This window comes from Malaclemys terrapin, chromosome 3 (genome assembly GCF_027887155.1).
Source record: "Malaclemys terrapin pileata isolate rMalTer1 chromosome 3, rMalTer1.hap1, whole genome shotgun sequence".
NCBI lineage: Eukaryota > Metazoa > Chordata > Testudines > Emydidae > Malaclemys > Malaclemys terrapin.
In genome coordinates this window covers 109,525,876-109,654,934 of record NC_071507.1, presented here as the reverse complement: position 1 = coordinate 109,654,934, position 129,059 = coordinate 109,525,876, and the positions used below count along the sequence as shown (strand labels likewise).

At 42.2% G+C, this 129,059-nt stretch overlaps 2 protein-coding genes and 1 long non-coding RNA gene across 4 annotated transcripts; 2 read left to right on the top strand and 1 right to left on the bottom strand.

The window, feature by feature from the left end:
* The first annotated feature begins 7,384 nt into the window (after window positions 1–7,384).
* On the top strand, window positions 7,385–81,990 carry ENPP1 (ectonucleotide pyrophosphatase/phosphodiesterase 1). The gene is made up of 25 exons (XM_054023324.1): window positions 7,385–7,641; window positions 31,751–31,823; window positions 33,254–33,370; window positions 35,669–35,794; window positions 36,239–36,299; window positions 40,272–40,369; window positions 48,795–48,874; window positions 50,627–50,746; window positions 52,256–52,365; window positions 53,907–53,972; window positions 55,320–55,392; window positions 57,529–57,637; window positions 59,356–59,487; window positions 60,420–60,451; window positions 62,769–62,896; window positions 64,567–64,636; window positions 67,218–67,305; window positions 69,214–69,386; window positions 69,920–69,971; window positions 73,794–73,948; window positions 75,389–75,524; window positions 77,040–77,120; window positions 77,990–78,122; window positions 78,955–79,111; window positions 80,137–81,990. Exons 1-25 carry the CDS (start codon window positions 7,462–7,464, stop codon window positions 80,302–80,304), a joined length of 2,718 nt encoding a protein of 905 aa, XP_053879299.1. The 5' UTR covers window positions 7,385–7,461; the 3' UTR covers window positions 80,305–81,990.
* Window positions 81,991–102,196: 20,206 nt separating this feature from the next.
* CCN2 (cellular communication network factor 2) lies at window positions 102,197–106,496 on the bottom strand. The gene is made up of 5 exons (XM_054023404.1): window positions 106,282–106,496; window positions 105,931–106,153; window positions 105,339–105,590; window positions 104,888–105,102; window positions 102,197–104,525 (listed from the first exon to the last, which is right to left on the bottom strand). The coding sequence occupies exons 1-5, from the start codon at window positions 106,342–106,344 to the stop codon at window positions 104,229–104,231; spliced, it is 1,050 nt and encodes a 349-aa protein (XP_053879379.1). The 5' UTR covers window positions 106,345–106,496; the 3' UTR covers window positions 102,197–104,228.
* Window positions 106,497–106,638: 142 nt separating this feature from the next.
* LOC128834529 (uncharacterized) lies at window positions 106,639–110,618 on the top strand. Of its 2 annotated transcripts, none has more exons than XR_008444442.1 (3): window positions 106,639–106,992; window positions 107,725–107,841; window positions 110,073–110,618. It is a non-coding gene; the product is annotated as an uncharacterized LOC128834529 (long non-coding RNA). The 2 variants fall into 2 exon arrangements; XR_008444441.1 differs by having other exon boundaries at window positions 106,639–107,045.
* Window positions 110,619–129,059: the final 18,441 nt, after the last annotated feature.

The window sequence follows — 129,059 nt, the reverse complement described above, 5'->3', positions numbered from 1 at the left end:
AGTTTTTTTTATCTAGTTGTGGGAAAACTGAGAAGAATCCACAATCCCATTGCACTCTGACAGTGTTCATCCAAAAGCAGACTGTGTATATTGTTATACCAATAGAATAAAAACCAGCAGGATCTTATTAAGAGGGATAAGGCAAAGATGCTACATTTATTGTAAATATACTGATAAAGCAAAAGATAAAAGTAAACAACGTTGTTTGACTACTTATTTCTTATACACACACACATACATATATATATATATATATATATATATATATATATATATAGAGAGAGAGAGAGAGAGAGAGAGATTAATTCACACAATCATTCATTCAAGTTCTGTCTAGGTGTTATAGTTACCAGCCTAGAAGTTGCTCATGCCAAGTTACTGGCCAGGTATCTTGGTCATGAGGATGGAGCCGAGTCTGTGTCAGGTGCACCTGATGCTCCTGGAGGCTGGCAGCAGAACCAGAGACTCGAAGTCATCAGTCTTTAGAGTCCATTCTTATAGGAATTAATTCCTATGTTAGTCTACGGGAACTGTTTCATCCTGCTGTTGCTGACTCAATCAGCAGATGGCACATTCCTGGTAGTTCCACACTGTCCAAAGTTTGTGTTTCTCATCCTTCCAGGTGATGGGGTGGATCCCAGTTTACCCTCAGGGGGTTGTCTGGTGGTCCTACTTGACACATTCTTCAGCCGATGGATACTCCCTTTCTAGGCTGGCACCTCCCTAACCATTTATGTCCATCAAGCATTCATCAACATACATTTCATATCTTAACCATATTTTAATTTACTGTCTCCACCACTTTCAGGGTGTGCTATATTCATTTGAGACTCCCGGCACTTTAATCACAGAGGGTGGGGATCTGTCCTAGGAGCCCTTGAATGAAGTGAAAATCACTTAACCGCGTATAGTGTTTGTTTACATTATATCAATTACTTCAAGAACAAAGTCAATTAACTTGTTTGTAAGTTTTACATAATAATAAAGTATCTTTCACAGGATAGATGTAATCAATGGTTTCTACAGACAGTAGCTTACAAGTTTTAACAGAAGACCCAAGAGATTTTTGTACTTGGTGAAACTGTTGGATTTTAAAGTGTGGGGGACAAATTATGAGGGGGTCACTGTCACTTGGGGGAATCACTGTTAGTACCTTCTTTAATATCCCTACAATATCAGGGCTACATTCTTGTGGTGGCACTAATAGTCATCGAAATGTGTGTGTGCTAGATTTTTGTTTTTTTTGTGGGCAAGGAAATGTTCAATCTTGGGAAGACATACTGTGTTGTTCTTAGTTTGGGGTTCTGTTACAAGGTTCTGTGTACAGGCAGGGATCTTCGGGAAGGGAGCTGTGTGAGCAGCAGAAGAATTTGCTCTCTGCTTTTGTCTCTGATTAGAGTCAATTCATGAGGCAGAGTTGTTCTCTGGGAGCTGGGCATTAGTGTTGAGCTGGGATTCCTGAAAGAAGGGACTACCTTGTATACTGGAACATACCACCTCTGTTCAAGGACTGGTATATGTATAAAATAAAACAACTTACACTTAGAATATACTTGGACACATCACTGATTTCTCCTGCACTGAAAACTGACCTGCAAGGCCCTGGACATCTGCTCTCAGCAGAGGGGCAATACTGGTGTTGGAATAAGGGCAAACAATTTGGTCTTAGCACAAGGCACCTGGACCCATCTGACAAACACTGATCTCAATGCTCAGTTCCTGCCCTCCTGAATGAATGCAGATTATTGTGACTGTTTGTACCCCCTATGTTCATTCTTTTTATAAGACCATGATAAATTTTGTACAAAGTATGCATTGTGGTATTGTTTGAAAACTTGTAATCTGCTGAACATTATTGTCTTGGTAAACTATGTCTGTCAACAGTCTGAGTAAAATTATAAGATTCTACTGTATGACATTGCTGAGACATGTTCCAAGTTTAGAAAAGCACGCAAAAAAATGGTTCCTGAGAAACAAAAGGTAAACTGATGCCTTGGTCAGATGTCAACCTAATCAAATGGACTATCACCTGATTAAGCGCCCATTCTTGGGCAGGAAGAGAGGTGTGAGCAAGAAATTTATATATTGGCAAAGAAACAGCTGGGGGTTCCCATCCCCCAGACCTCCTGTCTCCTGAACCACAACTGGAGATGATTTTAAAAGGGAAAAGACAACTCTCAGAAATGAGAAGAGAAGCCCCAAAACACTTCTCCCTTTCTCTGCTCGTGGTATCAATGACACCTGAAGGAACACTGAACTGGGGGAGAGAGTTCAGCCAATAAAGATTAACAAAAGCAGGTGGTGAGAAAAACTTTTGCCTTAAATTAGTTTGCTAAGTTAGACGTTAATTTGTGCTTTACCTTTTTTAAATTTGTAACCGATTCTGACTTTTATGCCTCATTACTTGTAATCACATAAAATCTTTCTTTCTATAGTTGATAAACTTGTTTTATTGTTTTATCTAAATCAGTGCATTTGGATTGAAGTGTTTAGGAACCTCCATTTGAGGTAACAGGGTTTGTGCATATCATTTTCTATTATTGAAATGACAGACTTTCTATGAGCTTGTATTGTCCAGAAGAAAAGAGCTGCACAGTACAAGATGCACATTTCAGGGGGAAAGTCTCGGACTGCAAGTTTGCTGGTGTTGCCCTATAATATAATTCTTGAGTGACTGGCTATAGCACTCATACAACATAGAGAAAATTACATGCTGGGGACTGTTTGTGAACAGACCAGGAGTGGTTGTTCTCACAGCAAAGCAGTGAAAGAGGCACCCCAGGTTGGAGAGTTGAGGGGACATGGCTGTTAAACAGTCCAGATTGTACCCTGGGTAATGTCACAACTGTCATTCTAACAATTGAATTAACTTTATCTGAAGTGTATTTATATTTGTGCAGGAAGACCAGTATGAAGACCCTTATGTTCCTGGGGGCCATATAAGTGCCTATAGATAGAGTCTCAAAGATTGTTCCATGATGGATTATGGTCAACAATTTTTTCTATTCCCTACTGCTTTCCTTTGGACTCCAATCTCTCTCTCTCTCTCTCTCTCAAGATATGCTTGCTGTCAGAGGATACAGTGGAAATGCTACGTGACCTTTGGCCTATGGGTAACAATATTTTAGAAAACATTTTCTTCCATGCATGGCAGTGAAGTAAAAATGTAAAGACTCTGTGGGATGCAGCTCAGGCTGTACCATGCCAAAAGTTGGTTATGGCATGGTGAAGGTTCAAGTTGGATAGGCACATCTTAACTGGTTGAGAATTAGGCAAATTTCCCATCACTATGTTTCCTTCTTTCTTCTTGGTGCAGATCATAATTAATCCTTAGTATTAATGATTCTTATTTACTTGTACAGAACTACAACTGTGCATGATTATTTCCATGCATAAAACATCATAAAGTTCTCAATGTATATTCTCCTAAGAGCTATTATTGGAATAAGTGAATAATGTTTTGGGTTCTATTTTGTTTTCAAAAATGGAGAGTAGATTAATAGTTCCCAGTGCAATTTATTAACTTGAAAGAAATTTATTAACTTGAGGAGCTAGCGAACAGGAACAGCAAACAGTGGAGTTTTGCGAGGGAGATCTCCAGGTGAAGGAGGAGCAACCACGTGACCCTGGAGGTGAGTTTGTTGTCTGTTTGTTGTTGTGTGCTTGCCACATGCCATGTGCCTGCTTGACTGACACTTATAATGTAGTCTGTTTGGAGTGGCTGTGTGCTGAGCTTAGCAGCCTGCTAGGCGAGGCAGAGAGCTTCTTAATGAGGTTCTAGCTTGCCATCCTTTGATCCCCAATCCCTTTAGGATCCCTGAACAAGGGAACAGGGCTACTCAGGGGAACAGGGGTTTAAAATGCCAGCTCCTAAGCAACCAGAGGAGCTAACAAACAGGATCAACAAACAGGGGAGTTATGCGAGGGAGCTTAGGTATATCTAGCTTTCATGCTCCCTCTCTAACATTCTCTAAACTTAGGCCAATAAACACCCATTCCAAAACGAAAAACAGCAGCAAGAGCAAAAATAATGCCAGAAGTCCAGCAGCAGAGTGTGGGCTATCCAGTTTATTGCACTGAATGCAGTATGTACGATTACCTGCCTGATGGGCAGGTGGCGTATCTGTTCATTCGGTGCAAGCAGCTCATGGCCCTCTGAGACTGAGTACAGGCTCCAGAGTGACTGAATTGGTGGAGTTAAGGGAGACAGAGAGAGATACCGAGGAGACCTTCCGGGACAGTGTCTGATAGCCTCTGTGCTGTTGAGGAGAATGAAAATCTCAAGGAAGGAGAACATTAAATGGGAGTAGAGGGAAATGATCCCATAGTTGGGACTTTCCTTCCAGATGATGTCATAGTATCCTCTCACACTGAGGATACCCCTCTGGAGGAGCGGACCCATTTTAAGGAAGAGACAGGTAATGGTAATGTAGGATTTGATTTTTAGAAATATAGATAGTTGGGTTTGTGCTGACCAGGAAAATCGCATGGTGAATTGCCTGCTTGGTGCAAATGTTGTGGATCTTTTGAGACATCTAGACAGACTTATGAACAGTACTGAGGAGGAGCCGGTGGTCATAGTACATGTAGGTATCAGTGACATAAGGAAATGTAGGAGAGAGGTCCTGGAGGCCAAATTTAGGCTGCTAGGTAAGAGATTAATTAAAGTTCAGGACCTCCATGATAGCATTGTCTGAAATGCTTCCAGTTTCACATGCAGGGTAAGTTAGACAGGCAAAACTGCAGGGTCTCAATGCATAGATGAAACGATGGTGTGGAGAGGAGGGTTTTATTAGGAATATGATTCCTTTTGGGAAAGGAGGGAAGGATGGGGTTCACCTAAACTAAAAAAGAACCAGACTGCTCTCATTCACTCCCCTGGGACATGCAGGCACAGCCAATATGTTTGCAGTGCATCTGGAACCCTTTTCCACCATAGAATATGCAAGTGACTGGCTCTGCACACAAATAGTGATTCTGCTTTCAGTGGAGTCAATGGCAAACCTCCTATTCACTGAAATAGGCACAGGATTGAGCCTACGGTGAGTAAGGCTGGCCTGGGAAGGGGTAAGACCTTGCTAAACTAATTCAGCACATCTTTCAAAAAAACTTTGCTGTACAATAAAGCTGCATAGTGGACAGTGGAACACAGCAAGGACACGGTACAGGCAAAACAACTTCTCTCTATAGAACCTTCCATGGATCACAAGTGAGAGACCTCCTTTCTATTGATTCATAGTAGAATCACTAGTCTAGGGCTGCCACTAGTCACCCTTAGTATTTTGCCAGGAGGCTGGTGAGGGGTAGGGGAATGCAGGGAAGTAGAAAGTGTTCTGGCAGGGATATAATGATGAGAGTCACTGGCTTGTATTATGCAAGTCAAACACTAGAGAATTGAAGGGCCCCTTCTGGCCTTGAATCTTTCTATAAGTGGGAACTGTGTATAATGTGGAAAAATGGAGGGGGAAGGGATACAGGCAGAGATGGTGCTGGGAATGGAAGGAGGGGGTGAGAAATGGGAATTTTTAGGTAATACAGTGAAAGTGTCATTTAAATTATCTTAATCTTGCTGAGGTCAGAATTAAAATTGCTCAGTACAGTGTGACTGTGGAGAGTTGGATGTGTGTAACATTACTGGGCTTTAAAGGGAGTTTGTTGAGCAAATGTAGAGTATATGTGAGCACATCTAGATGTCATGGTGTTTACTTGATAGGGTGAGTGGATTGTGATGGGTTGGGTCCTAAATCCTAACTGGTGATTGCCATGCTTTTAGAAATCACATTTATGAAATGCCCTTGAGTAACCTTAGTATGCATTAACCATTTTAAGTAGTGTGAATGTGTCTGTCTAGCCAAACAACAAAATTGCAACTAAATAACTAAAGTCAAGGGCTGCCTGATTTATGGTAAAGCTGCCCTATGCCATTGTTGAGTATCTTCCTGGTTTTAAACACTTAATTAGAAAACCCACCCGGCATTGCCAAGAAATGGAAAAGAAACTAAACAACAGACAGTGGAAAACACATGCACTAAAGTAGCAGTTTGCAAACTTCTTAAGCTGAGCCCTCCTCCCCCCTTTGAGTTACAATTTTTGGTTGTGTATGCCCCCCTCAGCTAAAAATAGACACATACAAAAGATGTTTGATAGCCCACTGGTAAACCTAACAGAGACTTTAACACAATTTAATTATCTAAATCTGTAAGTTTCATATACACAGATACTCACAAATGGCACATCTGAAGTTTCCAGTGCACTGCTTCTATGTTGAATACCTGTCCCTCTCTCCTTGGGTTTTCAGGGTGGGGGAAGATGCATGCGAAGGTCACTGGGGGCAGAGCCAGTACTGGGCACGGAGCGTGCCGGGAGCGGAAATTAGCATGGCCACAGCAGATGTTGACACTGATCCAGTGGCGCTGGAACAATTTGTATGGTGGGGATGCTAAAAGCCATTGCATAAAACTGCAAACCCCGTACATGATGGAAACCACTTCAAGCCAGGGGGTTCTGCCAGACCCCTAGTTCCAGCACTAGGTTGCCCACTGAGGTGAGTCGGGGGTGGAAGTGTCACTCCCTCTCTGCCCGCCCGGGGGCTAGCACAGGCCCTGCCATGCAGGGCTGGCATGAGACGCCTGGCTTTGCTGCTCCCACCTCCCCTCCAGGCCCCCCTAGGGATGTACACCCTGCAGCTTGAAAACCTCTGCACTAAAGCAGTATCTCGAGCTATTATTACGCTGCCTTTTCTGGGACTGTAGTGAACTGTTAGCAGAAAATATCCCAGTAGAGGAGCTCCTGTGGAGGGTGGTGCTGCACCTGAGAGCAAAGCAAGGCCAGCTTCAAAAGCCAGACAACGAGACAAGACTGGCCCCGAAAACCTTCCTCTCCTCCTGCTGGGACTGAAACCAGGGATTAAGAGTTAACACTGTGGCAGGGGTCCCTTTACCAGGAAAGGCGGGAGGAGCAGTTCCCATCGTCTTCAGCTTGACTGAAGCCCCCCGCTATGTCTCTGCTTCATTGTGTCCAGAGCTGGGGGGCAGGGGCAGCCTGGCTTTTCCAGCCGCAAAGGAAAGCAGCGTGACTCTCCCTGGTAGCCACCCTCCTCCGCCCGCGTCTATTCGGAGCCACGTTATCTCATTCCCGCAGGCGCGACGCGTTTAGCCGCTTGGGCCAGGGGGTGGGGGGCGGAAGGGCACGGAGTGGGGCGCCGCGCCCTCCTCGGTGAGAGGCGAGCAGAAAACGGGGCAGCGTAAAGAGGCGCGGAGGGAAACGCCGCCTAATACCAACGACACCCACAATGCAAGACAGCCGCGGGCCAGGAAGCCGCATTGGTTGGAGAGGGAGAGCGGGGGAAGCCGCCAGGCGTGCTCCTGGCCAGCAGGGAGGCGGGGCCGGCCGGGGGCTGCTCTGTCACCCTATTAATAGCGGCGTCCGGAGACAGCGCCGCTGGCCAGAACCGCGGGGACCATGGAGGGAGACGGGGACGCCAAGGGGAGCCTGCCCGGGAAGCGCAGCCTCAGCCACGGAGCGGAGCAGCAGGCGGCGGCTGTGCCCATGATCCCAGCCATGGAGCTCGCCCAGGAGCCGGAGAAAGCAGCGCTTAGCGGCAAAAGCAAGAACCCCAACACCTATACAGTGCTCTCCCTGGTAAGAGGCGAGCGAGGTGCTAGGGGCTCTGGGACAGGTGCCTCTAGGGGCCGGGTCCCGCTGCTCTGCAGAGGGAGCCATGAATAGCCACAGGTAGGACTTTAGTCCCCTGCTGCAGCTTCCTGGTGCTCCCCTGCTACACTGGCCATAAGGAGCAGGGCAGCCCCGTTTATTGGTTACAAAGGCCCCCCCGGTGAGAGCTGAAATTCTGCAGAGGAATAAAAAAGCTTGCTGCTGAGCAACCTCCGCTCCTCTGTCTTTGATTCAGCACCATTCCCCCCCTCAACGAGCAATTAAACCATAACATTAAAGAACACATAACGAGGTGGTGCTTTAATGTGCATGGCTGATGGAGCCAGTGTAGGTAAGTTAGATATACCCAGGCAGAAATGCCAAGTGCCTCACTTTATCTTGCATTCATTTAACTCTGGATTTAAAAACATCTTGTGCGAAGGGCTTTGCCATGTGCTTCAACAGGGAATTAAAAAAAAACCTCCTGTCACAAGCTGAGATCCTTGTAGTCGGAGAACAGGAGGCTGAGCCATGAACTGGGGTTCTAATAGTTGCTCTTCTCATTGCCTGGCTTTAGGGGAGTCAGTCAGAGCTCTCCAGGGCCAACCGGGAAATTGACCCATTGTTGACAATGGGTCAATTGTTGCATCCGAAGAAGTGAGGTTTTTACTCACGAAAGCTTATGCCCAAATAAATCTGTTAGTCTTTAAGGTGCCACCAGACTCCTTGTTGTTTTTGTAGATACAGACTAACACGGCTACCCCCTGATACTGTCTGCGGTGGGTCATCCTGTTCTGTAAACGGTTCAACTGTTGGGAGGCACGGAACAGTTTTCAGCACTACCGACTCTTCAAGAACACTCCGAGTGGTAGTGCTGAAAACAGTTTCATCCTGCCTCGATTAAGTAGTCCAGCGAGTGTTACACAGTTCTATCAGAAATTATTTTATCTTCTATTTTTATACGTAATAGCCTATCTGAAAGAGATCCCCCCCCATCTATTTTCCCTGTTGCATTTAATAGCACTCATTTTCACTGCTTCCAGTGGCTTCATTGTTTTCTTTCAGAGAGATCTCCCTGGGTAATTGTGGGCAATTGCTCCTCTTCCCAAAAAGCTCTCAAGTGTGGTGTGCCACAGGGTGCCATTCTGTCACCTTCCTCCTGAAATAGAATTATTCTACTTAACTGCCAGGGGGCAAATTTGTCACGTACACATGGGAGATAGAAGAAGGGCAATATGCAGCGTCAACTATATCTTAACTCAGGAAGTTCCTTCGAGAGGAAATGTAGCCAAACTCCAAACCTGGAGACAATGGAACTTTCTGTGCCTGCGTCCTGCGTCCTTTTTTCCCCCTAACTGCTTGGTTTGCAAAATAACACAAGGGGGGAGCAAGTAGGTGAACAATAAGGGGTCATAAGAGGGGCAGATTCATGTAGCTTGCTAATTATGTATGGTAATGATAGCAAATTTTGGCCAATCATAGAGCGATAGATTATCATAGTCAACTGCATATAATGCTTTGGTGTAAGTGTTTTCTTTGTTCTTGCTGACTTATGAGCTCAAACCCAATTGCAATTGAAATAAACGGATTGCCCCTCCCGGGGCTCCTTGCTTGATTAGCTGTGTCTGTCTCTCCTTATTCCTCAGCTGGAACGGACAGGAATTTCTATGACACTCCTGAGTCCTGTACAACATGTATATGGACCATTAATAAGGTTAATGAGACCTGAGGTTTGTGTCTTCAGTTTGCTGATGATACCCAACTGTATGTCTCAGTCTCCACCAACTCAGATGATGTGCCTCAATCAGTGTCTACCAGGATGAGGGTGAGCTGGCTAAGGCTCAATCCTGACAAGAATTAAGTGATAATGGTGCTTTGAGGGAAACAGATTGAAGAGATGGCAGAAATAATAGCCTCTTTGAGGGAGTTCATCTACCATTAGTGAGCAGAGCTGGAAACTCAGTGAACTCTAGACCACAAGCTACTATTTGATGATCATACTGCAGCAGTAATCCAGTCAGCTTTTTGCCACCTATGTCTGGGTAGGTGGCTGCAGCCTTTCATTTAGGATGCAGACCTTGCCATTGTTACCTCAAAATTAAACTATTGCAACGTGCTCTACATGGGGCTGCATCTTAAAAACATTTGGCGATTGAAGCTAGTACAGACTGTGGTGGCTTGCTTACTAAGAGCATCTTGCTGGGAGCACATATCAACTCTCAACCTTTACTAGCTGCCTGTTGGTCTCTGGGTTTAGGGGGTTGGTTATGACCTATAAGGCTCTCAGTGGCCTAAAACCGGCTAGCCTAAAGGATTACCTCTCTTCCTATACCATACTGACACAGCTCAGGTCAGCATAGAACAAGTTGGATCTCTCTCATTAAAACAGAATAGGTGGCAGCATGCTCTCTGTGAAGGATCTGGCACTCCGGAACTTGCTTCCTCCCGCCATGGTCCAAAGTAGCTCAAATCTGGTGACCTTCTGGGCATTAGGCAAAAGATACCTCTTTGCTAGGGAATTTGGAGAGGGCCAAGGGTGTGCTTCCCAGGACGATGAAGGGTGGAAAAGATGTGTGTGTGTGTGTGTGTGTGTGTGTGTGTTGCTGTTGGGGCTTTGTTGGAATACTAAATGTGTAGGTTGCTTAGAATCTTGTATAGGCATCTTTTTAATTATTATTTAAATCAAATTAAATAAATATCACACAGAAGACCTTCCATGAGAACCCGGTGGGGAAGGGAAGGAGTTGAGGATTGCTAGGTCTTCCCCTAGAAATCCATGGAAAAAACATATGTAACCTAGTGTTAAGATTATGCTGTCAGGTTGATTATTTTCTTTCCCCCACTGCAATTGGGGATGCACTGGGGGTCACAACCAATGGAGGTGTACATGGGAGGTTACTGTGACTGGGTGAGCCAGGAAACAGCTCCAAAGAAATGTCCTTGGCCTCTCACAGAGCACCTGAGTTTGGGTAGATCTTTGGATTGAGTTCTAATTCTATGGGGAAGCCTCTCCAAGGAGGTTGATCACACAGAAACCGAAGTCCAAAGTATGGATTTTCCAGTCCTGCACTTAAAACCGACCTACACAATGTGTCTTGGTACTTAATAATTTAGAAGTAAGAAAAAACACGATTGTGAGGAGTCACATTGGGTTTGAGCCAAAAGTCCACTGAAATCATTGGGAATTCTCCTCTCTCTAGCTACTGCCATTGACTTCAGTGGGCTTTGAATTATGCCCTTGGGGTATAATTGTCAGTTCTGCTCCAGTAGCTCTGATTAGAAGATTCAACAAAAGCAACCCAGAGGCTGTGTGATACAATGTTTAGGGGACAGGGCTGGGGCTCAGGAGACCTGGATTCTATTTTGGCTCTGCCACTGACCTCCTGTGTGATCCAAGGAATGGAAAACCTACCTTATGGGAGGAGACTCAAAGAGCTTGGCTTGTTCAGGCTAACCAAAAGAAAGCTATGGGGAGATACAATTGCTCTCTATAAATACATCAGAGGGTTAAATACCAGGGAGGGAGAGGAGTTACTTAAATTAAACACTAATATGGACACAAGAACAAATGGATATAAACTGGCCATCAAGTTTAGGCTCAAAATTAGATGAAGGTTTCTAGCCATCAGAGGAGTGAAGTTCTGGAACATCCTTCCAAGGGGAGCAGTGGGGGCAAAAAACCTGACTGGCTTTAGGACTGAGCGTGATAAGTTTATGGAGGTAATGGTATGATGGGACTGCCTACGATGGCATGTGGCCCATCAGCGACTGCCAGGAGCAAAAATCCCCAACTGCTGGAGATGGGACACTAGATGGGGAGAGCTCTGAGTTACTACAGAGAATTCTTTCCCAGGTATTTGCCTGATGGGTCTTGCCCACATGCTCAGAGTCTAACTGATTGCCATATTTGGGGTCGAGAAGGAATTTCCCCCCAGGTCAGATTGGCTGAGACCCAGGGGATTTTTTTGTCTTGCTCTATAGCAGTGGTTTCCAAACTTGTTCCGCCGCTTGTGCTAGGAAAGCCCCTGGCGGGCCGGGCCGGTTTGTTTACCTGCTGCGTCCACAGGTTCGGCCGATTGTGGCTCCCAGTGGCCGCGATTCGCTGCAGCAGGCCAATGGGAGCTGCTGGAAGTGGCAGCCAGTATGTCCCTCGGTCCGCGCCGCTTCCAGCAGCTCCCATTGGCCTGGAGCAGCGAACCGTGGCCACTGGGGAGCCGCGATCGGCCAAACCTGCGCATGCGGCGGGTAAACAAACCGGCCCGGCCCGCCAGGGGCTTTCCCCGCACAAGCAGCGGAACAAGTTTGGGAACCACTGCTCTACAGCAAGAGTCACGGGTCACTTGCAGATTTAAACTACTGTAAATAGTGAATTCTAACTTGAAGTCTTTAAACCATGATTTGAAGACTTCAGTCACTCAGCCAGAGGTTAGGGATCTATTACAGGAGTGGGTGAAGTTCTTTGGCCTGCAGTGTACAGAAGGTCGGACTAGATGATCACAATGATCCCTTCTGACTTTAAAGTCTATGAGTGAGTCTATGAATCTTGGGCAAGTCACTTCCCCTCTGAGAATCTGTTTCCACTCCTGTCCTTTGTCTGTCTTGTCTTTTTTTTGACTGCAAGTTCTTTGGGACAAGGACAATCATACTATGGGTTTGTACAGTGCCTAGCACAATGGGCCCCTGCTTTCCGGTGGGACTTTCAGGGGCTACTTCAATACAATACATAATAATAATAGTAATGTTGTTGATGTCCACAAAATTTCTAAAGGATGCCCCTGAAAAGTAATAAGTAGACAAAATAGAAGGTCAGAGTAACTAATGCTGGGATACCAAATGGAGTTTAAAATTGCTATTTCAGACTACCCATTAAACCTCCATGATATGCTGAATTTTGAAATTCTATGTGCTCTTATTGGGTGGGGGGAGTCTCAGTTAAAAATATTGCTGGTCTTCCTGAAGTATTCTTTTATTTTGCAAGTAAGGTGAATAGCAATATGTTGGAACAAGGACATTATGTAATAATTTTTTTTGCCTTTGTTTTTGCAACATTACAACTTTCCTGCTTCAACAATAATTTTATGTTTGAATTTTAAAAGTGTTCATTTTTTTTATTGTAAAAAAATAAATAAAAAGTACCAGTTTCAAATTGAATGGGTCCGCCGATTCCTTTTTTATTATATTCCCCAACATGTCTACGTACACTGTTACCCACTCTATTTAATTAAAATGAGAAAATCCTAACTTTTAGGAGTTTTAAGAACACAGTCACTTTTGATTTTGTTTTTCTGGTAATCTCATTTTCCAAAGGTGGTTTTGAATATAACATTATATTATAGAATTTGTTTTAGCTCCTCATTAAGCTTATAGAAATCGTGTGTGTGGTGTACAATTTCTATACTTTTGGATAAGAAGGTGTGTGTGTGTGGTGGGTATTGGAGTTGGGTGTTGGAGAGACAAGAAGTTAAGGAGTAAACTTTCTCCTTTAGAGCAGGGAAAATCTAGGAAAGCTAATTGTTCCTCTAAGTTATGACCCTTTTTAGCTCTATTTATTTTTCAGTTTTTACTTGCTCAAATGAAATAGCTATCCCACATATCTGATGGTAAAGGGCAAGTACTGATGCAAAGTTGAAACATTATTTGAAGGAGTACTGCTTGGAGCTGGGGCTTTGTTTATATTTAGAAAGTTGATTGGTTCATTGGATAGGGTATTAGTCTGGGTTCCGTTTCCTGCTCTGCCACAGCCTTCATGTATGACTGTGGGAAAATTAGTCACTAAGGGTACATCTACACTACAGCGGGGAGTCTATTTAAGATACGCAAATTCAGCTATGTGAATAGCGTAGCTGAATTCGACATATTGCAGCCGACTTACCCCATTGTGAGGACGGCGGCAAAATCGACTTCTGCCGCTTTTTGTCGGCGGCGCTTACTACCACCTCTGCTGGTGGAGTTAGAGCGCCGATTCGGGGATCGATTGTCGCGTCCCGACGGGATGCGATAAATCGATCCCCGAGAGGTCGATTTCTATCCGCCGATTCAGGCGGGTAGTATAGACCAGACCTTAGTCTCTCTGAGTATGTCTACGCTGCAGTGAAAGATTCATGGCACAGTGATGGCTGGCCCAGGTCAGCTGACCCTAGGGTGACCAGATGACAGAAGTGAAATATCGGGACGTGGGGGGCGGAGCAAAAAAAACCAAAACAAAACAAAAAAACCACTGCCGGAGAACAGGGGGTAAAATTGGCGGGGGCGGGCCGAAGAGGCGCGGCAGCCAGCAACAACAAACCCCCAATTCTTTTTGTATAGTGGGACTCGGGAGGTACTTTTCAACCTAACATATACCCCAACACACCTATGGCTGAGACTCTGCTCCCCTCAGACTGGTCCTCCTCACCTCTGGTCCTCCTCTTCACATTTTTAAGCCTTCGTTGTTTAGCAGAGAGCAGAAACCAAAGCCCCACACACAGCCACTCTGTTCAAGAGAGCACACAGCAGTACTTGTGTATATCAACAAGAGCCACTCAATCTGTGGTGCATTTACAAACGCCTCCTTCCACCCAGATCCCCTCCCTTCCAGGGGAAGAGACTTCAGCTCTGGAAACAGCGATTGCTGGGTCTGCAAGACTGCCCTAACTCGAGAGCTCCTCTGCCCCCAGAGGAGGGCAGGGCAGGCAGCATGGCTAGGGGGCTGCTCCTTTAAACCCCGTCCCGGACTGGAGGCTTTTGGAACTGGGGAGCCAGAGGAAAGGGGGCCGAGCAGGTGAGCAGTTACCTAGAGCGAGTGGCCGTTGGCTCCGGAGCAACGCGAGCTGCTGCTGCTCCGCTACAAACTGAGCCGGGCTACCATCCCTGCCCCCCACCCAGCAACCAGAGCTGCCCTCCAAAGAGCTCCCTCCACTGGGCGGGGGCAGGGGCAGGGGTGCTTTCTGCCCGCTGCCGGCGCCTACAAGCCCCGCCCCTGCCTCTGCGTGCCTGGGGAGTGGGGCTGTAGCACTCTGCAGGCTCCTGCCGGCCGGCGCCGGGAGCTCAGCTGCGCTGCCGCAGGGCCCGGAAGAAGCGGGGAGCGGCGCCGGCTTGCCGCGGTCCCCCAATATCGGGACATAAAGTGTGTCCCGACCGATGTAAGGTCGGGACACGGGACAAGTCCCCTAAAATCGGGATTGGCCCGGTAATATCGGGACGTCTGGTCACCCTAGCTGACCCAGGCTCATAAGGTTTTAAAATTGCAGTGTAGACATTCAGGCTTGGGCTGGAGCCTGGGCTCTGACACTGTGTGAGGTGGGAGGGTCTCAGAGGCCAGGCTTCAGCCCAAGCCTGAACGTTTATACTGCTATTTTTGGCCCTGCAGCTGGAGCCCTGTGAGCCGGAGTTAGCTGACCAGCTGACCTGGGCTCTGAGACTTGGTGCCGCTCTACAAGGCAGCACAAATGGAGGGAGGGGAGACAGCATGGCAGAGAGAAACAGACACACACACACCGTGTGTGTGAGAGAGACACGCATTGCCCCTGTAAGCATGCTGACCCCACTCTAAGTACACTGCCTTTTTAAGTAGATCAGCAAGTTGAGACAGCAGCTGCTGCCAGCAAGTTCCCTCCATCCTGTGCCCTGTCCTGTGTTCCCCCCCACCCTCACCCCCTGCTCTGTGGAGATCCGGTAAAGGAGCTGGGGGGGAGGGTAGGAGGGGAAGGAAGGGGGACACTCTGACATTAGCACCCTTCTTCCCTCTCCCCCTTCCCCCCGCACAGCAAGCAGGAGGCTCCCGGGAGCAGCTCCAAGGCAGAGGATAGAAGCAGCACGTGGCAGTGGGGGGAGGGACACCTGAACTGCTGGCAATTGATAGCCTTCTGGGCGGCTGCCTCACAGGGAACTTAGGGGAGCTGATAGGGGGGCTGCTAGCCCACCCTGGTTCCAAACCCCCACCAGCTAGCTGCAACCAGCTGCTCTTTCTGCAAGCAGTGGACAAAGCAGGCAGCTGCCAAACAGCGTTATAAGGAAGCACTGCACAACTTTAAACGCGCTTGTTCTCTAATTGATCAGCAATGTAACAACATTAACCGGGGCAACATTAAGTGAGGAGTTACTGTACATAATTTTATGCTGGAAATTCATGTAGTAATCTTAGAAACTGCTGGTGGATTTAAGTCATCAATTTAGGAAGTAGAAGCAATAGTTTTTGATGACCGGTCACACAGCATGAAAAGCTAACTATGTGTAGCGAATCCTTGAAATAATAGTCACAGTTAACTGTTGTTGAACAATCCAGATGTGGAAATGTGTTCTCATACACTATTTGTCTAGATAACAGTGATAAAACTGCCTGTGTTTTGTCCATATTAAAACTCCTATAATTCTTACTGTCAGTGGAGCTGCACTGGTGTTAGAAATGGTGGGAAATTTTAGGAAAAAATGACTAATGTAGAGAAGACTGTTTTGCCATAGAGCACTGTTTTACCATCTGAGTCATTGGCCTAACTGTATAAACTCTTTGAGAGAGGCAAAATAGGTGAGGTAATATCTTTCTTGGACCAGCTTCTGTCCATGGAAAGTTCAAGATTTTGAGATACACAGAGCTCTTATTCAGGTCTGGGGAAGGAAGCTGAGTGTCTGAGCTAAAAACAAGTTGGAACAGATTCAGGGTGGATTTGATTTGAATCATGATTTAAATCACTAGTCAGGAAAACTTGATTTAATCCTGGATTGTTACATAAAAGTGCATTCTTGTTGATTGTTATAACCTTAATACATATTCTTCACAACTCAGAGATAGATGTAGGTTTCATTTTTAGAAGGTACACATTGTACATTTTTAAAGTGATTTATTTTGAAAACTTTTCAGATTAGTCTTACAGCTATATCAGAAAATGAATGATTGGTTATTTCATTTACCAAAGGTAATTGAAGCAGATATTTATGAAGTCACTGGGAGGTAAACTGTCTCCAATTCAACAGGTTAATCATTAATATTTGGAGGATTTTCTTGCCATGCAGCATTAGGGGGAGAACATCACCGGACAGACATTTAAATTGTTTTATTTAACTAAAACAACAACGTTATGTATTCTGGATTTTTTTCTTCAACAGCAAACATATTTTAACAAAACACGCATATGAATTTTTGAATTTAAACATTCAAGTTTTTTAAAATCAGGTTTGTTTTTGTTAAAATTGTTTTTAACTAAAATAGTTAAATGGAATATTTAAAAAACAAAACAAAAAAAATTAAATTGACTGTCAGCCAGGTCAACATGAGAAACTTAAAATATTGGTTTCTGCAGCTAACTCAGTTGTCTTCACCTTCATTTTCCTGTTTGTTCATAATCTGGAAAAGAAAAACAAGCTTTCCTGCTTTTTCAGATCCCAAACATTTTCTCAGTTTGGAACGAATTAGCCCAAAGGAAGAAAATATTCTACACGGACAGAAGAAGCTCCTGCTGTTAAAAGTAATATTATCACTTCAACAGTCTCTCAATCCAACTGCTTACGTGACTTCCACCAGTTCACTGGTGTGACTTTCTTTAAAACATCATCAGCAAACATATATTTCTTGAATGGTTCACCCTTAGCTCTGAAGTTTATTATAGTTGGCATTATGGAGGGATGATTGCTGGCTGTCTATGTCATAGCCAACTCCTCTTCTTCGTCAGTTAAGGTTTGACCCTGGTACCGAGTATTGAGAATATTTGCAAGAAAATGAGCTGGAGATAGTGCTTGTCCCATTTGTTTTTTTTAATGCTTGTAATTTAACTCTGTCATTGCATATTACTCTTTTAAAGATCTGACTCAGTTCCTTCCAATAAAACAGTTATTTCCCTGCATTTTGTTCGAGGCTACAAAAATAGGTTTCAGGGTACTCTGCAGGTGTTCAACATGTCTCTTAAGCCCAATATTGAGACCTTTGGCTGTGATAGTGCCATCTATTTTTTCACAATTTTGTTCACAAACTATCATCAGATTAAGCCAGTTCTTAATATAGTGCTTATAACAGTCCACTATTGAGTGCCATCGCACATCTTGTAGGAGAGTTAGCTTGGTTCCTCCCACTTTTTTCAGAGCAGCTTCTGCAAAGTGGTTATGGAAGTATTTTGCAATTTCAACAACATTAGCCTTTATTTCTGGAACACTGAAGTCTTTGGCTAGGAGGTGCATCAACTGAGCACTGCAGCCGTATGTTACTAGCTTGGGACTCTCTTCGCTCTCTTCTAAACAATTTCTTTTCATCTTGGATACATTCACAGCATTGTCTGTGACCAATCTGCTTACTAGACATTTGATATTTTCCCCCCCACAGATTATTATAGCTTTTACTGCCACTTCTTGTCAGTATTCTGCTGTGTGTGCATTTCCTGATGTATCCATTGTTTCTGTAAGGAAGACATTCCCTTCTTTTGTTGTCACACAAGCACATACAACAGGATCATTGCGGACATTGCTCCACCCATCAAGACTCGGGTTAATAATTATCCTCTAGGCGTTTTGCACACTGCTCAATTTCTCTTTCATACACTTTATCCAGTGATTTGCCTGTGACGTCTGTTCTGTTGGGTGGACTGTATCCTGGTCTTATTGACTGAACCATGTTAATGAAGTGTGGGTTCTCAATCATACGGAAAGGAGAGTTTGTTGCATAAACAAACCAGGCAATTTTTTCATCAATTACTTCTTTTTGTAATCTGCTGGTTCTTATCACAAACTTATCTAAGGTTGTTTCTGGATGATGGAGATTTTTTTTTTCCTTTTTGCTACAGGTGATATACTGTGACTATGTGACATACATGATGTGACTGAAACACTATGATTTGGCAGATAACTCTGAAACTATAGAAAATGATAGTGATCTTGAAGGTGGAGAGTCTTCAGAATCCTGTATGTTGAGGATGTACAAAATAAGTCAATGCAATTATTTCATTATTATTACCATACTGCTCATTTAGTATTACTCATTGCATTCACTGACACTCAGTGCTACTTTAAAGGTGAAATTGTAAAAAGAAGATCTACCTATTTCAGCTATTTATTTTTTATCACAACTGCATCTAAAATGACAGTACCATAGAGTAACAAGTATATTTTTTGCTCAAACATGAGGATTCAAGAATAACCAGAGGGAAGACAGGCAGTCCTTAAGAAAGAAGTATGAAATAAAAAAGTTTACCAACCTGAAGATCCTGCATGTTCAGACATGTTCCTTTCATCATCTTCAACGTAGCTTCCTCCTGAGAAGGGAAACTTCTCATGATGTTGTTTCATTCGGGCAATCATGCCTTGCATTTCTTTGTTGCACTGTTTGCGTTTTGCATGGCAAGCCTGTCTTACCCACAGGTAGAGGAACTTCATTAAAATATTCTCAAACTGGGTCTCTTTTATGGACTGCTGTCTTTATAGGTTTTCCCTTCTAGTGAGAGAATGGTATGGTAGATCTCAAATCAATGAAGGCTATACTCAGAAAAACCTCAAGACTTCTGGAATATGCTGCTCAAACAGTTTCACTTTTGTTTCTACTGCCTGTCCCTCCCTTCTCAAATTTATCTCCAGACTTCTTCTCCTTGTCCAATCTTCTATTCATTGAACTCTTGAAACTTTGCACTTTTAGAGAGAGGTAAGGGATTGACTCCGTGTACACAAATTTGCAGAGGAACAATAGAGTTGAGGTCTGTTATTTCTCACCTCTCTATATTATTTATTTAAAAACATTTTTGCTGTTAACAAGCTTGTTATATGTGGAGAGACAAATCCAAAGTTTGAGAACGGCAAAACTAAGCATCTCTGATGGTATCTTCTAGACTGAGCACTGAGTCCCATTGGGTAGATAGAAAGATTAACCTAAATAATCTATACAGAAGCCCCTAATCGATGAACCATTAGGACTCTTTTACAAAACTTTTTTTTAAACATTACATGAATATATTGTCTCATATTATAGAATTAGAATTTATAATCCCTATTCCATGATGAGATATCTTTGAGCTATAATGTATTTTAATTAAAACTATATTTAGATAGGTTTTTTCCTCAAAAAGCATTTTATCAAAAGAATTCAATTTAAATAAATAAAAATCCAATTTGAAAAACAAAATCATTGATTTTTTTTTTTTTTTTTATCCACCCTGGACAGATTGTTGAGCAGAAGGGGAAACACAAGTTGGAGGTGGTCATTTGAAAGGAAGTGAGCAATTGGGGGTTAGATTGTTATGTATAAAGGGTTTGACGTGGGCAATTAAGGGTATCAGGCAGTGTGGTGTGTTGTAATGAGCCATGAAACCACTGTTTAAACTCTTTGAGTAAGGCCATGTCTACAGTACCACTTTTGTCATCAAAACTTATGTCACTCAGGGGTGTGAAAAAACACTCTCCTGAGCCATATAAGTTTCGCCCCCAAATGTGGTAGTGTGCACAGCGTTATGTTGGTAAGAGAGCTTCTCCCGCCAACATAGCACTGCCTGTAGGGGTCTGTTTAATTATGTTGACAGGAGAGGCCTCTCCCGTTGGCATAGAGCAGCTACATGAGAGATCTTCCAGTGACGCAGCTGCATCAGTTCAACTGTGCTGCTGTAAGATCTCTGGTGTATACATAGCCTTAATCAGAGAAATAGGGGGCAGGGGAAATGAGAGGGGTGGACAAGGTGGGTGAGGTAATATCTTTTATTGGGCCCACGAACTCCACAGAGCTCTTCTTCAGCTCTTTCAAGTTTCATGATGTAATCATAAAAAAACAAGAGAAAAGCACAATAGCAGCATTTTAGAATGCCTCTTACATAGGGGTGCCAACAGTCCCTTATAACAAGGGACGTCCCCTATTTTTTCATCTCTGTGCAACAAGATCAGGAGTTGCTGAGCTTCAAAAAGCAGCAAGAAACACCCCAGTGAGTGTAGGTGAGTACTGTTTATTATTAATAAATACAATTAATAATAATTATAATATTGGTAGGAGGGTGGGGCAGGCGTGCTAAGAAAACAATCCCATGTTTTTGAAATACAGTGTTGGAAATACATAAGGCTATATTTCTAGAGCATTTTATTAATGTGCAGTGTAATAATATATAGGATCAAAATCACTTATTATATATGCAAAACATGGCAAGGTTCAAACTAAGAAGGAATGTGGTGGGCCAGATCTGAGGCCCTGCTCTGGCTGTTTTGCTGTGCTCTGGCAACGCAAAGTGGCCAACCCCCCTCCACAGGGATTCTACCTTTGTCCTCAGTGGGTATAGACCAGCTGTAGTGGTGCCTATACCATACTTTTGGCCTCTGGGCCGGGGGGGGATGACCAAAGGAATTCCTATGGTTTGCCGATGCCCTGCTACTAGAATGACCCCTGGGGATTATGGACAGCTGGGTGTACTATAAATCAGAACAACCTTCAGGCTTATGCTGGAGACTGGTTTTAGGACAAGAAGAGTGTAACGGTGACTTAAGGCCACATTTCCTGTTACTTCTGCCTCCGTTCATGCACAGAATGCAGCTTGGCTGGACTAGAGGTATAGGCTCAGCGTAGGACTGGCAGTACATTTACACATGCTGCTGTGTATTATGTTATAACTATTGAAAATAGGTGGTATGCAATGCTCTGTTTATTCTTTGGTTATGATTCACTATTGTTGGAATTTAGGGTGACCAGCTGTGTCTGGTTTTCAACCGGAACATCTGTCAAAAAGGGACCTTGTCGGCTCCGGTCAGCACCGCCGACTGGGCCATTACAAATCTGGTTGGTGGTGCTGTTGATCTAAAGCAGGCTAGTCCCTACCTGTCCTGGCTCCGTGCTGCACCCCGGAAGTGGCCAGCAGGTCCGGCTCCTAGGTGGGAGGGCCATGGGGCTCAGTGCTGCCTGAGCTCTGGCTCCGCGCTCCCGTTGGCCGGGAACCGCTGCCAATGGGATCCAGGGGTGGTGCCTGCGGGCAAGAGCAGTGCACAGAGCTACCTGAGTGCCTCCGCCTAGAAACTGGACCTGCCGGCTGGCAGGAAGCCTGCCTTAGCCCTCACCGCTGCGCTGCTGACTAGGAGCTGACGAAGGTAAGCCTGTGCCCCAATCCCCTGCCCAGCCTAGAGCCCCCTCCCATACCCTGAACCCCTCTGCCCCACCCCCCAGCCTGCAGCCCCCTCCTGCAGCCCAAACCTATATCCCCACCCCAGAGCCCGCCCCCCCGACAGAGCTCTCACCCCCCCCCCCCCGGACCCCAACTCCCTGCCTCAACCTGCAGCCCATTCCCACACCCTGAAATCAGTTTGTCATCTCTCTGGCTGCCAAAGCTGTCTCTGACATCTCTGTGTTTAAGTATGTAGAAACCTTTGTATGTCAGTGTCTCCCACAGGTAAATGTAAAGAAATTCCCCATCATATGAAAAGTTATCACTCGTTGGTAAACTCCCTAAAGGCTGTTTATAATGGCTCACAATGACTTCAGCTACTTTTTAAGGGTTCTTCCCCCTTGAATGACCTTAGGTGGAAATAGTGTGCAAAAATAGTCTTGGAATGTTCAGTTTAGATGCTAATAATAGTTTTGGGAGTGTTAAGTTTAGATGCCAAGACTCCATGTTTCTTTGTGAAACAGAACTAACAACTATGTACATCTGTTAAAATAACCCTCCCTTTTCAGTTCAAAGGAGGTTGTAGACATGCAAACTTCATCTTGCGCCTGATGTTTTTGCATATTGCTGTAAGGATAATCCAGCCACTTCAAATGCATTGCTTTAGGGCAGTGGTTCTTAACCTTTACTGCAGCCTGCACCCCTTTGGTTCTCAAAATACATTCTCGCACCACTTATCAAAAATTAAAATGTTCTCACACCCCTTAAACCTAAAAATATGTTCTCGCACTCCTTAAACCTAGATATATTTTTGTTTGTATATTCCAGTAATGGTTAAAAAAATGTATAATGTTAATAAATACATAGGTTTGATGAAACAAAGTAGTTGTACTTACGTACCTGTGCTTAATTTGTGTTTTCAATGACTTACCTTCTAAAAATATCTGGCATGTCTCGCACCCCCAGAAAGGGCATCTTGCACCCCCAGGGGGTGCATGCACCCCAGGTTAAGAACCACTGCTTTAAGGTAACCAGGATTACCAAATGTGTAGCTCCCACACCTCTGATTTGCAAGTGCTCTCTAGTGGTCAGACAGAATCAGTGTGTTGACTTTAACACCTGACCTCCAACCTCACACTCTCTCCGTTCCCAAGATGATAGATTACAAGTAGACATTTAATATGGGCCAACAGGGGAATATGTCTGAAGATGCTTAAGAAAAATACTTAGAAACCTGAAATAAATATAAAATATTACATTTACATCTGTTTGATACATTAATCCAGGGCTTCTCAAATTTAATTGCACTGCGACCCACTTCTGACAAACAAAAATTATTACAGGACCCCAGGAAAGGGGACCAAAGCCTGAGGCCCTCTTCCTCCCTCCCCCCCCCCACATGCCTTGGAAAGCGCTGAAGCTTGAGGGCTTCAGCCCTGGGAGATGGGGCTTGGTCTTTAGCTTCAGCCCCAGGCCCCAGCAAGTTTAACGACAGCCCTGACGACCCCATTAAAATGGGGTCATGACCCACATTGGGGTCCCGATCCACAGTTTATCTAAAGAGTGGGAGTTCAGTAAACTACCCAGTTCTGACACAATATAGGACTGCCCCTCCCTACACATCTCTGTGGCTCATATGCCTTTTCACCTAACTTCAGTTCAGTAAATTGGATTGGTATGATGCAGATGTTGCCAAAGGAGAATACAGAACTATCAAGTATCTTCCTGTTTTGCGATATAAAACTGTTGAGCCATCCATCCATTCAATCTCCTTTCAGAAGTTACAATGAAGACAGATAGACTTTGCTTTGTGTTAAACAGGTAACTCCCCAGCTTCTTCTACACAACATGATCATTAAAGGCTACCTCTCTTCTATGGAAGGTTGCAGAACAGGTTTTCCTCTTTGACATGACTTATATCTTATTCTTATTTGTTTCTTATTCATAATTTCTATTGTGCTATGTTTGTATTTATATTTTACTGATAAATAAAAGACATGCTACCTTCCCCAAAGAACTTGCAATATTAAGTTCCACCTGATGTGTGGTACACTGATATCACAAAGCAGTGAAAACCTAGTGGATCTCCCCTTCTCAGGATTTCACAAGTGTTGGGGAATTCTCTGGGTGGTGTAGAGCTGGCATAGGAGAAAGGATGAGACCCTCCAGACTAGCCCATATAGAGATGGCATGACATCTGGAGACAGTAAACCATGGAAAACAAGGATTAAATAAATGAGGCTGCTTTGTTAATTATGCTTGTCTTGGTTGGAAGGCTTGGGTTGAACTGGGAGAGGTTGAGTTTTGCTGGGGACAAAAACCCTGAGAAAGAGGAAAGACTTTAGGGTAGAGAGTGAGAGGACCATTAGGTGCATGGTAGGTACAGGAAGTAAGGAAGGACAATAGAGGGAGAGTGGGGAGTTGGAAGGGGAGGGAAGGAGACATTTATTTCAAAATGACTATAATTAACTATGGTTTTAGCAGATTTCTTGGGATTGGAATCAGGATGGGAAATACGAGAGAGCTGGCAGCGCAAAAGAAGGGGTAGAAGAGAAAAGTGGAGAGAGAGAGGAGGAAAGATAGAGGGGTAGTGCTAGGACAGGGCAAAAGAGAGTGAGATTCTGAATGAACAGGGAAGCAAAGGAAGTGTGGCAGGGGGCAAGCAATGGTGAGAAACTTCTCTGTAAATCACCCAGTAGGACATTGTCTGGAATCAGGACTTGCAGCTGAACCTGAGACCAGCTAGCTGGCCTACAGCCAAACACCCTGATCAACCAGACTCCCTGAGAGGCATCACCAGGTCTGCTCTTAAGCCCAGCACCAGCCCAGGCTGGTGGCTGCTCAACATTTACTCCTGTAGCTGCGATCACTTCTGTGCTTGCCTTGTTCCTAGCCATACTGCTGCCCTGCCCCAGTCCACTCCAGCCCTGCTTGTTTCCTGACTCTGGCTCTGACACTCAGCTTTGAGTCCTGGTTCCTGACTCTGGCTTTCATCATTAGGCATGACCACCCACTGCTTAGTCCATGATAGTGGTGCTCTGGTTCAGGATGGATAAGCTCCTTGGAATTCCAGGGTGTCATATCTGCAATATTCACATTATCTCTATCTTAGTCTCTGTTCCTGCTTCTTTGGAGTCCATGGTGAAACTCCCATTGACTTAGTTCTGCAGAATCAGGTTCTTAGTGAGTGACATATGCAAAACTGCTGCCTAATCGTGGTGTCACTATGCCATCTGTCAAACTCAAAATAAGGATCTTTCCAAATGTCTTCTGGATTACAGCTTTTGCATCTATCCAATCATCTGTTGACAACACCCATCATGTTTATAGACTAAGGCTTTTCCTGTGTCCTCCCACATAGAGGAAGCAGTGAGATGACAGAGATTCATCCTTAGAGGAAATATTGTTTTGTTCCAAAACAAACGCACACAAATGCCTTAAAAAAAAAAAACAGCATATTTTTCTTACTGTGCCGTTTTGTTTTGAAAATTTTCTCAAATACTGTTTATCATAGCAACTCTCTCTGGCATTTCAGCTAAATTATATCTGGAAATTACAGGACATGACAAGGTCAAGGGGCACTTCCACTGATGCCAAGCTCTGTTTTTTTTTAACTTTATTTACCTTCTGCTTTTGACTAGATTCATATGATGCTTCTCCCCAACAACCAACCCCTTTTTTTTTTTACATTTTTTTTTTTATTTTCTTTATACTTTTGGCATCTTTAGTTCTCATGAAAGGTGCTAATTTGACAACTCTGTACACTGTTTATCCAGAGACCAGCCACAGGGAGCCATAGCGTCCTGGCAGTGAGCCTCAACCCTGGTCTGGAGGCAGCATCTTGATGAGTAAGAGAGCTGTTCAGGGGCCTTGCCTATCTGGTCCTTGGCCTCTCTGCTGAGATTGCCCTAATGATGGCAGTTTTGTGGGTGTTATGAGACCTTTTCCTTAGGCAATGCAGTGGGGACTAAAACTTGGCCATAAGTAGTATACTGAGTAGCAATTGTAAATGTTGTGGAAATGGGGGCATGATCCAAAGCCCACTGAAGCCAGTGAAAAGGCTCCTATCGTCTTCAGTAGTCAGACCCTTAATTCAAATCCACATAAGTTACTAATTATTAGGTGGTAAGAATTTTCTTTTGCTGTGTTGGAGTTGGCTAGCAGTTTGTGGGTGAAATGTCCCATTACCAAGCTACTGAGACATCCAGCCCTTTTCAGCAAGCCTTACTTTTAAGCTATGGGAAGAAATACAGTAGCCTTAGGATTCTGTAATAGAAATGATTGCTATACAACATCACAGGCATGAAAAGGTGCTTTTTTTATGATGGTGTAACTTAAAAAGATAGAGACTAATTCAAAAAAGCCCAGTAAATAAATATCCAAGGTAATGGGTGAATGCAAGTTTGCAGATCCGCAGTTGGTATAAATTAGCGTAGTTCACCAGCTGAGGATCTGGCCCAAGTTTTTTTCCATGCTATGTATTTACTGTGAGGTTTCTGGCTTGTCTTAAACAGAAGACTATTTTTGTAATGTGTTTGTGGTTTGTGGTGCTGTGAAGCTGCCCAAATTTGGCATGCCTGAGGACCCCAGAACATGAATCAGTGCGATTCAACAGTAACATTACTATTTGAGTTAGACTTCCTGACCACAGTGAAGGACTCATTTACTTTGGTGACCAGGATCATATTGTGGGTACTGCATGTTAAGATGAGTTCTAGTCATATTATTTGGAGGTACAAGATGGGGCGGTTAGCTGCCAAAATAACACCAATGATTTGTGGATCGTGTTGTGGTATTTATGCCTCGTCTAGGTTTTATCTAAACATCTTTAGGTTGGTTTTTTTACAATTACAAAATTGTAATATTACCACTTTAGAGCTGGCGGTCCTGCACTTACATTTGTTTTGTTGTATGGCTTTGATGCCACAATTAAATCGATTGATTGTTTCTAAATGTTTCTTTTAATTGAATATGGACTTGTATTGTCAGTTAAGTGTCATTAGTCAGGGGCTGTGTAATTCTGACATATACTGTACCGCATCCATGTATTCTTTTTTAATGTTGTTTCTTAATAGATTGGACATCATAAATCCAGAGTGATCTCTGAATTTTTATAAAGGGAAATCATGCCTCACCAATAACCTAGAATTCTTTGAGGGGGGTCGACAAGCATGTGGACAAGGGAGATCAAGTGGATATAGTGTACTTAGATTTTCAGAAATCCTTTGCAAGGTCCCTCACCAAAGGCTCTTAGGCAAAGTAAGCTGTCACGGGATAAAAAGGAAAGTCCTCTCATGGATCACTAATTAGTTAAAAGATAGGAAACAAAGGGTAAGAATATATGATCAGTTTTCAGAATGGAGAGAGGTAAATAGTGGTGTCCCCTGGGGGTCTATACTGGAACTAGTACTGTTCAACATATTCATAAATGATTTGGAAAAAGGGGTAAAGAGTGAGGTGGCAAATTTTGCAGATGATACAAAACTACTTAAGATAGTTAAGTCCAAAGCAGACTGCGAAGAGCTACAAAGGCATCTCAAAAAACTGGGTGACTGGGCAACAAAATGGCAGATGAAATTCAAGGTTCATAAATGTAAAGTAGTGCACATTGGAAAACACAATCCCAACTATACATATAAAATGATGGGGTCTAAATTAGCTGTTACCACTCAAGAAAGATCTTGGAGTCATTGTGGATAGTTCTCTTAAAATATCCACTCAATGTGCAGTGGCAGTCAAAAAAGCTAACAGAATGATAGGAATCATTAGGAGGAAAGGGATAGATAATAAGACAGAAAATATGATATTGCCTCTGTTTAAATCCATGGTACGAACACATCTTGAATACTGAATGCAGATCTGGTCGTCCCAGCTCAAAAAAGATATTGGAATTGGAAAAGGTTCAGAAAAGGGCAACAAAAATTATTAGGGGTATGGAATGGCTTCTGTATAAGGAGAGAGTAAAAAGACTGGGACTTTTCAGCTTGGAAAAGAGACGACTAAGAGGGTATATGATAGAGGTCTATAAAATCATGTCTGGTGTGGAGAAAGTAAAGAAGGAAGTGTTATTTACTCCTCAACACAAGAACTAAGGGTCACCAACTGAAATTAATAGGCAGCGTGTTTAAAACAAACAAAAGGAAGTATTTCTTCACACAATGCACTGTCAACCTGTGGAACTCTTTTCCGGAGGATGTTGGGAAGGCGCAGACTATAACAGGGTTCAAAAAAGAACTAGATAAGTTCATGGAGGATAGGTCCATCAATGACTATTAGCCAGAATGGGCAGCGATAGTGTCCCTAGTGTCTCTGTTTCCCAGAAGCTGGGAATGGGTAACAGGATGGACCACGTGATTACTTGTTCTGTTCATTTCATCTGAAGCACCTGGCATTGGCCACTGTCGGAAGACAGGATACTGGGCTAGATGGACCTTTGGTCTGACACAGTATGGCCATTCTTATATTCTTCTACAAATTCAAGGGGTTGCCTTCCTACTGACTGTGTTACCTGTTACTCGAATATCTATAGCTAACTATAAAAATGTTTTTCTTTTAGTTAAAGAGCTCATAGTTAACTGAGCCATGAGCTTGTAAAGTATTGAAAAGATTTTCATCACAGCATAATACATAAATAATCCATAACGTTAGAGTGCAAAGGACTAATTCTGCAACTTGTTTCCTTGACGACTACTCCCCTCCCACAAAGCAGAGTTTCATCAAGTAGATAAAGGCTACTCTTTACCTGAAATATTTACCTGAAATTTGAGACTGTTTCCTAAAACTTTTTTCCCCTTCTGTTTTCCACCTGCTCTTGCCACCCCAAAGCATTTTCTGAAGTAAAGATCTTTTTATTGGCACATTGTTGCCTTAAACTGTTTTCCTTTCCAGTGTTCAATGTGCAGCACATTATTATGCTATTTACTAGTGCACTTACGGAGTTGATGGGTTCCCTCTAATTAGTATAGAGTTGATAGATGGTAATATATGCACTTTTCTTAAAGATTTTATGGACCTGATCCAATGCTCAGTGAAGTTAGTGGGACTCTCTGGACTCAAATGGATATTGTACCTGGCCCTAAATATTTGCTCATCCACCACATAAATCTTGAGTGATAAAGAAGAGTTGTAATTCATTGAGGATCCAAAATCAAAATTTATGAAATGGGCTGTGGTCAATCAAGTCTGACACCTCACAGTAGGTTACCACATTTCAGGCTAACACTAGTAATAGTAACTAGGAAGTGGAAAGGCTTTTTATGCCTAAAAAGAATAAATAAATGGAATACTTAGTCTTTGTTAAAGGACATGCTGCTTTTGAGGTTTATGGCCAATGGGATAGCTTAGCTGTCAATGTTTTAACACCCTAATGGGAGGAGCGGATGGAATGAAGAGACCCTAAAATGATGGATTTTGTAAAACTGGAAATTAAGAAGCTGTTATGGCAAACCAGCTAACCTGTGTATAACTCATAGCAGTTTAACAAGAGACATTGCAATTGTAATCAGGACAATTGACTTGTGTGTGGATATCAAATAAATGTTAATTAGGCTAGCAATCTCTAATTCAGGGGTCGGCAACCTTTGGCACCTGGCCTATCAGGGTAAAGCTGCTGGTGGGCTGGGCCAGTTTGTTTATCTGGAGCGTCTGCAGGCACGGAGCCCTGCAGCTCCCACTGGCCACGGTTCGCTGTTCTTGGCCAATGGGAGCTGCGGGAAGTGGCGCAAGCTGAGGGATGTGCTAGCCACAGCTTTCTAAAGCTCCCATTGGCTGGGAACAGTGAACCGTGGCCAGTGGGAGCTGCGGGGCTCCGTGACTGCGGACGCTCCAGATAAACAAACCGGCCTGGCCCGCCAGAGGCTTTACCCTGATAGGCTGGGTATCAAAGGTTGCCGACCTCAGCTCTAACCAATTTACTTGTATTGGTAAGAATCAGAGTAGATACTAAGTGTATTTGTCTGAGGTTACCTACTTCCTGTTATAAGAAACTAAATTAGCTTGTAGATGCTAAGTCCCTTTCATGTCTTAATTGCCTTTATATTATTCATGTGACTGTGTTCAGTTAACCTGAAGATCAAAGATTTGAGACACTGCAGGAAACTCATAATATTACCTATAGCAGGGGTCAGCAACCTTTCAGAAGTGGTGTGCCTAGTCTTCATTTATTCACTATAATTTAAGGTTTCATGTGCCAGTAATACATTTTAACATTTTTAGAAGGTCTCTTTCTATAAGTCTATAATGTATAGTGAAACTATTGTTATATGTAAAGTAAATAAGGTTTTTAAAATGTTTAAGAAACTTCATTTAAAATTAAATTAAAATGCAGAGTACCCCGGACCGGTGGCCAAGACCTGGGTAGTGTGAGTGCCACTGAAAATCAGCACGCTGCCATAGGTTGCCTACCCCTGACCTATAGTGTCTTCAGCTTCTCTATCCCTGTTATAATGAATGACAGGCAGTTCCCATATATAAACCAGTGTAACTAGATTACCTGTGTATGGGTAGGAAATGGAATGTTAACTTCAAAGGATGGGTCAGTGTGTGCTCAACAAAAAAGGAGCTACAGTCACATGCTGTGCACAAAACACTTGACAGCCTATTTCAGCTACAAAAGAGAAACCTCTGGCCTGATTCTGCATCTCTAGTATGCTGACCTTTAAACAGTAAAGTTTAAGATGTGGGACTAAGATCTTCCAAGAAGTTACTTGGAATACCCTGGAAAATGCATGGAAAGACTCTAACAGACTCTACATTCTGACCTGTTGAAATGATTCAAGAGAGACTTTTGTGCAAACCAGAAAAGTCACCATCAATGCTACAATTCTGATCTGAGAACTTGGCAATCTCTTGTAACGTACATGATTCTTTAACCATTCAATAATTCTTTGTTTTCCTTTTATTAATACATCTTTAGTTAGTTACTAAGGGTTGGCTGACAGTAGGGGAGAAAGAAAAATTGAACTCTTGCCATTACTGGGGCCGGCTCTGTCCCCACTGGAGCGGGAGGGGCCTCGGGCAGAAGGGGCGGGGTGGGGGTCAGCGTCCCCAGCCAGCCCATCTGAGCTTCCTGGCCCGCGCCGCCTGGGGCTCCAGCAGCGATTTAAAGGGCTTGGGGCTCTGGCTGCTGCCATAGTAGCAGCAGCGGTGGCCAGAGCCCCGGGCCCTTTTAAATCGCTGGTCCTGGGGCAGCTGCAACTTTTGCCTGCCCCTACCATGTTTAAAGCCTTCTAGGGGAAGGGTGGGCAAAAGGGGCAACGACATTAAAGTGCTGCCACAGCAGCGCTTTAAAGTCAGCTGTATGAGCCGGTACCGGTACTCTTTTTACCGGTACACTGTACTGGCCCGTACCGCCTTACTTTCACCCCTGGCTGACCACATAATATTTGGGTAAGATTTGAAATACATATTGACCTGGGGGTAAGTGTCTGATCCTTTGGGAATGGTAGAACCTCATGTATGGTGAATTGGGTTTTCAGTAACCTCTCATCATATAAGACCAGTTTGTCTGGATGGGAATGAAGGGCTGGAATGCCTAAAGGGGACTGCATTTTAGCTTCTGGTAAACCAGTGTGGTTCTACAGAACCCCAGTTACTGACTTGATTAATCTAATTATAGAATAAATCACCAATTTTTGGTATGTGTCTGCCCTGTTTCTTGCAGTCTGCCCTGAGTGTGGCATTCTCAGTGTCTTCCATTTGAGGCACCAGTCACAGAAGCATTTAAAAGTCAACTTTTTCATTTTGGGGAAGGAAAAGCATTGTAAGCAATTGACATAGGACAGTATCTGGTCCTAATATTTTTATAAGGAAGATGAAAGAAGTAAAGGCCCTGTCCTGTAATCTTGATTTATGTGATGGTCTCATTGAAATCAACAGGATTACTTGCACAAGTAAAGACTACTTGTGTGAGTAATGGCTGTGGGATTGGTCTCCTAATCTGTAAATGTATCAGTTTCTGCAGGCTTGTATGACTTAATATAGACTGGATAATTAAATTTTCATTACCTAAAAGAGGGGTTTCAAAATGACCTACAGTGACATTTAACTCCGTTTTTATTTTCTTTCCTATATTACAGGTACTGTCTGCCTGTGTGCTAACCATAATCCTAGGATGTATATTTGGACTGAAGCCTAGCTGTTTAAGAGATGGTAAGTAATGTGATTCTCCAATATAAATAGTCTGAGCAATTCCTTTTTATAATTCATCAGGAGGTTATCAGAGAATCATCCTTATGTTGCAGGGAAAGACAGTTGTGTGCCTTACCTGAAGTAGTTTCAATTGCCAGCACCTTAGTCCGAGGACTTGCCTGTGGGAATTCCTGTGGGTCTCTGCTAGTTCATTGGTGTCTTTCCCTTTCACACACCCCTCCCCCATCCCTCCCACTATAAGGTTTACTCAGAGAGGAGACTGGGAGGTTGTATTCTAGGAACTGGAACAAATGAGGAAACAATTTGACTAGTGAAATGAGTAAATCCTCCATCAAAGAAATCCAAGAGGGAGTGGATTGTGACAGATTCTGACCAGACTCAGAACACAGAAATGCCATTGAGTTGAGTGTAAGGCCTTTTCCAGCTCAGGCAATAATCCTGTGATGATATTTACCCTGATATTCCAATTACTGTTAAATCCCCACTGGAATCTGTTTGATATTGTTCTACCATTTTACTCAGGCTTTGCAGAGAGAAACAGGATTTTTTTCGTGACCGATTAATTGATCAGCAGAAGGAGATGAGGTGGACACTTGTTTCAGCAGTTGACTTCCATCCTCTATTTGTCTTTCTCTTTTAGTAACTGTGAAATACTTATATCAGACCTTGTAGATGGGGGTTAGTACATGTGATTTTATTTATCAGTAAATAAAGCAGCTACCTATATACACCTCTACCCCGATATAACGTGACTCGATATAACATGAATTCGGATACAACACATTAAAGCAGTGCTCCGGGGTGCGGGGCGGGGCTGCGCACTCCGGCGGATCAAAGCAAGTTCGATATAACGCAGTTTCACCTATAATGCGATAAGATTTTTTTGGCTCCCGAAGACAGTGTTATATTGAGGTAGAGGGGGGTGTGTGTGTGTGTGTATGTGTGTGTATGTATGTGTATATATATATATATCACCATGATATCTAACTTTAGGCAACCACAGGATATTGGAAAACTAGAATAAACACATCTATCTAAATAGTGGTACAATAAAGCTGTGTCATTCCCTACAATGATCTTATTGATGTTCTAGGCATATTGACCAATTCAGGATTAATGTTTAGCCATTGACATCTAAATTCCCACCCTACCAGCATCCTAATAGCCACACACTGCTTGTTTGAAAGAAACAATAGAAAAGACATGAAGGAATGTTGATCATAATACTTTTAGTCCTTAATCATACCCCTATCTGGAATAATTATAATGGTACAAAGTCTGTGTCTAGAGCAAGTGCTAGTTTTCTGTCCTTTGCGAATATTTAGATCTTGTTACCATTGTAGTTTGAGTTCTGCCCTACTTTTTGCTAATAGCTGCTAAGTTCCTAATACTGAGGTTACTGAAAGTAATGACACTGTCCAATATTTCAGTCAAAACTTGCAAAGGCCGTTGCTTTGAGAGGACATTTGGAAGCTGCCGCTGTGATGGAGATTGCGTCGAACTTGGAAATTGCTGCTTAGATTTCCAGGAAGCATGTATACAGCCAGGTAAGAGTGAAAACATTGGGGAGACAAAGGGAAGCAGTTACATCATCTACTTTATAAATTACTGCCACCGGCGGAGGTACTAGTGAAGACAGGTCATCATCCGCTCCTGGCTGTTTAAACACCATGTTGCTGAGACCTGCTGTAAGAACACTGTGGTTAAAATGCCATTGATTTGTCTATGCTAGTGAGTCCACGATTGCTTTCATTGATGAAGCATATGGTTACTAATATTTTAATTTTATTATTATTATGGCAGCAAACCTGTATCTGGCACAGGCAGCACTGGCTGGCATGGGGGGAAACACGGGAGGGCCCCTCCCATTCTCTGCTCCTTTATGCCCACTCCCCACCCAAATGAAAAAGGAAGCACATAGAAGCTCTGGGGAGACTGCTCTCCCTCCCCGCTAGAGCTGAGCAGTAATGGGACTTTCCATTCATTGAAAAATTCTGAGATTTTGAAGTATTTTTGTTCCATAGCAAAACATCTCAGATTTTTATGTGCAGTAGCTGCCTGGCCCAGCAGCCGCCCAGTGGCCCTAGAGAGCGACATGTGCCTGATTCAGGAAAACACCTGAAAAAAACCTGATACAAACTATGAGCTTGATCTGGCTTTCATTCCAGTAACCAAGAGTTTCACCATTGACAATAGTGAGAATAGGATTGGGCACTGTGGCCTCGATTCAGGAAAGCACTTTAACATGTGCTCCATCACTACTCAGGACAGCTCTTGAACTGAACTATTATGGGAAGGCCGGATTAAGCGTGCTTGCCATGAAAGATATAAATTGTCACTACTTTGGGAAATCCATACAAGGCTGCCTTTTATTGTCCTTCTTGATCTGTGGCAATATAACGATACAATGTCATGGTATCACTTATAAGTGGCTGTTATTGCTTTGTGCTCTGTTATGCATGTGTGGACTCCTTAAAACTCATCTTTGCTTGTGGATCAGGAGGCAGAATTTAGCCCTTAATTTTTACATTACTCTTGCATGTAGACCTTAGTCCATCCTGTGCTTTGCTGCACATTGGGATACCCACATTTGTCATCCTGGCCTGTCAACTGCCCTTCTCTCCAAATCTCCCCATTTCATGAGGTGCTTGATGTCATTCAGAACTGTTAGTTTCCATGTTATTCATGGTCTTCCTCTCTTTCTTGCGTTTTCTGGCTTTCATTCAAGAGCTGTGTTTGGTAAGCGTTCTTTTTCCATTCTCAGCACATGTCCCAGCCACTGATGTCTTCTTTTGTAGATTATTTGTGAGAGGATACCTTGCTCAGTCATTTTTATGACTTCTTCATTCGTCTTCCTATCTCTGTTATTCCCAATATTCTTCTCAGACATTTGTGATGAAATGCATCCAGCTTTTGCATATCTTTCTTGGTAAGTTGCCATGTCTCACAGCTTTATGTTGTGATGGCGATAACAAATGCTTTGTACACCATTCAGTTTTGTCTTGAGGGAGATGTTTTTGAGTTGCCAGATGTTTTTGAGTCTTCCAAATGCAGCGTTTGCCTTCCCGATTCTTCTACTTATTTCCTCGGAACTAGTACCATCTTGTCCACCTTCTCCAGTTTCTCTTCTTCAATTTTGATTTCTGTCCCTATTGTCCCCATTAACATGACTTTACATTTCTTTGCATTGTATCTCAAACCTATCTTCTCCATTACTTCTTTTACTTGGTTTGTGCATTTCACTGATCAGAGCAATGTTGTCAGCAAAGTCTAGATCAAATAGCTTTGAATTGTTCCATTTTAGGCCATACGTAACAGTGTCATATTGTTTTAATCCATGGTTGATGACTAGCATAACAAAAAAGGAGACAGGACGCACCCCTGCCTTACACCTGTCTTGATGCTGAATGGATTACTCAATCCATTTTCCATTTTAATGCAGCATTTTGAGTTGGTGTAGAATGCCTTCAGAATGTTAATTAATTTTGTTGGAATTCCTTATTGTTCCATAATTTTCCACATTGTTTCTCTGTTTACACTATCAAATGAAATTGATGGCAAGACTGCCTTGGAATTCAGTTGTGTTCTCAATAATCCGTCTCAGGGTGAAAATAGCGTTTGTGCCCAATCTCCCTTGTCTAAATGCAGATTGTTGTTCACGTAGGATGGTGCCAGTGCTGATCCCAAGACCGGATCAGAAAGGAGGAGGGTTGGTCAATGGGGCGGCTTCCCGTCACCGTTTATATATTTAAAAAAAAAGTTCTAGCTTCAGAAACTACTCACATAAACCTGCATGTAGACAAGAACTAAAAATTGTACTTTTTGCATTTGATTTCTGCTTGTAGCTCATATATGGACCTGCAATAAGTTCCGGTGTGGAGAGAAGAGGCGGCCAGAGAATCGTTGCTCCTGTTCAGATGATTGTGAGGAAAACAAAAATTGTTGTGTCAATTATTATATAGTTTGCCAAGGTAAATTCCCATCTTACCTTCCCAACCACACCCTTCTTGTTTGAAAGGAACAATAGAAAAGTTACAAAGCAATGTTAATTGTAACACTTTTAGTCTTTAGTCATACTGTTAACAGGAATAATGATAACAGTACAAAACTTGTATCTAGAGCATGCCCTAGTTTTCTCATTTTTTTCAAATCGTTAGATTTTGTTACCATTGTTGCTTGACTTCTGGCCAACTTTTTGCTAATGGCTGCTAAGTTCTTACTACTAAGATTACTACAAGTAATGATGATGCCACCTGAGAAGTCCTGGCCTTTCATCCTAACGGTGTGAAAACTGAAAGAAATATTTTTTGCCCCCCACCCCCCTTTTTAGAAATTGTGATGGACATTTAGCAGATCAATTTTATTTAATATGAGAACTTGTACAATATTTCTTAATGTGACTGTACCTATTTTAGGAGCGAAAAGTTGGGTTGAAGAAAAATGTGAGGACATTAATGAACCCCAGTGCCCATCAGGGTAAGGATGGTCTCTCTCTATTTGGAAGTTTGCATTTAAAACAATATTTTTAAGAGTAATGTTATCTCAGTTTACAATCAATCAAACCACTCCTTACCTTATAATAGTAATTATATTCCACTATTATTTATAGTGTACCAGTAACATTACAAATATAGTTGTTTTTATTGGTAAAAGGTTCAATATACAAGCACCATTTTATAACAATCTCCCATAAATGTCCAATCCTGTAAGGTGCTGGGTGCTCACTTCTTCCATCTCAGAATCATGCCGCATCGGGTCTTTTAAGGTAACAAATTTCTTGCTATGGTATAAATGGTAGATATTCCAGGCTTTTGAACTAAAAACAATTGTGCTCTGTGCAACCAGCTAGAGAGGCATGGGGGGTCAATTGAAGTATTATTCAGGGCTGTCAAGTGTCATGCATCTTGCATGCCCTGTCATCCCTGCCTGCAGCTCAGCCTGAATCTTACCTCTGGCTGACCTGTAAACTGCAGCAGCAGTGGGCCCTTTTGGTTGCTAGAGGCCACTGTGAAGCATGGAGACGGGAAGCCAGGTGGCCCATAGGACTCCTGTGGCTGCTTTCTCAGTGGGAGTTGAGCATGGAGGGGTCAAGCAGTGATGAGAGGAAATTAAGGGGTGGCAGCAGCAGCTAGTATCCCCAGTGGCAGGGCCAGAAGGTAATGGGACTCAGTACTGACTCCAGCCAGACACAGCTGCCCTCCCAGACAGCACAACCCCAGCACCCTTCAACTCCTACTACAGACCTACCCCAGTGCCGCCTAAGCAGTAGTCAGGCAACTACCCAACTACCCTATACATGCTCCAGCACCCACCAACTCCAGCACCCTAGAATCCATCCACCTAATCCAGCAACCCCCGCTGCTGTCCCTATAGGCATTAGGTTTTAGGCAGTTCCACGTTCTACATACCACCACTGCTAGGTGGAAGGTGTATTGACCATACGTGGAATTTTATGATCATATGCAAATTATCTACAGTATGCAAATTAGTTCCTTAAAAATGTGCATAAAATGTCACCATATGGAGCTGCCAAGATTTGTGTAGCTTCTATAGTTCTTATACTTTATAGATTAAATCAGTTCAAACTCTCAGAATTGTTTGTTTTGGTTTTGGTTTTTACCTTGGAGGACCAAGCCATATCTAGCAATTTAGTAAAACTGGCTTTCAAACATAAGGATAATTACACTAGCCAACAGCAAATTATTTACTTGAGGTTTCAGGAATTTTGCCATTCAAGTCTTGTTTGGGATTCAGTCTGGGCTGTGAGCACCGGCTTCTGAAACCAAAATAGCTGCGTTATATTTACTATGGATATGCCACATGCCTGGGTGTTGGGGACCACTGTGCAGATGTCTTCACAGTCCCTACTTACTCCAAATGGAATAATTTTTAAAATATTTTTTGCCCATCTCTTCCTAATTTGTTCCCATTATGTGGATCAGTTGGGTTATTACGTATGAAATACTTAAATACATAAGGAAAATGCAGCATAAATAATTGAAAATGCTAACTGACCTTTGTAAAAGTTTTAATTAGAGGAGTTCATATTTCACATAGCTCAGTATATCTCTGAGGCAGCAGGTGTGCCATGTGATCCAGCTTCCACATCCAGGTCCGGCTCCAGGCGCCAGCTTACAAAGCAGATGCTTGGGGCGGCCACTTCGGAGAGGGGCGGCATGTCCAACTGTTCGGCGGCAATTCGGCGGACGGTCCCTCACTCCTGCAGGGAGCGAAGGACCTCCTGCCGAATTGCCGCCGCAGGTTGCGATCATGATCGCGGGCTTTTTTGTTTGTTTTTTTTTTTGTTTGGCTGCTTAGGGCGGCCAAAACCCTGGAGCCGGCCCTGTCCACATCAGGCCTACTTCTGCAGTCTTACCTAAGCCACGTTTCCATTGTGTAAGGAGTGAGAGATCAAGTCTATGACATCAACAATGAGCATGAGTACAAGGTACAGCTGTCAATGGGTAGGAAGAAAAAAGACCTGCATTTCATGCACATATTTTGACCTATGAGATGATCAAAAAATGAGCCTTAAAACTGAAGTCAGTTGCAGACTTTTGTGGAATGACTGGATTTTACATTTAGATAATGTCAAAAGGTTTCATTTTGACTATGGATTTGTTTAATTTTGCTTTCATGTTGAATATAATATGTATTATAAAATTATTATAATAATTTTATGTTTAGATGTTATTGGAAAAAAAGTTTCCATTTTTTCCAATCAGCAACGAAATGATTCTACCATATATGGAAAAAAATGTTTACAAAAATAAATATTTGGGAATTTCCTTTCCACAAAATACTTTTAAATGTTGACTTTCTGTTCTGGTTTGGAACATAAACAACTTTTGAAATGTCAGCATTTCCCACAGAAAGAAATTCCAGTTTCTATCCAGCTCTAATTCCACCTCCCTTTTGGCCCCCACCTTTGTCAGTGAAGAGGCCTTGCTGAGCCTGCCAACTGTCTGGGGTTTTGAGAGTTAATTCCCATCCAGGGTTCAGAGGCAACTCAAAGGAGTTGCTATCGGCTGCAAGCTAACTTGGTGCTGCTGAGTTCTACTCCTTAAAAGAAGGGGTTGTCATCCTCAGAAGCCAGACAAGATCAGCAGAAGCTGATCAGAAGCCAGAGCAATGGCATAAAACATAGGAGCTACCATTTATGGTTTGTGCTTTTTGTTCTGGCAGTTTTGAGTTTACTGCATGGAAGGAATGCTCAGCTAGAGACTTTTACCAAACTAGTGTCTATTGGTGGTCAACCAGAAACTCTTCCATAAAACCCAGTCCAGAAAGGTGATGTGTGTTCTAGTTTGAGTCAGACAGACAGAGCCCCCCACCAATGATAACAAATGAAAACTGCATGCCCCATTCCTAGAGTGGAGATAAACAAGAATGCAAGTGCATCTTGCTCAGCGCTCACTTTGAGCTAATAGAATTGCTCTTGGGTCTCTACAACAACTGGACTTTTTTGTATTTTGAGTGTATGTCAAAGTGTTTCCTAATGTACCGTTACTTACTTGGTGTTTCCTTGTCATACTTGCATATTTTGTGCTTTTAAATCACTCTTAATTCTTTGTTTTGGGTTGCATTGGGTGGGTTCTGATGGTCCAGAGTAGAATAAGGCTCTGATCCTACAAATACTTAAGCGTGTGCTTAACGTTACTCACCTGAGTAATCCCACAGACTTCAATGGGACTGATCACATGCTTAGAGTTAAGCATGTATTGAAGTCTTTGCAGGATCTGGGCCTACATGATTTATGCAAAGGCATAAATTATTTTTTTCTGAAACGAAAAATCCTTGTCTTTTCCTGTGGTGGTGGAGAAAGAATGTGTCGGATATCCTTAAGTTTCAAGTTAGGCTATCTCAAGGGGGCAAGATACGTAAATACCAATCTTTTCTCTGGCTGATTCAGAGAAGGGATTTGAATCCACATCTCTTACCTCTAAGGTGAGTGCCTTAATCAGGCTATAGAGTTATTCTTGCTATTTGGCACAATTGACTTTTAAGCATTTATACAAAGTTGACCAACTCCAACAGGAGCGAGAGCAATCAATTAACTGCAGAATGACCTATAGCCTGGTTGTTAAGAGTGCTGGCCTGGAAGAGAGAAGATCTGAGTTCAAGTCTCTGCCCCAGAGTGGGCTTTAAACCCCCATTTATCATGGCCTAGGCAAGTATGTTAACCATTGGGCTAAACCTTATAAAAGAGCTGCAAGACAAACTTTGCTGACCTTGAAAAACTTTTCTCCAGCAGAAACTATCAGGTCAAATTTATGAATAGTTTCTAGTCGACTGGAACTGCATTTTTCAGCAAACAAACGAAAAATTTCTGCCCATCTGTAATTGTGAACATTAATGAGTATCTGTTTAGCTCTTTACACTGGAAAAGCAGTGTAAAGATATTAAATTCCATGTTTTTCTTTTACTCTCTTATTTCTAATTGTTCAGGTTTGCAAAACCCCCAGTTTTGTTGTTTTCTTTGGATGGCTTCAGAGCAGAGTATTTGCACACCTGGGGTGGACTTCTTCCTGTTATTAGCAAATTACGTGAGTAGATTCTCTGTCCAAGCAATAACATGACACTTAATTAGAAAAATCTAAGCTGTCCATTGTTTTAAGAGTACAAGGAGAACTCTTTTAAACACTTCACCAGGAGCTGGCCAAGTATTCTTTGGGCTCTCAGTGAGAGACTGAATGTGGTTGAGCAGCCCTTTCTGTGGTTGAGCAGTGATAGTTTTGCAAAATAAAAAAGCAGTTAGATGTGATGTTTTGACTCCATACCATTTCTGAAGTATGATTCAGCCTGCAGAGTGACTTGTATTTAGATGGGGAGGTGACAAAATAATGGAAAGAGGGGTAGAAAGTATTTCAATATTTTGAGAAGGAAAGCGAGGTGGAGAAAATAGGAGAAATGACTAATAAAATGCAAGAGGTGATGCATAGAGTAGGAAAATGATGATATTTGAGGGAGGAGTTTCATTTTGTTAAATGAATGAGTGACTAGAAGCGGCCATAGTCTTAGTGCTTTTTTCAACAGGTTTTGTGGTGTTTTACAGAATATAAAGTTTAGTTGTTTTCTTTTTTTTTTAAAGCCCAAGGTTTTTATCCCTTATAAGGATAATTGAAACATAAGGCATACAACCAAACTCTTGATCACTTGTAAAAATTCCATGGTACTTCTTGCCTGAGTAGCAATGTCAGGCTTGCTGTGCTGTCCAAATTACAATCTGGAGTGACTACATTCTGTTTATCTAAAAATAACAAATGAAAACATTCTCTCCTTAGATATTAAAAATGTATACACTTGGACTGAGATTGAGATGGAAATAGGAGATAGACTTGTTGAAAGTCTTTGGGTAAGGATAAAAGGGGTAAAAAACAAGTGATGTCATGGTAGGGGTCTAAGACCACCTAACCAGGAAGAAGAGGTGAATGAGGCTTTTTTTAAACAGCTAACAAAATCATCCAAAGCACAGGACTTGATGGTGATGGGGGACTTTAACTACCCAGACATCTGTTGGGAAAATAACACAGCAGGGCACAGATTATCCAACAAGTTATTGGAATGTATTGGAGACAATTTTTTATTTCAGAAGGTGGAGACAGCTACCAGGGGAGAGGCTGTTCTCGATTTGATTTTGACAAATAGGGAGGAAGTAGTTGAGAATTTGAAAGTGGAAGGCAGCTTGAGTGAAAGTGATCATGAAATGATAGAGTTTATGATTCTAAGGAATGGTAGGAGGGAGAACAGCAAAATAAAAACAATGGATTTCAAGAAGGCAGACTTTAGCAAACTCAGGGAGTTGGTAGGTAAGATCCCATGGGAACCAAGTCTAAGGGGAAAAACAATAGAAGACAGTTGGCAGGTTTTCAAAGAGATATTAAGTGCACAAGAGCAAACTATCCCACTGCGTAGGAAAGATAGGAAGTATGTCAAGAAACCACCCTGTCTTAACCAGGAGATCTTCAATGATCTAAAAATCAAAAAAGAGTCCTACAAAAAGTAGAAACTAGGTCAAGTTACAAGGGATGAATATAAACAAATAACACAAGTATGTAGGGACAAAATTAGAAATGCCAAGGCACAAAACGAGATCAAACTAGTTAGAGACATAAAGGGTAACAAGAAAACATTCTACAAATACATTAGAAGCAAAAGTAACGGGCCTACCCTGTCCTTGGTCTTCCTCAATAAGCGCGGAAAAATAGCAATAGGAAATGTGGAAGGTGCTTAATGACTTCTTTGTTTCGGTTTTCACCAAGAAGGTTGGTGGTGATTGGATGTCTAATGTAGTGAATGCCAGTGAAAATGAGGTAGGGTCAGAAGAGGCTAAAATAGGGAACGAACAAGTTAAGAATTACTTGGACAAATTAGATGTTTTCAAGTCACCAGGGCCTGATGAAATGCATCCTAGAATACACAAGGAGCTGACTGAGGAGATGTCTGAGCCTTAGTGATTATCTTTGAGAAGTCCTGGAAGATGGGAGAGATTCCAGAAGACTGGATAAGGGTAAATATAGTGCCTATCTATAAAAAGGGAAATAAGGACAACCCAGGTAATTACAGACCAATCAGCTTAACTTCTGTACCCAGAAAGATAATGGAGCAAGTAATTAAGCAATCAGTTTGCAAACATCTAGAAGATAATAATGTGATTAAGTAACAGTCAGCATGGATTTGTCAAAAATAAATCATGTCAAACAACCTGATAGCTTTCTTTGACAGGGTAACAAGTCTTGTGGATGCGTGCATGTGTGTGGGTGGGGTTGGGGGGACGGGGGAGGGAGCGGTAGGTGTGGTATATCTTGATTTTAGTAAAGCTTTTGATACTGTCCTTCATGACCTTCTCATAAATAAACTAGGGAAATTGAACCTAGATGGAACTACTATAAGGTGGGTGCAAAACTGGTTGGAAAACCATTCCCAGAAGCATAGTTATCAGTGGTTCACAGTCATGCTGGAAGGGTATAATGAGTGGGGTCCCACAGGGATCAGTTCTGGGTCCGGTTCTGTTCAATATCTTCATCAATGATTTAGATAATGGCATAGAGAGTACACTTATAACATTTGTGGACGATACAAAGCTGGGAGGGGTTGCAAGTACTTTGGAGGATAGGATTAAAATTCAAAATGATCTGGACAAACTGGAGAAATGATCTGAAGTAAATAGGATGAAATTCAATAAGGACAAATGCAAAGTATTCCATTTAGGAAGGAACAATCAGTCGCACACATAAAAAATGGGAAATAACTGCCTAGGAAGGAGTACTGCGGAAAGGAATCTGGGGGTCATAGTGGATCACAAGCTAAATATGAGTCAACGGTGTAACACACTGTTGCAAAAAAAAAAAGCAAACATCATTCTGGGATGTATTAGCAGGAGTGTTGTAAGCAAGACATGAGAAGTAATTCTTCTGCTCTATTCCACGCTGATTAGGCCTCATCTGGAGTATTGTGTCCTGTTCTGGGCACCACATTTCAGGAAGGATGTGGACAAATTGGAGAGAATCTAGAGAAGAGCAACAAAAATGATTAAAGGTCTAGAAAACATGACCTATGAGGGAAGATTGAAAAAAATGGGGTTGTTTAGTATGGAGAAGAGAAGAGAAGACTGAAAGGGAACATAACCATTCTCAAGTATGTAAAAGGTTGTTACAGGGAGGAGGAGGAAGAAAAATTGTTTTTCTTAACTTCTGAGGTAGGACAAGAAGCAATGGGCTTAAATTGCAGCAAGGGCAGTTTAGGTTGGACATTAAGAAAAACTTCCTAACTGTCAGGGTAGTTAAGCACTGGAATACATTGCCTAGAGAAGTTGTGGAATCTCCATGATTGGAGATTTTTAAGAGCATGTTAGATAATTAGCCCTGCCACGAGTGCAGGTGACTGGACTAGATGACCTCTCAAGGTCCCTTCCAGTTCTGTGATATTCATCACAATTAGAGCTGACTGGAGGGTGACAATTCCATATCACAGCAACTTTCAAAGTTTTGAAAATGTTTCAATTTTGTACTGAACCAAATCAAAATCTTTCAAACACTTTAATGAAATAGAATTATGTCAAAAAGTCAATTTTTGATTAAAAGCTGAGCTTTTTTAAGGTCCAGGGCATTCCTGATGAGAGAGACTAACTTTCACATTCTCTAGTCTAGTGACATGGGTACTGGCCTGAGATGTGGGTGATCCAGGTTTGAACCTGCTCTGCCTGACTCAGAGCAGAGCTTTTCATCCCAGATCACTCTGAATCGGACAGAGCGGGCTTGAAGTTGGGTCTCCCACATCCCAGGCCAGTGCCATGCCATCAAGCTAGTGAGGGCAAGAGTTAGTCTGTCTCTGGTCACTTTGGACCAGAGAGCCTTGGAAATGTTGTGACCAGCTGGAGTCACATCCTATTATGTAAAATAGTGTGGGGATGTTGTTCAGCGATAGACACCTTTTACCTTATTGGTGCCTGCATTTAATTTGCAGGTTAAATGATTTATGGTATGTATATGCTGGGATGTGGAATATAGCCCAATTTTGGCTGTCAATGCATGGGGGCACAAGGAGGATAGGATATGATGCAAGGAGCCTTAGCCTCTCCTTCATGCCCTGTGCAGAGGACAACCACAGTATGGATAGGGAGTGCAAGCCCTGTGCTAGCCAGGAGCCAGCAGTAGCACTATCTGACCCAAAGGGGGATGAAGTTGGGGTAAACAGGCCTCACCTCCACATTGACCAGCAGAGCTGGGCCAGCACGAGAGAGGAGATACATGATGGACCCTTTCAAAGTTTGAAGCTCCTGATGTAGTGTGCACAACTGTGGGCCCTTGGAGGAATTCTGGCAGAGTGTCTTCATCTGCTACTGTTACAACAATGACTACTCAGCTTCTCCATGATTTAGTCAAAGGACTGAAGCCTGATGAAAGCCATTGATGTCAATGGCAAGAATCCCATTGATTTAAGTGGTCTTTGATTTTGACCTATAGTTTGTAATGAAACATTCTGGAATGGTAGGTGCTATATGTAAATTATTGTCATTTAATATTGTAAATCAATGTGTTGCTAACTTATTTTCATAACACACTTAATAAATTAATAGCACCACATAGCCTCTGATCTGGCAAATAATTACACACAGGAGTAACTATGCAGGTCAATAGTACTATTGGAACTACTCATGCATATGTATTTGCAGGACTGGGACCCATGGATATAAAATTCCTATTCATTCCACTTAAGAGTTAGGATTTAAATAGCCAAATTGCGGTCATTAGAAGCCCCCAAAGAACAAGGTCTCTGTAGATTATTAGATATGGGGGAAAAAACATATTTTTTTCTACTTTATTTTTGTAACTAAGATTTTATTAAAATATGTATAATTACTATTGTGAGTGGACACAAATGCTAGATCCATGTGTTACTAAGCCAACTGGGTTTGGGCTGAGACTAGTCATTGTTCCTAGCTCTGGTCTCTAGGGCATACACCCAGGCTCTAACCTTTTTTCTGAGCCCTTCCTTAGGACATGGGACTCCATGTTCCAGCTGCCTCAGACCTCCCAGGCCTCCTAGTTGCTTGCACACACTCCCTCAGAGTTCCACCTAGCTATGGGCACTGTGGCTTCTAGTTTAACCACCACAGGACAACATGGCAGGAAAGCAAAGAACACAGGCTTAGCAAAGAAATTTCTTAACCACAGTCACTTTACTCTTTAACAGCACTAAAGCGACAGATCTTTGCAAATTCATAAGTCTGAGATGCACTCTCCCCTAGATTGATCTCACCCCTTCTATGAGTCCGAGGTCTTGTCTGCATTTCAGGCTAGCCATATTTCCTCTTCCTCCAGCAGTCTTCTTGCATGTGGTGATAGATGGCCCTACTCACAGAGAAGCCCTCTTTTATAAAGTCTTGCTTCCTTTTTGGCCATGTGCTCCACTGCTATGCTTATCCCTTCACCCCTCTGGGCTCTTGTGTAGAGAGTCCATTGTTCCTTGGCAATAGGCTGGTAACTGAAAGACCCCCAGTGGCCCTAGATTGTTGTCTTGATGGCTTCTTAGAGATCACATCTTTCCTGGGCAGGGTAGCTTACTAGAATACATTGCAATAAGCTTGCTTTGAGCAAGGTTAGACATGAGTTCATCATATAACAAAAAATGGATGTCCTAATCCAAAATGGAGGTGACAAATTGGAGTTCACAGTTTGACCCAGATATATCCCACTCTGTCACATGTACATTTTGGTTTGGGAAAAGGGGGTTGCAGATTTCTTTTGACTCTTCAATACATCAATTTTCAAACAAATCCTCTTTTTGTCTTCAACTTTATCTGGCTTTGAAATATGGGAAGTGAGCCAAGTAAGATAGAAGACAAAGTAAAGTCCTTGCCAAAATCCCCATGGATTTTGGTTAACAAATCCTCAAGATTTATATTTTCAGGCTTTAGAAAAATAGCATCTGGAGAGACAGCTAGGACAAGTTTGGAAATGCTTGAAGGGGTCGCTATGTCCCAGAGCACCAGAAAGACTTGGTAGGGATGATGCCTTTTATTATACTCTAAAAAAGGAATATTATGATTTTTAGGAGAGGGTTTGGCCTGTTCTTATTTTATCTAAATTTATTTTTCTCCAGTTGGTGCCTAGTGCAGAGCACATTGAAAGCAACATGAGACTTTTTCCAGTGGATTCAATGTATCTTAGATCAGGTTCAGCGGAAGTAGCAAAATAACATGTTGGATATAAAGATTTCTTGAACTCTGCCAACATCTATACTATACTGAACTTATGGGAGAGAATGATCCAAAGTGCATGCATAGATTACAGAGCAGAAAATCAATCTGATGAATCATTAACTTTACGCTTATCTTTATCCTTTACACAAGGGGTAGGCAACCTATGGCACGGCACGCGAGCTGATTTTCAGTGGCACACTCACTGCCAGGGTCCTGGCCACTGGTCCGGAGGGCTCTGCATTTTAATTTAATTTTAAATGAAGCTTCTTAAACATTTAAAAAACCTTATTTACTTTACATACAACAATAGTTTAGTTATATATTATAGACTTACAGAAAGAGACCTTCTAAAAACATTAAAATGTATTACTGGCATGTGAAACCTTAAATTAGAGTGAATAAATGAAGACTTGGCACACCACTTCTGAAAGGTTGCCGACCCCTGCTTTACACAAAACTTTTGGTCTTTGTGTGGTATTTTTTGATACTTTAGTGAGGGTTATTGTCCTAATTTTCAGAAGAAGAGAACACCTATTTAGGTTCTTGAGTATAGATTTAGGCAACTTGCTTAAGGAATCCAAATTTGACCATTTTGGCCTAACAGGAATGACTTTTCATTCTAATATATATTGTCAGTGATTTTTTTTTTAAAAAGAGACCCGCAATTCTATGTCAAGAACATAAGTTTGAGGTTATGCCTAGAGAACATGATAAACATTCCCTTTTATGGGATGTGTATATAAACTGAAAGCAAAGTAAATAGCAATTTGTGACATACTCTTAAGAGAACTGGGGCAAGACAGCATTTATAGCCTTCAGTCAAAAGCTACTTTGCTTCTGGGAACTCCCAGACTGAAATCATTATTAGTGCTCACACTGCACAGCACTCTCACCAGCTGCCAGATCAGTGTTCTAATTGGAATAGCATAACTTCTTTGGTCATTCCTGTATACATTTGCACCAGATATTGTTCAAAAGGCCTGATTCTGTGACAATTGACTTCAGTGGTCAAAGATCAGCCCCATAAGGAGTATCTAGAATGCATTTCTACCACTAGCTGTTAAGTCAAATGTGACTTGTTCATTTCTGACATAAATACAGTAGCTCCTCAATTAAAGTCATCCCGGTTAACGTTGTTTCGTTGTTATGTTGCTGATCAATTAGGGAACATGCTCATTTAAAGTTGTGCAGTGCTCCCTTATAATGTTGTTTGGCAGCTGCCTGCTTTGTCCACTGCTTGCAGGAAGAGCAGCCCGTTGCAGCTAGCTGGTGGGGGCTTGAAACCAGGGTGGACCGGCAGCGCCCCATCAGCTCCCCGCTCCCCTAAGTTCCCTGTGCAGCAGCCACCCAGCAGGCTACCAGTTGCCAGCAGTTCAGCTGTCTCTTCCCCCACTGCCATGTGCTGCTCTTGCCTTCTGCCTTGGAGCTGCTCCTGGGAGCCTCCTGCTTGCTGTGCAGGGGACGGGGGAAGAGGAGGGCTAATGTCAGGGTGTCCACCTCTCCCCCTATTCCTTCCCGCCCCACTCCATATAGAGCAGGGTGGGGACAGGACGGGGCTCAGGACAGAGAGAGCTTGTTGGCTGCAGCTGCTGTCTCAACTTCCTGATCTTTTTAGAGGCAGTGTACTTAGAGTGGTGTCAGCGTACTTAAAGGGGCAATGTGCATCTCTCTCTCTCTCTCCCACACACAGGCTGTGTTTCTCTGTCTCTGTCTGCCATGCTGTCTCCCCTCCATCCATTTGTGCTGCCTTGTAGAGTATGAGGCTACATTAACAACAGCGTGTTAACCCCTGAGGGCTCAGCCGAATGCTATTACATCATTTAGCAGTAAGGCATTCCCTGGGAAATATCGCACCCTCTTCCACCCTCTAACTTCACCACCTCCATCAAGCTTCACAATCATCATTGCTGTGTACAATATTAAATTGTTTGTTTAAAACTCATTGTGTGTGTGTGTGTGTGTATATATATATATATACAGTATATATAGTCTTTTTTTGTCTGTTGAAAAAAAATTTCCCTGGGACCTAACCCCCGCCCCCATTTACATTAATTCTTATGGGGAAATTGGATTTGCTTAACATCATTTCGCTTAAAGTCGCATTTTTCAGGAACATAAGTACAACGTTAAGCGGGGAGTTGCTGTATGAATTCTAGAATGTTGAAGAGTGCAAACTCTACAGGGGTATGATTTTTAAAACTGAATGTATACATAGTTGAGTCTTGTGAAATTTTTTCACTTTTGTAACTTTACATTTTTCCCCCTAGAAAAATGTGGAACATACACTCCCAACATGAGACCAGTGTATCCAACAAAAACATTCCCCAATCACTACACCATTGTCACAGTAAGAACTTCTGTGTTTTTCTCTCTAGAAGATACATTGTTCTGAATTTATTCAATTCCAGGGGAAACAGGATTTGTGGATTATTAAATCCAAGAAGAACAATACTTAAGATTTCCCACAGGACTATGAAAATGTAGATTCCACACTTTTCTTCTTTTCTCTTCACGCTAAGATCTGGCTTAATGTGTGACAATCACTATATAAAGACTACTTGTGCCTGGTTAGATTAACTTGATCCTGATAATTAATAAAAACTATCCAATACCAGGTGTAAGAATTCCTGTGGCATTATAAATTAGTATGCTTCTTCACTCTGTGCATTGGTATGAATTTGGCATAATCCGCTGAATCACAGTTTTGGCCAGGGGAGTAGAAGCAAGCTAGGTTCTTTTCTCATTCCTTTTCTTTGGGAAGATATGTGCCTTATGCCCCTCCCATGGAACAGAAATTGTGACATTAAGTAGACATAGATGAGGTCTGAAATGGAACCAGCAATCTGAATATCTCATGAGTTTTGAAGGTGTGAGGAGATCTAAGGCTGTCTGGGATTCAAATCTGGTTCAGAAGCAGCCCAAGGGTGGAAGGTGTCACAAACAACTGATCTCTAAAGTTTCTCCCATCTTGAATATATACAGGAGAAAATAAACCAATTTAAAAAAAAAAAAAAGCTTCCAAAGCTGGATTGTGTCTTACAGCCTTCTATGGTATATCAGCAGACTCCCTTGAGCTTCATGGTCAAAGAGTTTAGAACTCAAATTAAGACTGATGGAATCACAGCCTCACTGCCTTCTGCTCCTGACTCATCAGTGCTGTTGCCTCTTTGGGTGGCATGGCAGTGGATGCTGTTATGTGCACAGTCTCTGGATCTCTACTTATTTTTTAAAAAGTTGTTTAATGCCCCCCCTCCCCACAAGACACACACTCCCAAATTTGAAGAGGTGACCTGGTAGAAAGAGTTTTGCTCTGCCACCATGTAATGGGATCTCCCCTAACAAGGCATCAGACCATCCTCTGCCTCAGTCCTCCCACTCTTATGAAAGCTGGGGAACTAACTCTCCAGATAGTGTGTAAATAAAGCTCCCCACTGTCACTATGCCATTCCTTTTTCTGAGGCATGTATTTATTCAATCGCAAACACAGTTCAACATCAATCAAAATAGGTAAACCAGGCACACAGCAGGTATCCCCAGTCTGGCCTTTCACCTAACTGGAGTGGTAAGCTCCCTTCCGGCTCCTTTCTCTGTCACAGGGGCTCCTCAGAAGCCTCCCTACTCCTTGCAGATTTCCACTCCCCACCATTGAGCTACTTGTTGGTCTGTTATCTTATGGAGGCATCTAGTCACAGGTGGGGATCCTCCCAACTGCTTCATGAAGTCCATCCCATTCTGTGGCAAACCAGCTGTGCTACCCTTAAGATGTCAGGCTAAGGTTATGCCTTCCATTTAGGCTCTGTTTTGCCTAAATGCCTTTAAAAGAGCATAAGAGAAAACTATAGCAAGTAGGATATAAATTCAGCCAGAAGAGGTCAAGCCAAATTCAGACTTAGTGTAAGTTAATAGACTTGCATCCACTTACACAAAGAAAAATGCTGCATTACCTTTGAGAAGTGTCAGTCTGTATTTGATCTTTGTAGCAGTGAAATGTGACTCTGTTAGATCGTTCTGTGACTTGTGGCATTTATAGTGACGTATACATAAGGATTTCTATAAAAAAGATTTTCTTTTTTATACAATGGCACAATCTTAATTGTAGGGGCTGTATCCAGAATCCCATGGTATAATTGATAACAAGATCTACGACCCCCATAGAAATGTTTCCTTCATGCTTAGAAATGAAGAGAAGTTTAATCCGCAGTGGTACCAAGGACAGCCTGTAAGTATTAATAACTAATATACTGCTATGAGACAAAAGAGATAGTGGTTATGTTGTTTAGTTATTTCTCAGGAAAATGGTGATACTGAGAAACAATGTTACAGAGAAAACAACAAGGAGTCCTTGTGGCACCTTAGAGACTAAAAAACTTATTTGGGCATAAGTTTTTGGGGGCTAGAACCCAGACTGGGAGTGGTTGGGTCATTACAAAATCTAAACTTAATTTCCCCAATACTAATTTCTCCCTACTGTTTCTCACACCTTCTTGTCAATTGTCTGTAATGGGCCACTCTCTTACCACTTCAAAAGTTATTTTTCCTCCCTTGGTATCCTGCTGTTAATTGATTTATCTCATTAGACTGACCTCACACTGGGTAAAGCATCCCTCATCCTGTCATGTTTTTATACCTGCTCCTGTATTTTTCACTTCATCCATCTGATGAAGTGGGTTCTAGCCCATGAAAGCTTATGCCCAAATAAATTTGTTAGTCTCTAAGGTGCCACAAGGACTCCTCGTTGTTTTTGCTGATACAGACTAACATGGCTACCTCTCTGAAAAAAGTTACAGAGAGCATTTACAAGGCAGCCAAGAAGCTGTCACTCAGCATAACTACATGATTACATTGTTGCAGCTGTAAAATGGATTTGAAATAGCTTACATATAAACTGCAATAATGAAAAAAATAGGTGGCAGGATTTTTGTTAATTATCTTATTTATATGATTTTATGGCAATTATCCCCGTTTAGAACATTTTCATTATTTTCAGCCCCCTCTCCAGCCCCCCTCCAAAAACTATAATTCTGTAGAATGGTTCCAGTCCAAGATCCCTGTGGATCCTAAGTGGGAAAGGCATCTTGGTACAGTCCAACTCCTCGAATACCGAGAGCTTGAAAAGTCATCTAGCATTTTCACACACTCCAGCTGCAGTGACCCAAAGATTCCCACCCTTCCTCCTCCGCTCTTTTCTGCCTGGGAAATAATGCATTAGAAAGAACTAAAACTAACAGTTTGTGTGTGTTTTTTGCCTTTCTTTTTTCCATTTCTCTGGCTTTTATGTCTGTCTCTAACTCTTCTCTCTCCATCCTCTGTCTCTTGCCATTTCTTCCTCCCCTCCAGCCTATGCTACTTATCTTCCCTTCACTAGGTCTCCCATTTATCATCCTCTCCCAACTTAGTTTCAGCTTCCTCTTTTCACTCAACTTGCCATATTATTGCCAACCTAAACATTCAAAAATAATGAATTAGGCCTCAAAAAATCATGATCTTGGCTTAAAAATCACGAGGTTTTTCAAAAAAATATGTTTTTGGTTCTTATTTGCCTTTTGGGTTTTGAACCTTTAGGTTATTCTCAGGTCACCTTTTCAAGCTTTTCTCCACAACCATGAATGCTAGAACTTTTTTTTTTTTTTTTTTAAATGAAAGTGGAAATTCTCGTGAAATAACAGAACTCCAGGAGCTGGGGCTTTATGACAAACACTAAATAATTATACTTGTCCTCATCCCACAGATCTGGCTGACAGCTATGCATCAAGGTCTAAAAGCTGGTACATTCTTCTGGCCTGGATCAGATGTGAGAATTAATGGAACTTTTCCAGACTTGTATAGAAAGTACAATGGGTATGTAAAACATCATGTTTTGTGTGTGTGTGTGTGTGTTTGTGTGTGCCTTTGGTAGAGCAATAAATTAGGGGAGAGGTAATCAATTATTTTATGTCAAGGTCCACATGTCTTGGTCATGGTCCAGACTCCAGAGAAAATAATACAAAAATAATAACAATAATGATTATGATAATAAGTAAATAAAAAGATTTCGAAGTCTGTTCAAAAGCATCTGGCGGTCCGGAGTTGGCTCGTGGTCTGCCCATTGACTACCCTTGAATTAGAGTGCGAGAGAAATAAAACATGTAGGTTGGTTCTGCTTCCTTTCCTGGTTTGGATCAGCTTTCACAAAACGATAGATGACAGACAGAGGATAAATATCTTCCTGCTTACTAATACAGTCCTGCACATTGTGAAAAAGCAGAATCCCACTAGCCAGAGCCTGCATTTTCCATGATGCATGTTGTGTAACTGGCTGAAGAACCTATTATGCTATAACATGGTATGGAAAAGTATGTTTATAGGAGAGGTATGCAAAAAAATTGCCATTTGAATCTGGTGATGCTTTGATGTCTTCTATTTACACTTAGTGCAAATATTTCACAAATATCTAGATTCTAACATTGATCACTCAATCTGAGCTCTTCCCTTACATGAAGTGGGAAAATCTTTACATGATATTGTCTATGTACTTGAAAAACTATGTAATGAGATAGTTATGGGAAACACTGCACTGTCAAATTAACCTTATTGCAAGTTTTCAAGGTATTTTACAGTAAGGCAGTAGCCTTTATGGTCAACTGTTAATCATACCTATGAATAAACATTTCTCTGCAGTGGAAAAATTATGTGCATTTGAGAATCATCATTAATAATATCAAAATCTTCCCTGAGGTCCTCAATCTTCTTCTTCTCTTATTTTTCTTGTCACGTAGATTCTTACTGTTGGTTGCTTGTGGGACATTCTACATGTTTCTTCAGCTAGTTGAACAGGATCACTTGGAATTGCATTGTGTCATTCAAGCTACAACTGTCATCAGCAACAAGTGGTGCTGCCTCAGTAACATATAGGCTGTTTTTAGTGGGTGTATACTAATCTATGATTGTCAGTCTACTTCAGAGTTTTGATTCCAGATTTTACCTATGTATGGTCATTATAAACTTGGCATCTGGGCTCACATTATAAACACCAGGATGGTTTTAAAAATACGGTATATGGGACAAATACTTCTCTTCTTATGTGAGCATGGGGAAATCAGTAGGATTGCTTGTATGAGGAAGGCAGGCAAGATTTAGGGCCTTATCCAAACTCATGGAAGTTAGAGACTCCTGTTGACTTCAATGGGCTTTAGATCAGGCCCTTAGCCTTGTATTGGTAAAATTTGCCATCATTGTAGTACTCCAAATAATTAATCTAGATATATTTAAAGGATTTCTAACTTTAATGTTGCCAAGTGATTTCAATTATGGTTGTTGAAATGAAGACAGGTTTCGTAATTCACATGAACATAATTTTCAGTTCTTTGAAATACAGTTGCTATTGTATTGTTCTGATACAGTTCAATCCCATTTGAAGAAAGGGTGATAGCTATTCTTCATTGGCTGCAGTTACCTAAAGATGAAAGGTAGGTATTAAATTTCAAATGTAAAGTTCATGTTTACAGTGTTAGAATAATGAAATAATAATTAACAAATACAATGCAATGTAAATGTTGTTTATATTTAATATAATACCTTGTGTGCATTATTTCAATAACTTCATAAAAACATAAGAACGGCCATACTGGGTCAGACCAATGGTCCATCTATCCCTGTCTTCTGTCTTCTGACAGTAGCAATGCCAGATGCTTCTGAGGGAATGAACAGAACAGGGCAATTATCATGTGATCCATCCTCTGTCGACCAGTCCCAGAATCTGGCAGTCCAAGGTTTATGGGATTGCATCCCTGACTATCTTGGCTAATAGCCATTGATGGACCTATCTAATTCTAATTATCTAATTCTTTTTTGAACCCAGTTATACTTTTTGTCTTCGCAACATCCCTGCAATGATTTCCATAGGTTGACTGTGCATTGTGTGAAGAAATAGTTCCTTTTTGTTTCTTTAAACCTGCTGCTTATTAATTTCACTGTTATATGACAGGGTAAATAACACTTCCTTATTCACTTTCTCCACACCAGTCATGATTTTATAGACCTCTGTCATATCCCCCCCTTAGTCATCTCTTTTCCAAGCTGAAAAGTCCCAGTCTTTTTAATCTCTCCTCATATGGAAGCTGATCCATACCCCTGGTCATTTTTGTTGCCCTTCTTCATACTTTTTCCATTTCTAATATATCCTTTTTGAAAGCGGGTGACCAGAACTGCACAAAGAATTCAAGATGTGGGCGTACCATGAATTTATGTAGTGACATTGTGATATTTTCTGTCTTATTATTTATCCCTTGCCTAATGGTTCTTAACATTCTGTTAACTTTTTGGACTGCCATTGCACATTGCGGATGTTTTCAGAGATCTGTCTATGATGACTCCAAGATCTCTTTCTTGTGTGGTAACAGCTAATTTAGATCCCATCATTTTTGTATGGATAGTTGGGATTATGTTCTCCCATGTGCATTACTTTGCATTTATCAACATTGAATTTCATCTGCCATTTTGCTGCCCAGTCACCCAGTTTTATGAGATCGCTTTGTAACTCTCCGCAGTCTGCTTTGGACGTAACTATCTTGAGTTATTTTGTATTGTTTGCAAATTTTACCACCTTTTCCCAGATCATTTACGATCAACAAATTAGTTGTTTCAAGTCTGTTTCTAAGCAAATTGTCTATTTCTTTCCCTTCTTTTAAAATGTTTCCTCACTAAATGATGCACAGTTGTTTCTATTATTTAATATCCATTGTTGAATTATTTTTTTCTGGACTATTTTTCAATGTGTATGTAAAATATTACATTTTTGGTGCTGTTTGATATAGACCACACTTTTACACTCTGTATTTAGAAGAACCAGATACCTCTGGCCATCGTTTTGGACCAGTCAGCAGTGGAGTAAGTAGGCAGTTTTGTTTTGTTTTAAAGCTCTGTATTGAGTTAGTGATGAGGCTTTGTATAGCATGTTAAATTAACACCCATAAACTGGAGCACTCATCTGCAGTGTACTTACTAGAACAAGTCTTTGTGGGAGGGTGAACATGCATACTACTAACATGTTAGTTTTACTAACATACATAGTAAAAGGGCATTTAATAAATGTGCTATTTTCAATGCTAACAAATTAGGTACTATCTTTTATTTATAATTTAAAATTGCAAATGCGGAGGAGGTTGTAAATGGTGTATCTTGTCTCCCTCTCCTCTTCCCCCACTCATCATATGCTAGTTCTCCCTTTTGACAAAAAATACTAGAAATTTTTGGAAAGGGAGAAAAAAAAAGTTTTTCATGAACATTATCAGTTTAGGGAAAACAAACAAACACTTTTCTTTTCTTTTTTTTTTTTTTTTTTAAAAAAAAGTGGATGGGGGAGGTGGGGTGAATGAAACATTTAAACCAGCTCTAATCTTAGTCCACTTCTGTGGATGGCTATTCACATTGTAACTGGCATGGTTGCTGGCTGTCTCAGACTACAGTTAGGTGGATATGAATGATATCTCCCTCCATGTCAGACTTTGGCCATTTTGGCATAGGGCAGGGGTTCTTGACCTTTTTCTTTCTGAGGCCCCGCCTCCAACATGCTATAAAAACTCCATAGCTCCATCTGTGCCACAACAACTGTTTTTCTGCATATAAAACCCAGGGCCGGCACTAGGGGGAACCAAGCAGGGCAGTTGCCCGTGGTCCCATGCCACAGGGTCTACCACAAAGCTACATTGCTCAGGCTTTCGCTTCCACCCTGGGTGGCAGAGCTCAGGGCCCCAGGCTTCAGCTCCATGCAGTGGGGCTTCGACTTTCTCCCCTGGGCACCAGTGAGTCTAATGCTGGCCCTGTTTGGCGGACCCCCTGAAACATGCTCATGGCTCGCAGGGGGCCCTGGACCCTGATTGAGAACCACTGGCATAGGGGAAGCAGATATTACCACTGTCTGTGCTGTACCCATTCAGTAAATAAGAGAAGCCTTCATTTTCCGGGATGGGTCAATATTACATCCTTCAGTAAATGCACTTACAAAAACAAGAAGAGGTTGAAGGGGGGGGGGAACCATTCAGTGATTTGGGAACATTAGAGAATGGTACTATCTTGAACTCAGGAAAAGTTTTGGCATCTATAACTGACTTTTCCAGATTTTACTGGAGCTATTAACAGCAAGAGGCTTTCAATTTCTCTTGTGGGGGGCTTTCACTGAACACTGTTTCTGTGATAATACTGAAAGATCAATGTAGTTCTTTAGTTGATTAACTGCCAACGAGAGCTCGACAGTGGTGTCTCTGTCTCCCCTCTCCTCTCTCCCGCTTCTTAGGTAATATAAAACTCAGTTATCCTTATCTTTGGTTAGCAAATAAAACAACATAGATTACATATGTCAAAAACACTTTGAAGAATAAAAACCACTGTAAAGACATCTGAGTAGCTCTGTAAGAGCATGATTCTGCAACCCTTACTCACACTGAGTAGAATTACTTATGCAAGTAGTCCCATCAAATAATGTAACTAGCTGATTATAAATATTAATTGCTCGTATTGATTACTTATGCATCTAAATTATTCTTGCAAGTAGTCCCACAGAGTCCACTGTCAGTAAGTACTAAACGTGAAAAAGGTTGAAGAATTGAGCTATAGGATGGCATTTCTTTTGGTTTAAAATTAAATTTTCAACCAATGATTAAGACCCCAAGTCACTAGTCCATCCCTATGTTCCCAGTTAAAATGATCCAAATGACAGAAGTATATAATTTATTTGAAGATGAAACTGATTGGACTATCTTTTTATAAGAAATTCTCATTTTAAACAAATAGCTCATGCTTAACCTGAAGTGAAAACTTGGGTCTGACCATGAAATCCTTATTCCCATGTATAGTTCAACTGAAACCTATGGGAATACTTATGTGAATAGAGTTTGCAGAAAGAAGTCTTTTATTTGTATATGGGTCATACTGTGTCTTACATTTTACATTCACCAAATACAGATCTATTAATTCGTTTCTAAATGCTTAAAATCTATTTTACATCACCACATTTCTATTCTGCAGGTCATTCTTGCACTACAGAGAGTGGACAACATAGTTGGGATGCTGATGGATGGTCTCAAACAAATGAATTTGCACAAATGCCTAAACATTATTCTTCTATCTGATCATGGTAAATTGATGTGTACACAGTGGCAAAATGAGGACAGACACATGCATGGAATGAAGTGGCAGGCTGCAATTTTTATTAACCTTTAGCACAGGGAAGGGGCACTACCTGCCCATCACCCACACTCTTCTATACCAGATATTTAATTGATTCCAGTGTGGGGGTTACAGGGCTTATTATCAATATAACCCTTAACTTGGGGTAGGTTCTCCTCAGCCAACCCCCCAGGACTCTGTCCTAGCACCATCCTTGCTGCAAGAGGGACAGAGGACGCAGAAGGGTGCGGACCTCAGGCGTGAAGGCCACTAAGTCTGACCTTGGCCCACAAAGGCCACAAGGTCTCACTCGATCCCATGAGCCCAAGGCCCATCACCAAAATGCCATTTTTTTTTCTTCTGGGAACCATTCATTTTATCCTCTTAACTGCACTGGAAACCTGCCACAAACTGTGATGAATTAACAACTCAACCCAAGTACTTCCGTTATATATTAATCACATTCCTGCCTAACCCACTGTGGTTTGAAGGTGCCTCTAGGAAATTGAAAAACTCCCTGGTCCTCTGCCAACTGGCCCATGGGAGAAAAGATTCCTTCCTGACCCCTAAATGGTCAATCAGTTGGACCCACAGACTCTGTAAGGCTTGGTTCCCATTCCTAGTTTAAGGAGAGTAGGCTGGGGCTGATGGAATGGAGCCAAAAGAGGCTCCACACAGTCCCCACTCCAGGTTAAATCCTGCGAGCTGGGGAATGCTGGCCAGTCAGCATCTCTACCCTCCCAGCTGGCCAATGGCTGCAAGAGACTAATGTCAGGCGAAGTGACTTTTGGTGTCCCTCAGCAAGTGTTTCCCTCTCTCACTGCTGGGTCTGTCCATTTTCACCAGTGGCTTCATCAAGTTCTCTCACACATTGAAGCAGGTGGTAGCATTTTGTTTTCATAGTAGACATGCTTAAAGTCTGATGTCAGCTTTTGTACAGAAGAATATTCTGGACCTGATTCTTATTTACACCCCAGCCCCTTTATAGTTCTCTGGTGGCATAAGTGGGCCTTAATGTAAATTACATTTTACAGTGCCAGAGCAGTTTTGTTGTTAATTTGTGGAGTTGGTGGGGGGGGGGAATGATATAATTCACTTTCTTTTCACATGCTGCACCCAACTCTCTCTTTCCCCATTCTAGCTTAAGTGACTTCAAAGAAATAGATTCTATTATAATTAATAAAAACTAGTTATATTCTTAAAACATCCTGTTTTTGTTTTTCTTAAGTAGTCACTGTGGTGTGCATATACACACTGCACAAATGAAGCCGAAAGCCACAGCCATGGCCTATTATTTCCACTAGTTGCCTCTGACCTGTCTTTTACTGCAGGGCTATGTGTAGAAACTTAGATTTCTGACTACAGCCCAGAACTGAAAAGTTATCCACTCTGTCGGTCCAACCCCCACAGTATCCTTTATTTTTCTCCTTCAGTAGGGAAAATGTATTGCAGTTTTCTTGTGAGAACTATCATGAGGGAGTGTTACTGGGCTGCTGAAAGGGTAGATGTTTATGTACCGTATGAGTTCACATTTCCTTTCAGCTGTTCAGATGTCTTGTGGCTTTCCTGACTAAATTATCACCAAGCACATTTCCCCTTTGTACAAAACAGCTACATGTTCTGTTATTAGGAGTATTGCAGATTTGTACCTACCTATTTTAAAAATAACACTTTTCCCTTTTGCAGGCATGGAAACAGCTAGCTGTAGTAAAACAGCATATCTGAGCACATACATGGAGAATGTTCAAGATATCACAATAATTCCTGGCCCTGCAGCTCGCTTAAGACCCCAAAATGTTCCAGATGAGTATTTCTCTTGTATGTAGTTGCTAAACTAATTTGTGTTACTTGATTATCTATTTCTAAACTTTTTAAAATTAAGTGAGGATTAATTTGTATAGAATATACTGATATTCCTCAGATTCAGTACAAGCTTACGGAGAAATTGAACCATAAGGGTTGGGGAAACTGTTATGGCCTAGAAGCATAAATCTTCTGCTCTTAAAGGCATTTAAAGACCTAGTTCACTTACATGTGTAGCTGGGGCCCTTAATCTCTATATGGTTTAGCCAAACACAAGTTATTGGATTCAATACAGGAGTAACTAGGAGAAATGTAGTGGCCTGTGATATACAGGAGGTCAAACTAGATGACTTAATGGTCTCTTCTGGCCTTAAACTCTATGAATCTTTCCTAGCCTGGACCCTATCCTTTTCCAAGGAAGGTTGTTGGATTATTTTTTTTTTCTTTTGGTGGGATTTTTCCTTGGAAGTTTATTAAAAACATGTTAATATAAACTTTACCAAAGCTAAGTTATGTCAAGAAAACTCCAAGCTATTAGACTAGCACAACAGTTACTGCTTCTTATGTGCACATTGCAATACATCCTGGAATGTCAAATTCTAATTGGCAACATCCTTTTCTGTCAACACCATTTAAACGATAAATATGTGAACATTAAAAGTAAATAACCAAAGTGATTGGAGAGAAGAGAATGTGAAGGAAACCTCCCCTAAAAAGACAGCTAGTTAAAAAGTATAGCTTGAAGATTTTCTTACTGATTTTGTTTTTACTATTGGTTGCTTGGTTTTCAAACAGGAAAAATAAGTTGCTTACATTTAGAAATGATTTTTAACCTAGATGACTGCGTTATGTGGTATTGAATCAGTATTCCATATTTGGAAGCCTTTTATTTTGCATCTTTTTTTTTTAAACTTTAGGTGACTAATTTTTACATCTGACTCTTCCAGTTGATTACCAACGTGTTACCAAACAACTTACAGTAAGTGTTGTCTTTAGTGTTGGCTCATGCTTCTCAATTCATATTGACATTTATTATTATTTTTACAGTAGCAGTATGCTTGTCTCCTTATATAATATATGAAAAGAGAGGGTCACCGCCCCAAAAGGTTACTACCCAATTCTAGATATGACACAATGACAGGAAGAGAAACAATAGGGAGAAAAGTGGACAAGGGTTACAGTAATAAGGGTTATAAGAAATAGCCAGCAGGATTTGTCAAGAACAAATCATGCCAAACCTACCTAATTTCCTTCTTTAACAGGGTTACTGGTCTAGTGGGTATGAAGAAAACAGTAGCCATGATGTGTCTTGATTTCAGTAGGGCTTTTGACACAGTCCCACCTGACATTCTAATAAGCAAACTAGGGAAATGTGGTCTAGATTAAATTACAATAAGGCGTGTGCACAACTGGTTGAAAAACTGTACTCAAAGAAAAGTTACCAGTGGTTTGCTATGAAAGTGGGAGGGCATATCTAGTGGGGTGCCACAGAGGTCAGTCCTAGGTCCAGTACTACTCAATAGTCAATATTTTCACTAATAACTTGGAAAATGGAGTGGAGAGTATTCTTATAAAATTAGTGGATGACACCAAGCTGGGAAGGGTCACAAGCAAATTGGAGGGTAAGATTAGACTTCAGAACGACCTTGACAAATTAGAGAACTGAAATCAACAAGATTAAATTCATTAAAGACAAGTGCAAAGTATTACGCTTAAGAAGGAAAAATCAAATGCACAACTACAAAATAGGGAATAACTGGCTAGGTGGTAGTACTACTGGAAAGGATTTGGGGGTTATAATAGTCAACAATGTAATGCAGTTGAGGAAAAAGGCAAATATGATTCTGAGATGTATTAATGGTAATGGTATATGTAAGACATGGGAGGTAATGGTCCTGCTCTACTCAGCAATGGCGAGGCCTCAGCTGGAGTACTGTGTCTAATTCTTGGTGCCACACTTTAGGAAAGATGTGGACAAATTGGAGACATTCCAGAGGAGAGAAACAAAAATGATAAAAAGGTTTAGAAAACCTGACCTATGAGGAAGGTTAAAAAAACTGGGCATGTTTAGTCTTGAGAAAAGAAAACTGAAGGGGGGCCTGGTAATAGTCTTCAAATATGTTCAGGGCTCTTCTAAAGAGGATGCTGATCCATTGTTCTCTATGTCCACTGAAGGTAGGACAAGAAGTAATGGGCTTAATCTGCAGCAAAGGTGGTTTTGGGTAGATATTGGGAAAAAGTTTGTAAATATAAGGATAGTTAAGGACTGGAATAAGCTTCCAAGGGAGGTTGTGAAACCCTAGAGGCTTTTAAGAACAGGTTGGACAAACATCTGTCAGGGATGATCTAGGTTTACTTGGGTCTGCCTCAGTGGAGGGGGCCGAAGTTGATGACCCTTTGAGTTCCCTTCCAGCTCTACATTTCTATGATTGTGACCTCAGTGACTCACTTTTGGCTGATACTTGACTTAAGTTTTGTTTGTCATTCATTAGACTTTTCTATTTTTAACGCCTCTCTCAGCTGACATTGCATCATACTCACTGTCCAGAACATCCCATGTAGAAACCTCCTTATTGGCCTCATCAGGATTTTCTAGTCCCTTCTGTCCCCACCTCTGACTCCAAGCATGGTGGGAAATGGTGTCAGAGGACTCTGGTAGCTATTATTGTTGTAGTTTGTAGGGTAGGACCCCCTAAGTGGCTCAGTCTGGTATTCCAGGAGCTGGCAAACTCGAAGTGGGGATTACATAAAGGAAAAGGGAATGTTGGTGGGGGAGAATATTTAACTATCTATGGGTGACCAATATATTAAAACCTTTGTATGTGTATGATTTTCCATAATAGAGTGTTTCAGCATTCTCAGACTGGACAATTAAACACCACTAGACTTTGACATTCTGTTCATGTGACGCCTCTTACATAAGAGAGACCTCAATGAATAAAGGTCTTAATACCAGCCAGTGTTATCAAGTCCAATGTGGTCAGAACCTCATCAGAAAAAGGAGCAAAAAATTAGATAATTTAAAAAAAAAATAGTTGACAGCATCTAACTGTTAAAATAACTGTTAAAATGTATATTGACCGATTCTCAAATGTAAGTAACTGATATTTATGCACCATCCAATAGGTCTTTGAGTGTAAGACTCCCATTGACTTTAACAGGAGTTGGACAAGACCCTTTGTCATTAAAGCACTGCTAAGCACTTAGTTTCTGATGTTCATAAGAATTTATGCATGATGGTCATGACTAGTTTTTTTACACATTATTAAATGTATATCTTAATTTAAAAATTTCAGTGCATAGACCCAGATCAGCATTTCAAAGCATTTATGAAAGAGTTCTTACCCAAGCGTTTTCACTACGTCAACAACGACCGAATTGAACGAGTACATTTTTACTTAGACCCCCAGTGGCAACTCGCTCGGTAAGTTACCATTCATCAGTATTTGATTATACGGTAAAGAGTTTCTTGACTTGTTCTTTTGCTTTGGAGGAGAAAAATTAAAACAAATGAATGGTTCTAGATTGACAGCCATTGGAGACTGAGGTCTCTGTTTATCCACAGAACAGGTGTAGCACAAAATAAGCTTTTTCCTACAGTGCCCTTGTCCCTGATTTGGTGGGATCACCTTAGTCTATATAAACTTCTCCTTGCTAAATATGCCTAAGGTGTTGGTGGGTTTTGTGATGTGGATACTTGTCAATTAAGACCCCATTTCTGGAAAGCACTTAAGTACCTGCTTAATTCCCAAAGCATGTGCTTAAAGTTAAGCATGTGTGTAAGTGCTTTGCTGAATCAGTGTCTGTCTGTGAACTGCAGTGAATCAACTCACTTCTCACAAGCTATTGAACAACCCTATTGTACTTTTAGCTACTAGCAGTCCAGGTGGTAACTTTGCTGGGGACCTAGAGGTGAAATTTCCTTGGCCATCCCCAATTATGTCTTGTTCTCTTATTTCACTGTCAGAAATTGCATTGTTTCTTCTGACCTATATATTTACCATTGCCAGAATAGTAGTATATTGTGTAGTGGTAATAAGGGTTTAATTTAGGAGTGGGTCAGTGGTCCATATATACCATGTTGACATTTGAAGAGAGAACCTATCTGGTGTATGTCTTACGACTTTTAAAATAAACAAGCAAATGTAAAGCTAACTAATTTTACTAAATTCCCTAAAACACTAAACAGTAAAACTGTTGAACTGAGGTTGCAATGGAGATCACAGGAATTAATCAAGGAATTAACAATAGTATACACTGGAATCAATAAGTCAACAAGAAGACAGATTGAGATAAACTACTGATCAAATTATTGCATGAACACAATCATAATCAAAACATGAAACCAATATAACACTTACCCTGGACACTTACTTCTCTGTTGCTGCTGGCAGCAAAAACTGCCTTCAGAGCTGGGCATCTGGCCAGCAGCAGTTGCTACAGCCGGGCTCCTAGGCACCACCCCCCGCAGTCACTGCTCCCCAAGGACTCTGCCAGCCCCAGAGGCAGGTCCCCCCACATAGGCTGTGAGCAGTCGAAGGGTGGTGGGGAGCTGAGGAGCAGCCACAGCCCCAGGGTCCTGAGCAGCAGCAGCAGGAATAGATGAGGGAGCACCGTGGCTTCCTGCACCATGGCACCAGCCAGTGCAGCAGCCATCCCATGCTGCCTAACTCTGGCTTCCAGCCTCCAACCTGGCCAGGGGTCCGGGCCTCGGGGGAAGAGGCGGGGCTGGCACTTAATTGAGGAGGAGCAGGGGGCAGGACTATGGAGAGGGGTGGGGCTTCCTAGCAAGGGAGGGCGTAGCCGCCCCTCATTTTCTGTGTAGTCCACCTTAACCCACCCACTGGGAAGAGACTGGCGCTACCCATGACTTGCAGAGATTATATCTGCAGATGACAGCCTCTATTCTTCAAAATTTAAAGGTTTACTCCTGCAGAGCTTACAGACTCTGTAGGCCCCTGGGGTATAGACTTCACTTTAGTTAATGTCTCCTTTTATATGCAGACAAACAAAGCTACTGAATATATTTTTACATAAATACATTTTGTAACGTAAGTATTATTGGTTACATACCCTGTGACTTCTTTTAAATAGAAAACCATTTGAAATCAAATATTGCAGTGGTGGATTCCATGGCTCAGACAATCGCTTCATGAGTATGCAGGTAAGATTCAGAAGATGGTAACGCTTATGATAGCTTAATTCACCTTATTTACAGGTTGCAAGGGATGATTTTCGTGCATATGTTTGTTTAATCCAGGGCACACCCTGTTACGGGGTGTACCAGGCCTTTGTGGCCCCCTCCTGCAGGCCATGCTGTTCTGCCACACCCTGCCCTAGGAAGCAGTGAGGTGGGAGAAAAAGAGAAGCAAAGATGGGTTCTCCTTGCTTGCTTAGAGAGGCCTCAATGGAGCAACCATCTTGGAAGCCATAGCCAAACTGAGCCCAGCAGGCTGAGATAAAAGGATCTGTAGAGCCTTAGCGGGTCAGTTCCTGGATGGGATGAGAGGAGTGAAGAAGGGGGATGGAGCTAGAGAATAACCTGTGGGTGCTGGCCCTGAGATAAGGATGGAGATAAAGGGCCTGGCAGGAAGAGGCCCGCGGAAGTAGCAGCTACGGATTAGAGTAAATATTACAGTATGTGGTTGCAGTTTATAGGGTCCCTGGGTTGGAACCCAGAGTTCCCCTACTAGCCATAGGTAAAGTGTTATAAACCCCAAGAAGGGGACAGGTCTTATTTGGGAGCCCGAATAAAGGGCCCAGAGCTAGGACTGATGACCGTAGCAAGGGCAAATATGCTATATAGTTATTGGACTCTTTTGAACCCCATCTGGGGTATTATTTGGACTTTGTGTCTTGGCTGGAGGGCCAAGTTGCTGAAGACCATCAAGATCAGCTGGCAGCCTAGAGTGGTCAGGAAGGCATTTAACTTATAAGAAAAGGGGAGAGTAAAAAGACGGAAGATATGAGCACTCAGCACAAAATCAAGATGCTGAGAATAAAATGAATCAAGGATAAAGTTTGCAGATGACACAAAAATTGGGGGAATGGTAAATAATGAAGAGGACAGGTCACTGATAAAGAGCAATCTGGATTACTTGGTGTTAACTTGGCATAAGCAAACAATATATATTTTAATACAGCTAGGTACAAAGAATGTAGACCATTCTCACATGATAGGGGCTCTATTCTGGGAAGCAGTGACTCTGAAAAAGATTTGGGGATCATCAGTTGAACATGAACTCCCAATGCGATGTTGGCCAAAAGAGCTAATGCAATTCTTGAATGTATAAACACGGACTCTTGAATAGAAGTAGAGAGGTTATTTTACATCAGTATATGACACTGGTGCGACCACTGCTGGAGTACTGTGTCCCGTTATGGTGCCTACAGTTCAAGAAGGATGTTGATGATAAATGGGAGAGGGTTCAGAGAACTATTAGAGGATTAGAAAACGTGTCCTATAGTGAAGAGAAGGTTAATGGGTGACTTCATTAGTTTATAAGTATGGGAAAGAAATATTTAATCATTTAAATATTTATTTGTAACTTGAAGCTAGACAAATTCAGATGGAAAACAAGGTGTAAATATTTAATGGTGAAAGTAATTAACCACTGGAATATTGTGCCAGGGTTTGTGGTGAATTCTCCATCACAGACAATTTTTAAATCAAGATTGGCTATTTTTTTAAAAGCTATGCTCTAGGAATTACTTGAGGAAGTTCTATGGCCAGTGTTATACAGGAGGTCAGACTAGATGATCACAATTGTCCCTTCTGCCTTGGAACGTATGAATGTTTCTGTTCATTTCTGTGCTCCTTCTATAGAGCTGGAGTTAGTAAATACAATGGAAATTTGACTCTTACTACAGAAACCTGTACATGCCTTCAACAATTATGTATTGTTGAGATCAAACTGTCCTAAAAGTCATAGTTAAACATATGTAATTGACTTTACCCCATATTTGTATTATTCATCTAACCTGGCCAACTAGCCTTCCCAATCCCCCCCCCTCTCACAAGAGGAAAGATTGTTTTCTCTTTCTGCATGAAAACTGCACACCCAGTAGATCACACCCATCTTCGCAGAAGCGATATAATACTGTTTCCCTTCTATATCACCTTCCTCGGCAAGATCTAAAAGCTCTTTGCAAACAATGATCACAATCTCAGATTCAGTCACTTTCTCAAGGTCACACAAGCTCTGTGGCAGAGCTGATAAAAGAACCCATGTGTAGCTTTCAGTCCCTTTGAATTAACCATAAAACAATGAGTGCCTCAGACTAACGGCTTGCAAATAAGCTGTTCAGGTAACGTATGCCAGTTACACTAAGTTCCTTTTAAGTGATTTTATTTAAGTAAACATTTGGAAGCGGAATTAATTTGCTCAAAAGGAGGGGACTTTCATACATCACAAGGTTTACATTTGCTGAAGATAACTTTTAAAGCCAGCTGTGAATCAAACTCAGATTTGCTCAGACTTGTCCACCTCCCCCATCTTCTGCAAATGCTTCTTCTACCTCTTAAAATTTCTTCCATGATTAGCCCTTTGTTGTCATGTGACATATATATCTTTAAAAAATAAATCTGCACCTAGTTCAGCCCATGGCACACTGTATATGTTTATCATCAAAGATAAAATGTAAATGGATAAAAGTGATTTCAGTTTATGTAATAATATGTACACTTTTTTTACTGTAATATTCCTTAAAGACAAAAGTAAATTGGAGTTTTGTTTAAACTGTAGGCTCTCTTCATTGGATTTGGACCTGGATTCAAGTTCAAGACTCAAGTTGACCCATTTGAAAATATTGAAATCTATAATTTAATATGTGGTAAGAATAAGCAATCTTTTTTTCCCCTCATAAGCCTGTGAAAACCTCTTGGGCATAAAAATAAAAATCTTAATAAACACGTGTTTAAATCTCTGATGAAGCTTCTCCCTTAGAGCCTAATGCATTTCATAAATTTGAAGTCATGTGTATTCCTCAGAAAGATCAGACCCCTAGAGTAAAAAAGCAGATTAATATGAACTCTCTTTCTGATTGGAACAATTTAACTTTTGACATAAAAGAATTAAAACAATCTGTCCTGCCCCTGCCAAAAAGTAGCCTTTCTAGATTACTTGATTGATGTTTCCTTCTTTCCTTGCATGCCTGTGTGCTCACCTACTGCACATCCTCATGTGATTTATTCAGGACACTTGTCTCTTTATTTCCTGTAACATTACTATTTATTGCACCCGCAACATCAACCTTAGATCTCTTTCTGTAAACTGGATGCCTCGTTGGCTCCTTTGCTCTCCCCTCATATTATGGTATCTCTTCTTCACTTTTACTTTTCTCTGTTCTTGGTTTCCTTAGCTCACCACTGTCTTCCATTGTCTGTCTATAATCCTCCACATCTCTCTCTCCACCTGCTAGTTCCCTCTATGTCCCCGGGGGTCTCCACCTGTCTTTCCACCCTCTGAAGCACAGTTGCCAACTTTCACGCAGTAAATAAGCACCCAACATTCACAATAAGCCAAAAATCAAGCTAATTCCATTTCAAAACCAGGCCAAACCAAGCCAATCCCTAAGAACCCCAACACTCTGTGACTAGATCCTCCTGGCATGCAGTCTTGGACTGTGGTGGGCCTGCTGTGCACCTTGACTCTCTCCTCCCCTTGCCCCTGCTTGCCATCCCCCCCTCCCATGCCACTGTTTGCCAGCAGCCGATCAAAAAAAAGAAAGCTACAAGCCAAAAACTAGTCAACAAGCAACTCACAAGCCAATTAAGCCAAAAACAAGCCCAATTTCTGCATTTTTTTCATGGGTTTGGCATGTCTGCTCTAAAGCCTCCCCTGAAAACTCCTTCTTTCCTTTTTTCCTCTGGAATTCTATTACCAAAGGCCTTGATCCAGAAAAACACTTAAGCCTGTGAATAGTCCCACTGAAGTTAGTGGGAAAGCTCTGGTGCCTAAATGTTTTAGTGGATCAGGGCCATCGGCAGGAAGCCGCATCCCTTTTTCTCTTACTTGCACATACGTTGTTGTTTCCTTTTGGGACTGTTGCTACTATCATTGATGAAGGATATAGTAGACCAGCCACTAGTTAAACTCCACTGCAGCTATGCAAGCTTCTCCCTTGAGCTATCACCTCTTATAGGGAGAGGCAAGAGTGGAAGTCTGTATTGGCAACTCAGAGGAGCCAGTTCAGCTGTAGGCCCTAGTGCCTTCAACAGGTACCCATGCCAGCATCTCAACTTTCAGAAGATAATTGATCAGGAGTTCCCCCAAAACCTGGGTGCTCAATAGCCACCAACTTCGTGCACCAATTATTAGCCACTATTTCAGATTTGGAGGCTACAAGTTCAACTCCCACAAGGTGCAAGTTTTGTGTGTGTTTGTTTTTTTTTACATAGGGGAGCATTGTCCCTTCCCTCTCCACTATCAGGAGGCAGGTGGATGAGAAATGGTGTCTCCCTCCTTCACTACAAGTGACCATCACAAATGGTAGCTGGCTGTGAAAGCAGCTACATAAATCTGCCACCTGACTTAGTTTGACTGCATGGAGTAGTAAGACAGCAACAGGCAATGCTGCAATCATGGCACCCACATGAGTATAGTCACAGCCAAACTGTAATACTGCCATGTATTTTTTAGTCAAATAAAATTGTTAGTCTCTAAGGTGCCACAAGTACTCCTGTTCCTTTTTATATATTTTTTTGGTTCCCCCTTAATGTTCAGTTTGAATTGTTTGTAGATTTGCTTGGTATAACACCAGCCGACAACAACGGAACTCATGGAAGCCTAAACCACCTTTTAAAGAATCCTGTTTACATTCCAAGACATCCAGAGGAGGAAAGTCATCCATCTGTGTATCCGCTCATGAAAGCCACCTCTTCATTGGACATTGGTTGCTCATGTGATTTGGCGGTAAGTAATTCAGATGGATAAAACTGCTGAGCCAAAATAATTTGTTTGTAATTGTGTCTGAAACTGTATACTCCTGACTGTGATCAATACATTCATAATTTTGCCATCTGTAGGCGTGATAGAGTGCCCATTGACATCAATGGAAAGATTTCTATTGATTTTAATGAGCAATAGGTATAGAGGGCCTGATCTACCTTTTCACGTAGGACCAAATGCTGCCATTGGAAGGCAAGGTTTGACAGAGAAGCACTGAACTCTTTCCTTCTTGGCTTTATCATATGGGAATCTTCCTCCTGTGGAGGATAGTTGTATATAAAATTGAAGACTTTATTTTCTTAATTTAAACCTTGATTCTGCGTGCTGTCGATTGGCAGTTCTCCAGTTGACTTCACTGGGAGTTCCTGTGTGGAAGGCTTGTGGAACAGAGCGCTTGAATTTGTTAACAAAGGGTTTTGTATATTTATAGTTGAGAACTGTTGGCAGGGAATCGTGCTCTATACAACAAACAGTAGCATCGTATGTTTGTTTTATAGGGCTTGCCCATAAGGGATTTTCAGCAACAGTTAAATCACACTGCATCAGAAGGTAAGCATTTTATTTTATAGGAGAAAATGGTGTGTGTGTGTGTGTGTGTGTGTGTGTGTGTTTTAAGTAAAAATATTTTTTATTTTATTTAAAAGTTTGACCAATGCCTAGATTTATCCTGAGTCCTACTCAAGTACATGGGCTGAACAACGAATCTCATCTTTTACTGGTATTTACCTGAACTATTCATCTTTACAAATAGATCCCTCTGTCTTGTAAACTGCTGTTTTTTAAAACTCTATTACTATGCAGTATATTTTTATAGAAATGTAGTGTATATTTGAGGCCATAACTACATGGTTGCTCTGTTAAATACAGAACTGATATGGCATATAGGGCAATCTACTTCTTGATTATCTAGATATACTTGAATTCTCCTATGGTAGGTTTTGAATTTGACAACATGGGATACATAAGAATTTCATGAGGAAAAATTAGCTAGGAAAACCCTGCAAATGTTGATGCCTGCATATATGATGAAACATAGAAGATCTTTAGACAATCTACAGTATTAGTCATAAGAATAAAATAGGTTTATTTACATGGTCAACAGTATATCTGCATTACTGTGGTTTGTAATAGGATATATTCTGTTATGACCATATTGAAGCTGTTTTTTCCCTTTTAAATGAGCCATTGACCAATAGCTGGTGACTAAGTCATCAGAACTAAAACCTAACTAATGGTCATGTGGAATGCATCCGCTGGCATTAATAATATCAAAAATGGATTCAGGTTGATTAAAATGTCAGAAAGTTCAATAAGTTGATATGGACCTTGTTCTGTGTTTGTATTCAAGACAGAGGTGACATCACCACCTCCCATGAAAATAAATTCTGTGCCCTTGAGTAACTCCCATTAATAGCTATAGGGTTATGTCCCCATTGAAGGCAGGATTAGACATTTTTTGTCCATTCATGAATAACTGGATGCTTTGGCAGATATGTGTAGACTGCTGTGGTGTAGGCCTTGGGATAAGAGTTTTTCATGAGTCTACTCAACAATAACAGCAGATACTTTAAAAACATACCCCAGAACCTCTTAAAATCCTTGCTTTCAGTATTTCGTAGCACTCATGCAGATGATCAACAAAATGAGATCCACGTAGTAACTTTTTAGGCCCGATCCTGGGAATTTTGCTTGAGTTCCCAATTCAGCAAGATATTCAGTGGGTAGTCCTATTGAAGTTAGTGGGCCTATGACTTGCTTAAAGTTAAGCATATCCTTAAGTACCTTGCTGAATGGGCCTGAGTAAAGACTGCAGGATCAGGCCCATAATTCCAATTGACTCATTTTTGTAAAGATGTAAGTCTAAGAGCCTGATCCTGCATCCATTGACATTAATGTCATTGTCTTCAATGGAAGCAGGACCGTTCTACACATTTAACAGTTTAGATAACAATACTCCAGTAATTCAGATCTTGATATTAAAAGTTATAGTGACTACACTTACCAAATACAGTAGAACCTCAGAGTTACGAACACCAGAATTACAAATTGACGGGTCAACCACACATCTCATTTGGAACCAGAAGTACACAGAGCACAGACCAAAAAAATAAGAAAGAAAGAAAGAAAGAAAGAAAGAAAGCCAAATACAGTATAGTACTATGTTAAATTAGGGTTACCATATTTAGTGCCTCCGAAAGGAGGACACTTTAAAGGGGCCCCAGCCCTGCCCCCGCTCCCGCCCCAACTCCGCCCCCTCCCCAAAGTCTCCGCCCCCTCCCCTGCTTCCCGCGAACATTTGAGTCGCGGGAAGCCTGAAGCAGGTAACGGGGGGTGTGGGTGGAGGAGGTGCGGCCCACCCCCGGCAGCGCAGGTCCCCAGCCCGTCCCCCGAGCCCCCGGCCCGGCACCGCCGGCCGAGCCCCCGACCCGGCACCCGAGCCCCCGACCCGGTGGCCGAGCCCCCGGCCCGGCACCGGGCCCCCCCCGAGCCCCGCCGGCCGAGCCCCCGGCCCGGCACCCGAGCCGCCGGCCAGGCCCCCCGAGCCCCCGGCCCGGCCCGGCACCGGGCCCCCCGAGCACCGCCGGCCGAGCCCCCAAGCTCCCAGCCCGGCACCCGAGCCCCCGGCCTGTCCCGGCACCGCCGGCCGGGCCCCCCGAGCCCCCGGCCCGGCACCGGGCCCCCCCGAGCACCGCCGGCCGAGCCCCCGAGCCCCCGGCCCGGCACCCGAGCCGCCGGCCAGGCCCCCCCGAGCCTCCGGCCCGGCACCGCCAGCCGGGCCCCCCGAGCCCCCGGCCCGGCACCGGGCCCCCCCGAGCACCGCCGGCCGAGCCCCCGAACCCCCGGCCCGGCACCGGGCCCCCCGAGCACCGCCGGCCGAGCCCCCGAGCCCCCGGCCCGGCACCGGGCCCCCCGAGCACCGCCGGCTGAGCCCCCGAGCCCCCGGCCCGGCACCCGAGCCCCCGGCACCGGGCCCCCCGAGCACCGCCGGCCGAGCCCCCGAGCTCCCGGCCCGGCACCCGAGCCGCCGGCCGGGCCCCCCGAGCCCCCGGCCCGGCACCGCATGTCTGATTTTCCCGGACATGTCCGGCTTTTTGGGATTTCCCCCCGGACGGGGATTTGGAGCCCAAAAAGCCGGACATGTCCGGGAAAATCCGGACGTATGGTAACCCTAGTTAAATGTAAACTACTAAAAAAATAAAGGGAAAGTAAAAAAAAAAAAAATAACAAGGTAAGGAAACCTTTTCTGTGCTTGTTTCATTTAAATTAAGATTGTTAAAAGCAGCATTTTTCTTCTGCATAGTAAAGTTTCAAGGTTGTATTAAGTCAGTGTTCAGCTGTAAACTTTTGAAAGAACAACCATAATGTTTTGTTCCAAGTTACGAACATTTCAGAGTTACAAATAACCTCCAATCCTGAGGTGTTCGTAACTCTGGGATTCTACTGTACAAGTGAAAGGAGTCACTACAGATTAAAAAAAACCCACAGTGATAATTGTGCAGAAAGCAAACAGATAAATCCTTTCTGGATTGTAAAGAAAAGAATAGTTCATAGCCACACAGGAAAAGGAGCCACACACAATTACAGTGGTGCAAAAACATTAAAATGTTAATTGTCCTGAATTATTCTGCACTGTATGGAGAAATTAGGCACACTTTTTATTAGAGTGACTGTAATTACACTGTACTGTAGTTGCATTACAATTACGGTGTAAATATATTGTAATGGCACTTTTTCCTGCTGTCTCAGGCCAGTTGGTAGAAAAAGGGTGTAAGGAACAGTCTCTGGCTATGACAGTAATTCATTGTGGAACTAAATGCACATCCTTATGAAGGACTAACCAACATTTCACTAAGTCATTGATTAATGAAAGGACTTCAAAGAGAGACATTGAAATCAAAGTCAATTATATGACTTACTGCTTCAGTAAAACTGAAGTCTGTCCCTATCCTTTCAACATACTCCAAACCTATCAACTAGTCATTGTTTCTCCCTAAACACTAAGAGCGGTGGGTTCCAGAAGAAACACTTGAACTGAAACACCCACCCAAATTTTGGGGAAATTTAGGACCATCTCTAATTTTAAATGGTTACTCTATACTGGCAAAATGCATTACTTCCTCTTTGAGTTTAATTCTACTACATATTTAAATATCAGATATTGGTTATTTACCAATCTATTGCATGATCATGGAAGTGCTCTGCAGGCTAGTACCTTTCTCTTCCTCTTGTCTTAATCATGATTTTTCTGTGTGGTAGTTGGAAATTGTGGCAAGAACTTGCCATCACAAGAAATATGAAGGTGCACTGCAGAAAATCTCAACAAATATGCAAAGTGTATAGAACTTGTAATGAACCCTGTTTCTGCTCTAGTAAAGAAGATCGAGAAATACAGTTTGCCTTATGGGAGGCCCAGGGTTCTACAGCAGAGAAGCACATATTACCTCCTTTACCATCACCAGTATGTGAGTGGATACAGCCAGGATCTCAATATGACTTTGTGGAGTGCTTATACTGTTAGCAAATACGTAAGTATTTGCTGGCTTCTGTAATGCTTTGTTCTTCCTCCTGTTACCCTTTTTGGTCAGAGGTTGTTTTTTTATTGTTTTTTGTAAACTGGAATTTCAGGGCTGGAAGCCGCTCTGCTTTTGAATGTTTGTTGCCCCAAAATTCACATAATAGCTGCCCATAGCATATGTCCCATGAAAACACCCACAAGAAAGGGAATGTGGGGAGGAAAACATACAGCCACATACTGTGGCTCCTCTCCCTTCCCTGAAGTGAGCTGCAGTTCTGCCTCCAGAAACCAGCAGATCCCCAGAAACTGTGGCAATCTCCAGGAGGCAAAAACCATTGGTGGAGAGGCCCTGTGAATCCACTCTGGCTTTGGGTCTCTGGATGGGCCAACTCCTTGGCAGAGTGGGTCCATAGCCTCCATGGTAGTGGCTGCATCTGGAACCCCCACATTAAGAATGGTTTCATAGTACCAGGGGCCTTTTCTAAAGGACATCCTATGTAGTTTCTGTGTGGCTAGTGTATAATGAGAAACCAGGCAGGTCCTTGACCTGTTCCTTCCCTTTCCCAAAGCAGGAAGCCCATCTATGACTAAAAGGCTAGAAGGGACCATTAGATCACCTAGTCTGACCTCCAGTATAAAACAGGCCATTAAATTTCACCCCGTTACTTCAGCATTGAGCCCAGTAACCTATGTTTGACTTGAGATACTGACAGTAAATGATGACAAAGAACCAAATCCAATTCTTAAATATTGGATGAGGCTAATAATAACATGTTGCCAAATACACTGATCCCCGAGGTCACCTTCTAAATACTCACCACTGAAATTACAATAAATATTCACATGAATCCATGGCAAGCATCTTTAAAGTAAAATAGACTGAAACACACATGATGGTATAGAAAATTATTTCATAGAAATATTTTTCTTAGAGTGGCCTTAGATTAAAAACAATTTAGGATCAGCAGAGAATGTTATTCAGTCTGATTACTTGGAGAAATTGCAGGATTTTCAATAAATATTTGTTATTTAAAATACTACGTATCATACAAAAATATACTTAAGAATAAGCTACAGGGAAACAAATACTTCACAAAAAATAAAATCCAGGACTGCTAAATCACTTCAATGCCACAACACCTCCTGAAGGCTCTCAGGCACTTCTAACATGCACATCTAGGTTTTCTTTAAATAAGGGAAATTCTTCCCACAGCACATGGAATGCCTCAGTTCTGTCGTCTTATTTATAAGATACTCATATGAAGCAATTTTTGCCTCATCAAAATAAGGACGCAAGAACATTTATTCCTTCTTAAACTTAGTCTCCTCACACAACTAAGGACAATTGCAGACAATTTTTTAGGGTTTTGTAAACACAAATATGGAAGTGAACCATGATGGTGACTCAGCTATTTGTACAGCAAATTATTATTCTTTTTCTGTTCAATAGGATAACCGGACTGCCTCTGTGGAAAACTTGTCCAACTGTTTACATGTGGACATTCGTATCCCTTCTAGTTCTAGCAAGACTTGTTCATTTTACAAAAATCACCATCAACTGAACTACGGATTCCTTTTCCCTCCAAGTAAATTCACTGTCGTCTTCACACAACTTGTCTGAGTTCTGTCATCCCTATGTTTTGTTCATGCAATAGTGGAAGGGGGCACCCTTTGTAATAAAAAGATCCAGGGAATTAACTGAAGGCATGAGGTTGCTACTGCTAAGCCATTTGCAGTATAATCCATTTCAATCTACCATTTATGCTAACATGCAAGGAATAGGAATCTCCAAACTTTACTTTGGCAGTTGGCAGGATGCCCAAGATGTTCTTACTCCCACTGTCACCAGCGACAATTCAGGGTGTCTTGAATAAAGCAAAGGAGGAAAATCACTTGCAAAAAATTTACAGCTAGACCAATACTGGCTGAAATCCTGGCTCCACTGAAGTTGATAGAAATTTTGTCATTGACTTTAGTGAGGCCAGGATTTCACCAGCTGTGAAAAGTGTAACTGGCTAGGCCTGCCCTCTTAGTTACAGTGTATTGGTTCACTAGATGAAAACCTTTGCATCAGAACATTCTTCATCCCTTTAAACAACAGCATGGAATTATTTCCACCGTCCTTCTAGAGATTTGCGAGGTAGTCAAGTTTCTAACATGGCACCTCACGCAGAAAGGGGGGAAGAGTTTATGAACTCTGAATCAAGTCTTATGAATTGGGAAAATACAAATAGTGCAAGTTTCAAACTTTCTTCCTAAGTGGCGGTTACTATTTAAAAAAACCTCACATTTTGTGTACAGGAATGCTCATGTCAAATACTAGGGTGTAGCATTCAGTAGGAAACTTCCTTCAATCAACTAGAATGGACCTCATTTTATATCTGAAATACAGTATTGTCCCACATCAGGTCTTCAGTAAAATAATTAATTGTTTGCACTTAAATATTTTGGGCCTAATTCTCTAACACTTTGTGTAACTATTTATACCTGTGCAAAGTGAATGTCAAACACTGCTATTCTGCTCCAGTAGCATTTTACCCCTACTTTGCACAGATGTAAACGGCTACACCAGGTGCTGGGCAGGTATTATTGGTATTATTTGGTATTATTTCTTTTTGATTATTTGAGCATCTACACTAAGTTTTGGGTGCTAGGGCAGAATCTTCTAGGTTTAGATAGAGCTGGGCCCTTCTACTTTTTTTCATCTATTCTGCAGGCAGAATGAGTTGGTAGTAGGCCCTAAAACTCATGCAGTGATCCAGAGGTGACCAGTGAAATCTAAAAGTGTGCACTGATTTTTACATTTTCAGGAATGTGTCCACTTTATATTTGACAACTGCACTTACTGGAGCTGCTGCCTAGATTCCTTCATTCTCTATGCACCTGGTCCAACACCCATTTAAGAGAATGAACAGACCCCCGCATTGACTTCAGTGAGAGCAGAATCAGGCCCCAAGTGCATTTACTCTTTTTTGAAATAGGTCAGACCCACAATAACATTTTTAAGTTGATCTATTTAACTTCCATGTAGCTGGCATCTCATGGCTTTCCAAGTGACCCTACAAAGTAATGAATAGTTGTTTATCATTCATTTCTTTTAGATCGAAGAAAAGACACAAAGAAGAGTTCCTATGAAGTCCTACTTAACAGCAACATTGTGCCTATGTATCATGAGTTTAAAGGTAATTATGTACATTTATTTACACGCAAAAGCATTGCTGATTTGCTTGTTTCCAAATCATTGCAAAAGATTCCAGGCTCAGCTGCCTCTGTAAATTAAGTCACAGCCAAGATAATTGGTAACAATTGGGTCAGACTGTGAACTCCTTGCTTACATGGACGAGAAGTTACTCATTTGAGTAGTTTCACTAAAGTCAGTGGAATTGCTCATGTGAATAACTGCTCGCCAGGGTGAGTTTGGGGTTCCCAGTCTCTGGTCCCATGTGAAAAAAGGTCCAGAACTCATTTCTTAATTTAACATTTTACAATGTTTTGTTGCTTATTTTTGCTCCTGTCTGAATTTCACCTGTGTGTATTTTGGGCAGAGTGTCTTTAATGGACATGGATAAAGTTAAATAATTGACACCAGTTCCCAGTTTAGGAATGCTTTCTAGGCTCAAAGATGGTCTTGTACCTGAGTTTCTTATCTGAAATCTAGTCTGCTGTAGTAATAAGGGCAACAATCTCACATCTAGCAGAGAAGGGATGTGCAAGCTAGACATGCATGAGTGAGATGGAGCATGAGGTGCATGTAGGGCACAAGGGGATTGAGTTGGTATCTGAGAAACTAGGTACAGAACTACTCCCCCTGCTAAGCAGGTCTGCCTCAGCCTAGTACAGTTATATTTCACATGGGGAACATAAGATGGCTCACTCTTAACTAGGACATCAGTCTCTCGGAGGTATGGGGAGAACTTTGGAGACTAACAATAAACACCTCTTTTCTTCTATCTTCATCATAGCTGCCTGTATACTGATAAATACACAGTGCAATTATTTTCAAAAATTCTCCCCCTGACATAACCTTTTTCACTACCATATTGTATTCCAGTGTTATGGAACTATTTCTATGATGTTCTGCTGCCAAAATACACTCTGGAAAGAAATGGTGTCAATGTAGTCAGTGGCCCCGTGTTCGATTATGACTCCAATGGGCTGTACGATACTCCAGAAAAAGTGAAGAGGTGGGAATTTTCTCCTTTCTAATGCTGATTTTTTTCTTTCCTTTTTTTATCATTTCATAATAATTATGACACTAGTTGCCAAAAAAATTATCTCCCCAGAGGAGCTCCTGGATACAGGATACATCAGCTAATGTGTAGCCAGTCACATAGCTCGAAACACATCACTTTAAAGCTAATAGCCCAACAAAAGAGAAGGTAAAAGGAAAAAAACACCCCAGAAGTATGGAATCACAAACCCTGTATGTTAGGTCCACCTGGGAGCTGTGGCAGCTGTACGAATGGGGTTTTACCTAGAACTCCATGCAACTGTCTCCAGTACTGAAGGAAACAGGAGCAAATGAAGGAGCCCATTGTCCTTGGTAGTCTGATTCCTTCCTGATTCAGAGTAACTGGCTAAGTTCTATTGATCGACTTCTCTGTAAAAATTTGCTATTTTCTTATAGTTGGCAAGATTGGTTCAAAATAATAGATGAGCTGGGCATTCCTTTAACTGAGCCAGAGCTCTGAACTTTGCCAATAATCTACTTTAGATTCTCACCTATTTTTATGACAAATCATGGTTTCCCCTTTTTGAGACCATCACTAGACCTACTCTTTAGACCATCAAGCCAGCCAAACTCAGCTTGTGTGACAGCAGTCTAGAATGCCCTTCAAAGCTCAGAGTATTCTACTGGCATATTCTAGTGCTAAGCTTCTGAAGGTTTCCCTTGGGCCAAGGAGGTTAATAAAACCTGTTTGCTAAAGTACACCAGGTGTCATTGTGCCTTTGCACTACATTAATTTGATAGTTTTAGAGGAAGTAGATCTAAAACACTACCTCTTTGCATTTCAGATTAACCCGTGACCCAGAAGTTCTGGTTCCAACTCACTATTTCATTGTGCTGACGAGTTGTAAAAATATTTCCCAGACCCCACTGCAGTGTGAAGGGGCTCTAGATGCCTTATCTTTCATTGTACCTCACAGGCCAGACAACAATGAAAGCTGTACAGTAAGTAGCCTTTGTTTAGCACCATGTATATATCTGAAGCCAGGCCTGACTCACGCTGCAGACAGAGCAGTGATGAATTAGTTAATGGCTGTAAAGTCATTATAAAATACCTCAAAGGATGTCCTAGAGTGAGATTAAACAATTTCATTTACAAAGGTGGGTTTATAGAAGTGTGGTATATCTATTTACGTGTGAAAGTAGCTATGTTGTGTGCTTTGCTCTTTTGAACTGTAAAGAGTGTCTGGGTTACAGCTGGTGGGTTTGAAACACAATAGAGTGAGAGAATCTTATTATGACACTTCAGCAGAGACATCTATAGTATCAGCACCAAATCACAGTAGTTGACACACAAATCCATTACTGTTGACATGATTACCTCCTCTGCCACTGGATTTCACATTTTTATAACTCAGTAGGTTAAAATCAGTTGCATTTTAAGTTTACAAGGTCACTTTGCTAAAATAATACTGCCTGTTATACAAGACAGCCAACTTTAATTTTAATTTTTAATATTTGATAATGGGCTCTTCAGTCTGGCAGAGAAAGGCATAATGATCCAATGGCTGGAAGTTGAAGCTAGACAAATACAGACTGGAAATAAGGCATACATTTTTAACTGAGAGTAAATAACCATTGGAATAATGTACCAAGGATTGTGGTGGATTCTCTATCATTAACAACTTTTAAATCAAGATTGGATGTTTTTCTAAAAGATCTGCTCAAGGAATTATTTGGGGGAAGTCCTATGGTCTTTGTTATGCAGGAGGTCAGACTAGATGATCACAATGGTCCCTTCTGGCCTCGGAATCTATGAAACTGTGAAAACAAGATCAGGTGCTATGTTTAGCTATATTTGTAAATGCTTGATATCCACTGATCTTTTCAACTTCTTGGTTAGGTTGTGTGAAAATTTGTTGCCTTAACTTCTACAAAACAGCCTTCCACTAGCATATTGTATGTGTAATCCTTGGAACAGAATTCTGCAGAATATCCCTAATTTTTCTCTTGTTTCTCTATCCCAACAGAGACACAAACGTGACTTTTTGTGGGTTGAAGAGCGAATGAGGTTTCATACAGCCCGGGTCAGAGATGTAGAACTTCTCACTGGACTCAGCTTCTACCAAGACAGAAAACAGCCAGTGTCTGATATTTTACAGTTAAAAACATATTTACCAACTTTTCCCATGGAGTGAAATTCACAACTCATTTTGTAAATACACTATTTTATCTACAGGAAAAAAGTCTTTAAATGAGCTGGAACACTTACTGAGAGCCGTTGACCATATTGAGAATTGGAAAGAATCTGTGCCACATTCATATCTCAGGGATATTTGATGGACTAAGTATAACACAGAAAGACCGCTCCTGTTGGTCTTACACCCACTTGAATGCGGTAGAATTGTGTCTGTTATTAAAGCCGATCTGCCAGCATTTGAACTTTATATACAGAAACACTGAGGATAAAATTATAATGGCACCTTCTAAATCTTTTTAATTACATTGGAGTGGAAGAAGTTTATAAGGGAGGGATTATTATCAATATTTTGATAAAAAATAGAGACAATTGGCAAGTATGTTAAAGTCCTGGAAAGCCATTAAAATCCTGATTAATGTAGCATACACAGTGGTTCCTTTTCATTCTGGCTTCTAAGGGGGGGCAGAACGTCTAGTGAATTAGACATTGAGCATTGTTCTATTAAAATATCATTCAATATACTGCATAAAGCTATATTGCATGTGTTATGGCATCCACCCCCAAGTGGGTCATCAGTAGAGGAAGAGCGTAAGACTTTCAGCACCATGGCACAGGCCTCTAGCTAAAGCAATATCTTTTTTAACTGGTAGTAGTAGTAGGTTATTATCCTGTAGTAAACCAGGAACTAAAGAGAAATGTGCAGTTACACACGCGTTCTGTGACTATGTCGGATGTGGTGCTTCAGAGTACATGTATAATAAGAAATGAATCAAATAGAATCTAAGAACAGTTTTGGAGAATTATCTCACTCCAGATGAACCTAGATTTGATTAATACATTTTGTTTCTTAAAGGTTCAAGGTGGTTTTTAGAGTTGGTGGAATAAATTTGTCATTTTAAGGAAAACTGACATTTTTGGGGGGAAATGCCATTGCCCAGAGGACCATTGCTTTCATTTTCATTAAGAGTGAAAGATGATCTTCCCCCCCACTAACATTCAAGGCTGATTTTTTTCCTGAACCCCTTTTCAGCACAGTACGTCCCTAGAGAGGCACCAACTGACTAGATCCCATCTGCATTTCCAGCTGTGTCCTTATTCCCCAATTTACCTAAATTGCTATTCACTTACCTTGCATGCAGATACAAAGCCAGATGCAAAGCCACCAAGGGCAGCCAGCCAGCTGTCTTGGAAGCTGTAGTACTGCACAACCAGCTACTGGTGATGCAATATGCCATCACTTCCATAATATTCCCACTTGGTCTCCTTTGGTCTATAAAGACTAGACTCTCTACATAGCATTTCTTTTATAATCAGTGATATATTTCTACTTTTTTAAAACCACAAACTACATTAAAAGAATGTAGAGTCTGTGGCAGAGCACTAGAGAGAGAGATTTATGCTCTTGTTTAGCCTAGAAATGTAGGAGCTTGATCCAAACCCCATTGAAGTCAATGGAAGCTTTTCCAGTGACTTCAGTAGAACTGGATCAGGCCCCTAGACTTTCTCCTTTCACTGTGTGTATTTTCTTGAGCTCTTCTGTCACAAGCATAACATTCTCCTAAAGTAGTTTCACTGTGTGAAGTGCAAGTGTGTTGCAGCAACATTGCATCATGACTGTGATAGCATTATTTAGTGTAACGGCTTTGTAACATCAACTTTGACAAATAAAAAAGCATAAGCTGTTGCAGTTGGTTTCCTTTTTTATGCCAGATACCTTGGTCAGTCAAATACAAACGCCAATATATGGATCTCCTTCTTAACAGGGTCAGATTACAGCAGAGTCTAAGAGTCCATTAAAAACTGGTTTCTAGCCTTTATGGGGCGTATCCACGGTAGGATAAAATTTACCTTTTATCCTAGTATAGACACTTTTATGATCAAGAATTTCTCCATAACCACATAACCAAAGTATAAACAAGACTGTTTCTCTTCAGCTCCTACCTGTAGTTTATCAACTTCTATCCGCTTCTCTTTACTAGAACATACCAAATCCCTATTAATAGATCTTCCCCTAAGGGATGTCTCTGAACTGTGGGATCCTCCACACCTGTCAGCTTTCCTGCAGCTCTCGGGTCGGAGACGAGAGAGGAGGCTGGATTGGGAATCTGAAGAGGGAGAGGAGACTGGAACTGGTTGGGCAAGGAGACTGTGAACCAGATTGGAGGGGGTCTGAGACTGGGAGATGGTGGGAGAAATGGGGTGGGAGGACCAGAAGTCAGTTGTCTGGGGAGGAACACTGAGATCGGACAAGGAGCTGTGGAGTGGGAGAGATTGGGACTAGGTGTAGGAGGGGAAAGGAACTGGGAGTGGGTAGGGGATTGGGATTCAGCGAGCCTCTTGGGGGAGTCTAGAACTGACTGGGGAAAGAGATGGGGACTAGGCTGAGAAGCCTGAGGAATATAAACTGGGACTGGGCAAGTAGCTATGCTGGGGAAGAGACAGGACAAGGACAGGTTGGAGTGGCAAATGGGGGTCAAGTTTGGGAGGGGGGAATGGACTGAAGAATCTATCCACTAGAGCAGGGGCTCTCAACCTCTGAGGCTCCCCCAACATGCAATAAAAACTCCACGGCTCACCTGTGCCACAACTGTTTTTCTGTATATAAAAACCAGGGCCGGCATTAGGGAGTAGCAAGCAGGGCAATTGCTCAGGGCCTCACACCACAGGAGGCACCATGAAGCTAAGTTGCTCAGGCTTTGGCTTCAGCCCTGGGTGGTGGGGGTCAGAGCCCCGGTCTGTAGTCCCGCGCAGTGGGGCTTTGGATTTCTGCCCTGGGCCCTAGAGACTAGAATTCTTGGTGACCCTCCTGAAACCTGCTCATGGCCCCACAAGGGGCCCCAGACTCCTGGTTGAGAACCAGTGCACTAGAGGACACACTCCTTTAGAGACTGAAATGGAACCCAGGATTTCTGAATCTCACCATACCTCTGAAATCAATAAATATCTGTGAAACCTTCAGGTGAATTGTGTGTCATCCCTCTCCAGTGCAGGTCCACACAGAGCAGTGGTGGGCAACCTGCGGCCCGCGGGCTGCACGCAGCCTGTCAGGTCTAGCCGCCAGATCATTTACATTTGCACAGCCGCCCGCAGCTCCCAGTGGCTGCAGTTTGCTTTCCTGGCCAATGTGAGCTGTGGGAAATTCATCTAAATAAACACATGGGGTGAGATTTTCAAAGAAAATGCCTAGTGGATTTGGACACCCAGCTTCAATAGATTTGTAATAGGAATGGTCAACCCAGCCCCTGTAGGTGGCTTTGAAAGTTCCACCTTTAAAACAGAGCAGACATTAGCAAGAGGTTGCTTCCTAAAAGGGTCATATTACCCAAGGCCTGTTTAGCACTCAGACCCTTCAACTTCATACAGGAGCTATGAGCTAGTGAGGGAACATAAATTATCAATACAGGGAATTGTTTTATTTGACAATTTAATATGGCAACTTTAGTGACTAATTTTTCTATTGTGGTTGTTTTAATAATATATATCACATTGGACCCTGAGGAAAAAAATATATGATAAAACTAAACAGCTCCCAAAAGAATGTGAACATCCTACTTTTGAATGTTAATGCCAAGTGCTTTAGCAACCAGACTGAAATATGTTAGCTAACAGACTTTGACAATCTTGGTTAACAGATTATAACACTGGGTTATGCTCCCAGTACTTCTGTTAGTCTCAAAGGTGCCACAGGACCCTCTGTTGCTTGGTTAACAGAGTTATACTTTTCATCTGTGAATGCCAGGAACCACTGTCAATAGTATGGAAAAATACAAATTGTATTAAAATTCTTTAAAACTCGAATAAATGTAATGGATTGTCAAGATCACCATGGATCTAACATTTCATGATAACGAAGTTTGGAAGACAAAATTTGCAGTTTGTCTGTAAATTTCTCCTGCAATAGGGCACAAATTACCATAAATGTAATCCCTTTTGTGACTGTGAAGTTGGCCCACAAGAGCTGCAGAACTGTGCTCCAGAATTGTAGCTTTCTTTTAAAAAAGTTTCAAGTCCTTATGATTACGAAGAGAACCTGCCCAATGTGATCTGGATGTAAATAACACAGCAATAGCGTCCGAAGTCTGCACATAGCCAGAAACATTAGCCATAAGTCTTAATTGTACTCTTTTATCTTAGTGGGCCATTAACCCTGAAACCTACAGATGACAGTTTAAAATGCCATTGTCTTTTTCATTGGTGATCGTTTTAGCAGAAACTAGCATGACTGGCTTCCTGAGGATGCCTCTGACCTAAGGGGGAATCCCTAGGTACTTCAATAGATTGCTAAAATAATGCACTACATTTCCCATCATGCTTCAATTCCTGGGTCAAAGTTCAAGAACCGCAGAGTTCTTCTCCAGATACATAAAGTTCACTTTGCTGCTGTTTTTCCTTCCATGTAGGATGCTCTAGGGGCAAAGATAAGGTGAGTAAAATGGTTCCTAGATTTACCTTGTGATGTAAAATATAAACAGTTTAAAATTAACAGAATAAGAAAAGTGCCTTCTTGAAACAAAGGGCATTCATGGTTTGCTTACACAGTACCGGTAACATCAAGATTTGTTTGAATCTCCTTTCTGAATCTACGTATCTATGTAGTCATCCACTACCATCAAACAGTATGTTATCATTTCAGGGCTTAAACTCTACCTTAAATGCATGCAGACAAATGTGGTCCACTCCACTAAGCGCTTGTAGTGGAGCTTCATTTATCATGTAACTAGAACGGGGCAAATAATGGATTTTTTTGCGTCAGTGGCTAAGCCAAAAAACAAACAAACAAAATGGGGTCAAATGAAATGTTTCATTCTTCTTCGAGTGCTGTCCCTGTGGGTGCTCCACTCTAGATGACAGTGCGTCCCAGCACCGCTGATTGGAGATTTTCGGTAGCAGTGCCTGGTTGGGACGCACGCGCTCAGCTGTTGTCTCGCAGCATCATTAGAGTCTGCCTTGAGCGCACGCGTCCCGCACCCCCCTAAGTTCCTTCTCAATCATCCTCGGCTGAAGACGGGACTCGGGGCAGTGCTCATCTCTTCCCTGGTTACTGTAGGAAATAAGTAGAGAAAAATAGAAATAGTTGGCTAAACATTTCCCAGTTCTCCCTTTCCTTTAGCATAGTTTGTTCATTTAAAAAAAAAAATCCCTCAAGTTAGTCTCTTATTGAGACTTCCCCGGCCGCTCATACTTTTGTGATACCAGGTCTCAGGGCCGGCTTTAGGAAGTGTGGGGCCCGATTCGAACAGTTTTGACAGGGCCCCCACAGGGATGACTAAAAAAAAAAAAACCCACGTGGGGCTTGTACTCACCAGGCGGCGCTCCTAGACTTTGGTGGCGGTTCCTTCACTCGCTCCGGGTCTTTAGCGGCACTGAAGGACATGCCACCAAAGTGCCGCCAAAGTCCTGGAGCACCGCTGGGTGAGTAAAAATTAAAAAGGCGCCTCTAGCCAGGGAAGGGATTCTCTGCCACTTGCCCCCCACTCTGGGCGGCCCTGCCACTGGGTGCGGGGCCCTCTTAGGCGCGGGGCCCGATTCGGGGGAATTGGTGGAATTGGCCTAAAGCCGGCCCTGCCAGGTCTCCAGGCTTTAAGAAATGTGGCTCCTGCAAGGAGTCTATGCCGCTTTCTGACGGGCACTCACTCTGCATCAAATGCCTCGGCAAGACACACATCCCTGCAAAGTGTATCCATTGTACCATCTTAAAAACTAGAGCTCATCGTGACAGAGACTTGCAGCTAAAAATGCTTCTCATGGAGAAAGCTCTGCAGCTGCCTACAGAGAAGAGCAGTAAAGCCCCTCCCTCATGCTCCCATGTCAAGTCGGAACCGACCAGGAGTGCGGCTTCACCCTCTCACGCGAAGAGGCAGGAAGCCCTAAGGTCTCCTCTCAGAGACACTCAAAAGGGTAAAGAATCTCCCACAAGGTCTTTACCTTTGGTGCTGACAGCACCGAGAGCAGGTACCTCTGACCACCCCAGCACCGGCTCACGCGGGGCACAAAGGCAGGGACCCAACTTCCCGCAGCGGGAAGCTCTCCTCGGCACCAGTCTCACCGGCACTGATGATGGACCTGGTACAGGCAGCGCATCCCACCCCGGTGCTGACAAAAACATCGGCCCCGAGCCTGCCCGCCACCCCCAGAGCAGATTCGGAACCTCTGCGGGGCTCTTATAAATGTTTCGCGGCTCCTGCTGAAACCAAACAAAAATCACTCTGGGCTGCCGCTCACACTCCATGCTCTGCAGCACACAAGGCTAGGGAGCAGCAACAATTTCTGCACCAGGAGGATATCTCTGTGGCCCCTGAGCCTGACTTTCGCTCCTAGACACGGAGTGCTCACTGTTTGAACAGCAGCTCTCGCCATCTGACCTGGCTACTTTCACTGACAGTGAAAACGACATACAGCAGCAGGCAGAGTTCTCCCCACCTGAGTCTCCCCCTCCACTGGAGCCGTACATATACCAAGACACAGCTTCAGTTTCCCACTTTGTCCCCCAGTGGGTGGGACCCCACTTTTCCTACCCGGTGCCCTGGCCTCAGTGGTACCCGTGGTCGGCTCCTGCCACCGCTCCTCCTTGAGCCCCTTCTACCAGATCATAAGCTCGTCCTGCACCTATATCCCAAGATCCATCGACATCTAGAGCTCCTGAATCCCCTCTTGAAGAGATGGGCTATGAATGCTTCCCGGATTTACCAGCTCCTGCCTCGCCATCAGCTGCAGAGAATGCCCCCATGCCTCCACCTTTACAGAACATGGACAACTTACCTGTATTCTATCCCAAGCCTCACATGACTCCACAGGAAGCGGCATTACATACCCTCAATGTCCGATGGGCTCTTGCATTCTATCTTGACAGAACTAAACCATTTTGTAAATCCCCTAGGCTATTTGTTTCCACTACCGAGAGATCAAAGGGTGATGCTCTCTCTAAGCAAAGACTCTCCAAGTGGATCTCGGACTGCATCAGATCCTGCTACCAGACCCAGAATGTTCAACCACCAGAGAGTGTCAGAACTCATTCTACTAGAGCAATGTCTTCATCCGTAGCCTTCCTCCACAATGTACCTATTACAGATATAAGCAAGGCAGCCACATGGACATCTGACCACACGTTTGCCAAACATTATGCTATCACACGGGATACCATGGTAGACGCCATAGTTGGCCATACGATACTGTCTACTGTCATTACTGCCACAACTCCAAAATCCCACCAACCATAGTGGGTACTGCTTCACATTCACCTGGAGTGGAGCACCCACAGGGACAGTACTCAAAGAAGAAGAGAAAATGACTCACTTTGCAGTAACTGAGGTTCTTCAAGATGTGTGTCCCTGTGGGTGCTCCACTACCCACCTTCCTTCCCTCTACTTTGGAGTACTATTCTGACTTCTCCACGGTAGAGAAGGGCGTCCAGCACATCCCTCAGCCCACGCCACTTCCCACAGTCCCCATTGGCCTGGAGAGGTGAACCGTGGCCACTGGGAGCCGCAATCGGCCGAACCTGCGGATGCGGCAAGTAAACAAACCGGCCTGGCCTGCCAGGGGCTTTCCCTGAACAAGCGGCGGACTGGCTTTGAGAACCACTGGTCTAGAAAATAGGGGACCTTATGTAGCAACCTCTATTAATGACCAGCAATTGGTTTCTGAAGATTCCTAAAGTGGACAGTTTTTTTAAATCTGCAGGTTCTGTATTTTCTGCAGCTCTAAAGGAGAGACAGCAGTGAAATATAAAGTACATATCACAAAACAAAGCATGCTGTTTTATCATAACCAATGCAGCTAACACTCATAACAAATAGTATGTGATAACTCCATTAGAAAATACTTTCTAATAACTATACAGTTAATTTATGCCATTAGTGTAATTCTCAGATATATTTCAGTCCATAATTTTCTATCAGTGGTTGTAGCTTGAAGAATAAGCAACATATTATACTTCTTAGATGTCTTAAAAAAAAAAAAAAAAGAAACAGCAATTGAGCTATTGTGTTCCAAACACATTTCTAAAGTGTAACTTTTTTTTTTTGCTTCTTGATAACCAGTGTGGGGGATCAGAAGCACAGTTTGTGATTGGTTGGGAGGTTTAACTTCAGTGTTACCCACCAGCTTGGGAATATCTGCTCTCCCTTTTGCAGCTTGCCCTGACCTTGGCATGTCCAGTGAGGGCCGCCCCGCGCATCCCCGGTCACAGGGCAGAAGTCAGTTCTGAGAGTGTCAGATCCTGTTCAAGTGTCGGGGGTAGCCGTGTTAGTCTATATCCACAAAAACAACAAGGAGTCTGGTGGCACCTTAAAGACTAACAGATTTATTCTGGCATAAGCTTTCGTGGGTAAAAAAACTTACATTTGCATCTGAAGAAATGAGGTTTTTTACCCACGAAAGCTTATGCCCAAATAAATCTGTTAGTCTTTAAGATCCTGTTCAAGTCTGTCCCCACTCAACACTGAGATCCTAGGAGCATCCTCAAGGAGCTGCTGAGTCTCAGATGGCCACGCAAGCTGTGTCACAGAGCAAATCACAGCAAAGTTCGCTCTGAAGGCAACAGAAACAGCCTTGAGCTGTTTTCCTCTACCTTAGCGCAACCATTGCACTAAACATGGTTCAGCCCTTTTGCAAATATGCCGTAGTGACCACAAGGTGTCAGTGTAATCTAAGAAGACAAGCTACTGTTCTAGTATTTGAAAAACTGCTGAACTGTAACCTCTTGAATCATAGGAAGATATTGAATGAGAGGTCACTGAAAAGAGAGATATAGCACATGCTAGGTACATAGTATGGGTTAGTTTAAGGATTTGAGGAGTTATTGCTTTGATCTTGAATCAAGGTGCTAATATGAAAAATAAGTAAAAACTAGGTTAGAATATAGTGTATTTCTACTACACAGGATATAGAACAACATTGTATATCAAAAGTGCTCAAATATTGCCCCACCAAGGGCTGCAGTAACCTACCTAAATTCTCACATAAAATAAAACCGAGCAGATTGCACTTGCCTTCATCTTTAACAGGGAAGGGCAGCCAAGTGAGACTACAGGTTCCTTCATTCTCCTGTGAGGAGCTGGATCCTCTTGTAGAAAGGTGCAGTTGTGTTAGCCCCACAGGTCAGAACTTGGCTGCCTCTGGTGTCAGTCTATGAACAAAACACAAATTCCAGAATCTGTATAATGGGTTCTGATGAATATAAGATATATTTAAAAAAACTTTTTAGAGAACAAACAGTGAGTACCATTGAGAATTTGGAACAAATGTCTCTTATCTCTCAGAACCTTCTCCAAATGAAACATTAGACAGAGGTCTTATCAGCAGGCTTTGTTGTGGTTACTCATTTGGACTCAGTTACTATGGTGTAGGTGCCATGCCTGTCTGCATCCAGTCACTTGCTAAAAAATGTGCAATTCATTGCTTCTAAATTGCTTTGGGACTTTCCATAAACAGTCTCTAATTTTCTCTTGAAACAAAAGGTACCTAAAAGCAAAATAAAAGAACTTTCATTTGTATTCTGCTTATTAAAAACCCATCTACACTAGCTGCACCTAAAATGTTTCTACTAGCTTCTACTAGTTTGATGGAATTTCTTATACACCTAAGGGGAATACTGTTAGAATGTACTAAATTTTATCTTATTAAGTAATAATTACTGATATACAAACAAATATTAAGTTATAAAGAACTCTATTCTCTAGCTTTATCTGCCTATATTACTACACAGTATTTATACAGGAAGCATAAGGTTATTGCCATAAGAGGCATACAGTCAAAGAGTTTGTCTACATAGAAAGTATTGCCACTTGAATTATACCAGTTTAGGTAAAGCAGTGAGCCTCCCATAGTGTGGGTGTAGTTATACTGGTATAAAAGTGCTTATACTGGTATAGTTTATTCTAGGCCATGTCTATGCCACAGAGCCGTGGCCAATATAACGATGCCAGCAGAGCCCCCTCGTGTAGATGAAGTATAAGCAGGCAGATGGAGTTCTGCCAGCATAGCTACACCACCTCCCTAAGGACAATAGCTCAGCCAGCAAAACTTCATAGTGTAGACCAGGCCCCTGTTCGGGAAGTGAAATAAACTATATTTTGTAAGGTACCTTTATGCTGTTATAACTGCATCATGTGTCCGCACTAGGATTTATACCAGCATAACTGCTGGATTTTAAAAAAATCACACTCCTAGCAGACAGTAATGCCAGTGTCTCTGTAGTATAGACTGCTCTAAGAGTCTGCCCCTGCATCCCTTACTCATATGAACAACCCTGTTGTCTCCACCCCTAACTCAGTTTCCAATACTTTGTAATATTACGAATGAAATGTCTGCATTTTCTCTTCATGCCTTCTTCATGTCTCCCTTTCCACCCTAAAGTTGTCCCTTTTGTTGTTCTCTTTATCTAATTTGAGTCCTGGTCCCATTGAGATGATGCAGTGGTAATAATGCCTGTACCCGATCTACACTAGAGGTTTGACTAGTGCAAGTGCTGGTGCATTTCTACCACTGCTAGTGGGAGAGTAAGATCTCTAGTGGGAGAGTAACTGAAAATCTTCAGTGGAGATGAAGCCATACAGTGAAGAATTTAGGAGCTGCTTGAGAGTCTAGAGGATGTTCTGCTCAAAGATGGTATTGAAATAGTGACTCCAATAAAAGAACTTTTTGCTCATCGGCTTTATCTTGGTATGGGTATGTGGTAAGCACAAAGGAGGAAAGGAGAGATTTCCATTCAGTGACACCATGCTGAGAACGTAGTAAAGCAACCCTGATAAACCCATGTAAGCCTTGTCCATGGTCCAGCTTACACCATTACTACCACCAGGTTGTGAATTACACTTACAAATTTACTAGTCTAGACAAAACCCAAGATGAAACTGATGGAAAAATCCAGTGCAATTCATTCAGAGGCAGCCACAAAAATAAGACAATCTAGCATGCTTCATTAACTCTTACAGAGACAAGGTGAGTGAGGCAATATCTTTTATTGGACCAAATTCAGTTGGTGAGAGAGACAAGCTTTTGAACTACACAGAGCATTTCAGGTCCTTTTAAGCTTGAAAGTTTCTCTCTCTCCAACTGAAGTTGGTCCAACAAAAGATATTACTTCACCAACCTTGTCTCTGTAATATCTTTTGACCAGCACAGCTGCAACACTGCCTCCGTTAACTCTTGGCATATCAGATGGCACAAATAGATAATTTAATCCAATAGGTGCAGATAGCTATTTCACCTTGGCACAAGTCTAGCCTTAGAAGAATGTGTGCAAATGGACAAAGGGCAGATGCTATTCCCCCCCCCCCCTGTAAATCGCTCACATTTCCATTGTGCTGTGTCTTCTCACATATATGGTACCCGGGAGAATATACATTTGGGAGAGAAGTCGAAACAATGGTACTTTGCCACTGAAAACAAGGAACTCCACTGCTGAAATAGCTTTAGGGGACAATTCAAGAGTAGAATTTTTAGTGAGATGAAAATAAAGTAACAAAGACCTTGGTTGTGCTGCGTATGTGCAGAGCATCACAAAGGCAGGCATGGAACTGCATTGTGCCAAAGGGAGCCTTAGCTGTACCCTATTCTGGGGTGCAGCTCCTACGTCCACACTATGAGTATGACTGTCAGATGGGTAGACCTATGGGCCTGCCTCTTCCCCTGTCCTATCTTACCCTCATTGGGATACTGTGGAGTCCTAGGAGAGTAGAGACAGAGCAGTCCACATGTTCCCTCAAAAAAAGGGGCTGCAATTCTATCTGACTTTTACCTGGTGGGTTGGGGGAGGCTGTTCATGATCTTGTTTGCCCTCATTTCTTTCCTCCTCTGCCCTGCAGATAAGGCCATGCACAATTTGTTCAGAAGTTCTTGTTTAATGCTGGCTTAAAATGCTCTTTAGTAAAAAAAACGACACCACTCCACTCAGCAGTACCTGGTAACACATTTGGAAGAAAAGCCAAGAAATAACGTGTCATGTATATTGAACTACCCCCTCACTCCTAACCTCTCTAGCTCAGCAAGGCACCCAGCTTGCTCCATGCATGGCTGTGACTTACCTGTTCTCTGTTGATAAACAAAGGACTTCCATCTCTGTGGTGGTCAGTCTACACCAACACTAAACTAACTAATAAATCATTGAGCATAGAGTCTAAAAAAGGATTGGCCATTTATATAGATATCAGAAACAGCTGCAGTTATAATATAAGGGATTTAAACAGAAAAACCCAAAACAAACGGTAAGAGTTCTGAAAGGCATCTGCACTACTTGTGCTTCAAGGCATGAACCAAAGTTATAACTTATTCCATAACTAAAACCTGTGTCTTTGTCTGAAACAGCTGGTACTGGCCACTGTCAGAGACAGGATTTTGGACTAGATGGACCACTGGGGTGGTCTAGACTGACAATTCCTATATTCCTAAATGAAAAGTAAATACAGGGTTCGGTTTGGGGAGAACAAACGATTTTATCCTACTTCATCTTCTGGTACATTATATTGGGCCAAATCCTGAAGTCCTTACTCAGTTAAAAGTGAAGCCATTGGGTGCCTTGTCTGATTAAGGATTGAGTAAAGACTTCAGGATTTTTCACACTGTAATTTGAGAAATAAAGGGATATTTAGCACTGTAACATATTACAGTATCATTCTTTAATAATATGTCTAACATTTTTCTGGATATCACATATCTCTAGGGTTAAAGCTTGAGTAGCATATTAATATTTCAAAGGCTTATTTTCTGAATTATATACAACTACATTTTGCTTATCAGCCACAACAACTTCTCAGTTGCCTAGTAGGTTATAATTTTAGCCATTCACAATATGTTTTCCCATGTAATTCAGCTAAATTTCCAAATTCTTGTATTCATCTCAATAACGTATTACCCTGCTTGTCCACTAGATGCCAGTCTCTGTCTTTTCCTGATGTGGAAGTACAGCATTAGATGATGCAGAGAAGAATATCTCTGAGACTAAGGCCTGGTCTACACTAGGCGTTTATGTCGAAGTTAGCGCCGTTACATCGAATTAACCCTGCACCCGTCCACACCGCGAAGGTATTTAGTTCGACATAGAGGTCTCTTTAATTCGACTTCTGTACTCCTCCCCGACGAGGGGAGTAGCGCTAAATTCGACATGGCCATGTCGAATTAGGCTAGGTGTGGATGGAAATCGACGCTAATAGCTCCGGGAGCTATCCCACAGTGCACCACTCTGTTGACGCTCTGGACAGCAGTACGAGCTCGGATGCTCTGAACTGCCACACAGGAAAAGCCCCGGGAAAATTTGAATTTGAATTCCTTTTCCTGTCTGGCCAGTTTGAATCTCATTTCCTGTCTGGACATCGTGGCGAGCTCAGCAGCACTGGCAACGATGCAGAGCTCTCCAGCAGTGATGGCCGTGCAATCTCAGAATAGAAAGAGGGCCCCAGCATGGACTGATCGGGAAGTCTTGGATCTCATCGCTGTGTGGGGCGATGAGTCCGTGCTTTCCGAGCTGCGATCCAAAAGACGGAATGCAAAGATCTACGAGAAGATCTCTAAAGACATGGCAGAGAGAGGATACAGCCGGGATGTAACGCAGTGCCGCGTGAAAATCAAGGAGCTGAGACAAGGCTACCAGAAGACCAAAGAGGCAAACGGACGCTCCGGATCCCATCCCCAGACATCCCGTTTCTACGAGGCACTGCATTCCATCCTCGGTGCGGCCGCCACCACTACCCCACCAGTGACCGTGGACTCTGAGGATGGGATAGTGTCCACGGCTGGATCCTCGGACATGTTAGCGGACGGGGAAGATGAGGAAGGAGATGAGGAGGACGAGGCAGTCGACAGCGCTCACAACGCTGATTTCCCCGACAGCCAGGATCTCTTCATCACCCTTACAGAGATCCCCTACCAACCCTCCCCAGCCGTTACCCCGGACACAGAATCTGGGGAAGGATCAGCCAGTAAGTGTTGTAAAAATCTAAACATTTATTTGTAACAGAACAGGAATATTAACAATTTAAAAAATGGGTTTCTCATGATTAGTTTGATTAGCTTAACGGTTCAGTCATGGGCAGTGCAACTATTGAAAAAAAATCTAGCAATGTCCGGTTTTGCATGATTGTCCTGCCCAAGCCGCTCTACTGGTTAGTCACTGCTACAGCAGCTACAGTAAAATGCGGTCTATATGTCCGGGGATGGAGCAGAAATCCTCCTGTGACATCTCGAGGAAGCTCTCCTGGAGGTAATTGGAAATCCGCTGCATTAGGTTCTTGGGGAGAGCGGCCTTATTGGGTCCTCCGTAGTAGGACACGTTGCCACGCCACGAGACAAGCAAGTACTCTGGAATCATTGCTCTGCACAGCATGGCGGCATACGGCCCTGGTCTTTGGAGGCTTTCCCGGAGCATTCGCTCTTTCTCGCTGTCAGAGATCCTCATGAGGGTGATGTCGCTCATGATGACCTGCTTTGAATGAGGTAGGGGAATGTTAGTGTTGGGACTGCTTTGCCCTTCCTTTACAGAACTGTAACCGCTGGTTTGCAGCCACGCGGTGGAGGCGGGAGAGGGGCAGCCGAAAGGGATCGTTCCCGGGGACAGCCGCGAGGGTGTGGGACAGGAGCAGACTTCCTGCTTGCCGAATTGCTGGCAGCAGGGACCGACATTGATTTCAATGTGAAATGAGGCCATTGCTAATATTAAAGTTTTAAGCTGCCACAAGTCTACGGCTTACCATGTCTGCCTGCAACAGAAATTCCGTTCTCCTGAGAGGCTTCTCAAATGTGCTGTAGAAGACCCCAGGCACTGAATGCGAAGGCCGAGAATTCGACCTTGTGCTGAGTGCGCATGTGATAGGTGCTGTGCATGGTCTTGTTCACAGAGAAAGACTATGTTCTTTGTTCACAACTACATTTATCTTTCTGAGGAATTCACTCCCTTTTTCCCATTCCCACAGCCCCATCTGCGACTGTCTCACAACCTAGCCTGTCATCACACTCCCAGAGGCTAGCGCGGATTAGGCATAAGAAGAAGAGGACACGGGAGGACATGTTCTCGGAGCTTATAGCCTGCTCCAGAGCCCAGGCAGCACAGCAGACCCAGTGGCGGGAGAACTTGACCCGAATGCACCAAGCCAACATGGATCGGGAGGAGAGGTGGCGTCAGGAAGACCAGCAGGCGACTCAAACCCTGCTTGGACTAATGAGGGAGCAAACGGACACGCTCCGGCGCCTTGTGGATGTTCTGCAGGAACGGAGGCAGGAGGACAGAGCCCCGCTGCAGTCCATCTCTAACCGCCCTCCCCCGCCACCAAGTCCCATACTCCCCTCACCCAAAGTGCACAGAAGGAGAGGCGGCAGAGTCCCTGCTAACTCTCACTCCACCCCTGCAGAGAGCTCGAGCAGCAGAAGGCTCTCATTCCCCAAAATTTGACAAGTTCTTTCCTTCCCGCCTGACACAAGCCCCCGTCCAAGTTTCACTTTCCCAGTTCCATGTTTGGTTGATAATAAAAAATACGTTTCTGTTAACTACTGTTTCCATCATGTTCTTTTGGAGGAGGGGGAGATAGGGGGTTGGTAATTCGACAGGACAGTCACCTTTGGCAGGGTATATAGTCGGGGGCAGGCACAGCAGCAGGGCACATACATAGTGCAGTGATGCAGTGACTAGTTACCCTGGTTAGTCTGGGAGGTTGTTTTCATGTTATGTGGTGGGGGGTGGGTTGCTCTGTGACTTTGTGGCAGGGGAGGGCAGTTACAGATCTTAAGCGGCGGTCCTTAGGCAGGATCACAGAGCCACACAGCAGGGGATCTGTAACCGTCCTCCCCCTGCCACAAAGTCACATAGACCCCCCCATACACACAGTCCCTATCAGGAGGGGTGACAGGCTCCGTTGAAACAACCATCCCACCGCAGCAGAGCCTGTCAATCCTTGAGTTTAGAAGCTGCATTCGCGCCACTACAGTACACCCGCTCCGCACCACAGTCTGCGTCCCAGTTTTAAAAAATTCCCGCGAATACAGTATTAAAGAAAACGGTGTGCTTTAACAAAGTAGAACTATTTTTATTTTGAAACGTGTGTTGGAAGTGGGGTGAAGGGGGTATGTAACTGGATAGGATAGTCAACATTAACTGGGTAAAGAAACGGGGGCAGGTTTAGCTTCTCAATACACAAACTTTAAAGTCACAGGTTACCCTGCTCACTCAGGAACTTTGCTTTCAAAGCCTTCCGGATGCACAGCGCTTCCCGCTGGTCTCTTCTAATCGCCCGGCTGTCTGGCTGTGAGTAATCAGCAGCCAGGCTATTTTCCTCAACCTCCCACCCCGCCATAAAGGTCTCCCCCTTGCTCTCACAGAGATTGTGGAGCACACAGCAAGCTGCAATAACAATGGGGATATTGGTTTCGCTGAGATCACAGCGAGTCAGTAAGCTTCTCCATCTCCCCTTGAGACGTCCAAAAGCACACTCCACCACCATTCTGCACTTGCTCAGCCGGTAGTTGAAGAGTTCTTTTTCAGTGTCCAGGGCGCCAGTATAGGGCTTCATGAGCCAGGGCATTAGCGGGTAGGCTGGGTCCCCGAGGATGACTATAGGCATCTCCACATCCCCAAGAGTTATTTTGTGGTCCGGGAAGTAAATACCTTGCTGCAGCCGTCTAAACAGACCAGAGTTCCTGAAAACACGAGCGTCATGAACCTTGCCCGGCCATCCCACGTAGATGTTGGTAAAACGTCCCCTGTGGTCCACCAGTGCTTGCAGCACCATGGAAAAGTATCCCTTTCTGTTAATGTACTGGCTGGCCTGGTGTTCCGGTGCCAGGATAGGGATGTGAGTTCCATCTATGGCCCCACCGCAGTTTGGGAATCCCATCGCTGCGAAGCCATCTATGATGGCCTCCACGTTTCCCAGGGTCACTACCTTTGGCAGCAGTACATCAACGATTGCCTTGGCTACTTGCATCACAACAACCCCCACGGTAGATTTGCCCACCCCAAACTGGTTCGCGACTGACCGGTAGCTGTCTGGCGTTGCAAGCTTCCACAGGGCTATGGCCACTCGCTTCTGGACAGTCAGGGCTGCTCGCATCCGGGTGTCATTGCGCTTCAGGGCAGGGGACAGCAACTCACAAAGTTCCAGGAAAGTTTCGCAGCCACTGGGATTCATCCCAGACCTGCAGCACTATGCGGTCCCACCACTCAGTGCTTGTTTCCCGTGCCCAGAATCTCCTTTCCACGGCATCAACATGACCCATTGCCACCGTGATGTTCTCGGCGCTGGGTCCCCTGCTTTCTGAGAGGTCTGTGCTACTCTCAGACTTCAGGCCATCACCGCGTTGACGTAGCCTCCTCGCCTGACTTTTCTGCATCTGCCTCAGGGAAAGGTGTATGATAAGTTGCGAGGCGTTGAGAGCGGCCACAACTGCAGTGATGGTTGCAGCAGGCTCCATGCTCGCAGTGCTGTGGCGTCCGCGCTGTCACTGACTAGAAAAGTGCGCGAACTGATTTCCCGCCGGCGCTTTCAGGGAGGGAGGGCGGGAGTGATGGACGGATGACGACAGTTACCCAAAAGCACCCTGGACACATTTTTTTTACCCAGAAGGCATTTGCGGCTCCACCCAGAATTCCAATGGGCAGCGGGGACTCCGGGAACTGTGGGATAGCTGACCACAGTGCACCACTTCCAATGTCGACGCTTTCCCCGTTAGTGTGGACTCACAAAGTCGAATTACTGTCCTTAGTGTGGACACACACGTTCGACTTTGCAATATCGATTCCAAAAATTCGATTTAAGTAAAATCGAACTACTCTCGTAGTGTAGACAAGGCCTAACACATTTATTTGGGCATAAGCTTTCGTGGGCTAAAACCTACTTCATCAGCTGCACGGAGTGGAAAATACAGTAGGCAGGTATATATACACAGTACATGAAACGATGAGAGTTGCCTTACTGAGTGGGGGGGTCAGTGCTAATGAGATAATTCAATTAAAATGGAAGTGGGCTATTCTCAACAGTAGAATACTAAGGGAGGAAAAATCACTTTTGTAGTGGTAATGAGGCCAATGTAATCAGGGTGTCCCATTTCAAACAGTTGACAAGAGTAACAGTAGCGGGAAATCAGTAAGGGGAAATTAGTTTTTGTAGTGACCCATCCACTCCCAGTCTTTATTCAGGCCTAATTTGATGGTGTCCAGTTTGCAAATTAATTCCAGTTCTGCAGTTTCTCGTTGGAGTCTGTTTTTGAAGTTTTTTTGTTGAAGAATTGCAACTTTTAAGTCTGTTATTGAGTGTCCAGAGAGGTTGAAGTGTTCTCCGACTGGTTTTTGAATGTTATAATTCTTGACGTCTGATTTGTGTCCATTTATTCTTTTGCATAGAGACTGTCCAGTTTGGCCAATGTGGCAGAGGGGCATTGCTGGCACATGATGGCATATATCACATTGGTAGATGTGCAGGTGAACAAGCTTCTGATGGTGTGGCTGATGTGGTTAGGTCCTATGATGGTGTCAAGGGACAGCAATGCCCCTCTGCCATGTACATTGGCCAAACCAGACAGTCTTTATGCAAAAGAACTATGGTAGCCTAACCCAGCTGAGGATCTGGCCCCGTTGTATAAATCAGTTACACGCTTTTTTTTTCTGAAAAGGAAAAAGTTCGTGTTAGCTGCTGAAAACTAGTAAAAATCTTTCTATACCTTTCATAGGATTAACTTAAAAAGACAAGCAAATGTTTGGAGTGCATTTCTCTTTCTGACCCAGCCAGTTTTGCCTGAGTGATAAATGCAGGCACATCAAATCTAAAATCTTGTCTACACCAGAGAAAATGCACAGTGCTATGAACCTTTTGGCTCTTATAGCATGATTATAAAATGCCTTGCATCCCTACACACAAGTGTTTCCAGTGGCATATATACCATATCAGATTGGACTTGCTCTTGGCAAATCTAAATACCATTTCAGTGCTAATGGAGATAGCTTGCTGGTGTAACAGGACAAACAGTTAAATATTCCTCTTCTTTCTGTCTTGCAGTGCACCTGAAGCTTTTCAAGATCTTCCAGAATTCACTGCTTCTGGCATATATTCTGGGAGCTATGGGGGAAGTACCCAGAGGGCACTGTGACTGAAATGGCTTAGATTAGAACACACCATTGTTTATGGGGGGGCAAAACTGCAACAATGCAGAACACAAGTCAGCATGATGAGTGTGAGCATACTCTATCTATGTTTCATTTGGGAATGGGTCAACTTCCTAGAGTAGACATGGCTTAAGGGTAATTAGCAGCTGAAGGGCCAGATCCTATAATCTCTCTCCTAAATTCCTACAATCTGCTTCTGCTCACCTAATGGTCAATCCGCAATACAATTACAGCTGTATCGAAATCCAATTGCCAAGAGTTATCTTCTGACACAGGAACAATACAGTTTCATTCTTCTAGTGCAGATGTGACATTAATCATGTTCCTGAATTCTGTTAAAGCTTTGAATGTGTCAAGAGCTTTAGCACACTTTGGGGAAAGGTTCCCTGAAGAAATTTCTGGTATTTCCTGGTTCCAGTCAGACTGAAAATACTGTAAGAATGTGGTGGTTTCTGGTACTTCCATTTATGGGCATATGTGAATTAGAGGGAGGGGAACAAGTGGAAAATGGGACCAAAAAATGTTAACTGAGCTACTTTTCTCAGATTCTCCTTGGTTTAGGGGCAAAGCCTTGCACTGGTATTTCATCCTAACTGGCTGGACAATTTTTTTTTTTTATTTTTTTTTTTTGTAACTACTTCCATATGGAGGCATATAAAGTATACTACCTCATGAATGAGTTAAAGCCACATTTTAGCTTTGTTTCTAAAGAAGCTGGGGATTCAGGGATAGGGTACAAAGTCAGGAATGTGGGATCAAGTTACATGTTGTCATGGAATATTCCTGTTCTTTTACTTGTTGTGTGTCCTTAATTTTTAGCATAACGGCTAGAGTGCTTTCTTACAGCACAGTGTTTGGTAAAGACGTTACACTACAAGAAGGAATGCAAATGACCTAACTGCTGTTTGCTATTTCTAGTCGTGTGTCCAAAAGCCAATTTTCTCAATTGACTCCCTTCCTTTGTGATTCAAACAACTGGATTCTGTTCAAAAAGCTTATTTGTTCCTATGTGGTTACAGATCATTAAAAGTGGCTCATTCTTGAAGAGGTTCTTAATAGGTGTCTTCTGGATGTTTGTTAGTTATGAGGAATCTGACAAAATTCCATCTGGAGAACAATGCTTGCCTCATATGATGGGGATGTAATCCATGTCTGTAGTTCACATCTGCATTGTGTTAGAATGCTGAGCTGCAAACCATGTAAATGCATCATGGATGCCCATGGAACAAAATACTGAAATGGGGAAAGTAGCTCACGTTTTTTGACAAGTCAGTTGACACTCTGGTCTACAGCCATATAGATTGCTTCTTCTAATGCCTAACTGAGTAATGTTCATTAAATCAGTGTCAAATAAGTGGTGGCATTCTAATTACTATAGTATTAATGTAGCAGAACATTCATTGGAATGAATATACTTAAATACAGTAAACAAAAGTTTTTTTAAAATGCTGTCACATCAAATCCATGTGGTAGAGCTTTCTGAAGAAGCAAACTAGATGGAAACTGATTTTTTTAAAATTATGTTACTTCCTTTTTACAGCCCCATTCCTAGAACATGATTCCTGTTATGGTCACTTTCTGCTTTTACTGATCTCTAAATCATAAGCATGAGGCCAGAAAGCAGGGAACAATATTAAGGTTGAGTGGCATACATTTTAACCTATTTTTACTCTTAGGATTCCATATAATTTAAACATGCACTTCTTGATTCCAGAAAATGTGTGTGTCTTTGGAAGGAAGTGCTACAACAATACGATGCATAATTACATTCCCATGAGGCCCTGCAACAACGTATGCAGGATACTAGCTTTCTCTATTAATATGGCTGCACCGATCTACGTTACAAAATGGCAGTCGTGATCTTGGGGCGAGAGAAATGCAGATCTTAGTGTATTACAGTTACACATGCCATTGTTGACTTTTTACATAATACATAAGAGGAGAGCCACAACTTGTCAAGCAACTTATAAGAAGCATCACTTTTGCCACTTATGACCTCTAGTGACAACAGTAAGTGTTCATTAGAAATGTAACAACAGGGAATTTTCATCCATTTACAGTATTTTATTTTTACTAAATTTGAACTTTTTTTTATTAGGAACACTAACAATGTCAAACACCAAACCTCTAGGGTCACTACTCCCATCACCTGCTTATTAGACAGTGATTGTCTTTTCAACTTTAGAGCATTTACAGTGACAACTGTGGCTGAAGTCCAGGTATGTTTTTGTCTTTCAGGTAGAAATGACAGTTCTGCTATTATTGGAGGAGGTGGGATAGAACTGAGTTAGTGGTTGCCTAAACAGTCCTTCTGGTTATGTGAATGTAGAGTGTTTCCAGAGTGAACAGAGAGCTGCTACACCATATTCATAACCTGCAAGGAAAATACTGGAGAGTCAGAGGAACTATTAGAGGCAGAGGATACCCAAAATATTTCAGATGGGCACAGAAAACCACTTCCTCATGCCAGCTGCATTCCTCACATTTTTGAGAGGAAGGGGAAATGCTTCTGGGGCCCTATCCAGTGTCTACTGATCTCACTGGAAAGAGTCTCATTGACGTCAACTGGCTTTAGGTAACCCCAGTTAGTCTGTCATTAATGCAGACTTGGTGTAGTGTCCAGTTGATCCAAGTTCCAATTGAAATCAGTGGCCATCTGAGGGTGCTCATCATATTGCTTTTTTTCAGCTGACACTCTTGTCTAACTGCCCCAGGGAAACGCTGGACTAAACTTGGCTTCCTGAAAGTGATTCTTGTTAGAAAGTACCTGGATATCTGAAACAAGAAAATGCTTCAAATGCTGAAGTTGGTTTTAAAGTTCCTTCTTTTAATAGGCAAGAGTATAAAAATGTATGTTACTCTGATGACAGAATTAACACAGGGTTGAAGTTCATAGCTAGTATTTGAGGTACAGATGGCTCATCTCTTGACTTACTCTGTTTTGCTTACCTAAGATGGGTTTTAAGTTCCCAGCCGGCACCTTTTAATAATACCTAGCTCCCTTCATCAGTTGATCTCAGAGTGCTTTACCAAGGAGGTCAGTATCACCATTTTACCAATGGGGAAAACTGAGGCACAACAGTGAAGTAACTTGCCCAAGGCCACCCAGCAGACCAGAGGTAGGACCAGGAATAGAATCAAGATCTCCTGAATCTCAGTACAGGGCTCTATCCATTAAGCCACATTATTGTCTTCATACAAACAGAAATCCCACTGGCTCTTCAATGGAAGTTTTACCAAAGTAAAGACTTCTTGATTTGACCCCAAAAATGAGACACTGTTTCAATTTAATGATGCTTTAAAAATATTCCCTATAATTTAGCTCAGAAGGAATCTAGGTGCTTAACTATTAAAAAAGTCCAGTAACACTGAACAGCATACATAGATGTTGCATAGCATAGTGCTGAGATACCATCATGACAGACATAAAAACCTAGATAGCTGAAGTCTAAAGCCACTTAGTGCTATAATATACATGCCCTAGTTACTGATGAACCAGCTGTGCCTTAAAAAGAAGAACAGCTGTGCCTTAACAGTGTTGAGTTCAACTCTCCAGGACCCCTATTTAAAGTTTGAAAGACTAAATGCTCCCTCCCCCATCTTTCATTGACCTACCTGTGATTATGAGCTGGCAAGTTTATTGTGTTGAAAGAGATATGAAGTTTAATTCTCAGTGTATTGATTTCTGGGGAACAAAAACCAAAAAACCCACCAACAAAACATTGATTTTTATATATCACAAAATAAACCCTTGTATTGATGAATATGTAGGAAGGGAGGGGGATAGTGTTGGGCAAATGAAATTCCAAGTCATTTATATAAAAAATATAATACTTTATTTTCAACTAGAAAGGTGCAAACATGTAACTTTTGGTCACACTTCTCAACAAATAAACTGTTCAAAGAACAGCCACGGTCAAAGAAAGAAACAAATGCTCTCAGGTGGATAAACTGATCAGCTACAAAAGAGCCATTCATTTTACTTAAAGCCATTTGTTCACTAAAGCTGAGGCAACCATATTTTTACCATACAAATGGATGTTTCCCAAGGATGCAGGCACCTCATCTTTAGCAAACAATCTGTCTTGATTTTGATTCACTGGTCACCCTAACTGAACAATTTCCATTAGAGGATCTATTTCATGCTTTGAATGCATTGTCAGACAAGCTTTACGTCCTACCTATTTCTTTCAAAACAAACAAAAAAAGGTAACATTAAAGTATCAAAGCATTAACAAAGGCACAAAACTTTAAATTAATTTAGATAACTGTACATATATATACAGTATTTACAATATTAATAAAAATCTAGCTTGTTACAGGCAAATTAACTGCCACAAGCTGTCCAGTCAAATAGACATGATTCTGATTCTTCTTGAACAAGTCATTTGAATCAGTGTCAAAGCTGAAACGTTACAGTCCTGACCAACAGAACACATTTTACTTAGCACCTTGCTGGGTAATGATTTACATTCCCGCCATTGCTGTCACTCAACCAGTGTCAGCACACATGCTAAGGGTCTCTTCTTCAATTGCACTACTAGGTGGAACACACGTTACCATACTAAGGGAACATTGATCTTCCTGCATATGCCCCCTAGTACGCCCTAAACACCACTCCATGAACAGTGTCCTCTGAAGCTGTGCTTTGCTGTGGTCCCATGAGCCATTTTACTTTCTTCTTCAAACCAATGTTTGGGGTCGGAAGACAATTTGTCTTAAGTCACATGGAACAGTCTGAACTTTTTGGAAACAGATTTAAATACTTTGTGCTATCGAATCATGTTTACAAAATGAGATGCCAGTCAGGTCAAGTTGAGAGCCTAGTGTCTCCTGCTTTATGCCATGTCTCCATACATCTTTCGGTAGTACAGAGACTCAAAGATGTCATTGTCTCCAGGGCAGTTGTAGTGGCATGCACAGGTCTTGATGAACATCATTCTCCTCTTCATGACCTCACCGTCAGGGCATTTGAACTCCACAGGAAGAGTGGCTGTTCTGTGGGGGGTGCAGCAACGTCCATCAGTGCAGACCCCACAGAATTTAGCTCGATAGGTCTTCACACTGGTACAGCCGGAGAGCTCAAACTTGATGGGCTTGGAGATTTTGGGGGTGCGAATACACTTTTTGCCTTTCTGTGGGGCAACAAATGAAAAAAGTTTAGAAGCCTTATTTAAAAGATTGTACAATTTCCATTCATATTTCTATCCATTAATTTCATCCTGTTATTATATGCAAAGAGGTTAATACTCTGATCCTCATGAAGGTTTCACATTCAAACAAGACAGTTTAAATAGTGTTCAAATTGTATTATACTTATCTAATGGCTAAAATAGGTGCATTTATGTATAACAATTCTTGAATATTCACTACTGGGATGAGACCTTATATAATATTTACTTGGTTCTGAAAGTGGATAAATTAGAGCTATACATCTTCTGTAAAACTGGGTCTATGCTGAAACATCCTTAGAAGTGTATATAGATGGCATATTTACCTTGATGTTTTCCTCCAAGTCTGCCTCACAAGGTCTGACCATGCAGAGTCTGCTTTGCTTCTCCAGTCTGCAGAAGGCATTGTCATTGGTGACTCTGGTGGAGATGCCCATTCCACAGGTCTTTGAGCAAGCACTCCATTCCGTGGTCTGGACCAGGCAGTTGGCACGCATCATCATTGCTTGGTCAGGTCCATAAGTGTCTTCTGGTCTGTAAGCTGTGGAGCACATGTCAACAGGATGAGATTGTGGCAGAGAGAAATTGTGCAGATGCTATCCTCTCAGTGTATTAATGTTGCACAAACGTAGGATATTTATCCTTGGTGTGATTCCACTGAAGGCACTGGAGTCACATCAGGGCTGAATCTGGTCCATTAGGATAATCATCACTGCATTATGTATTTCAATCTACTGCATTGGCAGGCCAACAACATTCATTTAGATCTCAACTCACCAGCTAGAGCAGGTCCAACCGCCGTCTGTTCTCGGAGCTCATCGCACACCCATTCCTCGCAGCACTTCCCAGGGAGCTTAACTCTTCGTGGGGAAGGACAGTCTGGGCTGGGCAGCCGGACATCCATGCTGCACAGGGGCACGCACCCCACCGCCCCGTCGAGGCAAGTGCACTGGTATTTGCAGCTGCTCTGGAAGGACTCCCCGCTCCTGTACACCATCCCTCCGAACACACAAGGGGCGCCGTCCCGAGCTGCAGACAGTGAGAGAGAGACAGCCGGACATAAGCACTCCGGGAAAGGCTCAGCCATTCGCGTTGCCACTGTGGGGAGGGCGCGCAGCAGGAGCTGGGGGAGCCGTAGTTTCCACGGCTCCCGCTGAGGGGGAGGAGGCGGGGATGACAAGATCACCGCTGTGCAATGGAGCTGTGCCCTGTAGAGAGAACCTACTCTCCCATGGAAGGCAGCCAGAGGGGGGGTTGGGCATGAATTGGACGGGGTCACTTTTAAAGGCTCTAGCACCCCAGATCTCGGCCCTCCCCGCTCACTGCCGCCCCCCGCGGGGAGAAGCAGAGCCCTCCGGACGCCACTTACCGGTGCACACGCCGATCTTGCGGTTGGCCGGCGAGCCGAAGTCGCAGAAGAGCCCCTTGTGGTGGTCGCAGGGGTCCCGCTCGGTGCACAGCTCGCCCAGCTGCTTGGCGCACACCCTGCAGCATCCGCAGCCATCCTGCACCAGGCTCACCCCAGCCGGGCACATGGGCGGCGGCCCCGCCCCGCACTGGCACTGCCCGCTGCAGTCCTGGCCGGACACCTCCTGCAGAGAGAAGGAGACGGGAGGAGGTCAGGGGAGCCCGGCTCGCTGCGCTTCGGATCCCCGCGTCCCCAGCGACCCTCCCTCCAGTCCTTCAGCTGGGGAGGCGGGCGATGGGGGGAGGCACTTACCGAGCAGAGGAGGGCGACAAGCAGCGCCACGGCGAAGCTGCTGGGTCCCATTCGTGCGGCCATGCTCGGCAGCGGCTCTCGGCAATAGACGGGGCAAAGGCTCCTCGGCTTGTCTGTCCTGCGGGCGGAGGGAGTTGAGTCAGTGGGCCGTGGTGTTGAGCTGGGTTCCCTGTCTGCTGTCCGATCGCCTCGCGAAGTTCCTGTCTCTCTGGCAGGAGAGTTGTTCTATGGGTCTGAAGCAGGGAGCCTGGTTGCTTTTATACACTCCAGGCGCCCCGGGCTCGCCAATCGGCTGAATGGAGTCCTACACAAACAGCGACATTCCTGACATTCCTCCCCACCTTCCTGCCTCATCAACTCGCACCGGATTGATCCTGACCCCTTGACACTCAGCATTCCTCCTGTCTGCAAAAGCTGGCACACTTCAGCACACAAAAAAGGCGCTGTATTTCCATCACCAAATGGCATTTCCCCCCTTCCAGCCTCATACTCCTGATTTTATATGATGTAAAATACTTTTCAAAATTATTTTTAGATGACAAACCTCTGTTTCAAACTACTTTTGCTTTGCCCACCCTACCTCCAAATTACATAAATCGTATTAACAAGCACTTCACTACAAGATACAAACTCCTGGGAATTCTGAACCAACGAAGACGTCTTAAATATCTATCGGGACAGGATACATTTGAACCACCACCAGCAGCCCTGGTAACAAGAAAGGAGCTGTTTTAAAACCCACAGGAGTTCAAAAGAAACTGCATGTAAAATCTGTTATAAACTCAGAATTCTTCATTACGGAAGGAGAAACTTTTTCATACTAACGATTGCTGCTGCTGCTTATAATATTATCTGAGAAGGTGTAATTTAGAGGGAAAGTTACTGTTAATCAAGTTTATTGGCTTATAATAGCTGAGACTAATTTGCTATAATTAAAAATTAACCTTTTACTTGGATGGGAGGTTCCATTATTCTGTCTTTCAAGGAAGCACATTCTTTGATATTAAATTATTCCAGAGAAAAATACTCATCAATAGTAGATAAGAATCTGTTGTTCGATTCAACACAAGCGATTAATGCTGTGACAGGCAGCTACTTCAAGTGGGGCGGGGGGAGCAGGGAGAAAGGTTGTGGGGATGGTTGCTAGGAACAACCATGGGAATTCTTTTTCTTTCTTTTTTTTTTTCTTGGCTAGAAAATACAAGACATTACTAATTTTAAAAGGTGGATTGCTCTCTACTGACTTATTTAGAGAGTGGGTGACTAGCCTTCCCTAGATACACACTTTTTCAACTTTGGCAACCAGTTTTGGAGCACTGAACACTCTGGGCATTTTGTTACTACCAAAAAAAGTCATAATTATATCATGAGGATTGGTTATAAATTGAGTCTGTGTGTTACTGAATCATACTGAATATTTGAAATGTGTTCCTTTCCCAATAGATGTTCTCTATGAATAGAGAGTCCCTATTTACCCTGAAATACTTGGCACAATGAAGTGAGGCTGAAGTGTGGAAGAAGTGTCTCTTATTTCCCACTGCCTGCTTGCAGCTGTCATTGGTGAGTAACACATTCCTAGGGCATCTCTGCTTCCCTCTTGCTGATTATGCCTCGTAAGATTAAAAATCAGTTTGGCTTGTCACCAAACCCTGTAGTTCTTAAGTATCTTGGTCCTTATTAAATAATCATGAACCACGTTGTTCTTATTTATTTCAGCAGGAAGGATGGCTTCCCAATCCGGCATCATTTGTCTGTGCAGTGATGTCATGTTGATTGACCCCAGCTTTAACACAATGAATGCCAGCATGTTGACTTTTGACCTGTTTAAGTATGCTTGTGTTTATTGAGACAGACAGAGTTAATGCACTTTGTTAGGCAAATTGAAGTCTAGTTGATGGATATTTTTAAAAAGATGTTTGCATATAACCACTCCCTCCTCCCACACTTTCACACTTGTGATACAGCAACATGGAATTACAGTTTTACTAAATTCAGAAAGTGATCTCATCTCTTCTACTGAATTTTAACAGACTGAATCAGTCCAATTCCATTATAAATAACATCACTCGCAAATGGTTATTTATGTTATTAACAATTCACACTCTGGGCCTAATTTTCAAATATAGTGGCCTTTACGAGAAACCTTAATCCTACTTTTGGATGCTCAGATTGATACTTGGGCTAAATTCTGTCCTCAGATACATACATCACTGGCTTGTTGCTTTTCTGAGGGCAACATTTGACCTTTAGGCATGTTAATGGCCATTCTATAGACCCTATCCAGCTTTTATGGAAACGAATGGTAATCTTTTATTAACTTTAATGGGAGTTAGACTGGGCTGTAGTACTGAGGTGCTGATCTGAATGCCCAAATGCAAGATTTGATTGTCCTGTTTAGACACTAGCATATGAAATTTGGGTCAGTTATGTGGTAGCTGATCTGTGAAGAGTGGTGAAATGATAAACATAATCTCTCCTGTGTGTGTGTGTAACTTCCATTAATGTCACTGGGGAGACTGGGTATGTGTGGAGGGGAGAATGTACCTCAAAATCTCTCTAATTTAAAAATCCAATATTCTATATTGTACTGCAAAAGTGTATTTATCTTCTGGCACTCCTCTTTGCCTTCAAATTAAGGTTCTTGGCACTCCTCTTTGCCTTCAAGTTAAGATTATGCCATTGCTTCTGTTAAAAATCCCAATTTTTCATAAAGAAAGTATATCTTTGCTATTTAAAAAAATCCAGAGGAATAGTTATGGTAAATAATACATTTCCAAACTTCTGAAGCTTCCCAAAATCCATATTTACCTAAAGACTGTGATGACCCCAGTACTGGGTAAATAATATGCATACCAAACTATGTATAACATGCATACCAAAATGCAAATGTAACCAGGTAAACAGACTGCCTTTTAAAAATGCCTAAATATGGTAGGAGATCATCAGAGAGAGGCTCTAGACATGTTTCATAGCTTTCTGTGTAAGAATTTTTTTCAGAGAAATAATTTTTTTATTAAACAAAAACCTAAGAAGTTCATTGACAGAAAAAGTATGTTTTAAAGTAACAGAACACCAGAAAGCAGGAAATCCAAAGTGAAGGGCCAAGTCTGTCCTTAATTCAAATCACATAATGGGCCAAATACAGCTGTCCTCATCCATCTGTTGTTCATTGTCTTCAGTAAGAGTTTGGCTGCAGGACTAATTCTGTGCTCGCTGTGTAAATTGGGAGTAACCTCACTGGAATCTAAGGTGTTTCACCAGTGTAAATATGCCCAGAATCCAACCCTGCAGAATTTGGCTTCATGTTGTTTTATTTCTTTCACTGTTTATAAATGACTCATCAAGTGTGTGTGTGTGTGTGTGTACGTGTGTGTGTGTGTGTACATGTACAGGGGAGGAAGTAAAGTGGAAATAGGGGCTTCTTATAACATTACGCTTCTCTTTCCTTATTATATAATAGGCTATATCCTTATTGATGAACAGTATGTCATGGTTTGAAGAACTACATCTTGGAGTTGATTCATAAAAGGTTAAAATGCACTAATATTGAGTTATATACAGGTGTTTATACAGCAAATGCTTTTTAGCCAGTGTATTTTTTCTGGTGAAATTAAGAATTCACTATGTTGGCAGCACAACCCTATTGACACAGCTATACCCGGTATGTGTGTGCCTGCATCAGCTTCAGTTGGTACAGTTCCTTTGGTTAAGTCTTGTAAAATGTACAGGTGTGGATATGCTACATTCCTTCCCTTATGTTTTTCCTTTTTTTTTTCCTTCCCCCCCAAAAGTTCACTTGATCAAGTATCAGACATACTGAAACCTGGCAGGACTACAGGAAAGTGGCTAGACTTGGAGTGTTTGTGTACTTAAAGAAGGAATCTTGCACATTTTCAACTTTCAGTCTCAGATATTTTCTTATAAGAGCAATTGGAAGTCTGAGCCAGCCCTCAAAGCGGAAATCAATAGCTCCCAGAGAAACATACCCAAGGAATGTGAATCTGATCCAGGAACCATACGCAATGCACATACAGTACCGTCTTCCTTATAGGAAGTCTGGCCGTATATGGACATGTGTACCCTGAGCTATTTTTCATCATGATGGTCTTGTAGTTGGCTATAGACATTTCTAGTTTGCCCCAGGTTTAACAATGTACATTAATTTCCCTCCCCAAAAGCCCTCCAGAATATTTCTTAAATTGTAATAAATATTATCCTAAAATCCTAAGGGATCCAGTTAAACTTACATCAACATGTATTTGTTTAAAATAAAGACTTGCTGTGCTACTGCAGAAGTGGAAATGAAGTAAAAATAAAAAGCTCTACTCTGTCTTGAATTTGCTGCTCTTCTGTTTGTCTTTCTTAGAATTCATGTGATGACTCATTCTGTATATCCACAAGTATAGAAAGTGCTCAGGTACAATAACTGCTACAGATTCACAACTTTTTGCGGCGGGGGGGGGGGGGGGGGGTTCATGAGCTAGTGAATTTCCGAAGGCAGAGAAAAATGGAGAGAAAACACTTCTTTTTCCTAAGAACTGTCAAGCAGCTTTTCCATGTTTTCCATCTAATTTATTCCATCTGTATAACTATAATACTGTGGGCTAGATCCTCAGCGGTGTACATTTTCTTAAATGAAACTTCACCAATTTACACCCGCAAATCCTGCCAATGAGATTTTACTTGTTAATGGCATTAACTCTTCTTAGAAGCATACAGGCAAAGAGAGACTGGATGGTGTGGGAGATGGCTTCTGACCTCCAAAGGTGTTTATTACTAAATTGCTGGTTCAAATCCAATACTAAAGACACAGAGTTAGATTCTATGTTGATGGAGCTTCTTTTTGAAATCAAAATCACCAGCAGAGAATTTGGCCTCAAATTGTTACCCCGGAGACCAGTTGTGGAATTAAGTAGTGTTCAGCAGCATGAACCATAATGCCATAATGTGTAACTCCCTATTCATAGACCTGAGTTCATTCTTATTCCTCAGTCATAAATATTGTCACTTAAATATGTGATATTTTATTACTTGAAGTGTCACTAGAAGGGTTGCTTTAAACTTCTGGCTTAATTTTCTGAAAAGTCACCACTGTTTTTCATGGACATGTGTGGTCTTAAAGTGGTAAAGTGATTACTGGAAATAAAATAATCTTAATCATGAGAGTATTCCAAACATATATAAAACTGTCTATATTAAGTCAAGATTACCTTTAAAGTGAACTGAAAGGCATTTTATCTGCCAAGACCTAGGTCCAGAGCATCTGGATTTCCCCTGAAACATCTGATGGCACCATTAACAGTGGAGGGAGCTGCATTCATTGCACTAAGGTAGATGTCAGAAATGTCATTAGTATTTGATGGGAAAAACAGAGCCCTTAACACAGGTCATGGCATGTGAGTGAGGAGGGAATTGACTCTCAATTATCAGGCTCTATTTATTCCCAGGTTTTGCTAGAGGGTATAGGATTTCCAGCAGTTGTAAGCCCAATTAATGTGGGATTGCAATGACTCAAAAGAATCCCTCCTTACAATGGCTTGAACAGTCCAAAAAAGTGACTGGAGCTGGCTGAAGATGAGACATGCTATACCCAGTATGTGTGTGCCTGCATCAGCTTCAGTTGATACAGTTCCTTTGGTAAAGCCTCTGGATTCAGTTCAGTCCCCTAGGCAACCTTTGATGCCATCTCCTGGAGGAACCCCTGGGGAGAGTGGTGATGGAAACACTGCCTTCCCTCTCCTGAAGGCTAATGCCCTGGGTGGCACAGCAGGAGAGTGCCCCCCTTCCTGATCTCCTACATCAGCAAATCAATCCCATTTTGTTTTAAAATGCATTTGCTCACATTTTCTAAAGTTTGCACATAAATTCTATTGGGGCCAAATCAAGGGTATTTCGCTAAGTTAGGCATGTAGGATGGGCCCCTTGTTGACATAACATCCTAGGAGTTCTTATTTCATGTACAATATTATTTTTAGTTCATTTTTAAACTTTAATGTCTTCCATTTGCAATATGTTGTGGTACGCATGAATTTCTCCTGCCGCTGTTCTTGTATGCTTCTTCTTGGTCCTGAATCACCCATTCTGGTATTACTGGAAGTCCTAGCATGTTGTAATAAAAACAGTGAGACTTGGTCACATCCCAAGGGAGGTCTGAAATCCATTGTGATCATTTTACTGCTCTGCATACCAAAGCCATTATGAATTTCTCTCTCTTACCCTTGCTGCAGGAGTGCGATTCGGACAATCTCATACATATTTGAGCAATATGCTCATCTGACAGAATGTTGAAAATAAAGGCCAAAATGTTTGAATGTGTGTCTATACCTAGGCACCTCAGTCCCTACTTAGACACTTAGGGAAAAGTGGCTAAGCTTCCAGAAAATTTTGCCCAATCAATAAACTTTTTGTATTGAGCCACAGAATGACAGAAAGTCATTGGGTCACCCACTCTGTCTCTGTCATTGAAAAAGAACAAGAAAAAGAAGAAAAAGTGTTGCAAGAATTGATGGTTTGACAGTTTGATGCATAATGACAGTTCTGTTGCATCAATGAGACAGGAATGTATGTTTTCAAGAGCTCTATCTGTGAATATCAAATTAACATACAGCAGTAACTTCCGTTGTAACTATAGAATTTATGTGCATATGTAAAGGTGGGAAAGTCTTATATGGACAATATGCTTATTTCTAGTGTTTGAACAATTTTGTTGATTGAAAATGATTGTCCCACACCCTCATCACTTTGGATCCTTTTTTTCTTTCTCTGTCTTAATAAAAGTATATGGTGTCCCTTTAGGTCAAGTGATAGAAGCCCGTCCTTTTGGAGGAAGGGCACTTGAACTCCATCCATAGAGTCATAGATTCCAAGGCCAGCCAAGAAGGGACCATTGTGATCATCTATTTTCGCATTTTGTGTAACTAGACTTGGAAGGATTATTTTTATTGGTAAATATCAGTAAACATCAATTTCACTATACACACACAAACCCACGGAAACATATGTCCATCACTAATAGTAGAAATTTACAGATAGGCAAAGTAAGAAAAATGCTTCTTGAGTACTTATTAGAATTTGATTTTTATATCTTTTAACATGTGATGTTGACAGTTTATATTAGTAGATCCTTGTAGACTGCTGCAGTTTTAATTCTGGTTATAAAGCTTTTAACTTTTTGAAAACAAAGTCTACTGTCATTAAAAAAATGTTTTTTGCTGTGTTGTTGTAGCTGTAATGGTCCCAAGATATTAGCGAGATAACGCGGGTGAGGTGATATCTTTTATTGGACCAAATAGTGATAGCGACAAGCTTTTGAGCATACACAGAAGAACAACTCTATGTAAGCTTGAAAGCTGGTCTCTTTTTACCAACAGAAGTTGGTCCAATAAAAAATATTACCTCACCTACCTTGTCTCTCTTGTTAAATAATTTGTTTACCCGCCCTGGTGTGTCTGAGCCTCCTCCCCACCCCCCATAATTTCCTGTAACTGTGAAATTTAAATTGGTAAAAATTGAAGATAATGCTTAAAAATAAACATCTATATTTTCCATCAAAATTATAAAAAAAAAAAAAATAGAATTCTACTAAGCCTGTTTATAACACAAGCCAAAGAACTCCCCCAGAATAATTCCAGTTGCAACTAGAGCATATTTTTTAGAAAAATATCCAGTCTTGATTTAAACATTGTCAGTGATGGAGTGTCCGCCACAACCTTTAGTAAATTGTTGCAATAGTTAATTACCCTCACTGTTACAAAAGTATGCTTTATATCCAGTCTGAATTTATCTAGCTTCAACTTCCAGACCTATTTGTGCTCTGCAGTTCAGAGTGGCCAGAAGAATAACAAGCAATAAGTCCTGGAGTCACAGATTGTTTACTCTGCCTCCATTAGCTGTTACTATCATACTCACTGACTCTGTGGGTGCTCTGGGGCTGAGGCACCCACAGAAAAAAAAATAGTGGGTGGTCAGCACCCACCAGCCACCTGCCGATCAGCTGTTCGGTGCCCCCTGCTGATCAGCTCTTCTGCAGCAGGCAGGAGGTGCTGGTGGGAGGGGGAAGTGTGTGTGTGGGGAAGAGGCGGAGTGAGGTGGGGCACTGGGGGAAGGGGTGGAGCAGGGGCGGGAAGAGGTGGAGTGAGGGTGGTGTACACTTGGGGAGGAGCAGAGCGGGGGAGGAAAGAGGCAGCTCAAGGGCGGAGCATGCTTGAGGGGGCGTAGCAGGGGAAGGAAGAGGCGGAGCGAGGGTGGGGCATGGGGAGAATGGATGGAGTGGGGGTGGGAAGAGGCGGAGTGAGGGTGGGGCCTTGGGGGAAGAGGCGGAGTGGGGGCAGGGCCTCGGGACAGATCGTGCGTGGAGAACCCATCCAGAAAAAGGAAAGTCGGAGCCCGTGATTAGTAGTGTAGGGTTTGTGACTTACAGCTGAATAGTTCTGATTTCGTCTAGCAGAGGGGCAGTAGTGCATCCACACTATTACCAAACTTTGTAATCTTGGAGCCAAGGCTAGATTACTGCAATGTGCTCTACTTGGGGTATTTCTGAGACACTCTCAAAAATAGAGGCTTCAGCTAGTGAAAAATACAGCAGCTTGCCACTTTTGGAAATGAGCAGCTCTGCTCAGGTGTTGTGTGTTGGTGTATTGTTTGCTTCTGAGTGCAGTTTAAAGTATTGTTACCTATTAAGAACTGATGTTGTGCTCAGGGCTGTATAAGACACAACACTTCCTGCCCTGAAGATCTTAAAGAAAATGCAGATTGGCTGGGATTGCATTCAGACAGTCCTAAAATGTTCTGGTACCAAGTAATCGGATGCTCTACCTTTTTTGTTCCTGACTCTTCCTGGTAACTACAGTCTGAATCCCTCTTACTGTTTGATTACTTAAACTGAACTCTCTGAAACTGGCTTGGTCTCTACACTGGAGGGCCCACAGTTTTGCAGTCTGGTTCCCTCTGGTGATCCACAGAGACCAAATTTGAGAGCTTCAGGGTATACTTAGGGCCTGGCCAGATTATCTTTCAATTAACAAATGGGGTTAAAACTGCAGCAGTCTGTGAGGATACTAATTTATGTTGTTGTGAAGTGGGGAGATGCCAAGGAAAATGGCAATGTCTATGATCTGTGTATGTAATATATATTACACGTATATGAGTATATCTTCTTATGGTGATCCTTGTGAATGCCAGCTCTATTAGTACTCAGTATATTAGTGGCATCCAAATTGATTGTCCATCATCACATAGAACCTTATGAAAATCATTGACATTACATTATTTTCAATGCTTTTATAGTGTGCCTCAGCAATAGTGTAGATGAACTGTTTTCATGAATCTTTTATAACTAGGAATGTCTTGGTTGGGAAAGCCCTCTGTGGTCTGGGTCCTAGTTTTCTTTGAGATTGCTTCTCTCGTTGTGCTCTTCCCTAACAGCTGAGGTGGTTGAGCTGGCATTTCCCTGATTTATACATTTGGGGTCTGGGTGTCTTCAGTGATCGGTCCTTGTCTCAGGAATTCACTTCCCTCGCTGGTCTGACACAGCCTGAGCAAGTTGACCTTGGTGTAACATGACAAGGCTGGTGTGTTTACTCAGGCTTTACTGAGGTGGTGGTGGAGTTGGATTATTGTATGTGCCTTTAAATTGTATTTGCATGTAGAGACATTGATAGGAAAACTATATAAATTAACAAAAGCACATAGTGACTGCAACACATTAGCTTCTTATTAAGATTGTTTAATTTTCGGGAGAATGATTCCAGATGATTTAGCTGCCAGCATGGTTGGCTAGTTTTGCAGCTAGTGATCTGTGGTATGCACACTATGTAAATAGATCTCTGCAAGTGACGCAGATGGGGAACCTAGGATGTAGCCTAGGACATCCAAGGTTATGTTGATGGGGCTTCCTTGTTGACCTGCGGATGTATGGGAAATTTAACAACTAAAGGATCAGGTCTCAAAACCATCTTATAACCATAATCTCACCAGTGTCTGTGGGGAATTCATTCTCAGACAGTTTGTCACATACAGTCGAGGAAAGTAGAGCGTGGGAGAAATATGCACGGGGAGGAGGGGAAACATGAGGTACGTTTCTAAGAGATCTTGATTTCCTACTGGAACTCAACCAGAAAAAAAGAGTTGTCTCTGATACCCATTGGGTTTCCCCTCCAATTGTATTTTACAGTAATGGTGCAGAAGACTACAGTTTACACTAATATTACTGCAGACACCATGGTGATGAGTGTCCTTTAATTAATAAACATGGAATATTTAAAAATAATGTAACAATAACACCAAAGTGTTTTTGACCAGTATTGCTACTTTAAAAAAAAAAAAAAACTTGTATAAGAAATATAAATATAAATATAAATGGGCCTGAACTTCACAGGTTGGAATCTAAACTTTCACAATATTTGGAGTTTCCATCTAGCATTTTGGTTTGACCTGTATGGAAAATGGATTCAGTTGTGAAGTTCAAGTTTGCTTGGGCTTTTGTTTGAGGTCCATTTCTAGCAAAAAGATGCCCTCTGATGAAAGAGCATGTTGAATACAGTACAGAAAAAAATATGTTAATTCAATGGTGTGGTTAATATTTATGATTATTTTGGATTAAATTGTGGTTGCTCTGGGATGTTCATTTATTCCCTTCTATTGTTTTATTACCGTGCACTTACATAGTTCTTGTATTCTTCAGATCAAGACAGACACTAATTAATTCTCACAATATTCCTTTGAGCTAGGGACACAATGATACAAACTGCTTTTACAAATTTCAGGTGAGTTTTAATATCCTCTGTAAACTAGCTGCCTCTGTGTGAAGATCATTCTTAAGGAAAAGGTGTCATGTAGGTGTGGAATTCTTGGGAACAGCTATTTTCTCATTTCTCTGGCCCATACTTCCTGAGACTCTATTCAGACATTTGTCTAATTCTTTCCTTGTAAATAGTGATGGTGCTGTACGTGACTCACTAAGTGTGCCTTGGATTTCTTTTCTTCCTTTCTTTTTTTTTTTTTTGCCATCAAGCTGCCACAGGGGGGAGTATAAGTTTGGAAAGGGCCATGCTAGTCTGTTCCAATCTGATATTTCACCAACTGTAATGCATTCCACTTTAATATTATGTACCAGTGAATGGGTTTTATTAAGGAAATTAGATATAACCCTGACATTAATGCAGGACGATTGGTCTAACATGAGAAATGACGAACAATGCCTGCTACAAGCACCAATACTGAATATTGTATCCAAATTGCTGAAGATGCCTTTCAAGAATACAAAGAAAATTATGGTAAGGAAGTCCTTGCCCTTAACTTGGACACCGAAAATAAAGTGGGAAAAATGAGTGAATTCTTCAGATACAATCTGTCTAGACTTGTGGTGGAGGGGTATGCAGCACACTATTCAAATGTTGTTGAGGAAGTAGCAACACATTCATAAAGCACATGGAGAAATTCAAAAACTCTTTCACAGCCACCATCAACCTAATGGTTGACTTTAAAAAAGAATGGAGGGTTTGGCTTCCAAAGGACACTTGAAAGACTTTTCAGAAGATAGTGTTTCCATGTTTGAATTTAGCCACGGTAAGTATATTGAAATTCTCATGAAGCGCAAGGATATCTTTGGTCAAATCATAGCAAACATTTTACATAAAAAGGAAATCTATAGAGGCAGCAAATTTACAAAAAACCTGAAAGCATTTTTATAGGGACTTGACACTATTTCAGAGTCTCACTGGAAGTCTGGCTTGAGCTAATTCAAGTTAAAATTAGAAGCACAAAGACAAAATAAAAACATAATTCAGAGCAGCTATGTAACCTTTCCACTAGCCAACCCAACTGATACCAAATACAAAGATCTTAGCGTGAACTCAGAACTGAAAGAGAATGAAATGCGTCTAATGGAATATTGTCCTCTGTTCTTCCCTTTTCTCATAGAATTTCAAATTGAAGATCCATATTTCTTCCCTAAATCTTTATTTTTAAAGGAGATTGTGTCACAATCTGTTGTACCAATGTGATAGAAAACAACAGAAATAAAAACTTGAAAGACAAGACTGTTTAATTCAGAAGTTTGTCAGTTTTCAAAATTTTTGTGCTCCTGTCCAGCTAGCTCATTATCATGCATGTACTTTTTAAAAGCACATTCAATTTAGTTTATCCAAAAGTTCACAATTGGCCAGGTGCTGAAAAGGCAATAAATTGGTAACAATGAGGTAACATCTTTTATTGGCCCAAGTTCTGTTGGTGAAAGAGACAAACTTTCGAGCTCCATAGAGCTCTTCTTCAGGTCTGTGGAACTCAAAAGTTTGTTTTCTTTCACCAGCAGATGTTGGCCCAATAAAAGATGTTACCTCATCCATCTTGTCTCTCTCATATCCTGGGACCAACATGGCTACAACAACGCTGTATGTAAGGGCAGATATTAAAGAGTGATGGGTCTAAATAGTTAGAAGCCTAGATACCTGATTATTGTGTTGTCATGTCTTACAAAATTGCAAGTTTTTTTTTTCCATTCTGGACAATGTGTGCCTTTTGAATGTTTGAGGAATAAATATGCTTACAAAGTGAACAAATTGTGTGTTTTGGGTTTCATTTCATAAACTTTTCATGAGTATTTCAGGGGTTTCATCACTTTATTTTTTTCAGAAAAGAAGGTGTTGGTTGTTGGGCGATTAGTTGGTTGTTTGATGGAGAAAATCACAGTAATCCTATTTCTGGGTTTTGCTTCTGAGAAAGTATTGTATAGTAGTTAGAGCACAAGCATGGGAATCAGGATTTCTGGTTCTTTCGCTGACTTACTGCTTCACCTTGAGCAAATCATTTAGCCTTCTGTATCTCAGTTTTCTCCATCTGTAAAATGGGGATAAATAAGGCCTACGTAACATTCTGGCTAAATGTGTTTATGCCCCCACTGGCATTTGTTCACATAGAAGATAAGAGTCTACTACTGCTATAATGTAATCACTCTTTTAGCTCAAGTAGTAGAGATACGTGCTTCTGGTTCCGAAAGTCACAGGCTCAATTTCTTCAGAGAGTCTATTGTACACCACTTTTATGGAGGCGAGTCATAATTTGGTAACATATTAAAATGTGTTATTCATTTTATTATGATAAATTCCAGTAATAAAAACATATGCACTGTATTTGGAGTCTGAACTAGGTGATGAATGGATGAGGTGTCTGATTTTATTCCTGGAAGGCCTGTCGATACAAATCTTGTCAAAGCTGTGTTTTTTGTTCAAAATTCATTTGGGAACCTGGCTTTTCTCTAGGAACAACATGTAGTACTAAATTCTCACTATTTAATTATTAAAAATATTTTAATATGCACAAATAAAAAGCCAAGTTAACAAAAAGTCTGTCATATACAGGCATGGTATTGCCAAGAGCCCAAGTTACAACAAGGTTAGCCCTTTAAATAGCCAAGTTAAACAAGACTCATAGCATACCCAACACTCCCAGAATTAATGAACTCATGCTTGGGAGCTGTGGGGGGAACCAGGATAGGAATAGCAAGGAAGAAGAAGAGGCAAATTAATTCTGAAAAGTTAGACTAGTATTACTCCGTGCTATATTTGCACAGTATGGTGCTGAACCGGCACCATTGAAGCTAATGGGACCTTTTCCATTTGACTTACATGAGAGAAGGGCCAGGCACAATGAAGCATTCAAATAATGATTTCTCCTCCTTGTAACAAAGATTTTTAATGAGAAAAGGAAAGGTGTACATAGTGGAATCAATTTTGGGTTACAATTATTCAACTTATGATGCTGCCACTTACGTTTTTTTTTTTTTTTTTGAAGTCTCACTGTCGGCCATAATTTCAAGAAAATTGGTTTAGTATTTCTTGGTTCTGGACTGTAACAAGGGGTCCTAAACAAGGATGATAACAAAACTTCTCTAAAAAAGGACAGAAAATTTTTGCTGTCGATGTATGAAAATGGCAACTTTAAACAGTCTATTTTTAGCTATTTTAGCTAGTTAGCTATTTTTGAGTTGTGAGTATAAACTTTACATTTGGTAAAGAGTGTTTTTTTTATCACCTTTGCATAGTTACAGAAATAACTTAATATATTTTGCTTAAAGATTCTAAACAAATTCAATTTTGAGCTGAGACTAAACACAAAGATACTTTATCCCTAAAGAAATGTTTTTATGGAAGTGAGGAGCAGCTGAAGAAAGTGGGTGTAGGCGTTTATACAATTAGAAATACACAAACTAAATCCAGATATAAGTAATCAATCAGATTGAACCCAAAAAAACAAGCTACTGGACAATAAATTCCCCTTTGCCTAATTCATAACCCTCAGCCCAGCTTCTTACCAGAAGCATGAGAAAATAGGTGCACCTTAAAATATGGCACTGCAATAATACAAATGCCCTGAATGTCATAGAATCATAGAATATCAGGGTTGGAAGGGACCTCAAGAGGTCATCTAGTCCAACCCCCTGCTCAAAGCAGGACCAATTCCCAACTAAATCATCCCAGCGAGGGCTTTGTCAAGCCGGGCCTTAAAAACCTCCAAGGAAGGAGACTCCACCACCTCCCTAGGTAACGCATTCCAGTGCTTCACCACCCTCCTAGTGAAATAGTTTTTCCTAATATCCAACCTGGACCTCCCCCACTGCAACTTGAGACCATTGCTCCTTGTTCTGTCATCTGCCACCACTGAGAACAGCTGAGCTCCATACTCTTTGGAACCCCCCTTCAGGTAGTTGAAGGCTGCTATCAAATCCACCCTCATTCTTCTCTTCTGGAGACTAAACAATCCCAGTTCCCTCAGCCTTTCCTCATAAGTCATGTGCTCCAGACCCCTAATCATTTTTGTTGCCCTCCGTTGGACTCTTTCCAATTTTTCCACATCCTTCTTGTAGTGTGGGGCCCAAAACTGGACACAGTATTCCAGATGAGGCCTCACCAATGTCGAATAAAGGGAAACGATCACGTTCCTCGATCTGCTGGCAATGCCCCTACTTATACAGCCCAAAATGCCATTAGCCTTCTTGGCAACAAGAGCACACTGTTAACTCATATCCAGCTTCTCATCCACTGTGACCCCTAGGTCCTTTTCTGCAGAACTGCTACCTAGCCATTCGGTCCCTAGTCTGTAGCAGTGCATGGGATTCTTCCGTCCTAAGTGCAGGACTCTGCACTTGTCCTTGTTGAACTTCATCAGGTGTTTTTTGGCTCAATCCTCTAATTTGTCTAGATCCCTCTGTATCCAATCCCTACCCTCTAGTGTATCTACCACGCCCCCTAGTTTAGTGTCATCTGCAAACTTGCTGAGAGTGCAGTCCACACCATCCTCCAGATCATTAATAAAGATATTAAACAAAACTGGCCCGAGGACCGACCCTTGGGGCACTCTGCTTGAAACCAGCTGCCAACTAGATATGGAGCCATTGATCACTACCCGTTGAGCCCGACGATCTAGCCAGCTTTCTATCCACCTTACAGTCCATTCATCCAGCCCATACTTCTTTAACTTGGCGGCAAGAATACTGTGGGAGACCGTATCAAAAGCTTTGCTAAAGTCAAGGAATAACACATCCACTGCTTTTCCCTCATCCACAGAGCCAGTTATCTCATCATAGAAGGCAATTAGGTTAGTCAGGCATCACTTCCCCTTCGTGAATCCATGCTGACTGTTCCTGATCACTTTCCTCTCCTCTAAATGTTTCATAATTGATTCCTTGAGGACCTGCTCCATGATTTTTCCAGGGACTGAGATGAGGCTGACTGGCCTGTAGTTCCCCGTATCCTCCTTCTTCCCTTTTTTAAAGATGGGCACTACATTAGCCTTTTTCCAGTCATCTGGGACCTCCCCCGATCGCCATGAGTTTTCAAAAATAATGACTAATGGCTCTGCAATCTCACCCGCCAACTCCTTTAGCACCCTCGGATGCAGCGCATCCGGCCCCATGGACTTGTGCATGTCCAGTTTTTCTAAATAGTCCCGAACCACTTCTTTCTCCACAGAGGGCAGGTCACCTTCTCCCCATATTGTGCTGCCCAGTGCAGCAGTCTGGGAGCTGACCTTGTTCGTGAAGACAGAGGCAAAAAAATCATTGAGTACATGTCCACTGATTCTATCAGAAGAAGTGGAGGAATTTGTTCCATGGTTGAAAATCTCTCCCAGAAAAACACCCTGCCATCAGGGAGTAGTTAACTTGAGCACCTTTTCTTGCCACTATTGCAATTGCATAGCTACAGACTCAGAGGCAGTCTCTGAGCCAGTGGTGTGCTGCCAAAATTTCAATTAATCAGTGATCCATGCAACATTTTTGGACAGAATATTCTTCCTCTCACCTCTGCCAAAATGTTCAGTTTGCTCCATATGATTTCTATCCCACCCCCATTAATTTTACAAACTCTCCTCTCTTCTGACTGTTAATTTTTCTATCCCTGCCACCACAACCAGCCTTCTGGGCCAGTATCTCTCCACACACTGTGCTTCCAGGCCATTTTTTGGCTCTGTGCAGCTACTTCCAAAGGATGCCACCGGGGTGCATCAGGGCTCTGGGTTCACCTCCTTGAAGCGCTACAGACCTGTTCATCCTGTCACAGGAAGGTACAGTAACTGAGACGACTGTGCTTGCCAAGCAGGAGAAGTCACTATTCTTTTTTTTTTTTAATAATCTTTGGAGACTTTTTATGGTCTGTCAGTTGCACAAAGTAGTGATATCTTAAAACAGAAGTGAAAATTATGAGGGGAGATTTTCAAAGACACAAAGGGCAATTAGGTGCCCAACTCCCACTGACAGCCAATGGGAGCTACATGCCCTTTTTGTCTCTGAATATGTCCCGCTAACAATAATCTTTTAAATAAATTGAATTTAGGGATCATATAAATATGATTTTTCTCACTGACAGAAACAGACCTATAGAAGCTATTATGGTCTGTCAAGTAAATATTTCTTTTACATGTTATACCCCTAGATTAATGATTTGTTTTGAGCCAGTAAAGGTTGTTATGTAAAAACATACTTGGCAAAACATTTGTATTGCTTTACATTACTGTGGGTGTTTGCAACCCTAAGCCTATTATTATGAATGATTTACTCTGTGAAGCCTGGCTGGGTAAAGACCCAGTTCCTGGATATAAGGGCTGGGAGTCCAGAAATCTGGGCTTCTATTCATAGAATCATAGGACTGTAAGGGACCTCGAGAGGTCATCTAGTCCAGTCCTCGGCACTCATGGCAGGGCTAAGTATTATCTAGACCATCTAGATTATCCAGTATTATCTATTACTGACTCTGCCACTAACGTGTTTGGAGGTTTTGGACAAAAGACTGAGTGGCCAATACTGTGAGGTACTACCTACCTTCAGCTCCCATTGACTGTTACCTCAACCTAGTACAAGTTTCCCAGACTCCACTTACAGGATTCCATTGTTCTTCATTATCAACTGGAGGAGAGTGACATTTGAAAGTGTAATGTATTTTTTAAAATTTATTGCTGAAGCTTCATCATCCCTAGATAATACTTTGCATTATATGTAGCACTTTGTCTTCCCTAGGTTTACAGATGAGTTTACTGAGGTAAAGCGAGTCTAGGAGCCAGTCCTACAGGATCTCACAATGAGAGGCTGAGAATGTTCTGCGTTTCTCAGGCGGGGCTTTACATCTTGCAGGGTTGGCATTAACCTGCCTGGGCCTGATTCACCATCTACAAAATATGTGTAAAGCTGACCTAAGTGCCCCTGTGGAACTTACCCATCATAGGAAGCATCCCAGTAGTCTGAGCTGACTATGCCATGCCTCCTCAGTATCCCCAAGCAGGGGGACATAGCAGTGGTATTTCCAGGGAAGTCAGAGTGTGGCTAAAGGTTCCAACATGTCATCTCCTCACAGATACCAGTACGGCCCATAAAGGCTGTTGATAGCCAGGTGCAAGATAGGGCAGCTCACAGGTGAGCCATTCTTGTTCACTCCTTGCCCTGTGTCAGACTCTGCTTGGGAGTAGGGATGAATATGATCCTCTGTGCCTCAATGATCCCATCTGTGAAATGGGGATATTAATGCTTATGCAGCCTTTGAAATCATTTTGAAATCTTTGGATGGAAAAGTGCTCTGTGTAATGCAAAATATTATCTTGAGATAAGAGAGCTGCTATCAAACACATCAACTTCCCATGCTTTCCCTCCTATTGAGAACAAAGGGTAATAGAATCCCACAAGGGAAGGCCTGTGAAGCATGGATGGGATAAGAGTTCAGACCAGCTGCTGTTTCAGAATCACCATGACAGATTCCCACCAACAAAAGTTGAAATGGGAGCAACCCATGGTGCCTGATCTGCCTAGAACCTTCCTAATGATGCATAAATTATTGATTTCCCCCTCCAACCTCTTCCTTTTATGTTTTTAAATGAAGCTTTTGCTATTTGTACTTGTCTTAAATCCCATCTTTGTCAGAAAGACCTTATCTGCAAGTCACAGAAAATACACAGGGTGCTGTCTGACAGCAGGATCTGGTTTGGATTTAGTGTTCCTTTTAAAGTGAAACAATAAAAAAAAATCATGGGAATATGTTTCAGCTTTCCATTTTTTAATTCTTTTTTTTTAATTCCAGTTTTCATTTTCAAAACCATTTGGATCTGAAAAGACATTTCTTTTTTATCTGTTGTTGGAACGCTGTCTTCTCACCCTATTTGGATGTTAAGAATCTCTCTCATTTTCCATTTCTGGAACAGCCATACAGGGAGCAGTGTTTCTTGTTCAAACCTTTGTGATTTAGGGTGTGTTTATTCGTCTCTCACCAACTGGTTGTTTTTTGTTTTGTTTCCGAGATACTTTCCAGACACTAATATGTAGATGTTGTTCGCAGACAAATTCTGTGAGGGAGGGGGAAGGGAGGAGTGGAGGAGTTAGTGACTATGTTAAATCTTTCCAATATATCTAAATAGTCAAGCAATTAAAATAAGGTATTTTATACCATTTATTGAGCTAGGGTAGGATTGTGATCCTAGGCCATACTTTCAGGGTGTGTGTGATTTATATATATTAGGCTAGTGTCCAGAAGCTCTGATCAGGATTGGGGCCCAGTTGTGTAAGTTGCTACAAAAAGTGCATAGTAAGATACTGTCCCTGAACTGAAGAGCTCACAGTTACAGGCTCTGATCCTGCAGGTTGTTCTGCACAGATCAAGGGATCTAAGACACAGATTGGCAGGAGAAGGGGGGCAGGGTGAACAAGAAGATGCCATGGTTACTAGGTATATAGTCATATCCTGAAACATGAGGTTCCTCATTATCCACCTTCAAATCCCTCTTCAACGCTCTCCTTTGCCTTGATTCCTACAAAAAACTTGACAACGGTTGGGCTGCTGGTGTGCTGTGACCTCTGCCTATCGTCAGTGTTGTCTCATTGTTTCCGTGTACTCCCATGTCTGTCTGTATCCAGCTGTTGTTTCTTGTCATATTCTTACACTGTAAACTGTTTGGGATAGGGACGGTCTTTTTGTTCTATGTTTGTACAGCACCTAGCACAGTGTGGTCTTGGTCTGTGACTAGGGCTCCTAGGGGGTGTGGTGATTGAACAATAATAATTTTAACATCACGGGTCGGTTATTTTGAGTTTAGGGAAGAAACTGAAGTTGAAATGGAGCAGGAGAATGGGTGGGTGGGAGACTGTAGGAGGAAGCAAACGGTAAATGGAGGTGGAGGAAAGAATTATTGGAGGGGTGGCTGCAAGGGAGAAAAGGAGAACATGGGTGAAGAAGGTTGGTGTAGTAAATAATGTCCCTAATAAATTTATTAAGGTTTACCATGACTTAATTTCCACACAAGCATTCCTTTATTAGTTCAAAGGCCACTTGGTACTGGTTACATCCAAAATATCAATGTATGCACATACAGCCTCATATTTTCTATCCTAGTAACAATATAGTTATAAGCATTGGCCAACATACTTACAAGAGGTTCAGGCCTGAGATACACCTTCCATTCATGGTGTGACTCCAGAGGGGTAAGGAAAAGCTCTGACAATGAACCCTTAGAAGACCTTGCTTTTTATATATCATAAAAAACAAGTGGTGTTATTGGACTTTAGCCAAAGACACACACACACACACGTGTCTTAGGGCTAAACACTGCACCTAGTACCCAATTAACCATGTTTTCTTTATTTCTATTACTTCAGCCCAGACCTTCAATAAGATAACACTGGTATTTCCAGGATCACTACAAATTTAACACAAACATCTTTTCTTTCTCATGAACCCGTTCTTTTTAGTCACGTACTTTTAGCTTATTACATATACTAACATCCAAACGTAATGTAAAATCATAGTTCACCCATGTGGGCCTATATTTCTACAGTTGGGGATCTAAGGAGTAGTGGTGGTAGTAGAGAGGGGAATGCTGCGGAGAGGACCAACCACAATGGTGGAACATAAGGACAGATTTTCAAATGAACTCTATACCCAACAGCTCCTGTTGTGACAGTTGTGACTTAGTGTGCTGAGCAAGTAGCTGGACACTTATTTTGGTGCCTAAATGTAAGCGTTTGTAAAGTCTGGTCAATAGTGTCCAAGTTCTAAAGGTCAGTGATTGTAATAATGTCACGAAGGCTATGGGGTAGAGAGCATGCATGGCCCTGGTGGAACTGCTGCTGTCTGTGAGTGGGGGAGCTTCTGGGCCAGGGCTTGTTTGTTTCCATTCCATGGGGGTTCTATACATCTAGGTAACTCTGGCTTTTGTACTAGAGCCCATCACCATAGTTATCTGAATGTCTCCCAGGTTAGTTATATTTGCATAGTGAGATCCCCGATGGATTTCATGGTCTTCAGTTCTTCTCCTTTCTACAGGTCTGGTGGTTGAAATGTGGGAGGAGACTGTAGAAACAGAAAGAAAGGAGGTGGGAGGGGATGTGTGTATCTGAAGCAGATTTTTAGCTCAGTGTGAACAGTGAAGCAGTGCAACAGTGGCAGATAGAAACCAGTATTGTGATCCTAAGAGGTACCTTGGTATGGTGCAGTAAAATAAAATATGTGTTTGTAGTTAAGATATTCTGGCACTTTAAGACCCTGTTCCAGAAATATTGGAATGAACAAAGGTGCAGGAAATGGTGGAATCTGGAAAAGAGAAAGTGATGCGGATAATTAGTAGTTGGATGGGAAAAACCCAGGACACTGTCTTTTTAAGGGTCCTTTAGCAAAGAGAGGACACAGATCCCCTCTCTCCCAGCCAATCGGGATGAACTCTCTGAAGGGGGGCAGTATATACACTGCCTTCTACTTCAGACCAGGAGAGATGCCAAAAGGAGAAGGAAGCCTGAGCCAGAAAGTTGAGCTCCAGATAGAAAGTGCTGGGAATGTTGGCTCCATGAAGAGCAGACTGGGACAGAAGAAAAGCTCCATGTCTGGCAGAAGAGCCAGAACTGAGTCTGAATCTTTGTGTTGTGATAATGGGTTTTATTTGTGGGACTTTGAGAATTATTTTTGAACTGTTTCATGATTTCCAGCTGAATTTTGCAGGCTTGATTGTTGTGGATAGTTCAAATGAGCACATAAAATTTGGATGCTTATCAGAATTGATTTCAAATCTCTTGAGGTTGCTCATCACTGATGACCACTGTAAAACAACAACAAAATCACTAAAACTAATATAAATTCTATTGTATTTTTGCAGACTATTACTTTGTAAAGGGCCAAATTGGCTTTCAGTTCCAAATTGAAAGTGTGCATTCCATATTTAAGCCCCAACTTAATACATCTAGCCAAAAGATATTCTTCTGAAAAATGGATTTATAATGAAAATGCTGACAAACTCTGGACTCTTCTAGTGCTAGTGCGAGCCCAATAACTATCATAATGGTTTTCTTTAATACTCTTCCATCAAATGGTCCAAGAAGTAGTTCCTCTTTGGTGCAAACATCAAAAACATGGACATTTTTTAAGCTTAGACAACATCTGTGTTTCCATAATTTCTGTGGGAATGGAATTATTAAAAACCACCTTCTTGGCTACAGTGCAGGCCATTGCATGCAGTTTCATTATGTACCATATATCTAGTTTAGGGAACCAGGAGTCCGCATATTTCATTTCTCAAATCTTACTGTAGGTGAGGAGCATACTTCAGAACTGTGTTTTTGCTTTGATAATGCCTTCAAGTTGATTCCCTTTTCAACCTAGAAATCCTAAGTGTTTTCAGATAATTAATTTACTGTCCAGTGATAATGTTTTACTGGTATCTATGCTGTTTATTGTCCCCAAACAGAGCTGATTTAGAACCGGTTCGGTTGGCCTTGAAAACCATTGTGGCATCTGGAAAAGCTTACGTTGACTACTGGCTGCAGTTTAGTTCTTTACCTATTGGGACATGCATCCAGAATTTGTACTGAGGTGGGAATGCCCCAAATAAGATTTGCACTTTATATGGAATATGTGGGTGTGGAAAACGAGGATGTATTAAAAACATCATTGTTTCTATTGTTAGCAGAATCCATAAAACATAAGTTGGAGTTAAGGGTCCAATATAATATCAATGTAAAAGCCTGAGAAGGCTTGACTGTGTAAGGTAACTATTCCATATTAAAACATATTTCCATATACTTTTGGAAAGTAATTTGTGCATAAAGCAATCCCCCTTAGAGGAACACTGAGGAAAGATTTGGATTGACTCATGGAATCTAATACACAGATGGAAGCTAAGGACTTAGTTTTCCAAAAGAAGGAACTAGATTTTCCCTGAGTAAAAAGAGTGTAAATGCTATTTACACCCCTCTTAGTTCTGCTTGATAGTTTGCAAAAAGGACAGACCAATGTACTTAAGAGCCTGTCTTCACAAATGAG

Bases quoted from the DNA above. Each gene is read 5' to 3' on its own strand.
- ENPP1 (XM_054023324.1), top strand. From the start codon at position 7,462: ATGGAGGGAGACGGGGACGCCAAGGGGAGCCTGCCCGGGAAGCGCAGC. The intron at 75,525-77,039 runs GTAAATTCACTG...CATTTCTTTTAG, and splicing joins CGGATTCCTTTTCCCTCCAA to ATCGAAGAAAAGACACAAAG. The intron at 79,112-80,136 runs GTAAGTAGCCTT...CTATCCCAACAG, and splicing joins ACAACAATGAAAGCTGTACA to AGACACAAACGTGACTTTTT.
- CCN2 (XM_054023404.1), bottom strand. From the start codon at position 106,344: ATGGCCGCACGAATGGGACCCAGCAGCTTCGCCGTGGCGCTGCTTGTC. The intron at 105,591-105,930 runs GTAAGTGGCGTC...CACTGTCTGCAG, and splicing joins CAAGATCGGCGTGTGCACCG to CTCGGGACGGCGCCCCTTGT. The intron at 104,526-104,887 runs GTAAATATGCCA...GTTGCCCCACAG, and splicing joins ACTTGGAGGAAAACATCAAG to AAAGGCAAAAAGTGTATTCG.